This window comes from Symphalangus syndactylus, chromosome 21 (genome assembly GCF_028878055.3).
Source record: "Symphalangus syndactylus isolate Jambi chromosome 21, NHGRI_mSymSyn1-v2.1_pri, whole genome shotgun sequence".
Classification (NCBI taxonomy): Eukaryota; Metazoa; Chordata; class Mammalia; order Primates; family Hylobatidae; genus Symphalangus; species Symphalangus syndactylus.
Window position 1 is genome coordinate 55,032,045 of NC_072443.2, and position 128,456 is coordinate 55,160,500.

At 51.4% G+C, this 128,456-nt stretch overlaps 1 protein-coding gene across 1 annotated transcript; it reads left to right on the forward strand.

The window, feature by feature from the left end:
* The first annotated feature begins 13,578 nt into the window (after positions 1-13,578).
* Positions 13,579-121,294, forward strand: NUP210 (nucleoporin 210). The gene is made up of 40 exons (XM_055259255.2): positions 13,579-13,836; positions 34,286-34,422; positions 36,686-36,817; positions 43,220-43,316; positions 46,091-46,241; positions 48,127-48,259; positions 55,958-56,116; positions 56,698-56,766; positions 58,294-58,400; positions 59,418-59,558; positions 60,207-60,344; positions 61,968-62,123; positions 63,808-64,006; positions 69,730-69,875; positions 75,406-75,627; positions 77,499-77,672; positions 81,775-81,967; positions 82,252-82,358; positions 83,718-83,822; positions 83,922-84,023; positions 94,000-94,128; positions 95,296-95,423; positions 95,536-95,671; positions 97,124-97,186; positions 97,379-97,558; positions 99,496-99,576; positions 100,495-100,626; positions 101,803-101,961; positions 105,077-105,168; positions 106,828-107,002; positions 108,514-108,689; positions 110,009-110,229; positions 111,514-111,650; positions 114,010-114,133; positions 115,104-115,250; positions 115,621-115,871; positions 117,533-117,749; positions 118,191-118,286; positions 118,361-118,444; positions 119,738-121,294. Exons 1-40 carry the CDS (start codon positions 13,670-13,672, stop codon positions 119,836-119,838), a joined length of 5,664 nt encoding a protein of 1,887 aa, XP_055115230.2. The 5' UTR covers positions 13,579-13,669; the 3' UTR covers positions 119,839-121,294.
* Positions 121,295-128,456: the final 7,162 nt, after the last annotated feature.

Below are 128,456 nucleotides of genomic sequence, written 5' to 3' on the forward strand. Positions count from 1 at the left end.
TCTAATCTTGTGGCTAATGTTAGTCCTACAAAGGCAATCTAGTCCCCAAGCAAGGAGGTCTGCTTTGGGAAAGGGCTGTTACCATCTTTGTTTAAACTATAAACTAAGTTTCTCCCAAAGTTAGTTCAGCCTAGCCCAGGAATGAACAAGGACAGCTTGGAAGTTAGAAGCAAGATGGAGTCAATTAAGTTGGATCTCTTTCACTGTCTCAGTCATAATTTTGCAAAGGCAGTTTCAGTCCCTCCCTTTGGGTTTTATAGCACCTTAATCTTAAGGTGTAGGCTATGAAGATGGGAAAAGATCATCGATTGCTCTGGCTTCTTCCTGCTGACGGGACGTAGTGGGAATGGGAGTGAACCCCAAGGTGAGAAGAATGGAACCCCAAGGTGAGAAGAATGGAACCGCTTTGCAATTGCCTGAGTGTACTCATGCAGGCCTGGCTGGGCTTCCAAGGCTTGCGTGGCAAAAACATTAGTACTGTCAGCTATACTTTTACTACAGTGTTTAAGTGAAAGCCTACTATAAGGTAAAATAATGAGTCTTAGGATAAGGAGTACAATTCCCAATTTTAAAAGCGAAGATTTGAAAGCATTAGTTTGGGGACTTCTAACCCACAAGGAATTTAGAATTTAGTCTAAACTGCAGAAAAAAAAACTCAAGAACAGCTAACGACAGTATACTATAGTTTTTCTTTTTCTTTTTGTTTTTTGTTTGTTTGTTTTTTGTTTGTTTTGAGACAGAGTCTCACTCTGTTGCCCAGGCTGGAGTGCAGTGGCACGATCTCGGCTCACTGCAAACTCCACATCCAGATTCAAGCAATTTTCTTGCCTCAGCCTTCCAAGTAGCTGGGATTACAGATGCATGCCACTATGCCTGGCTAATTTTTGTATTTTTAGTAGACATGGCGTTTGGCCATGTTGGCCAGGCTGGTCTCAAACTCCTGACCTCAGATGATCTGCCTGCCTCACCCTCCCAAAGCGCTGGGATTACAGGCGTGAGCCACTGTGCCTGACCTAGTTTTCTTTCGAAGCATCATTTTTCTCTCTCCAGTCCCCATTTTTATTAAAAACAAATCATGATAGAACTGATTTGTTTACAAAATAAACTTTAGTCTTACTGTACTTGGCCTGATTATTTGCATAAAGTACAGCAAGAATAATTATTTTTCACTTAGGATTTTTTAATTGGCTTTGATAGAACTCTGTTCCATGAAGAATCTCAGATAAGACTTTTAAAAGCCTAGCCCAGCCATGGCTTTGTACCCTCAAATACCTATGAGTTGGGCAAACTCCTCTCCTCTTGAGGTCCCAAGATAAGTTGGGATTCCTGGGTCTGTTAGAAAGTGACATTTTTTATTTACCACTGGTCAGGAACTTTGTACAGGGACTCTGTGTGGACAAGGTATGAGACCAGATTCCCCAATGGGCTTTAACTGGCTCTATAAGTCAAGTTTGATTCTTTAAAGGAAGTATGTCATTCCATTCAAAGCCTTGGTAAAATAACCTATTTCTCCAATTGTGTCCTGTTACAAAAGAAAACAAATTCTTATTGCACTTGTGTAATTAACTGTACTGCCATAAATTGAGAATATTCACAAATAGTTCCCAAATTCTGAAGAAATCAGGTAGAGAGGAACAAATATGCTCCAAATTTTGTTCACAGGAGTATATATATATATATATATATTTTTTTTTTTTTTTTTTTTTTTTGAGACGGAGTCTTGCTCTGTCCCCCAGGCCAGAATGCAGTGGTGCAATCTTGGCTCACTGCAACCTCTGCCTCCCAGGTTCAAGCAAGTCTCCTGCTTCAGCCTCCTGAGTAGCTGGGATTACAGTGCCACCATGCCCTGCTACACTCCCACAAGCACCATGACAGTTTACAGATGCCATGGCACATCAGGAAGTTACCTTATATGGTCTAAAAAGGGGAGGAATCCTCAGGTCTGGGAATTGCCCATTCCTTTCCCAGAAAACTATAATCCCAGCACTTTGGGAGGCCAAGGTGGGCGGATCACGAGGTCAGGAGTTGGAGACCAGCCTGGCCAACATGGTAAAACCCCGTCTCTACTAAAAATACAAAAATTAGCCAGGTGCGGTGGCAGGTGCCTGTAATCCTAGTTACTCGGCAGCCTGAGGCAGAAGAATTGCTGGAACCTGGGAGGCGGAGGTTGAAGTGAGCCAAGATCGCACCACTGCACTCCAGCCTGGGTGATAGAGCAAGACTCCGTCTCAGAAAAAAAAAAAAAAAAAGGTCAACCACTGCCCTCTGGGCTGCTCTGCCTATGGAATAGCTGTTCTTTATTCCCTTACTTACTTACTTTCTTTCTTTTTTTTTTTTCTTTTTTTTGAGACAAAGTCTCACTCTGTTGCCCAGGCTGGAGTGTAGTGGTATGGTCTTGGCTCACTGCAACCTCCGCCTCCCAGGTTCAGGTGATTCTCCAGCCTCAGCCTCCTGAGTAACTGGGATTACAGGCATGCACCACCACACCTGGCTAATTTTTGTATTTTTAGTAGAGACAGAGTTTCACCATGTTGGTCAGGCTGGTCTTGAACTCCTGACCTCGTGATCCACCCACCTCGGCCTTCCAAAGTGCTGGGATTACAGGCGTGAGCCACCACGCCTGGCCTCCTTTACTTTCTTAATAAACTTGCTTTCACTTTATGGACTTGCCCCAAATTCTTTCTTGCATGAAATCCAAGAACCCTCTCTTGGAGTCTGGATCCAGGCTCCTTTCCATAACAGGTGTGTTTGTCAGAGGTGTGTGAACCAGAGCAACTCCATCTTGAATAGAACCTGGGTAAAATGAGGCTGAGACTTACTGGGTTGCATTCCCAGATAGTTAAGGCATTCTAAATCACAGGATGAGATAGGAGGTCGGCACAAGACACAAGTCATAAAGACCTTGCTGATGAAACAGTTTGCAGTAAAGAAACCGGCTAAAATCCACCCAAACCAAGATGGTAATGAGAGTGACCTCTGGTCATCCTCACTGCTACACTCCCATCAGCACCATGACAGTTTACGAATGCCATGGCAATGTCAGGAATTTACCCTATATGGTCTAAGAAGGGGAGACCTGAGTAATCCACCCATTGTTTAGCCTGTCATCAAGAAATAATCATAAAAATGGGCAACCAGCAGCCCTCAGGGCTGCTCTGTCCATAGAGTAGCCATTCTTTTATTTCTTTACTTTCCTAATAAATTTGCTTTCACTTTATGGACTTGCCCTGAATTCTTTCTTGCGTGAGATCCAGTAACCCTATCTTGGGGTCTGGATCGGGACCCCTTTCCTGTAACATGTTGACAGACTTTGGTTTTTCTTCCTGCAATATGGGTTCAGTTAATGAAAAAATAGGCAAGGGACTGGAGGTAATTGTTTTCTTCTTTGGCAGGTCCAGACTTTAGGCAGATAAGGGAACTTCAGAGAACAAATTCATCCTGTGCTTTGGGACAGAGGAGTGGGAGAAAGGTCAGAGAGACCTTGAGTCTGCTTCTTCAGTTCAGTACGTCAAAGCTCCATATTTTGGGGTATCGGTTGCTGAGTCCCAACAAACATCTGCTTTCAAAGATTTTCAATCAAGACTTGCAGACATATGTACCAAAAGGCTGTCCAGATTGGCTGGACTCAGCTGGGTGTGGTGGCTCATGCCTGTAATCCCCGCATTTTGGGAGGCTGAGATGGGTGGATCACCTGAGGTCAGGAGTTCAAGACCAGCCAGGCCAACATGGTAAAACACTGTCTCTACTAAAAATACAAAAATTAGCCAGCCGTGGTGGCAGGTGCCTGTAATCCCAGCTACTCCAGATGCTGAGACAGGAGAATCACTTGAACCCAGGAGGCGGAGGTTGCAGGGAGCCGAGATCCTGCCATTGCAGTCCAGCCTGGGTGACAAGAGTGAAACTGTTTGCAAAACAAAACAACAAAAACAAAACACACACACACACACAAACAAATTGGCTGGACTAATTTACGCTTCTACCAGGGACATGAGAGAGTTCATTTTCCTCCATCTTTGCCCAGACTTGATATTGTAAGACTTGAAAGAAAAGTTTTGCCAATCTGATCAGTGAGAAGAGACAGCTTGTTGCTGTTTTAATTTGCATTTCTCTGGTTACTGAGAAGGATGAGCAGATTTTCACATGTGTGTTGACCATCTGAATGTCCTCTTCTGGGAATTGTCTGTATGTATGTCTACCCATCTTTTCTTTTTTTTTTTTTGAGACGGAGTCTCGCTCTGTCGCCCAGGCTAGAGTGCAGTGGCGCGATCTCGGCTCACTGCAAGCTCTGCCTCCCGGGTTCACGCCATTCTCCTGCCTCAGCCTCTCCGAGTAGCTGGGACTACAGGCGCCCGCCACCGCGCCCGGCTAATTTTTTGTATTTTTAGTAGAGACGGGGTTTCACCGTGGTCTCGATCTCCTGACCTCGTGATCCGCCCGCCTCGGCCTCCCAAAGTGCTGGGATTACAAGCGTGAGCCACCGCGCCCGGCCTCCATCTTTTCATTCTTATTTCTCCCTTTCTCAATACACAGAGAAGTACTCAGGGCCCACAGTGTAAAAATGGCAAGAAAAGGTTTCTCTCCTTCTCTCCCCAACTAATTAAAATTTAAGCTCAAGGCTGGGTGCCGTGGCTCATGCCTGTAATCCCAGCACTTTGGGAGGCTGAGGTGGATGGATCCCCTGAGGTCAGGAGTTTGAGACCAGCCTGGCCAAAATGGTGAAACCCCGTCTCTGCTAAAATACAAAAATTAGCCGGACGTGGTGGTGCATGCCTGTAATCCCAGTTACTCAGGAGGCTGAGGCAGGAGAATTGCTTCAATCCGGGAGGTGGAGGTTGCAGTGAGCTGAGATTTCACCACTACACTCCAGCCTGGGTGACAGAGTGAGATCTTGTTGCAAAAAAAAAAAAAAAAAAAAAAAAAAAAGTTAAGCTCATACAATTTCTAAAGAATGCAAAACCCCCAAACCTAAATTATTCAGCCAAGCCAGGTTATGACTTAAAAGATATTACAGACCAGATGCAGTGGCTCACGGCTGTAATCTCAGGACTTTGGGTGGCCGAGGCAGGTGGATCAGAGTTCGAGACTAGCCTGACCAACATGGTGAAACCCTGTCTCTACTAAAATACAAAAAATTAGCCGGGCATGTGGCAGGTGCCTGTGGTCCCAGCTACTCGGGAGGCTGAGGCTGGAGAATCGCTTGAACCCGGGAGGCAGAGGTTGCAGTGAGCCGAAATGGCACCACTGCACTCCAGCCTGGGCAACACAGTGAGACTCTGTCTCAAAAACACACACACACACACACACACACACACACACACACTACAGTTTAACACAGTCTAACGTGTAAGCATTGAGGTATTGTCAACCATTTAGCTGAATTTCCCTGGCTAATCACTCAAATGATTAACTTAAGCCTACTTAAGTAAGCCTACTTAAAGTAAGCCTGCTCCTCGAGCTGAGAGGAAAACTGGGGCATCTTACAGGAAGTCACCGTCCCTCTGACAAGACAGGAAGACACCTGCCCACTAAGAAGAAGTCTCAGGTGCAGGGCAAACAATCTGAAAGCTGCAAGATCAACAAAAGAAAAATTGTTGCTTCCTCCTGGGTGGATATAATGGAAAATTATGGAGAACCTAAATTCCCATTTGATCATTGTGTTGGCGAGGCTGTGGGTGAAATGAAAGTTCCCTAACATGTCTTTTGTTGTCTGGGCATGAATTTTTATTTATGTGTCATATACACTGTTGTATACATACTCATTTGGGATGAAAGGACTACACTCAGAAGAATGAAATTAGTAGAATATTCTGGTCTCATCTTAATCAGAATAAGTGATTATTTTTATTAGAAAAATCCTTTACTGATAACAACTTTTTTTATATTAACTATATCATTTATTTATTTATCTATTTATTTATTGATTGATTTATTTATTTAAAGACGGAGTCTTGCTCTGTCGCACAGCCTGGAGTTCAGTGGTGCGAACTCGGCTCACTACAACCTCCACTTTCTGGGTTCAAGCGATCTCTTGCCTCAGCTTCCCGACTGGGACTACAGGTGCCTGCCACCACAGCTGGCTAATTTTTGTATTTTTAGTAGAGACAGGGTTTCACCACGTTGGTCAGGATGGTCTTGAACTTCTGACCTCAGGTAATCTGCCCACTTTAGCCTCCCAAAGTTCTGGGATTATAGGCGTGAGCCACCGCGCCCGGTCTTCCTTTTTAAGACTAAATATTATTCCATTGAATGGATAGGTCACGTTTTGTTTATTTATCCATCAGTGGATGAATTGCATGGCTTTCACTTTTTGGCTATTGTGAATAATGCTGCTATGAACATGGGTATACGATTATAGGTTTTCAGTTGTGTTGGGTATACCCAGAAGTGGGATTGCTGAATCATATGGTAATTCTACATTTAATTTTTTGAGGAAATATACTGTTTTTTATTGTAGCTGCATCTTTTTTTTTTTTTTTTTTTGAGACGGAGTTTCGCTCTTGTTGCCCAGGCTGAAGTGCAATGGCCCGATCTCAGCTCACTGCAACCTCCACCTCCCTCCTGAGCAGCTGAGTGATTCTCCTGCCTCAGTTTCCTGAGTAGCTGAGATTACAGGCATGCACCACTACACCTGGCTAATCAGCTAATTTTGTATTTTTAGTAGAGATGGGGGTTTCTCCATGTTGGTCAGGCTGGTCTCGAACTCCTGACCTCAGGTGAGCCACCCGCCTCGGCCTCCCAAAGTGCTGGGATTACAGGCATGAGCCACCACGCCCAGCCTGTTTTTAGTCTTTATGTAGTTCAATTTATTTATTTTTTACTTTTGTTGCATTGTTGAATTTTAATAACATAAAAACTTTAAAACAAAACTTTTCTTTCTTTTCTTTTCTTTTTTTTTTTTGAGACAGGGTCTCTGTTGCCCAGGCTGGAGTGCAATGGCGAGATCATAGCTCCCTGCAGCCTAGAACTCTTGAGGTCAAGTGATTCTCCCACCGCAGCCTCCTGAGCAGCTAGGACTACAGATGTGTGCCACCATGCCCAGCTAAATTTTGAAGTTTTTTTGGTAGAGATAGAGTCTCACTATGTTGTCCAGGCTATTCTCACCCTCCTGGCCTCAAGCAATCCTCCTGCCTTGGCCTCCAAAATCACTGGAATTACAGGCATGAGTCACTGCACCTGGCCTAAAATAAAACATTTTTTGAAATTGATCCTTTATTAGCAATGCATTCTACATGGATGTTAATTTACAGAACTCCTAGAACATCTGTCCCCCATATACATCAATTTGGCTCATGTGTTTTTTCCCAGAGTAAGCTTATAACTTTTTGGAATCCTTTGAGCTTGCTTCGGGGAGAGTTGTTTTCTCCAACCCTTATGGTACTATACATTGTTGTGTTTAAACTGTAGATTTCAGATAACCAGTGATGGCATAATGATTATAAAGACAAATTTGAGTTACTGCTATTCAGCTGTTCTATGCTGAATGTAACTAAAAATACATTAATATAATTTTAAAAATATTAAGCCGCTAGCTTTTCCTTTTTTGGTTGTAGTATTTTATTTTTATTTAAAAATGTTGCTGGCTTGCTTATATATAGAAAGTTTAATAAAATGTTATTTTTTCCTAGAAATTATTATATTTCATTTCATGTTAATTACTGAAAATAATTTTGTCTTATAAAGGAGGAGTGGTTCAAAAACTATCCTCCCTAGGGGGTCCAATTTGCTAGGTATGCTAAGGAGGTCTGAACTACCCAGGTGGGGCCAGGCCAGAGGAGTGAGTCTGGGAGGCAAAGGTCAGAGAGGATGCCTTGGAGGGCCTGGGGACCACAAGCAGGAGTTTGAATTCTCTGTCAAGGCCACCTGGGAGGCTGTGGAGGGCTGGCCCCCTGAGGGGTGTGCTGTGATCTGTGTTGACCACTCTGGCACCAAGGGGAGCTCAGAAGCACGAAGAATGTATTAGGCTCACCAGAGAAACAGAATAAGAGTGTGTGTGTGTGGGTATGGGTGTGTATGTGTATGTGTGTGGCGGGGAGCGGGGGTTGTAGAGAGGGAGAGATTATGGGAATTGACTCACATAATTATGAAGGCTGAGAAGTCCCAGAGCCTTCTGTCTACAAGTTGGAGGCCCAAGGAAGCTGGTGATATTATTTGGTCCAAGCCTGAAGGCTTTAGAGCCTCTCACCCAGGGTCGGAGTTTGGGGTGCTGATGTAAGTTCCATAGTCCAAAGCCCTGAGAATCAGGAGCTCCAATGTCTAATGGCAGGAGAAGACAGATGTCCCAGCCCAGTGGACAGTGAATTTGCCTTTCCTCCACCTTTGTGTTCTAGTCGGGCCCTTGAGGGATTGGATGTGTCCACTCACATAGGTGAGGGCAGATCTTTACTCAGTCTGATTCAAATGCTAATCTCATCCAGAAACACCCTCACAGACACACCCAGAAACCATGTGTTACCAGCTATCTGGGCATCCCTTAGCCCAGTCAAGTTCACACACAAATTAACCATCACGAAAAGGGATCATGCTGTTGGTAGTTCTAGAAAGCAAGGAGTAGAGAGCCTGTACTCTTCCAGAGTTGGTGGCCTGGTGATGTCTGAGGACTCCCTTGTGTATCCAGCTAGGTTTGCTGGAATCAGATTGAGGTGGCTGGGATAACACATGTGTGCCTGGACTTCCAAGGAAGGCTGAAGGTGTGACAAGCTGGCTGCTATCACTTATTCTGCAGCCATCATCCTCTAGTGATGCCTGTGGGGAAGGACCCAGGGCCCCACAGGAAGCAAACAATTGCCAATCCTGGCAGAGGCTGAAGGTGGCAAGCGTGAGGAACACATTCTGAGGAAGAGTAAACACATCCAGAAAATGGGCCCCATGAGCAGGAGGCATGTCTGGGCATTGACTTAAGCAGCAATTTCTGTAATTAAGTGTTGCCATTCTCTTAAGTATGATGGGGTTTTGGAAAGCACTTTGCAAAGGTGGAAGCCATTCCAGTGCTCCTGGTGTTTTACTTCTTTTTTGTTTTTCCCAAAGCCAAGGTTTCCAGCTCAGAGGCGGTGCTGAAGGTCCACAGTGGGTGTCCCTTTCCTCCATTTCCAGAGTCCATGACCAAAGCCTGGGAGCAGACTTGTGAGAGGCGGAAACCCCCATTGTTGCTGCAGTAGGGCCCAGGCGAGGGGGGACTCAGCTTGGGGGTGTCTGAAAACACAAATGTCTACTCCAGAGGTAAAAGGGCAACATTTAAATTCAGGGAGAAAAAGAGAGATGGGGAAGGAAGCCTATAGATTGAAAGAGACTTAAAAGACATTTCAATCAATTGCAATGTGTGAACTTTACTTATATCCTGATTCTCAAAGTATAAACTGTAAAAAGGTATTATGACATGTATGAGACAGTTGGAAATTTGAACTCTAATAATATTTTATGACCATAAGATTACTGTTAACTTTTTTATATGTGGTAATAGTATTGTGGTTATATTATATCTATAAAGGGGTCTTTATCTCTTAGCGATACACACTGAAATACAGATGAAATGACAGGGTATCTTGGATTTGTTTCAAAATGAGATCGGGTGGGGCCTGGGGTGACTGCAGAAGCAGCAGAATTGGCTGTGGATTGTGGCCACAGAACTGGACAGTCATGGGGCTTCATTATACCACTCTGTCTACTCTATGACTCTTTAAGTTTCCCCATTATAGAATGATTCTTTAAAATTACTGTTTGGGCTGGGCGCAGTGGCTCATGTCTGTAATCCCAGCACTTTGGGAGGCCAAGGGGCACAGATCCTTTGAGTCCAGGAGTTGGAGACCAGCCAGGGCAACATGGCGAAACCCTGTCTCTACAAACAAAACAAAACAAAACGCAAAAATTAGCCGGGTGTGGTGGCACACACCTATAATCCCAGTTACTCAGGATGCTGAGATGGGAGGATGGCTGGAGCCCAGGAGGTAGAGGCTGTAGTGAGCCAAGATTGTGCCACCGCACTCCAGCCTGGGCGACAGAGTGAGACCCTGTCTCAAAAATAAATAAATAAATAAAATACAAATAAAAATAACTCGTCACAAAAAGATGGTGAGTAGGCTCTAATAGGACAACGTCCCCCTAGGAAAAAGTTAATTGCCTTGAAAAATCTCTCCATACTTGTATGCTCAAGAAGAAAGGTCAAGATTAGTGTGGTTTGTCCTTCCCACTGTCTTGTGTTTGGTTATCTTCCCACTGAAGGCCCTGAGAGCAGGCCTTGGGCTCTCAGCCTTTAGCAGGAAGTAGTATCCTCCAGTAATTTGAAGGCCTTCTTTTGTTTCGCTGTATTTATTTTATGGCTACTTCTATTATATTTTGCAAACTGATAATGGCTTTTTATTTACAGAAGAGACAAAGTTTGCTTCTTAAGTAAATATATGTAAACACTTTGACATATAGGAAATAAGACAGATAGGAAATAAGAGTACAAGTGGTACTCAGATTTTTTTTTAAATGTTTTAGGTTGGTAGAAAGTAACAGAAGTTTGGGAGGCCCTGATGTGGGTCAGGAGACATTTTCCTATCTGGTTTTAGTTATCAGGTGGGTAACCAGCTCGCTCAAATCTGTGGTCTCTTCCAGCCCAGAGGGTCTCTGTGCCCAGGACAGAAGGCTCTGCTCAGGCCATCGTCCATGGCTGGCTCCCTGCATCTCAGATAAACACTGACACCCAAAGAAGGGGCCCAATGCCAGGGAGTGGAGATAGCCCACACAGAAGGTGGGGGTGGCCCCTACACATGGACCCCTGGCTTGGCCCCAGATACCATCCCATACCAGGTTTGTAGGCAAGTGAAATGGGGTCTGGGGGCAAGTTTAAGGACAACGTAAAGGGATAAAATCTCAGATGGAAAATGTTTTACCCATCATTTTGTTGCCTTTTTTTTTGAGATGGAGTTTCTCTCATCCCACATGCTGTAGTGCAGTGGCGCGATCTCAGCTCACTGCAAACTCCACCTCCCAGGTTCAAGTGATTCTCCTGCCTCAGCCTCCCCAGTAGCTGGGATTATGGGTGCCACCATGTCTGGCGAATTTTTGTATTTTTAGTAGAGATGGGGTTTTGCCACGTTGGCCAGGCTGGTCTCGAACTCCTGACCTCAGGTGATCTGCCCACCTTGGCCTCCCAAAGTGCTGGGATTACAGGCGAGAGCCACCGCACCCGTTCCATTTTGTTGTCTTCCATGGATTGTTTTCAGCTGGGAAAATTTCCTGATTGCCTTAAATCACCTGAAACGTAGTTGTTTAGCAAGCTGTGTCCACTCACATGTGTTTTGCTGGGCCTGTTTGTATGATTCTTTTTTTGTCTCTGTAATTAAACTTTTTTTTGAGATAATTGTAGATTACATGCAGTTGTAACAAATAATAAGAGAGATGCTATAATATGTGCCCTTTACCCCGTTTCCACTAGTAGACATCTTGCAAAACTATGGGATAATATCACAACCAGGAAACGGACATTGATACAGTCAAGCCACCAAGCACTTCCATCCCAGGGACTCCTCATGTTGACCTTTTATAGCCACATCACTTCCTACCCCGTGCCACCCCGACCCCAAAATCACTCATCTGCTCTATACTTCTATAATTTTGCCATCTCAAGAATCTTGTATAAAAGCAAGTATACAGTATGTAACTTTTTGTGCTTTTGTGGTGTTTGTTTTCCAGTCAGTATAATTCCCTGGAGCTTCATCCAAGATGGATGTATTAGCAGTTCATTTCTTTTTGTTGCTGAATAATATTCCATGGCATAGATGTGCCACAGTATTTAATCATCACCCTTGAAGGACCTCTGTGCTGTTTCCAGTTTGGGCCTATTTGATAAAGCTGCTATGAATATTTTATGTACAGGTGTTTGTGGGAACATCACTTTTCATTTCTCTAGGATAAATGTCCAAGAGTGAGATTTACCTGCCTGGCAAGACATATGTATATGTGTGTATATGTGCCAAATTTCATATATACATATGTGTGTGCATGTATGGGTATGTGTGTGCATGTGTGCCATATTTTATATATATATATATGCTTGTTTATGCATAAAATTTCTCTGGATGTATACTCAAGTGGGAAACACTCATTGCCTATAGGGAAGAGTATTAGGTGACGGCGAGCGAGAGGAGTCACTTTCACTTGGAACCCTTTTGAGCCTAAGTTTCAACCATCTGGATTACCTGTTGGAAAACAAATCAATCTTGTGCAACTCAGAAGACACCCACAGACTTCCTCACAAATACCCACTCCGAGGCTGCCTTTTCCGCACAAGTCTGTTTTTTGTTTCTTCAAAGGGAGCCCGTTGGAATTCCCCTCCCACAGCACCTGGTTCCACACAGGGCCGACCCTCACCCCCTTAGTTCTGGGATCTCCAGAGATTTCCCCCAGCACACACATTCCCTGCTCTAGGGCCCTCAGGCTTTGAGGGTGACCCCAAACACCCTGCATCACCATCCAAAAGCCCCATGATCCCTGAGGGGCAGGCTCAGCCTATGCGGGCCTCGCTAAAGCCCAGTGCGTTGTCTATGCCCAACCCAGGGGCCGCCGCCTCCAAAAAGCCTTCCGAGCCTTTCTGACATTTATCCTCTCCTTCCTCGTCACCCAGTGGCATCGTTGTGTGTCTTCTTGGTTACAGTAAGCATCCACTTCCTGCACTCCTTACACAGCCGGCCGGTGCACCCTCACCCCACCCTTTCATGGCCTCCCGCTAGGCTGGGCCTTCTCTGCAAGGCTAGATTCATATTTTAGCGACACCAAGCAGTCAGGTGCCTGCTGACGCATGCCTTCATGCAATTCACGACAAAGACAGCTAAAAGCCACAGAGCACAGCGCGGAATCTAAGGCCTTCCATTGGTGTGCGGGTGGATTCCGCGGTGCTGAACTTTCTTTTGTGGGTGTGGGGGCTGTGGAGGGGGTTGTGCTCTGGCAGCGTTGGCGCCCTAAATGACCTATGGGTAACCTCTAATGGCTTCCGCAGGGGGTGCAGTGCGGAGAACAAGAGCTTGGGGCTCTCTGGCTGAGTGATCTGAGGGCCATTCAACCGGTTTTTTCCTGGAGAAATGGGGATCTTAAGGCCTCTGTGGAAAGGGTGTGATGGGGTCGAGGGGGAGGGGGCCCCGGGCCTTCAGCGCTTCAGCAGGTGGCTTCCCTTTGCGAGCCCGGGGTCCCTTTTCTGGGAAGCATGGGCTGGGACAAGGCAGGCGCCGTTTTCTGCATCCGAAATGTCCTGGGGCATGTGTCCCTTCCTTGCTGACCGTGGGTTCGGGCTTGAGCGTAAGGTCCAGAGCCGGCGGCTTGGCTCCACCGCCAGGGGCACAGACCAGGGCGGGATGCGTGCTGCGGGGCGGCCGGGGGCTCCCCCTTGGGCCTTCTAGGGTCCAGGGGTCCCCGCGGGCGCGCCCCAAGCCCTCTCCCTCAGCTCCGGGGGCCCAGGCGCGCGCCCATCCCCCAGCTTCGCGTCCCTGCGCGAGGGCCGGGCTGGGGGTGGGTCGCCGCGAGCTCGGCCCCCAGAGTTCCCGCGCTCGGGCCCAGGAAGCTGCCGCCGCCGGCGGCCCTCGCCCCGCCCCCGCGCTCATCACCTGCTGGCCTGGCGCGCGCGGGCGGGAGCGGAGGGCAACTGCGCGGCGCGGGCGGCCGGGCGCAGGGTCGCGGGAGGTGACGCGCGGCGAGGATGGCGGCGCGGGGCCGGGGACTGCTGCTGCTGACGCTGTCGGTGCTGCTGGCGGTGGGCCCCTCCGCCGCTGCGGCCAAGCTCAACATCCCCAAAGTGCTGCTGCCCTTCACGCGGGCCACGCGCGTTAACTTCACGCTGGAGGCCTCGGAGGGCTGCTACCGCTGGTGAGGCGCGCGGCCAGGCCGCGCGGGCGCCGTGGGCCAGGCTGGGCTTTGGCGCTGAGAGGCTGGGCGGGCGCCGGGAGGCCGGCAGAGCCGGCAGGTGCGCGGCGCGCTCTCGCTGGGCGCTAGGCTGCGGCGGTCGGAGCGGCGGGTGCGCGCGGGTAGCCACCACTGCTTATGTCATGGCGCCGTCCGGGCCTCCGCGCCGCTGAGGCGCGAGCAGAGCGGGCGCAGCCTGGCGGCCGTGACCCGCGTGTTCTGGGTTGTGCGGGAGGAGGGGTGGCCTGGGGAGCGGCGTCAGGGACCGCAGGGCCCGAGCCGGCCTGACCCGGGAGGAGGCGCCGGGGCCGCTGGGCCGCACTTCCCTTGCGTATGGGACCCTGGCTCGGGTTTGTCTGTGACCGCCCTCGCCCTGGCGTGGGAAGTGAGTCTGTGAGACGAAGCGCAGCGCCTAGCGTCGCGGGGAGGAACGGAGACCCTGGAGGAAAGCAGTTTTGGAGGGAAGCCCAGGGGCCGCCTTACAGAGGCGAAGTGAGACGAGGCAGGCCGGCGCTTCCCCCTCAGGCTGCCTCGGCGCGGGTCCTGATGCTCAGGGCATTTCCATCACCCTCCCTCTCGGGTTGGGAGTTCTCCAAGGGGTCGGCTGCGGAGTGTGACCCTGTGGAACCACAGGGACCCATGAAACCAGAGACCGACACTGACAGGGCGGAGCGGTCCAGCCCTTCCATTTTGCAGACCAGGGGAAATGGAGCTCCTGCCCCTGGCAGGGCTGCATGGGCGCGACTGAGCGCCCTCAGCTTCCCAGCCCAGCCCTGCTAGGGGTGAAAAGATGGGCTTCCGCCCTTCCCACCCCCAGGATACTCATTAGTTGCTCCCTTTATTTCTGTTTCAAGACTGGGTCAAGGTTGAGGCAGAACGGGGTGTGACCACATGACAGACCCATGTGTGTAAGCCTGGACATGTGTGTGTTAAGCCTGAGTATTAGTCTGTGTGTGTATGTAAGTGTGACGCCCGAAGCTCAGACCAGCCAGCTTTCTCTGTTGCTTGCACTATTTGCCCTATTTCTTTTGTTTCTTTTTTTTTGAGACGGAGTTTTGCTTTGTTGTCCATGCTGAAGTGCAGTGGTGCGATTTCGGCTCACTGCAACCTCCGCCTCCCGGGTTCAAGCTATTCTCCCGCCTCAGCCTCCGAGTAGCTGGGATTACAGGTGCAGGCCACGTGGCTAATTTCTTTTTTTTTTTTTTTTTTTTTTTTTAGAATCGGAGTTTCGCCCTTATTGCCTAGGCTGGAGTGCAATGGCGCGATCTCGGCTCACTGCAACTTCCGCCTCCCCAGTTCAAGCGATTCTCCTGCCTCAGCCTCCCGAGTAGCTGGGATTACAGGCGCCCACCACAACACCCAGCTAGTTTTTTGTATTTTTAGTAGAGACAGGGTTTCACTATGTTGGCCAGGCTGGTCTCGAACTCTGGATTCACTATGTTGCCCAGACTGGTCTGGAACTCCTGACCTCAGGCGATCCACCCGCCTCAGCTTCCCAAAATGCTGAGATTACAGGCATGAGCCACCATGCCTGGCTTGCCTGGCCAATTTTTGTATTTTTATTAGAGACGGGGTTTCACCATGTTGGTCAGACTGGTCTCGAACTCCTGACCTCAAGTGATCCCCCCCCCCCCCCCCGCCTCCCAAAGTGCTGGGATTACAAGCGTGAGCCACCGCACCCAGCCTGCCCTATTTCTTCTTTGAAGGTCTCCTTCCTGAAATCAAGACGTACTAGGTCAGCCCATTGCATTTTGGTTTTAGTGCTTTATGCACCTGGAGGCTCCTATTTCTGGCCTGATGTCAGAGGCTGAACTTGGGCGTTAGGTTTTCTGTATCCCAGTGTAAGGCCTTGTCTTGTGTGGGAGAATCAGCTGTTAGTCAATACTGTGGCGGGGATACATGCTCATTCTCTTGTTGAAGCTGTCTGTCCTCTCAGTATGTGGGCAAGAAAGAGGAAACTGGTTATTAAAAACAGCTGGCTTCAAGTGACTCCCTTTGGATATATTTGTGTGTTACTTTCTCTGAGATTCTATAGCTGTACTTTTTTTCTTTTTCTAAACTAACAACACTTTTTCCCCCAACATCATTTTCTTTTCTGAGAGGAGCTGAAGGGTGTTGGTGGATTTTAATTTACTTGGTAGGAAAAAGGGAAAAAACATTCTTAATCTCTGATGCATCAGAGAAGTGCTAAGTACCTTATAACGTGTTTGGCGTTGATCTGTAGTTTGTATTGCAGATGTGTGACTGCAGATGTGTACTGCTTTCCAAAGTGTCTTCTCAGAGGTGCTTGGTGATTGTGATTCCCCCTTAACTTGACAGGAAGACATTTTGTCAATCAAGCATTGAGAATATTTTCTTTATTTTTAGTAGTGCTGTTCCTAGTGTAGTCATCTATTGCTGCAGTTTTGAAGAATCTCCCCTGGAGATTTTAAGAGCTGGCCTATAGACATATATCCACAGTCCTCTAAACCTGGGAGGAATTTTACCTCTTCATCCAGAAAGTTCATTGTTAAGTCTCAGACGAAAAAGAAAACGAGAATTCTGCCAGACCCTGTGGGAACATTTGCACATCCTTTGAATTTGCAGCTGAGCTCTAAGTTTACAGAAATCACTGTGTGTGCCTGAGCCAACAGCTTCATGTTTACTTTTCCTATTTTTTTATTTTATAGCATCAAAATTGGACAGTTTTAGGGCCAGGGGAACCTTAGAGGTCATCTAGTTTAAACAGCCTGTATTTCGTATAGGAAAACCTGAGCCCCAGAAGGGGAAGTGATCTCTGGGAAGTCTAGTAGTGATGGACACTGAGTTGGAGCAGGAGCTGCTGGGACCCCTCCCTGTCCCATGCCATTAGACCTGGGGACTTTCAGCCTCTGGCTAATTTGCCAGGCTCTAATTGAGTCTCTCCAACTGCACCCAACCAGCACTGGTTTTGTGATAAGTTCCTCCTGATTCCTTCTAGATATTTTGCATTTTTGAAAGTGTTCCATAAAGTATATTTCATTTGCTTCTTTTAAAGGTATCCTTTTATATACAAAACGACCTTATATCAAAAACTGGGAGAACAGACGAAAAAAGAAATCATGCCATAATCTTCCAGCTGTAATACAATCACAGGCAGCATTTTGGTTTCTTTTCGGTCACTTATGTTTCCCCTCTTAGCTCCTTTCTTACATTGCCTTGAACCTGGTTATTTGGGCACCTCGGGAACCTCCTCCCCTGCCAACACTGGCTAGCACTGAAGCCTAAGCACTGCTCTGTTGCTTCTTCCTGAGGGCTCCGCGTCTGAGCACCTTTCTGCTGGGTAGAAGTTGCCTCCTCATTGATTCTTTCCCTGCCATTGAGTCCCAGGGTATTCTGGGTGCTCCAGCGGGGAGCCCTGTCTTGCAGAAAGTGAGTGGCTCAGATTGGTTTCCCAGGGGTGAGCCTGAGGCAGGATTCTGCTGCCCTAGGTTTACAGAGAAAGTGCTCTGTTGGGCAGCTGGGTAGGGAAGGGAGGCTGCCTGCAGGTTGTCCTACCTTCAGGCAAAGAGACCAAGCTTTGAGCTTTTGTACCCACTGTCAGGCAGCCATTGGTTCCCCTGGGGAAGGGGATGTTGTGCGACCTCCCAGGCCTCTGGCAGAGACACTCTGTTTTGAATTACGACCTGCAGCTCCCCTGGCTGAGGTGGGGAGGGGATGTGGACCTGCCTGGTGAACAGCATCCAGACACAGCATGCACAGTGACCGCCATACCAAGCTGTGCACAGACTTCTCCTTTCCTGCCCCTGACAGTCTCTCCTGGGCACCTTGGAGCCATCTAACGTGTGTGCCAGGCCTGGTCCTGCACCAGGGTACACCCTCTCTTATGTGGTCTGGGGCACTTCTCAGTTACAGGTGTAAGGATTCTCAAACAGGCAGATGGGAGTCTTTTCAGGGCCAGGGAGGGCACTGGTCCCTATGCCGTGGAGCTTGGCCTTGGAGCGTGCTGTACCCCAGGCAGCTCAGATGACCCCTGGGGAGTCCCTGTTTGCTGAGGGGTGACTGTGGGAGGCCAGAGGCCAGCACTACCCTTGCGTATGGATGTCCTGGGTCCCTCTCCCTGCCCCGGCGGGGGAAGCTGCAGCAAGTCCTCTCACAGGCCTTCGTGGGTGAAGTTGGGCAGGAAAGTGATGGATGCACGCTGAGCCAGGTCAGAGTGTCATCTGGCTTAGCTGGCTTCTTCTGGGCTCAGGGACCCTGAGCCTCTGGGACAGGGGCAGGTCAGCAGGTCACATGCTGGAAACTGCACAGGTGAGGCAACAGGGCCTGTAAGAAGTTGCCCCATAGTCAAAATAAAAAATTCATAAAGTGGAAACAACCCAACAGAGGGAGTTGAATTTGACGGGAGGCCCCCAGTTTGCTCTTCTGTACCTCCTTCATTTGGCCTTCCCTGAGCCCACACCTGTACTTCTGCTCTCTTCGTTGAGAGCGTTTTCCCCTGTACCACTCGATTTGTGTGCATGCTGCATCCCCACACACCTAGGCCAAATCTCTGTCTCCTTTCTTATGCCCGGCCTTAAAGTCGCAGGCTTTGGTCGATTTTGTTATCATCTGGGCCTATTTGATGGCATTTCTGGCAGTTAGAAGGTGGGGTGGAGATACTAGAGCTCCCACAGGGCCTGGGAGAGGGCACACGGTGAAGACCCGTCTTGCCCGACCACCAGGGGACAAGCGCTGATGGACAACATGTGTTTCACCGAGGAGGGCTGGAGAGTCACTGAATGAGAGGTGACAAATGTCTGTGACTCTTTTTGTTTTTTTATGTTTTGAGATGGAGTCTCACTGTGTTGCCAGGCTGGAGTGCAGTGGCACGATCTCGGCACACTGCAACCTCCGCCTCCCAGGTTCAAGCTATTCTCCTGCCTCAGCCTCTCCAGTAGCTGGGACTACAGGCACATACCCAGCTAATTTTTGTATTTTTAGTAGAGACAGGGTTTCACCATGTTGGCCAGGATGGTCTAGATCTCTTGACCTTGTGATCTACCTGCCTCAGTCTCCCAAAGTGCTGGGATTACAGGCGTGAGCCACCACACCCACCTGTCTGTGACTCTTACTGTGAGCCAGGCACTACTTGAGGTCCTGGGATGTGACAGTGAAGCAGCAGGAGATGCCCTGCTCTCAGGGACTCACGGTTGATTGCCGGAATTAAACGGTTAATTAAGATGAGATCTGTGGATGCATGTGAGGCAGGAGTAAGTCCTGAAGGAAACAGAACTGCAAGGCATGGAATGCGTTCTGGGGAGGGCGCTCAGCATAAGCCTCCTGGGAGTCGAACTAGGAGTGGAGTGGGGTTGAGTTGGAGGGGACAGCAAGTGCAAAGGCCCAGAGGAGAGATGGAGCTTGTCAGAAGTGCGCAAAGGCAGCACGTTTGGCCAGGGCAGCGGGGCTGGGAGGGAGGGTGGAGAGGTTGGCAGGGCGGGGCCATGTGGGACCTTGTGGGCTGTGGTTACGAGACAGGAAGGAGAATGCCAGGTCAGATGTTGGGCAGGGTTAGACTGGGCCTGGTTTTTGGGACTTGTTCTCCCCGGCCCCTGAGGGCTGTCTGTAGCTGTGGCCCTTGCAGGGCTGGACCAGGCCTTGCTCAACTCCCTTCACCAGGCCCTCAGCAGGGAAGTGCCAGGAAGTGTCTGTGGACCTGGGTTGACCTGGGCCTTGGGTGATTTTCTTCCTGCTTCCTTTGTGGGTCCCCCACTCTGCCTGAGCTCTGTCAGCCCCACGAGGTGGCTTCCGCTCTGTAGACCCTGCCTTTGGGCACAGTTAGGGGCTGGACCCTGCGGGTGGATGGGAGGTGGCCTGTGTCATCCACCACCCTCACCCATCCTTGTTCTTTGTGCAACTCTCACTTCTCTTTTCTTTTCACTGTTGCTTTCTGGCCTGACCCAGGTCCCTGAGTTCCCCTATGGCCTGCCCGCCTCCTGTTCCTGTGTTGTGAAGAGTGGGGAGCACCCCCTCAAAAGCAGTGCCTGCCAGACGCCAGCACATTCTGTGTGCCAGTGGGGCCTCTTGCGACAGTGGGAATGAGAAAAATTCACTCTTTCAAAACTCACTGTCAGTCCTTTAATTTTCCTCAAAATAAAAGTTTTTTTCTGGTGTCCATATGTGGTTTACATTTTTTTTTTTTTTTTTTTTTCTTTTGAGACGGAGTCTCGCTCTGTCGCCCAGGCTGGAGTGCAGTGGCACAATCTCGGCTCACTGCAAGCTCCGCCTCCTGGGTTCACGCCATTCTCCTGCCTCAGCCTCTCCGAGTAGCTGGGACTGCAGGTGCCTGCCACCACGCCCGGCTAATTTTTTTGTATTTTTTTAGTAGAGACGGGGTTTCACCGTGGTCTCGATCTCCTGACCTCGTGATCCGCCCGCCTCGGCCTCCCAAAGTGCTGGGATTACAAGCGTGAGCCACCGTGCCCGGCCTATTTTTTTTGTTTTAAATTGTGGTAAAATATATATAACACATAATCGACCTCCTTAACCATTTTTAGGTGTAGAGTTCTGTGGCATGAAGTACATTCACAATTGTGCAGCCACCTCCACTGTCCACCTTCAGAACTCTTTCATTTTCCCAAATGGACACTCCATACCCATTAAATAGTAACTCCCTATTTTCTCCTGCTCTGGCCTTGGCCTACACCGTCTTTTCATTGTACTCTTTGATGTTTGCCTGTCTCCCAAGAGAACAGGCAGACGCCTAGAGTCTTTGTAGGTAGCAGCTTCCCCCCAGGACTTACGGACACTGCTTTGAGTCATCTGGATGGATGGCAAATGCTATGAGATTCTTATTTACACTAGTGTGTAAGGTTTCCTTTTTTTTTTTTTTTTTGAGACAGAATCTCGCTCTGTCGCCCAGGCGGGAGTGCAGTGGCGCGATCTTGGCTCACTGCAAGCTCCGCCTCCTGGGTTCATGCCATGCTCCTGCCTCAGCCTCCCGTGTAGCTGGGACTACAGGCACCCGCCACCACGCCCGGCTAACTTTTTTTTTGTATTTTTAGTAGAGACGGGGTTTCATCGTGTTAGCCAGGATGGTCTCGATCTCCTGACCTCGTGATCTGCCCGTCTCGGCCTCCCAAAGTGCTGGGATTACAAGCGTGAGCTACTGCGCCTGGCTTTTTTTCTTTTTTTGAGATGGAGTCTTACTCTGTCGCCCAGGTTGGAGTGCAGTGGCCCGATCTCGGCTCACTGCAAGCTCCGCCTCCCGGGTTCACGCCATTCTCCTGCCTCAGCCTCCCAAGTAGCTGGGACTACAGGTGCCCTCCACCATGCCCAGCTCATTTTTTGTATTTTTAGTAGAGACGGGGTTTCACCATTTTAGCCAGGATGGTCTCAATCTCCTGACCTCATGATCCACCTGCCTCAGCGTCCCTTTTTTTTTTTTTTTTTTTTATTGAGATGGAGTCTTGCTGTATTGCCTGGGCTGGAATACAGTGGCAAGATCTTGGCTCACAGCAACCTCTGCTGCCTGAGTTCAAGCGATTCTCCTGCCTCAGCCTCCTGAGTAGCTGAGATTACAGGCACCCGCCACCATACCTGGCTAATTTTTGTGTTTTTAGTAGAAACGGGATTTCGCCATGTTGGCCAGGCTGGTCTGGAACTCCCGACCTCAGGTGATCAGCCTTCCTCTGCCTCCCAAAGTGCTGGGATTACAGCTGTGAGCCACCACACCTGGCCAAGGTTTCCTTTTAAAGTAATTTTTTAGTAAAGAACAATCCATTTAAAACAATAATAAGAAAAGGGCCGAGCATGGTGGCTCATGCCTATAATCCCAGCACTTTGGGAGGTTGAGGCAGGAGGATCGCTTAAGCTCAGGAGTTTAAGACCAGCCTGGGCAACATAGCGAAACCCTGTCTCTACTTAAAAAAAAAAAAAAAAAAAAAAGTAAAAGAAAAAAGCTGGGTGTGGCACAGGCACCTGTGGTCCCAGCTACTCCTGAGGCTGAGGCAGGAGGATTGCTTGAACCCAGAAGGTCAAGGCTGCAGTGATCCATGATCGTACCACTCTACTCCAGCCTGGGCAACAGAGTGAGATCCTATTAAAAAATTAGGCCGGGTGCAGTGGCTGGCCAGATGCAGTGGCTCATGCCTGTAATCCCAGCACTTTGGGAGGCCGAGGAGGGCAGATCACCTGAGGTCAGGAGTTCGAGACCAGCCTGGCCAACATGGCGAAACCCCATCTCTACTAAAAATACAAAAAAAAAAATAGCTGGGCGTGGTGGTGGGCGCTTGTAATGCCAGCTACTTGGGAGGCTGAGGCAGGAGAATCACTTGAACCCGGGAGGCGGAGGTTGCAGTGAGCTGAGATTGCATCACTGCACTCCAGCCTGGGTGATAAGAGTGAAACTGTCTCAAATAAATAAATAAGTAAATAAACGAATACAAGTGGTACCTGTATGTGACTGGGCTAGGGCCGGTGTCCAACCAAGAGGAGCCTGATGGTGGGGAGGGGCCGTCGGCAGGTGCAGGTGTCTAGGCAACTGCCCCTCCTGGCCAGAGCCTGCAGGTCCAGAGGCAGGGGCTTCCAGTGTTGCAGAGGAGATGTGGGGGTGGTGACGGGGCATGGACAGAGGGAGCCAAAATGAAAGAACCAATTTTTCTGTTAATCCCTTTGCATACTATGCCCCCACTTAATCCTAAAAATGAACAATTAAAAAAACTCCTTTGGCAAGAATGACTGCACTGTACAAATGAGGAGCCTGGGTCCAAAAGCCTCACAGCTGGTTAGTGGCAGAGCTATGTTCAAAACCGGCCTCAGATCCAGAACCACCCTCACTCTCAGGTGCCTGGGGAAATGCACCACCCTTTTCAGATGATTGTTGGTTTACCCAGTTTCCTTCAGCTGGGTTTTAAAACTTCAGTAGTACTTTTATTTTTCTGAGATAGGTTATTGCTCTGTCACCCAGGCTGCAGTGCAGTGGCACAGTTATAGCTCACTATAACCTCAAACTCCTGGGCTCAAGTGATCCTCCCGCCTCAGCCTTTAGAGTAGTTGGGACTATAGATGTGAGCCACCACGCCCAGCTAATTTTAAAATTTTTTGTTTATAATTTTTTTTTTTAGAGACTCGCTATTGCACAGGCTAGTTTCAAACTCCTGGCCTCAAGCAATCCTCCTACCTTGGTCTCCAAAGTGCTGGGACTAAAGGTGCATGCCACTACACCTGGCTAATTTTTTTTTTTTTTTTTTGAGACGGAGTCTTGCTCTGTCACCCAGGCTGGAGTGCAGTGGCACCATCTTGGCTCACTGCCAGCTCCACCTCCTGGGTTCACGCCATTCTCCTGCCTCAGCCTCCTGAGTAGCTGGGACTACAGGCATCCGCCACCACACCCAGCTAATTTTTTGTATTTTTTAATAGAGACAGGGTTTCACCGTGTTAGCCAGGATGGTCTCAATCTCCTGACCTCGTGATCCGCCCACCTCGGCCTCCCAAAGTGCTGGGATTACAGGCGTGAGTCACCATGCCCGCCTTTTTTTTTTTTTTTTTTAGAAATGGGGTCTCACTATGTTGCCTAGTCTGGTCTCAAACTCCTGGTCTCAAGTGATCTTCCTACCTTGGCCTCCCGAAGTGTTAGGGTTACAGGCATAAGCCACCATGCCTGGTCCAATCGTGCTTTCAAAAATCAGTATTGGCCAGGCACGGTGGCTCACACCTGTAATCCCAGCACTTTGGGAGGCCAACGTGGGCGGATCACCTGAGGTCGGGAGTTTGAGACCAGCCTGACCAATATGGAGAAACTTCATTTCTACTAAAAATACAAAATTAGCTGGGCATGGTGGTGCATGCCTTTTCCTAGCTACTCAGGAGGCTGAGGCAGGAGAATCACTTGAACCTGGGAGGTGGAGGTTGCAGTGAGCTGAGATGTCTCATTGCACTCCAGCCTGGGCAACAAGAGTGAAACACTGTCTCAAAAAAAAAAAAAGAAAGAAAAAGAAAAAAGAAATCAGTAATAGCTGGGTGCGGTGGCTCACACCTGTAATCCTAGCACTTTGGGAGGCCAAGGCGGGCAGATTGCCTGAGTTTAGGAGTTCAAGACGAGCCTGGGCAACACGGTGAAACCGTTTCTACTAAAATACAAAAAAAAAAAAAAAAACAGCCAGCGTGGTGGCGTGCACCTGTAGTCCCAGCTACTCAGGAGGCTGAGGCAGGAGAATTGCTTGAATCCAAGTGGCAGAAGTTGCAGTGAGCCTAGATCGTACCACTGCACTCCAACCTGGGTGACAGAACGAGACTCCGTCTCCAAAAAAAAAAAAAAAAAAAATTAGTATTCAGGATACATTTGGAGGTGGGGGCTGATTCAGGTGGATGTTAAAGCCATCTTCTGCTTTGGTCTGGAGGCAGCACCAGGTAAAGGTGGGAGGACTGTGGCCTTGTTTTGAACTCCATGTACCCTAGCACAAGGGAGCAGGAGAGTGTCCAGACCAGGAGTTCTGAGCTAGACTACACTAAGGCCCATGTCTAGGGATGTGGCTTCATGAAGGTCACTTAACATCCATGCAAAGGATTCCTCATGTATCAAATGGGGGTTTTAATAGGATTGTTGGGAAGCAAATGAAATGTTTATGATATGTTTCATTTTGTGATTGACACATAAGAAAGCATAGAATAAATGAAAGTTTCAAGATGGTACCAGCATGGTCAGGTTCTGGTGAAGGCTGTCTTCCAGGTTTCAGACTCCCCACTCCTTGTGACATCCTTGCATGGTGGGAAGGGATGAGCAGCTCTGTGGGACCTCTTTTATAAAGGCACTTAGTCCATTCATGAGGACTCAGACTTCATGACATAATCACGCACCAAAAGCCCCACCTGTTAACATGTGTCATCACCTCGGAGGTGAGGATTTCAACATCTGGATTTTGGGGGGACACAGACATTCAGACCATAGCAGACACGCACCCACAGAAAAATTGAGTGCTGTTACCGGGAGGTATGTGGAGGCTAGGCAGCCCAAACCCAGCACATGTCCCCCACAGAAATGACATTCACAGGTCGGCTGCTTGCCTGTTGACAGCTGTTTGTGGGAAGGGCAGGGGAGCTGGTGTGATGAGGGAGCACATTGAGCAGAACAGAGTCAGGTGCCTTTGAGGAGGCAGCCTGGCCGTGTGACAGCACCAGAGCTCCGTCTCAACAGCCGTCAGGTGGGCACACGAGACCTGCTGCTGCACGGAGCTTTTGGGATGCTCTGAAAACACTTGCAAAGCATGCAGCCCTAGATGCCTCTGTTCCACTTGGTACATTTGATAAAAACTTTTTTTTTTGGAGACCGAGTCTTTCTCTGTCACCCAGGCTGGAGTGCAGTGGTGTGACCTCAGCTCACAGCAACCTCTGCCTCCTGGGGTCAAGCGATTCTCCTGCCTCAGCCTCCCTAGTAGCTGGAATTACAGGTGCACACCATGATGCCTGGCTAATTTTTGTATTTTTAGTGGACACAGGGCTTCACCATGTTGGTCAGGCTAGTCTTGAACTCCTGATCTCGTGATCCGCCTGTCTTGGCCTCCCAAAGTATTGGGATTACAGGCGTGAGCCACGGCGCCTGGCCTAAAAACCTTTTTATAAAGAAAACTCTAAGCCCAGATGGCCTTGTCTATAAATTCTGTGAAACATTTAAGGAAGAAATGATACAAGTTCTTTACAGACTCTCAGGAGAGAGAGAAGGAGCAATTGTTTCCTAATTCACTTTTATGAGGCCAACATTACACTCATTGCAAACCAGATAAAAGCATTATAAGAAAAAAAATCCCACAGACCAAAAGCACAATTTTTTTAAATACTAGCTAATCAAATCCAGAAAAATAAACAAGACTAATATATCATGACCAGGTAGGGCATATCCCAGGAATGCAATGTTGGTTCAACATTTTAAAAAAATCAGTGTAATTACCATGTTAACAGAATAAAGAAGAAAAGCCATCTATTTGTCTCCATGGATGAACATTCACCACCCACACCTGATAGAATCCGTGCCTGCCTGTCCTTAAAGTCTCTGCTCGCACAGTGCCCCCTCAGTGATGCCTCCTCTGAGTGTCCATGGAAGGTGGCAGCCCTTGTCCTCCCACCATTTTATCAGTCCTTAGTCATTAGTAAGATCCCATCTTCACTCATTCATTTTGTCTATTCTTGTTCTCCTTCCACTAAAGTGAAAGCTCCGTGAAGGTAGAGGTTAATGTGTAGTCTGTACTTAGTTGTGTCCTTGGCACCTAGAACACTACCTTAAATATCACTAATAGGCCCAGTATTTATGGTTTCAATAAGTGGATGAATGCTTAGAGACCCCAAGGAGGACCAGCGGTGCCATGGCAGCTGATAGGAGGGGCATGGGTGATGCAGATAGGGACAGTCCATGGAAGAGTTGCCGTGTTTGGTGAGCAGAGAAGGTTGGACAGCATACCTGTGGGTCAAGAGGTCATATGAGGTGGAGGGACCAGCATCAGCAGAGGAACAGAGGTGGGGAAGCTGGGAGGGAGGGAGGAGTGGGAGGCAGGGGCTTCGGAACAGAGGTTGGATTTGATGGCAGGTGGTTCAGGCTCTTTCCAGCAGTGCGACCTTGGGCCAATAACCCTGTTTTGGGCCTGAATCTTTGATTCAGGCTTTAAGGATGCCTTGGTAGTGTCATTGGGAGGCCTGTGAGGAGGGCCCTGACCCTAGGGCTTTAGGGTCAGCCTTCAGGGAAGAGGAAGGACAGGTTCAAGCAGTAATAATCACAATGCCTTGAACTTCTGGGCTCAAGCCATCCTCCTGCATAATTGGAACTATAGGCACAAGCCACTTCACCCAGCTTTTCTCCTTTCTTTAAAAAGCAAAGTTCTTGTGGTCAGAATCATGCCAAACATTGCAGGACCACAACTCCTTCATTTGGGAGCCCCCTCCTTTTTCCTAGATCTGAGAGCTGTGACAAGAGCTTTATATATATTATCCCAGCCCAGTGCTTTGCATAGGTGCTGTTTTCATTCCCATTGTGCAGATGAGGATGTGGCAGCCCAGGGAGGTTAGCTCATTTGGTCAAGGTCACGCAGCTGGTGAGTGGCAGCACCCATCTGTCTTATGACCTCTCATTCCACACATACCAACAGATGAGAGAATCGAGTGAGACATGTCCCCATCACTGAGGGCTACTTGCTGCACTGCACAAGGGGTCCCTGGGAAAGCCACATGCACCACTCCCAGCTATGAAGCCTGCCATGCGTTGCAGGGCGGGGGGCGGGGGTGGGGGGGTGTGAGGTGGAGGTGTTGGTGAGTGGGAGGGTGGGGCAGACATGCCACCCACCTGCTGAGGTGTAGGGAAGAACAACAGGTGTGCAGGCAAGAGGACCAAGTGTCCTTTTAGAAGAGTGGCTATTCGTTTAGACTGGATGGGCAGGGGAGGGCTTTTCCGCAGAAAAGTCACTGGTCTCTGTTTCTTTGGCCAAACCTGATGTGGAATCCAAGGGAATTGGGCTATGAGCGGGCTGACCCAGCTTTAGTGGGTGGCAGATGAAAGTGTTGGCGTCTCAGCCAGTGAGCCCTATGTGCAGACCCTGCCTTTTCTGCTTAGTGAGGCCCTGTGTGTCCTTGAGTGCTGTGTCTCCAGACCCGGTTTTGAGTATGGGCTGAGCGGCTGCATGGGCCACCTGTGGCCCAGAGCCTGTACCAGTCAGGGACTGTGTGAGCTGTTGTAGCCATGTGCCTCTTCCAGCAGTTCCTCTGTTCCTCACAGTGGGTCCCAGCCAACCAGGGAGAGGCCTGTCTGGTGTTTAGAGTTCCTGATATCAGTGTAGGATGTTGCCCTGCCCCTGTGCTCCCAGAAATTGGAGAATGGCAGCTTATATCAGACTCCGTACCAGAGGGAAGGCATGGCTGGTGTTGCAGGGCTTGGTTCCCCTCTTCCCTGGACCCACGCGTCCCCGAGGTGTGCCTCAGTAGTGGGTGGTGGGGACTGCAGTCACTTCATTGCCATGATTAAAATGTTGCTGCTTTTATATACTACCTATACTAGAATTTACTGAACATTTCCTTCAAAATGACTCACTTTTTAAAAAACATAGACATTATCTTTCGTATTAACATTTATGAGCTCATGAGTTTGGTATATTTGTTTTTCCTAAAACACTTAAATGAATATGTAATAGTTAAAATGCATAATGAGTCTGGTAAAAAATAGCTCATCTGTGCATCATCTAAACTGGTGGTGGGTGTGTCATATCCTGAGGAAAATGCTCCTGGAATGGGAGAGGTATCTGATCTGGAGTCACCCAGGCCTAGCTGTGATAGCTGGCCCTGCTGCTGACAGCTGTGTGGCTTTGAGCAAATTACTTAACCTCTCTGAGCCTCAGTTCGGTTTTCCCATATAGGGCTGGTGGAGGATTCAGTGATAAATAGAAATGTTTAGCTCTGGGCCTGATACATGGTACCCTTCTTTTTCCTCAGTTGCCCTTCTCATTTCTTATATCCTCCCTGATTAGTCAGGGTTTTCTGAAGAAACAGAACCAATAGGACATATATATCACATATATATAGCTCATATGCATATATTCAATAGGCTATACATATAGCCTATATATATATATCTTATACACACACCCTCCTCATATGTATATGAGAGGTTTAGTATAAGGGATTGGCTTACATGATTATGGAGGCTGACAAGTCCTAAGAGCTGCATTCAGCTGGAATCTCAGGAGAGCTGATGGTTTAGTTTTAGTCTGAAGGCCAGCAGGCTCGAGACCCAGAAGAGCCTGTGTTTCAGCTCGAGTCTGGAGGCAGGGACACTGACATCCCCACTCGATGACTGCGAGGCCCAGAGCGGGAATTCTCCTTGCTCAGGCTTTTGTTCTGTTCAGGCTGTTACCTGATTGGATGAGGCCCACCCACATTAGGGGGCATCTACTTTACCCAGGCCACAGATTCAAATGCTAATCTTATCCAAAAACACCCTCAGAGAAATGACCAGATTGATGTTTGACCAAATATCTGGTCACTCTGTGGCTCAGTCAAGTTAACATGTAAAGTTAATCCTCACACTCCACCAGCACACTTTTAATTAAAAACAGTCCTTGGATATCTCAGTGCTCTCCAGAAACGAGCTGTTCCTGCCTGCCCTCACCTCTCTTATCTCCTCCTGCACTCCCTGTCTCTCTTTGCCTGGGTTGGTTTGATCAACTAACATGTCTGTGAGGAATTACCCACCCTCCCTCCATGTAGATGTAATTCTTCTCTCCCCAGATCCTGGAAACAGAAACATTCCCCACTTGCACATTACTGGCCAGCTCTTTCATTCCCAGCCTGGGAAAGAGCCAACCTGAATAGGGTCACCTATAGGGTTTTTCTAAGGCCCATCCTGGAAAGCTGTGAGGTGCAGAGACAGCCCTTAGGAGGGAGGGCGCTTCTGCGTGGCCCCGATAGCAGAAAGCATCCTGCTTTTGGGCTTGGAACCCCTGTGTCCTAGCCTGGCCTCCGTGGCCTTAAACCAGTCCCGTTTTCCTAAGCCTCAGTTTACCGATCTGTAAGATGAGGACATAGCAGTAGTTCTCTAAGTTACAACTAACATTAGGGGGAAGATATTTTCGTTTAGAAGTTAGAATAACACAGAAAAGAAATAATAATATAATGAATACCAATATTCCTACCATCAGAATTAGCCAGTGTAACAACCTGTATTGGTTTCCAATCTTTCTTTAAAGAAATAAAACCTTCTGGATAAAAGTGAATTCCTCCTTACTGCCCCCAGCATTTCCACTTCCACCTTCTCTGAGTTTGGTGAAAACCTTTCCCTCTGTAATTCTCTGGCAGACACTTTCTGTTGTGCTTTTTCATCCAGCATTACACACCCCTGTGAGGAAGGCAGGGTGGGTGGGGGCCCTGCCTTACAGATGAGGACGGAATTGGTGGCTATTGTGGTTCTTTTGTGCCCCTTAAAGACATGCCCAAAGCAATGGGTGGGCTCAGAATGCCCGGGAAGGAAGTCAGATAACTGAAAGGAACACTCACACTGGTCACAGGAAAACCAGGCTGAGCTGCCTGCAGCCTCTGGGAGGTGTTGGGATGGGCTGCCCCTGCTTCTGATGTGGGTCCTGACCCAGAGAGAGCAGGCCCCAGGGGAGCGGGGATCTGCAGAGGCCAGACGTGGCCCGGTCTGCTTGTGAGGAAGCCCTGGGAGGACGGAATCTCACTCCTGCTGCACAGAGCTCAGCCAGCTGAAGAGGGGATGCAGGGATCAAGCCCCAGGCCCTGGGGCCTGAGGGGTGGGAGCCACCTTAGATGGCTGAGGCAAGCCTTCCCAGGCCAGGCCAGGCTGCTTTTTGTCCCCCAGGCTCTGAAGGTCACGAGCACTCAGCACCCGCTGCCTCCCAAGTAGAGCCTGGGCAGGGGTCGGAGGTGTCCACAGAGACCCCAAGACATGAGAGCCCTGGGCCTGCACGGCCCTCCACCAGGAGACCAGGCCTCAGAGCCAGGCCAGCATTGGAACCACTCACCACGTGAATGAATGTCTGTGTCCCCCCAGACTCGTTGATACCTCATCCCCAAGGCGATGGCATTTGAGGATCCCTAAGGCGATGGCATTTGAGGTGGCACCTTTGGGAGGTGATGGGGTCATGGGGGTGGGGCCCTCATGGTTGGGATTAGTGCCCATATACAGAAGGCCCCAGAGAGCTCCCTCGCCCCTTCTGCCATGTGACAACAGTGGGAAGACAGCAGGCATGACCCAGAAAGTGGGCCCTCACCAGACACCCAGTATGCCAGCTGATCTTGGACTGCCAGCCTCCAGAACTGTGAGCAATAAATTTCTGTTGTTGGAAAAACCCTGTTTGTGATGTTTGTCATGGCAGCCCCAACAGACTAAGACGTGTGACTGTGAGCTCTGAAAATGCAGCCAGTACTACATGTCAGAAGCATGATATTTAGGATGTGTTGGGGTAAATCACATATTTTCTTTAAAATATGACTTTTTAGTAGGGATTTAAAAACAAGGAGGAATAGGCAGAGTGTAGAGGACTTTTAGGGCAGTGGTGCTGTTCTGAAGGATACTGCCATGGCAGGTGTGGGTTGTTATCCATTTGTCCAAACTTACAGGACATGGGATGCCTACTGTGCACCCTCATGTCAGCTGCAGTTGTTCTGAGTGATTGTGAGGTCACCACAGGCTCCTCCATTGTAACCAATGCACCACTCTGGTGGGATGTTGAGGGAAGTGTTATGTATGCATGGGGCAGGGCGTGTATGGGAAATCTGTACTTTCCATTCAGTTTTGCTATGTACCTCAAACTACTTTAAAAAACAAGGTTTATTAAAAATTAATCTCACTTGTTACTTTTTTTTGATGGAAAATGAAAACATGGCCTGTGTTACATGTCTGTTGTGCAGGGCTATCTCAGGCTTGTATGGGTCCTTAATGTAGTCCTGCAACATGGACATGAAAGGTATGGTGACTGCAGCTGGGCTCTGCAGGCTGTCCGGGCATCTCAGTGGCAGCCCAGGGAAGAGCTTGGGGAGTTTTTCAAGGAGAATTTCAGGCTTCTTTTACTTGGATAGGAAGAGCTCTGTTTGCATTTATTGGGCCTGTGTCTAAGATTAATACACTGCTGTTATGAAGCAAGAAAAGAGTGGTTGTCTCTATTTTGTTGAGGAGACAGAGGCTAGGAGAGGGTGTGGGATTACAGGCCAGACCAGGACCCCAGATCCCAGTTCCCAGGGGCCATTGAATGATATATACCACAGTGTTTTTAAAGGCAGGAGTGGGAAATGATGAATTCTCTTCCCCTCCATAGACTTTATTTTCTTTATTCTTTATATTTATTCATTTATTCTACTTGTTTGTTTGCTTGAGATGGGTCCTCATTCTGTCACTCAGGCAGAGTGCAGTGACACAATCATAACTCACTGCAGCCTTGAACTTCTTGGCTCAAGAGATCCTCCCACCTCAGCCTCCCACGTAGCTGGGACCACAGGTGCACACCACAACTGGCTAATTTAAAAAAATGTTTTTTGTAGAGATGGAGTCTCACTTTGTTGCCCAGCCCGGTCTCGAACTTTTGGGCTCAAATGATCCTCCCACCTCAACCTCCCAAAGTGTTAGGATTAGAAGCATGAGCCACTGCACCTGGCAGAGTAGACTTTTTTTTTTAAAGCAGTTTTAGGTTTATGGCAAAATTCAGTAGAAAGTACAGGCTCCTTTTTCTGCCCCCAGATAGAATCTAGGACCCAGGATTTGTTGAGTTTCCTTAGCCTCTACTGCCCCGTGTGAATTTTCTAATTTGTCTTTGTTTCCACACTCTCTTTTGTGTGCTTGTGTGTGGGAAGTTTAAAGCCCTTCGAAAAACACCATAGGGCCCTAGGGCTGTCAGCAGTTGGATGGTTGGATGGAGTGTTTCCAGTGGGCATGGGCCGGGTTAACAGGCACCTGCTTCTTGTCTCCTGTGTGTGCTTGTGCCTGCTTTGCTGTGTTCCTCGACTCTGCCGTGCTATTTTCCTGGAAGAAATCCACGAGGGGCCATAGACACTTCCTCCGGGGTGTAGATTGCTTTCCTTCACTGATGGGTGCGGCTCATTTTCCGTGAACTTCCAAGGTCCATTTGCAGGCCTCCTGCTGCAGCCCACTGTGGCCAGGTGGTGTCGGAGTGGTCGGCATGCTCAGGTGTGTTAGAAGGGGCCTTGTGCCAGCTTGGCCCAGGGAAGACACTTGGCATCCAGCCAGAAGGTGGGACATCTGTCTGGGTGTGTTCCGCACCCTTGCCTTTTTTTTTTTTTTTTTTTGAGGCGGAGTCTCACTCTGTTGCCCAGGCTGGAATGCAATGACCAATCTTGGCTCGCTGCAGCCTCTGCCTCCCGGGTTCAAGCCATTCTCCTGCCTCAGCCTCCCGAGTAGCTGGGATTACAGGCACACACCACCAAGCCTGGTTAATTTTTTAGACGCAGTCTCGCTCTGTCGCCCAGGCTGGAGCGCAGTGGCGCAATCTCGGATCACTGCAAGCTCCACCTCCCGGGTTCACGCCATTCTCCTGCCTCAGCCTCCCGAGTAGCTGGGACTACAGGCGCCCGCCACCACGCCCGGCTAATTTTTTGTATTTTTAGTAGAGACGGGGTTTCACCGTGGTCTCGATCTCCTGACCTCGTGATCCGCCCACCTCGGCCTCCTAAAGTGCTGGGATTACAGGCGTGAGCCACCGCGCCCGTCCCAAGCCTGGTTAATTTTTTGTATTTTTAGTAGATACGGGGTTTTACCAAGTTGGCCAGGCTGGTCTCGAACTCCTGACCTCTGGTGATCTGCCCACCTCGGCCTCCCAAAGTGCTGAGATTACAGGCATGAGCCACTGCACCTGGCCACGCACCATTGCTTTTTGACACCAGGCAGTTTCTGACAAGTCTCCTTCAGAATACTCGCGGCTGTGGATGTTCCAGTGAGTTTAGGCAAAGTTAGGGAGGATGCAGAGACCCTGGAGTGTCTGCTCTATGTCTGGTGCTGTGCCGGGTGCGGCCCCGAGAGACAAGCACCAGGCACAGCTTAGTGGCCCCTCCTGGGGTCTTGGTCACACTATAAGCTCTCTGAGGGCAGCATGGCCGGCCGCTTCCCATGGCCCTGCTTCACCCCAGGTCCTGCGTGGCATTCTTTTGGAGGCCCTGTACACTAGGCCTGAGTGCCTGTCTGTAGACAGCACGTGCTAGCTGGTCATGCTCAATGTGGAGTCTGCTGTGCTCTGCCTCTCGTCCCCTTCTCACCTGGGCCTGGGGCAGTTATCCTGAGCCATGGATGAGAAACTGAGGCGCTGACAGCAGATAGCTTTCCCCACACATTCCTGTTATCCTTCCTCCTGTTATCCTCCCCGGGGAAATTGGCTCACAGACGTCTGGGCTCATTTGTGCATGTGTTTATCTGTCTGTCTCCCCACTGTGGCTATCATATCCACTCCGCAGGCACTGGGAGCTCATGGTCGTGGTTATCATTACAAGTAGTGATCCCCAGGGTTAGTGAAACCCGTTGGGGTTGGAAGCTGATGCCTGGAGCCTGCTGTGTGCCAGGCCTGGGCTAGAGGTCGGTCGAGATGCCTGCCTGTACCCCTCCCTATGCAACGTGTCCCTCATGGGATCCCTTGAGCAGCTTTCTTGCTGGTACTGAACGACTCCCACATCTGCAGGAGTCTTGGACGGTGGCCATCTGTTGAACCTCGAGGTCATTTCCAGGTTTGAGGTCTCCTGTTTGATTTGCTCCATGCAGACTATGTGCACAGGCCCGGAGCCCTCAGCTTGTGGAGGTCTTAACTGGAGAGGCCTTGGCAGGGCCCCACGTCTCCTCTGGGTTTGAAGCTGGTGTTAGGCGGCCCACCTCACTTCTGTCTTTGGGTCCAGGACTGTGCCCTAGACAGGAGCCACAGCCTGTTGTCTGGACCCCACTGTGCCTTGCAGTGCAGCTCCAGAGAGTAAATGCTGTCTTCTTCCACTGCAGGTTGTCCACCCGGCCGGAGGTGGCCAGCATCGAGCCTCTGGGCCTGGACGAGCAGCAGTGCTCCCAGAAGGCTGTGGTGCAGGCCCGCCTGACCCAGCCTGCCCGCCTCACCAGCATCATCTTCGCAGAGGACATCAGTAAGGGCTGAGTGCTGTGTGTGACATCAGTAAGGGCTGAGTGCTGTGTGTGATCCCCGGTGGGAGCCAGAGACAGGGAAACGCCCACTGAGACCCAGGGTCCCAGAGGCTACCTGAGCCCATGGCAAGGCTTTCTCTTGTTGGGTGGCCGGACACCCAGGCAGGAGACAGGCACCCAGCAGGCAACACCCATCCCAGGACTTGTGCCAGCACTTTGTACCATGTTCCTTTTTGTGGAGGCTGGCTTGCTAAATCTCTAAATTATTGTTACCTAAATAACTCTTAATGGGTATCAACTCATTACTATGACAGTTGTCCTAATCTATGAAATCACTCCTTTTCCTTCCTCGTATCTAATTTATTATATTAGTTGTAAAGTAGTTTGACAACAACAATATAATTTTCTATCATGCTTTTCCCTACTTAGATTATAGGACATGTTCCATTTTACCATACAATGATTTTTTTTTTTTTTTTTTTTTTTGAGTCAGAGTCTTGCTGTGTCACCCAGGCTGGAGTGCAGTGGCGTGATCTCGGCTTGCTGCAACCTCTGCCTCCCGGGTTCAAGTGATTCTCCTGCCTCAGCCTCCTGAGTAGTTGGGACTACAGGCATGCGCCACCATACCCGGCTAATTTTTATATTTTCAGCAGAGACGAGTTTCACCAAGTTGGCCAGGCTGGTCTCCAACTCCTGACCTCATGATCCGCCCACCTCAGCCTCCCAAAGTGTTGGGATTACAGGCGCGAGCCACCGCACCTGGCCCATACAATGATTTTTAATGCTGAATAATATTCTCTTTTTTTTGTTGCTGTTTTGAGACGGTGTCTTACTCTGTCACCCAGACTGAAGTGCAGTTGCTCCAACACTGCTCACTGCAGCCATAACCTCCTGGACTCAAGCAGTCCTCCTGCCTCAGCCTCTCAAGTATTTAATAGCTGGGACCACAGGTGCATGTCACCATGCCCAGCTAATTTGTAAAATTTTTTGTGGCGAGTTGGGGGTCTCCCTATGTTGTCCAGGCTGGTTTCAAACTCCTGGGCTCAAGCAGCCCTTCTGCCTTGGCCTCCCACAGTGGCGGGATTACATGTGTGAGCTACCACACCTGGCCCAAATAATATTCTTAACAGGAGGTTGTCCTATAAGCATTCCCTTGTATTGGGCATTTAGAGTGTTTTCAGATGTTTGTTTCAGTGTTACATATAAAAATAAATGTTTTTATATAGCAAACAAATTAGAGTTCTTTTACATTATTTCTTAAGATAAATTCCCAGTTTTTCTGGGCCACAGCCTTGAATATTTTTATTTTTATTTTTTGAGATGGAATCTCGCTCTGTTACCCAGGCTGGAGTGCAGTGGTGTGATCTTGACTCACTGCAACCTCTGCCTCCCGGGTTCAAGCAATTCTTCTGCCTCAGCCTCCCAAGTAGCTGGGATTATAGGCATGTGCCACCATGCCTGACTAATTTTTCTTGTATTTTTAATAAAGATGGGGTTTCATCATATTAGCCAGGCTGGTCTTGAACTCCTGACCTCAAGTGATCCACCTGCCTTGGCCTCCCAAAGTGCTGGGATTACAGACGTGAGCCACCACGCCTGGCCAACCTTGAATACTTTTAAGGCTTTTGATACATGGGACTGTATTGCTGTGCAAGAAAACCACACTAAAGTGCACAAGTATTTTTATATGATACCTCGAGAATGGTTAGAACAATTTTGTATCTCTTGCTGCTATCCTTACACTTGAGGGCTCCCCAGGTAATGCCATTTACATACCTTATTTATGGAGCAAGTAAAAAAATCTCTGGGTGTGCCCACCAGCCCCTTCTGTACTATAGTTGATAGTCTTTTATAAAAACACCAGCATATGTGAAAACCAAAAACCACCAGCGTAATCCCTAATCTCAGTGAAGGGACAGGGCTCTCGTCTTTGGGATGGGAACTCGTCATACTATACTATAACCCTTGTCACTTCACTGAATGGTTACACCCTGAACGAAACTAAGTTTTCCTTGCCCACAGCTTTAAATGCTGGTGCCCTGCTGGAAAAGCCAGAATGGGTGGTGACAAGGCCCCCACAGCCCTTCCTTTCTGGTAGTCCCTGTTAACTTTCAGTGGGGCTGTGTGCAAGGCAACTGCTTGGCTTCTGAGGGTGAAGCTGGTGGTCACTGTGGTCTTTGCCAGAGTGTAAGCCTGCAAGGCTTGGAAGTGGAGCCAGGGGCGGGGACTGTCTTTGGTGCTGACCCCTCTCTGGGGTTCCTCCAGCCACAGGCCAGGTCCTGCGCTGTGATGCCATTGTGGATCTCATCCATGACATCCAGATCGTCTCTACCACCCGCGAGCTCTACCTGGAAGACTCCCCCCTGGAGCTGAAGATCCAGGCCCTGGACTCCGAAGGTGAGGATGTCCCCTGCCTGTTTGTCCTCTGCAGCCCATGCTAGATCATCCCCCCACCATGACCCTGGCCTCTCTGCGTTCTCCACTCCTCTGGCATCCAACCCTGCAGGTCCCTAGAGGGCAGCTCTGGTCAGGCAGGTGAAGTTGGGGCTGGGGGAGATGCTGAAGAGGCAGAAACCACCTCTGAGGTGGGTCTCAGGCCCTCGGTGGTGTCGAATCATGGTCACTCCTGGCACTCAGGAACCCCTGCAGCGGGGCCTGTGTGCTCAGAGCTGTGGCTCTGTGACCCTGGAGCCAGACCCTGCCTGTCATAGTGCTGGTCCTTGGTGCAGCACATCTTGGGGAAGCTAGCATTCTTGGCAGCGATGGGAGGCAGGGAGAGGCTCCCTGCTGTGGCTCTTAGGTCGGGTGGTGGCTTCCTGTTCCAGACCTCAGGGCATGTGTGTGGGTCAGGTCACATTTATGCTGCTGGCCCAGGGCACTGACCTCACATCTTCACCTTGCTAGAGTCAAATATGGGCTTGTTTTCAGGCTGGAATTCTTCTAGGTGATCTCTTAAAGGAAGTAAGGGAAACTTTTTTTTTTGTTTTTTTTTTGAGACAGAGTCTTGCTCTTGTTGCTCGGGCTGGAGTGCAGTGACGCGATCTTGGCTTACTGCAACCTCTGCCTCCCGAGTTCAAGCGATTCTCCTGCCTCAGCCTCCCGAGTAGCTGGGATTATAGGTGCCTGCCACCACGCCCAGCTAATTTTATTTTATTTATTTTTTATTTTTTTAAATTTTTAGTGGAAATGGTTTTCACCAAGTTGGCCAGGCTGGTCTCGGACTCCTGACCTCAGGTGATCCACCTGCCTCAGCCTCCCAAAGTGCTGGGATTACACGCATGAGCCACCGCACCCAGCCAGTAAGGGAAACTTTGTAGGTTAAAATTCTTGTCAGAGAAGATAAAAATCAGGCAAAAGATGCCTTTCAGATGATCTGCCCCAAAACTAAGCCCAAACCAAGGCTCACCTTGTCTTTGAAACCTTTTCTGACAACTCTAGCTCCTGTTTTTGAAAAAAAATTTCTGGATCAGGATTTCTTAGCCTAGATAGTATTGATTGACATTTGGGATTGAATAATTCTTTGTGATGCGGGCTGTCAGTGCATTATAGGATGTTCAGCAGCATCCCAGGCCTCTACCTACTAGATGTTAGTAGTGTCTCCCAAGCCATGACAATCAAAAATGGCCCAGACATGGCCAAATGTCCCTGGGGGGGCAAACTACTGTTTAGAGCACTAGCAGACCCTTTCTTCCCCACTTACCCATTCATCAGATGAGGTCCTTAACCTCTGACACTGCCTTCTGACCTGTGAGATTGAGATAGTGTTGCTTGTCCTGGGGACCATAAGGATTTAGTGAGAAATATGTACAGTGTTCAGTCTTGTGTGAATACTCAGTAAGCCAGGGGGTGTTTCTCTGAGCACTTTGTACAAACTGGGCATTATCCAGGCACCAGGGTTGCTATAGGGAAAGAAGTACCTGGCAGCTCCCAAACAGTTAAACACAGAGTTATCCTATGCCCTGGCAATTCCACTCCTACCCAAGAGACCGGAAAATACATGTCCACATGTAAATGCTCATAACAGCATTATTCATAACTGCCAAATGTGAAAACAACCCAAGAGCCCATCAACAAATGAGTGGAAAAACAAAACGCAGTTGACCCCTGCAATGGAATATTATTTAGCCACAAAAAGAAGGAAATATAGGCTGGGTGCAGTGGCTCATGCCTGTAATTCCAGCACTTTGGGAGGCCGAGGCGAGCAGATCACTTGAGGTCAGGAATTCGAGACCAGCCTGGCCAACATGGTGAAACCCTGTCTCTACTAAAAATAGAAAAATAAGCCAGGCGTGGTGGCGCACACCTGTAGTCCCAGTTACTCAGGAGGCTAAGGCAGGAGAATCGCTTGAGCCCAGGAGGCGGAGGCTGCAGTGAGCCGAGATGGCACCATTGCACTCCAGCCTGTTTCAGATTCCTGGGGGCAGTGTGTGAAGGTGCCATGATCTCCACGTCCTGGCCAGCACTTGCTATTGCTTGTGGTTCTAGTTAAACCCCCTTTGTGTCACTTTTTCTTGAATGTGTATCCATTCTCCCCAGGCAGGTGGTGGGGATGTCGGGATTGGGGAGGTGCCTGCCTTGGCCTTCCCAGGCCACTGTTATGCCAGGATGGTGCCCAGCGGCCGTGGATGGTTTCCTCTTGCAGTCCCCCCCTCTCCTGGAGGGTTGATGGCCCCTGCAGCCAGTTCCAGAGTAGGACGTCATCTGGTCTCCACAGACTGGATCATTCATCAATAGCCCATGTCAAGGCCCCACCTTTGCAGTAAGGAAATGGATAACTTCCCTCCTCGCCCACATCATGCTTTCTACTTGGTCCTCCTCGCCCTACAATACTTTGATGAGTACCTTCATCATTTCTTTTGCCTTTTTTTCTGAGCTTGTGACCTCTTTTCTGATCAGAGTCTCCTCTGTGAAGATGAACTTGACCCTTAGAACCTTTGAGGGGCTGGCAGTCCCAGAAATGATGTGCCTTATCTGTATTGATGAATGTCAAGAAAGAGAATTGCTCAACGAACAGTGGCACCCTGGCTGCCCATGGGTGCCAGGCAGTATGTTGTCCCCTTAGTAAGTACAATGTCTTATTGTGCTTATAAATGGTCTGATGCCCACTATATAGATGAGGAAGCTGAGGCTCAGAGAGCTTCAGTAATTTGCCCACGGTCACACAGCTCATGGGTGGCTGAGTAGGGGCTGGGATCCAGGATGTCCGACTCTGTCGCCTGAGTTGTTTCCCGCTGGACGCACTGGCTGTCTCCTACTGCTGCATTTTCCTGGGCATTGGGGGCCCTCTCCACATGGCTGGGATCTGCCTTTTTGGCCAGAAGCCACCTGCAGAGTGCCCGCCTCCAGACAAGGCTCTGTCTGTTGCACATAGTAGGTACTAATAGCTTCTTTTTGAGTGGAAAAAGCAAAACTTTAAGCAGAGGTTTTCACAGCTATTTCCTGGCCCACCCGTGCCTCTTGCATCAGCAGAACTGGACTAGCTCAGGGTCTCCAAAGATGCCCCCTCCTCACCTTTCCTTATCCCGTCTCTTCTGCCTGGAGCACCTTCCCCTCCTGAACTCTGCTTTCAGAAGCTACGCTTCCTCTGGCATTGCCTCTCGGGTGTCCCCTCCTCCAGGGAGCCCTCCTTGGCTGCCCAAGGTGGGACTTGTTCTTCCCTTCGATGTCCCTCAGCTCTGCAGTGCCCCCCGCCCTGGGATACAAGGCATTTTCTACTGTGGCTTGTCAAGGTCAGCACTAGGAAGACATAACTGAAATCAGTTCATTCTTCTGGACTCTTCTGTGCCTGACACTGGACTTTGGGCCCGGCTGGCATTGGGTAAATGTTTGCTAGGTTGAATTGCCTAACATTTTCCTTCAGCCCTCCTGCAGAACAGGGGAGGTGGATCCTCTGGAGACTGGACCCCTGGCTTTCCTGGTTAATATCTAAACTTGGCTGTGAGCCTTCAAGGTCAAGGGCTCTGTTGCACATAGTAGGTACTGATAGCTTCTTTTATTTTATTTTATTTTTTATTTTATTATTTTGTTTTGAGACGGAGTCTTGCTCTGTCACCCAGGCTGGAGTGCAGTGGCGCAATCTCGGCTCACTGCAAGCTCCGCCTCCTGGGTTCACGCCATTCTCCTGCCTCAGCCTCTCCGAGTAGCTGGGACTACAGGCGCCCGCCACCACGCCCGGCTAATTTTTTTTTTGTATTTTTAGTAGAGACGGGGTTTCACCGTGGTCTCGATCTCCTGATCTCGTGATCCGCCCGCCTCGGCCTCCCAAAGTGCTGGGATTACAAGCGTGAGCCACCGCGCCCGGCCCTGATAGCTTCTTTTAGAGTGGAAAAAGCAAAACTTTGGGCACAGATTTATTGAGAGCTTTCCCTTCCCCCTTGCTACCCTTAGGGGTGCCCACCTGCAGCAGGCCCTGGAAAGGCAGATGCCTGCCTTGACATCCCCAGAGCCCACGCAGCTGGGTCTGGCCGTGTTGCCAGCAGCTGGCGGGAGAGAAAGCCAGTGGCCAGCAGCTGGCAGGCCCATGCATGAACGAGGGTCCCTGTGTTCTCATCTGCACAGAGCCCTGCAAATCCTGCACTCGGTCCTGTGTGTGCACCTGCTGGAGCAGGTAACTTACAGAAGCCTAAGGACACTTTTTGCCCTTGAAATTACCACACATTCAACTCTTCTTCCACATTTGAATGTGGTGTTCTTCCAGCAGAGACTAGGGGGAGCAAAGATGATGAAAAACAGAGCTCCACGTGCAGCCCTGAAGTGTCTGCAGGCATGATTCTCTCCCACCGTTTTCCTTGCTAAGAGCCCCTTAGCAGGGCCTCCCCCACCTCCATCCCCTTGTCCATAGGCGGACCGTTGTGAACACTGGACATGTCACGGGGGTGCTTTCTCAATTGGATCTTCCCACCAACCCCATGCATTGGTATTTTCATCCCCATTTTACAGAAGAGAAGAGCCGTGCTTGGAGCTGAGCTGGGTGGAAGCCCCAGGGTAGCTGTTCAGGACTCTTGGGGTGTTGGCATGTATTTGTGTTAAGGGAGTGGCCTGCCTAGTGGTCTGCAGTCTTGCATTTCTGGTTACTGGGTCACACTATTGTAGGGACTCCATGCTTCCCTCACTGAGCACACTGTAAGGCTAGCCTGCTGGGCTCTGACTCTGGAAGGCAGGAATTTGGGCCCAAGCTCCCCTCACCGAGCGTACTGCAAAGCCGGCCTGCTGGGCTCTTCCCCGAGAAGGTGGAATTGGAGCCCAGGCTCCCCTCACTGAGCACACTGCTAAGCCAACCTGCTGGGCTCTGCCCCCGGACAGCGGAATTGGGGCCAGCAGTACTCCATATGCACCCCGTTTCAGCTCAGTGTGCAGAAGAAGGTTCTCACAGTCAGAGCTGTTGAACAGAGGAATAGGCTGTGCTGGGTGATGAGCTCCTCATCCCTGGGGTATGCGGGAAGGGTCTCAAGCCCTCATCCGATGGAGACGAAGCATCCAGGGGTTGAACTAGAGGACTCATGTCTTACAGCCGATTTGCTTCGCTGGTGTGGATTTTCATATCCACCATCCTCACCTAATGCCCTGGATGTTAGGAAGACAGATTAATTTTCGGGAAACCATAGACTTTTCATTTGCTCAAAATCCTGCTGTGGACCTCTAAGAAAAAATCTTCCCGCATGTATGTACATCACAGATGGGGGTTGTCTTCCTGTGATCAGTTGCTCACATTGACGGAAAGACACCCAGGGAACTGTAAGAAGATGCCTCTTTTCATAAAAGATGCCCTGAGAAGTAAGGCGAAGGCAGCAGAGTTTTCTGGAGCTTCTGCTAAGCACTGTTTCATGCGATCTTTGAGACCTCGCGGGGCCAGGGATCGGGGTGAAGAGAAGCAGGACCCCAGGCCCATCCGACTCTAAATACCGTGCCCTTTGCATTGTAGAAACAGCTTTTCTTGGCCACCAGATCCCTTGTATTGGGAGCTGGTCAGGAAGGGAGTGTGGATGAGGGATGTGGAACAGGCATGGAGCATCAGGTGCTGGTGGGGAGTGTAGCATGGCCCCTTCTAGAGAGGGCGAGCAGCTTCTGGCCCTCAGAGGGAATGAGGCCCAGATGGGTGGATCTTCATCCTTTCAAGAGAAGGTGAGAACTAGACTTGCATGTGGCATCTGTTTCTTGATTGGAAAGGACAGATCAGAAGGCTCCCAGGCAGCAAGCCAGGACGTAAGAGCCAAGGCTGGCTGGGCCTGGCTCTTCTTGCCCCCTACCTACCCCAGGACCTCAGGGGTCTCACAGTCAAGGTGAAGAGACAAGAGTCATGTGACACTAGATAGTTTGGGTAATGTCCCTCCACCCTGGGTCCTCTCCCCTGCACAGGGAGGGAGAGGAGTTTACTCCCAGGAAGTGGTGAGCAGGAATGAATGGCCCAGGTTTCCGAGCAGTCTCCTAAATTGTAAACCGCTCACAGACGTGCGGGGCGGCAGTGTTATGCACTGCACTGAGCTGGTCCTGCAGTCAAGGGCAGGGAGTCACAGCAGGAAGAGCACAAACTTTCATCGGACAGCCCTAGGTTCAAATCCTGGCCTCGCCACCTGGTGGTCACATGACCATGAGTAAGTGTCTTCATTCCTTTCAGCCTCAGTTTCCTCTCCTGACATGTGCACCATGTCAGGAGTCTCCTGACTATGTGCACCACCCACCTGCCTGGTGGGTGGTGATGTGGAGCGTGGTTCCTGCATGGGGCAGAAGCTCCCATCACGCCTCCCTCCGCCCTGGGGAATTAACTCCATATCTGTCTGCCTCTCCCATCTGCTCTTACAGGGAACACCTTCAGCACTCTGGCTGGACTGGTCTTCGAGTGGACAATTGTGAAGGACTCCGAGGCGGACAGGTTCTCAGACTCCCACAATGCACTGCGGTAAGGGGCGCCTCTGCCGGGCCTGGCCCGGCCCCTTTGAAGGGAAGGGGAAAGGGGGACATCTGTGAGCTCCTCACCAGCGGGGGGCTTTCATCTGGGTCATTGAGGAGGCTGGGAGACTCCTAGGATGCCTGCAACATTCCGAGCATCCAGTTAAGGAATGGGGTCCACTCACACCATTGTGTGGGAGCCTGGCTGCTTCTGCAGCCCACAGAGAGTGTCCTGTGAGAAGCTGTCAGAGGCCTGGGATGTCCAGCTGGAGAAATGAGACGTGCACGGCTGTCTCGGGGCACAGGGAAAGTATGGGTGGCCCCAGGCTGCACTTCTGGGGGGCCAGTTAAAGGGCAGCCAGGTTTTGGCTGGGGCACAGGCCAGCTGTGCTGGCTGGTCTCAGGTGGAACAGGCTGAGTCGCCCATACGGTAGTATAGTAAGACCTGTTGTGAGGCAGACACCTTAAGCGTCTTGACCTGTGTCATCCTCCTGGCAGCCACGCGAGCTTGCCTACCACTGTGCTCTCCATCGAGTAGTCATAGAGGCTGAGACTTGGAGAGGCCGAGCCGCTTGTCTGAGCTTGGGGAGGGCAGAGCTGGAGTCTGAACTCAGATCCGTGGATCTGCACTCTCATGTGGGAGCCACGGGCCCCAGAGCTATTTACTTGTAGTTAGAAAATGAGCAGTTCAGTTCCTAAGATGCACAAGCCTCCTGTCAATGGCTCACTGCGCTGCCACGTGTGGGACAGGGCAGGAGCAGCGCCACGCGGGTCCTCTACCGGTGCTGGTGCAGTTCCCAGGTCTGAGCTTGTATTCCTGGTTGTGCCGCCTTCCTCATGATTTGCTATGTGATTTTTAAAAAGCATGGTCCCTTTTTTAAAGTTGTTTTTGAATCTTTTGAGTCCCCTTTTGCAGCAATTTTAGGCCTATAGAAAATCTGCCAGTGTAGTCCAAAAAGTGGTCTCCCTCATTCACCTGAGAGCCGGCTGCCAGCCTCATGTCCCATCACCCTGATGATTTTCATGTGCTTCACGACCATCAGGGACGTTGTCCTGCCCAGCCACCATGCAGTCATGGCACTAGGAAACGAACACTGATGCCGGCTGTCTTCAGACCTTACTCAAGTTTGGTCATTTGTCCCAGCTTTATCCTTTTCAGCAAAAATAAAGATCCCAGCCCCAAGTCACCTGCCACAAGTGTCCTGTTTCTCTTAGTCTCTGTCAGCCTGGGACTGTCTCCTGGGCTTTGACTTTGGACACCACAACGCTTATGAAGAGGACAGTCTAGTTATCTGTAGAGTAGCCCTTGTTTTGGGTTTGTCTGCTGTTCCCTCACGGCCAGGGTCTGAACGTTGTGTCTTTTGCAGGAATATCACAGAAGTGAGACTCTATTCTTCCACTTGCCTCTGTGCTTTCTTACCCCTTTATAATTATAAGTCCTTTGTCGGGGAGTTTACTGTCTGGTCTTTCATTACGCCATTAAAGTCCTGCTCTGGGCCATAGGGGATGTTGGGGATGTGGTGGTTCCTCTGTCACAACCTTCTCCAGGGCTCAGCTCACAGCACCTCCAGGCAGAGATCCTCATGTCCTGACGCCTTTGCGAGCTGAGTTGCCCTTGTGGAGACAGAGTCTTCTAGACCAGCTCTGCGGTTTCTGGTGTTTTGTAAAACCATGACCATGGGCCGGAGAATCAGAGACCTGGATTCCAGTCCTGGCTTTGTCGCTTCCTGCCCGTGGCCTTAGCCAGGGAATGTTACCCACCTGAGCGTCAGCCTCCTGCCCTGGGAAACAGAGCTGGAGGGGATCCCGTGCCTGCCTCTGAGGGCCACTGTACAGCTCAGCAGGTTGATCTGCTCAGGGCCCCTCTCTGGGCCTGGCACACGCTGGATGTTGAGGGGATGCTGTTCCCTGTCCCCTTCTGACAACACCCCATTCCCTGCCACATCAGGCCCCTTGAGCTTCCAGGCAGCTAGCTCTGCACCTGAGCCAAATGCTAACAGAAATCCCAGATGCCAAGGCGGGTTGGAGCTGGATTGTCCTGGATTTGCAATTTGACGTGTGACACCTAGAGTAACCGGGCGAGGAAATAAATCACAGTGCGGCCCAGCATCGGCAGATTGCTCTTGTGCAGGGGAACAGTGGGCTCGTTTGTAAATGCAGGCTGAAGTGGGAGGCTGCATGGAAAGGATCCCTGGAGTCAGCCTGCCCAGCAGCCCACACTTCAGGCTCCATCACGTCCCCGACATCTCCCCAAGCTGGGACGCAGGAAGAGTGAGACGTGGTGCCGTCCGGTCCCCAGGGCTAGGGAACCCATCATGGAGAATCGTTCCCCAGAGCTGGACACTAAGCCAGGGAGGTGGGACAGGAACAAGCAGCCTCAGGGAGGTGAGGGTGCTGCTGGCCCCGCTGTGACTGGGCTGTGCTTTTGGGCCTGCTGCCTCATCTCCCGAGCCGCACTGTTCCCATGTGGTCTCAGCAGCTGGTCTCGCATGTCAGTATTTACATCACGTGTGCATGTGGATAAAATGCAGATTCCCCGGCATCTTGGAGAAAAAGCCTGGGCCAGGGGCCAAGAATCTTCTTTTTTCACAAGGGCTTTGGCAGTTCTGATGTAGGAAGCTGCAGGGACATGTCTCTAGGCAATCCCAGCCCTGACTAGGGGGATACCCCTTATTTCAGCGTCAGCCCCAGTAGGAGGTGCTGATAGGGAATGCTGTGGTAGATTCTGACGAATCTTATGTTGGGGTTTGATCAACGAACTTTGACAATATGCTCCTTTTCCAGAATCCTCACTTTCTTGGAGTCTACGTACATCCCTCCTTCTTACATCTCAGAGATGGAGAAGGCTGCCAAGCAAGGGGACACCATCCTGGTGTCTGGGATGAAGACCGGGAGCTCCAAGCTCAAGGCTCGCATCCAGGAGGCTGTCTACAAGGTGGGCCTGGGGCGCTGGGGGGCAATGGGCTTCCTGGGGTGGAATCAGGCTGATGGTACCTGCTCACCCCCATAAACACGTTGAATAGTGGAAGTGAGATGCTGTCCCATGATTTCAGGATGTGGGTTCATATTTTTATGTGTTTGGTTTGGTTTGTTTGAGCCTCAGCTTACAAAGAAAGGTGGTTGAGGCCCCAGAAAGCATCTCTAGGGGTGCATAGCATTTGCCCATTCTCAGTTTCTGGGGAGGTCCAAGAGCAGGAGGTTCCCAGTAACTTGCCTGTTTTCAACTGGTGCCCCCACCGTGCTGGTATAGGGATGCTCCCAAGCACTTGGGGCTTTGACAAAACCCAGGGCTCCTGGGTGTCTTCTATGCTATCTCTCCTTGGGCCCTCATTGGAGCCCTGAGACTGGTGGCCCAGGGATCCCATGTGTAGATCTCCTCAACCCCCTGCCCCAGCCAATCCCATGTCTTCCTGGCCTCACCAGCATCCCATTCTCAGGGTAGTGGGGGTATGCCAGAGGAAAGGAGAGTGAGGAGTGGGTCTATCCAACATCCTGGTTCCTTCCCTGTTCATGTGGACTAATGTCCACCCAACCAGTGCCTCGTTTTGAGCTGCAACCCTGAGATATTTTTGTTTGCCTAGTGTCTGGAGCACAGGCAGGAACACGGTGGTACTTGGCCTGCCATTTAATTTTGTAAAGTGGCGGACAGAGAAATCCTCTTCTGATTCACTCTCTGTAGTGGGTTTGCTGCATCTGGGAGTCCTGGAAGGTTTTAGAAACATGGGGACATGCCCTGTTATAGGGGCTAATCCCGTAGGACTCTGCAGGTAGTACCTGGAGACAGTTTGCTTCTATATAGGGCCCAGGCTGGGATGGGGTACAGCCACACTGCTAAGCTGGAAAGGCAGATTGCTGTCTTGCCCACAGACATTCAGTGGCCCTCCCTGCCTGCCTGCTGGAAAGCATCCGCCACAGAGCCCTGCCCATGGTGGTGCCCAATACACTTGTCTGTTTCGAACTCACTGAAGATATTAACTAGTTGTTAAGTGAGGAAACCTGTTAGTTGTGACAGCAGGCTTAAAGGATAATCCAAAGACTTGCCACAGGACACCAGGCATGCTGAACTGAACTCAGAAAAATGCAGAATGCCCACACCCATAGGAGGGCAGTCAGCTGCGCCTCCACCAGAGGAAATGTTTTTGCGTTTCTGTGGACAAGAATCGTTTGCTTTGTTGTCACTTTTCTACGACGTACAGTGCCATCAAACAGGCCAAAGGCAATGAAAGGTGCAGGCCTCTGGAGGATCCAGTACACCTAAGGGTGCACTAGACAGGGCACCTAGTGATCTTTCTCCCATTGCAAAGTTGCCCACAGGTTTTCCTGAGGAGGCAGGAGGTCACAGGTCGGGGGGTGAAAGGTGGGCAGGGGAAGGGGCCAAGGAATAGCAGCCAAGGGCTCATCACAGCACATGCCTCTCCTGCTTTTTACGTTGTCCTGGGGCTTCTCAAGTTCCCTGGACCTTGGGCTTTTGTGCGGAGAGAACTTGAGCTCCCAGTGGCCATAGCATCCCTAGAGTTCACCCTGGCTTTCCTCTTTTACTCCAGTTTAATCATTGTTTCACATAGAGATAAACCACGCACAATGGGCAGTCAGTGTGAGGGCTCAGTCTGGGTAATGCCCTTTTTCTGGGTGCCTGCTATACTTATGGAGCTCCCCTGGGACCTCTGGAGTCTGAAAGTGAGGATTTGGGAATGATATTTTGTTTCTTTCCTCTTAACTTCCCTATTCCCATGTTTAAAACATCTCTTTCTCTTGCTCACACCGCCACTTCCCCATTCCCTGTCCACACCTCACTTTGTCTGCCTTTTCTTCATGCCAAGAATGTACGCCCTGCAGAAGTCAGGCTGCTGATTTTGGAGAACATCCTTCTGAACCCGGCCTATGACATCTACCTGATGGTGGGAACCTCCATTCACTACAAGGTGCAGAAGATCAGGCAAGGGAAAATTACAGGTGTGTCATTGGCTCTGCCATCATGACAGATGCTTCCTTCCTCCTTTTTTTATTGTGGTTACATACATGTAACAAAATTTACCATCTTAACCATTTTTAAGTGCTCCGTCAGGTAGCATCAAGTACATTCACACTCTTTTGCAGCCGTCACCACCATCCATCCACAGAACTCGTTCATCTTCCCAAACTGAAGCTCTGCATTGTTAAACACTAACTCCCCTTCACCCTCTCCTAGCCCTTGGCACCCACCACTCTATTTCCTGTCTCCGTGAATGTGACTACTCTGGGTACCTCATGTATGTGGAATTATGTAGTTTTTTTTGTGACTGGCTTATATCACTTTTTTCTTAGCCTGATGTCTTCAAGTTTCATCCATGTTGTAGCAAGGGTTGGAATTCCCTTCCCTTTTAAGGCTGAATAGTGCTCCATTGTGTGGATGGATAGACCACATTCTGTTTACCCATTCATCCATCAACAGACACTTGGGTTGCTTCCACTTTTTGGCCATTGTGAGTAATGCTACGTGAACATAGTGAGCAAATATCTGAGTCCCTGCTTTCAAATTCTTTGGGGTGTATGCCCCTTCAGTGGCAGCAAGTCCGGAGCTGTGGGCTTTGTGTTTAGCTAGGCTTTGCCCCCATCTGCAACTGACAACTGAACAAACTTGGGCAAGCCACTGCCCTTCTCCAGGGCTGTTTCTCATTGGAGCCTTTGAGGCCTTTCTGCCTTGGCTGTGAGGACAAAATGAATCAATAGGAGTGTAGTTGTACTGTGTACTTGTGTTTAGATAGTGAGGGTTCTTAATGGAGTGCCAGTCCTCCTAAGGATCATTATTATTTTGTTCAAAGCTGTGTATGTTTAACATCCAGAGCACAGGACCTGAAGAGTCATGGGCATAAGAGCTCTCAGGTTCAGTCCATCCGAGGGCCTCGGGCAGGTGACTTCACCAGGTTGGTAGGTCGGTTCCACCTGTGATACAGGGTGTCATTTAAGAGGCAGGCAGATACACACTTCAGCATAAGAGCAACTTGAGTGGTGTCTCCAGTTGACGGGAGGTGCTGCATTGTTTAAAGTCCTGCTCAACTGAGAGCAGTCATCTGGTTGGTCATTCCTGTGTGGCAGAACGCTTTCTCTCAGGAGGACAAAGAAACTGAAGACTGGTGCTCCTGCCTTTGGGCCCAGTTCTTTCTGGCAAGGGGGTCCTAGTTGAAGAGAAGCAAACTCATGTTTCTTGATTCTGGGCAAGCAGCATCTGCCCTTCAGCAGGATGTCAAGTCAACAGGAGGATGGCCTGCAGCAGGATTTGTAGGAAGCCAAGCGTGGGTGTCCTGGTCAGAGCCAGATGTTTACCTGACTTCAGGGAAGCAGATTCTAGGACAGGGACAGTCCAAGATGTGGCTTTCTGAGATTCTGAAAGGGGAGGAGGCTCCAAGGTAGCGTTCTGGGGACAGCAGCCTAAGGAAGAATGCAAAGGGGAAGCATGTTGAAAGGCCAGAGGGCACAAACAGGAGGTCTCAGAAATGTAAAATTATCCATGAACCCTGATCAAGAAATGGCACTGCGGCCTGAAGGAAGACGCTTGGAGAGCCCAGTCGCTGCTGGCAGCACCTAACCATGACTGAGCATTGCCTCGGTGTTGGGCAGTTGTAAGTGTTTTTCTTTTTAAAATTACTTTTAGTTTTATTTATTTATTTATTTATTTATTTTTTATTATACTTTAGGGTTTTAGGGTACATGTGCACAATGTGCAGGTTTGTTACATATGTATCCATGTGCCATGTTGATTTCCCGCACCCATTAACTCGTCATTTAGCATTAGGTGTATCTCCTAATGCTGTCCCTCCCCCCTCCGCCCACCCCACAACAGTCCCCAGAGCGTGATGTTCCCCTTCCTGTGTCCATGAGTTCTCATTGTTCAATTCCCACCTATGAGTGAGAACATGCGGTGTTTGGTTTTTTGTCCTTGCGATAGTTTACTGAGAATGATGTTTTCCAGTTTCATCCATGTCCCTACAAAGGACACGAACTCATCATTTTTTATGGCTGCATAGTATTCCATGGTGTATATGTGCCACATTTTCTTAAAATCCTACAAGAAAACCTAGGCAATACCATTCAGGACATAGGCGTGGGCAAGGACTTCATGTCTAAAACACCAAAAGCAATGGCAACAAAAGCCAAAATCGACAAATGGGATCTCATTAAACTAAAGAGCTTCTGCACAGCGAAAGAAACTATCATCAGAGTGAACAGGCAACCTACACAATGGGAGAAAATTTTTGCAACCTACTCATCTGACAAAGGGCTAATATCCAGAATCTACAATGAACTCAAACAAATTTACAAGAAAAAAACAAACAACCCCATCAAAAAGTGGGCAGAGGACATGAACAGACACTTCTCAAAAGAAGACATTTATGCAGCCAAAAAACACATGAAGAAATGCTCATCATCACTGGCCATCAGAGAAATGCAAATCAAAACCACAGTGAGATACCATCTCACACCAGTTAGAATGGCCATCATTAAAAAATCAGGAAACAACAGGTGCTGGAGAGGATGTGGAGAAATAGGAACACTTTTACACTGTTGGTGGGACTGTAAACTAGTTCAACCATTGTGGAAGTCAGTGTGGCGATTCCTCAGGGATCTAGAACTAGAAATACCATTTGACCCAGCCATCCCATTACTGGGTATATACCCAAAGGACTATAAATCATGCTGCTATAAAGACACATGCACACGTATGTTTATTGCGGCACTATTCACAATAGCAAAGAGTTGGAACCAACCCAAATGTCCAACAAAAATTACTTTTAGTTTTTAGAGACTTGGTCTTGCTGTGTTGCCCAGTCTAATCTCAAACTGCTGGCCTCAAGCCATCCTCCTGCCTCAGTTCTTCTGAGTAGCTGGGACTACAGGTGTGTACCTGGATGTAACCCAACAGCTCTGTGAGGTAGATTTCATTAATACCCGGTTTCATACATGAGGAAAACTGAGGCATAGAAGACCTGAAGCTCACAAAACTGTTGGGCTCCTTGGCCTTAATCATCCCTGTAGGATCGATTGGAATTTCCCTCTGCCCCTTCTCCCCAAAGGAAACCCAGAAAAAAGCTAATTATAACACAGGGCCGGCCAGGCGTGGTGGCTCACTCCTGTAATCCCAGCACTTTGGGAGGCTGAGGTGGGAGGATCACGAGGTCAGGAGTTTGAGACCAGCTTGACCAACATGGTGAAACCCTGCCTCTACTAAAAATACAAAAATTGGTCAGATGTGGTGGCGCATGCCTGTAATCCCAGCTACTCGGGAGGCTGAGGCAGGAGAATCACTTGAACCTGGGAGGTGGAGGTTGCAGTGAGCCAAGATCGCGCCATTGCACTCCAGCCTGGGTGACAGAGCGAGACTGTCTCAAAACAAACAAATAAACAAAAACAGGGCCTTACAGTCTCCCAGGGCAGCAGCGAGGTGGTCCTTTTGCATGGGACTCATGGGGCATGAAACTGACCCAGCTGGGCAAGCAGAGCCCGTGTAGTTAAGAGGGGATGGGCTGGCTTTAGAAAGAGCTCACTCGGCCAGGCACGGTGGCTCACACCTGTAATCCCAGCACTTTGGGAGGCCGAGGCGGATGGATCATGAGGTCAAGAGATCGACACCATCCTGGCTAACACGGTGAAACCCTGTCTCTACTAAAAATACAGAAAAAAATTCGCTGGGCGTGGTGGCACACACCTGTAGTCTCAGCTACTCAGGAGGCTGAGGCAGGAGAATTGCTTGAACCCGGGAGGCAGAGGAGGTTACAGTAGCTGAGATTGCACCACTGCACTCCTGCCTGGGCAACAGTGAGACTCTGTCTCAAAAAAAAAAAAAAAAAAAAAAAAAGAGCTCAGTCTAAATTAGCTCAGGTATCACAGCCCAGAGGAACTGCACCTCCCAAGGTACCAGAAAACTTAGGAGCTTAGTCACTGACTTTCCTGCCACAGACATCAAGGAATTGGAGCACCCGAAAGATGCCCTGGGACAGGAAAGGAAAGAGGCAGGGCCCACCTCCCTTTCGTCATGTCATGAGATGTGAAAGTCCTCCAAAAATACACACTCCTGTGCGATTGATGGCACTGGATGCTACTGCAGTAGATTCCAGATGGATGTTTTGGCAAAACCGAGAGGGGCCAAGCTAGCAAAACTTCACTGTGAACAAGACACACCAACGGAAACTCCTAAGTCTTTTAGATGAATTGATTTTGGGGTTTTTTTGAGAGATAGTCTTGCTTTGTTACCCATGTCGGAGTGCAGTATCATGATCATGGCTCACTGCAGCTTTGACCTCCCAGGCTCAAGTGATCCTCTCGCCTCAGACCCTTGAGTAGCTGGGACCACAGGCACACACCACCATGCCTGGCTAATTTTTTTTTTTTTTTTTTAAATAGAGATGGGGTCTCTCTATGTTGCCCAGGCTGGTCTCAGACTCCTGGGCTCAAATTATCCCTCCTACCTCAGCTTCCCAAAGTGCTGGGATAATAGGCGTGAATTGCCATGCTCAGCCTAGCTGGATTGTTTTTTCATTGAGGTATAATTCACATGACTATATTGGTTTTTGCAGGTTTGCTAGACAGAAAAGTCAGGGAATGGTGTCTTCATAGGGGACCTGAATTGCAGCAAATCCCTTGTCTTGCCCGGCATCCTGTGGAAGCCTCAGAGCATTCTGCGTTGGATGACAGTTAGATGGGCTTATTAACATGCGATAATTATAACTGCATATTAACTCTTTATATTTTCTTTTCTGTTGGGTTTCCTTCCTTACAGTAATTTTTTCTTCTTTGGTATTTTTATTTCCTTTAAGTCTGCCTCTCTTCTTTTATCTGGCTGCTCCCTTTCTTGCAAATACATTTCCAGAGCATCTGCTCTGTGCCAGCCCTTTGCTAAGTGCTGGGTGCACAGTGGTCAGCAGGGCTGCCTGGAGCTCACAGCCTAGTGGAGGCAGAGCACAGTCAGTCACATCATGTCTGCAAGTGAGGCCTGTGAGTGGAGGAGACAGGCTCCTAGGGCTTATATCAGGGCATCTGTATTGCTTATAAGGTGGGCTTCCAGTGGGAGCCGTGGTCTCCGTCTCCAGTCCTTAGTCCTAAGTCCTGTTGGTATTTGGATTGGTTGCAGACATGACTGCCACTGTGATCAAGTTGTTAGATGTAATAAAAATGTGGGAAGGACATGCTGGCTGATGGAATCAGTATCTGAAGAGAACTTGAGTGGATAGAATGCTGGAAATTACTGAAATAAAATGTATTAGGTTTGTAAAACCAATATCATGCACATGTGTTGGGCTGAGGTTCATGTGTCAGAGACTCAGTTGCAGGAGGAACTTTGAATCTGGCAGGCACTTAACTGTGGCTGCTCAGAACTAATGTATCTGGGGCTGCATGAGCAGAGGCTGAAGTCAGAGACAGGGAATGAGCTCTCCATCATCCCTGACTCAGACCTAGCTCCTCAGGAGTTCCGTGGTCATCCCGGGAGCTCATGTGGAGTGCAAGGTCCGGGAGTGGGGGCGCTGACAGAAACAAATCTGGGGGGATCATCCAGGGTCAGCAGGGGACAGAGATCATGTCTTTTAGAAGAATGTGGGCCTCCTGACCTATAGAAGGGCAGCTGTTCACCCTCTAAAGTTGATAGCAGGGATGATCTGGGGCCTCAGGAGCAGCCTTTCTGTTGTTGGCCCAATAATTCCAAGACAGGAACTGGGCAGTGCCCTTAATATCTGCAAAGACTTCCACATTCAGTGTCTCTTATAAGGAGTGAGTTCCAGGATACAGGGGGTATCTAAGGCCGAGTATGGTGGCGTGCGTTGGTAGTCCCAACTACTTAGGAGGCTGAGGCAGGAGGATCACTTGAGCCCAGGAGTTCCAGGCTGCAGTGAGCTGTGATTGCACCTATGAAAGCCACTGCACTCCAGCCAGGGCTGCATAGTAAGAACCTATCTTAAAAAAAAAAAAGAAAAAGAAAAGAAAAGAAAGAAAAAGAGGTATCTAAGGAGTCTGTCACAATATCCTCATTATTTTCAGTCTTAGGATTTGCAAGGAGGGTTACATCTATGCTATGTAAGTCCCCTTCAGTGTAAGCATTTTCATTTCCCAAAAGGGCCTTACTCATTTAGAAAACTTTAAAATAAACAAGAAAGGAAGCTAGTGCTTCATTAATCAGTATAAAGTAATGTTGCTTCATTGAGCAACTGTGTTATTTTATTCTGACATTTATCTTTGATGCACTGCTCCATATTCTGAACACTAGACACATAATCTGCAAGAATCACTTGATTAGAGATGAGGACGTGGGCTGTGCATTCCCTGTGGGATTCTCAATTCTAGCCTGCATCAGAATCACCTACAGGGCTTGTGAAAACAGAGCTTGCTGGAGCCCAGCCCTGGAGTTTGATTCAGCCCAGCCCTGGGATGGGGCCCATCATTTGCAGTTCCAGGTGATGTTAATGGTTCAGGGACCACACTTTGAGGACCCGATGTTCTAGTGAAAATTATTTGATACTTATTAGATCACATGAAAAATAACCCAGGACAAGGGCTAGGCAAGTTGCCTCTGTTTTAGAATTCTCGTCAGAATCCCTGGAGATTCTGAAACATGCTTTAGTTGAAATTCCTCTGGGAGTGCTGACCTGGCACCCTCTATGGGGTATTGAAACCCTGAGCTGGCCTGAGAGGAGGGCCAGGCAGGGTTGTTGTCTGCTGTTCCCTGTGTCGTCTTCTCTTGCTGGAGGGCTAGAATGTCCCACCTGTGGGGACAGTGAATGGGTGACTGGTTAGGAAGCTCCATGGACTTAGGAGAGTGAAGGTGAAAGTGGTCAGGCTCTCTGGATCAGAATGCCAGCTCTGTTTTCCACTAGCTGTGTGACAGTGAGCACGCTGCTCATCTTGGTGTCCTCAGTCCCCTATCCTCAAAATGTGGCTCTCAGTGGTGTGTGTTCCCAGGGCTATTGAGGGATATGAGGGAATGTGATCACGAGACAGCTCATTGTTCTGAGGCATCTTGATCCCTGCTCAGCAGTCACCATTGCTATCAAAAGTGCTTATGGTCTCTGCCCACAGGGCAAGGAAGATGGATGTTGATGTTGCTCACTTTATAGAACTGTTATTTCTCAGGGAAACTCTTCTCCATCCTAGCCCACGTTGGGCAAGTTCTTTTTCTGCCAAGTGGGTGTGAAGGGCAGGGGAACACTGAAGCTGGTGAGGATGGCAGCAGGGTTCATTGTTTGCAATTACAGACCCCATGGTAAACCAGTGACCAGAGCTTCTTGGGAAACCCCTAGAGGCTGGATGGAACCAGCAAGAACCCCAGTGCCCCCAAACAGGCCCCTCTACTTAGAAGCAGAGTTTACTTTGCAATGTTCAGAAATGGCATAATGTTAATATTCTCCAAGCAGTTGGCAAATAGATTTGGTTAATTTTTTTTTTTAAACAGCTTACAGCAGTCACAGAAAAACTGATTGCCTCTGAAAATTCATGGAGTGTCAGTTTTGTTCACCAGCATGCAGAACAATATTAAAATTTAAAGCACCGAAAACAGTTAAGAAAATGTGTCAGCTGTACTGACAGCAGGGTGCAGAGATTCGGGGTGGCAGTGGGAGTGTATTGGTTTCTAACATTTCCTGTCTTTGCTCTCTCTTTCCCTGTTATTTTTTGTTTCTTGGTGGCCAGAACTCTCCATGCCTTCCGATCAGTACGAGTTGCAGCTTCAGAACAGCATCCCAGGCCCTGAAGGAGACCCAGCCCGGCCGGTGGCTGTCTTGGCCCAGGACACATCGATGGTCACTGCACTGCAGCTGGGACAGAGCAGCCTCGTCCTTGGCCACCGGAATATCCTTTTCTTGGGCTTGTGTGTGTGCGTGGGCATGGCGGAGCTGCTGTTTGGAAGTCAAGTCATTTTTTTCCCTGAAAGCTCGGCAGGGCTAAAAATAGCCGTTTCCCCTCAACAGTCTGAAAATCAGAAAGAACTGAAATAGCACTGCTGAGTGGAATTGCTCACGGCTGTGGGTGACTCACCCCAGAGGCTCCCAGCAGTGGGAGGTGATGGCAGGAGCTGAGTGTCTTTCCTTGTCTCCGGAAACTTCTCCAGTACCTGCAGCCTTCTTAGAGGGGGCCTGGCGGGGGCTGTTTTCATACTAGCATAATGGAGTGTTGATGCCCCAGACTTGTTAATGTGTCCTGTGTGGTCTCCAGTGTCCCTCACAGAGATTCCCCTTTGCTAGTGTGGCAAGTGCAGTGTGGCCTTTGATTCTGAAAAGTGCTTTGCTCTACGTGGCCTAAGCCAGGGGAATTTTCATCCCCTCTTCTCTCCATGTGATGTCTTGATGATCAGGATTCTGAGCCAAGCTGAAACTGGCCAGCCAGCCGGTTTATTTGCTGTCATATGTCTTGCCCCTTAATTAAAAATTCAGGTATTCGCATGCAAGGTGCTTCTAGGTTACCCAACAGCACCATCTACGTGGTCGAACCTGGATACCTGGGTGAGTGTGGGCCTCCTGGGCCCTCATGGATGCTGCTCAGTTGTGACTATATGAGTTTAAAAAATAGAGGCCGGGCGCGGTGGCTCACGCTTGTAATCCCAGCACTTTGGGGGGCCGAGGCGGGCGGATCATGAGGTCAGGCGATCGAGACCACGGTGAAACCCCGTCTCTACTAAAAATACAAAAAATTAGCCGGGCGTGGTGGCGGGCGCCTGTAGTCCCAGCTACTCGGAGAGGCTGAGGCAGGAGAATGGCGTGAACCCAGGAGGCGGAGCTTGCAGTGAGCCGAGATCGCGCCACTGCACTCCAGCCTGGGTGACAGAGCAAGACTCCGTCTCAAAAAAAAAAAAAAAAAAAAAAAAATAGAAAAGAAGCAATAGCTCCACAGAAAATACTTCCCTCTGGCCAGCTCTGCCACTTGCTATGACCACCATTGCCCAGGGCACTCACCAGCCCTTGCCTGTTTGGTGTAGAAATAGGTAGAATGAGCCAAGCCAGGCAGGTGGCAGGCTCAGCAAGGAGAGAAACAAAACCGGGTAGAGTGGTGAGGGGCTTGCACCCTCCGGGTTTTCATACCACGGCTTTGCCCAGACCTGACCATTGCTATGGACATTTGGAAGTTGGGGCCCAGTGTCAGCTCAATTATAGAGAGACCCTAAGGTGACATGACAGTAGGCAGGTACCTTAGCAGGGAGGGGAGGAACTTGATGATGATATTGAAGGCAGGCATTTTCTCAGACAGAGCTTCTTTTGTGGGAAGGTGTCCTGGCAGAGGGAATTGCTTGGGCAATGGTGTGGAGGTGAGAAAGTACATTGGGCATCCCAGGGGCAGTAAGAGTGCTGTGGTATCCTGTGTTGGAGGAGACTGAGAACCTGGGAGGGCAGGGATGACTCATATGGCAAGAGTGCTCAATGACAGGCTTCAGAGTGTAGACCTGCTGAGATGAGTCCAGGGTTGGTCCTGGCGAGGTCAGCTCAGGACTGAGAGTTCAAAGCAGAGAACTGTTGTGGATTCAGAGCGTAGACCTGCCGAAGGTTCAGAGCATAGGCCTGCTGTGTGTTGAGGACAGAGCTGCTGGATTCTGAGTGTAGACCCACTGAGGATGGGAATGAATTTGAAAGAGGCTTGATCAGACAGAGTGGGATGAGTCCAGGGTTGGTCCTGGTGAGGTCAGCTCAGGACTTAGGGCTGAAGGTGCATCAGACTTCCGCTCCTCAGCAGCAGGTCCCTCTCTGTGGAGGGGGCCAGGGCCATAGTTGTGGGGCCTCCAGATGGGTGGTGTGGGGCCTCCAGGTGGGTGGTGTGGGGCCTCCAGGTGGGTGGTGTGGGGCCTCCAGGTAAGTGGTGTGGGTCCTCCAGGTGGGTGGTGTAGGGCCTGCAGGTGGGTGGTGTGGGGCCTCCAGGTGGGTGGAGTGGGGCTTCCAGTGTGGATGCTGAGGGCCCCTGTGCTGAGGGTGGTAGTCCCATCCTCTTCCACCCTGCTGCCCCTGAGGCCTGAGTGCTCAGGCTCCCCCTACCTGTTTTAGGGTTCACTGTTCACCCTGGTGACAGGTGGGTGCTGGAGACCGGCCGCCTGTATGAAATCACCATCGAAGTTTTTGACAAGTTCAGCAACAAGGTCTATGTATCTGACGTGAGTGCCTGTTCGGGTCCTGGCTGGGGGATGAGGTGGGGTCATTGTCTGACGCATCTGCTGAAGAGCAGCCCCCAAAGCAACAGGAGCCCCCATGCAGGCTGACCAAGGATGGGTCCTATTTCTAGTGGCGCTCCCGGGTCTGTGGGAAACACTACTGAGGCATCCCAGGGCATCTCCAGAGCCTGTGAGCCTGCACACCGGCCCCGCTGCAGAGCCCCTGTCGAGCTGGAGGGCAGAGGTTGCCACAGTGGCAGGGCTTCAGGATAGGGGGATAGGGAGGAGGTCTCTGCCTGCCACTCTCCTGCCCCCTTTTCCCCAAGCTGGGGACCACAGAGAATCCATTCTCCTCCTGCCCTGCAGAGAGTCAGGTAGCATGTCCTGGCTTTCTCTGTACTGGGTCCCAGAAATACCTGGAACCCTGCATGACAGAGGCCGAGCTCAGCACGCTTTCTGGTTCTGGAAAGGGGTGTTAGACAGATGGGGAAATGGGCAGGAGTCTTGGCTGCCTCTCTGTCCCCTGGGAGAAATTCCAGGCTCATCAGTGAGCACCTCCAGGCCCTTCAGGTGGTGTTGGAGGTTTTAGAAGAAGGAGGCGAGGTTCCTCTCGGTGTCCTTGAAGAAGCCATTGCTTTGCTTGTGTTATCAAACAAGGGCTGGGATGGTCACCATTTGCAGTTAGCTGTAGGGGACGTGATGTCCTTTTTTTGTATTTACTGGTTCCTTGTTGAGACCTCGGTAGGCTCCAAGCTGCCCCAGGTGCCACACGGGGAGATGAAATAGGAGCGCAGGTCATCGGGCCACGCAGGGAGGGTGGCCTTGGTGGGGACAAAGGCCATAGTGATCAGACCTCTGTTCCAGGGCCCAGCCCACCCGTCTGCTGCTAGTGGAGGCTGCTGAGCCCCAGGGGGCCCCTTGGCCTGGCTGCGGGTTTCAGTCCTGTAGCTTCGTGCCCAAACTCTGACTTTCTGGAGTCACCCCAGAAGCACCTCTCACCTGTCCTGCCTCGCCTTCCAGAACATCCGAATTGAAACTGTGCTTCCTGCTGAGTTCTTTGAGGTGCTCTCGTCCTCCCAGAATGGGTCGTACCATCGCGTCAGGGCACTAAAGAGGGGACAGACGGCCATCAATGCGGCCCTCACCTCTGTGGTGGACCAGGCAAGTTGGTGCCTCCCCTGTGTCATACCTTGGCCTATGAAGCCCCCCTCTGTAGGCAGAAATGTCAGCCCAGGAGGGCCATGAGTCCCAGGGAGTTGGGCCACCAGCATCCCTTTGCCTGTTTGGGCTAATTGCATCCCGGGTTCTTTTTTCCTTTGTCTTTAAGAAGCCCATCAGCCTTAGGGAATAGAGCTTTGCTGATCGGAAAATCGGCCTGGGTGTTCCCATTTTCCTACCCCGCACAGAAGGCCTCCTGGTCTGGAAGGGGCAGCAGGCTGCAACAGGAAGAAATGCCCATGCACCGACAGTGACTCCTGCCAGAGTCGGCCTCCTCAGCTCTGGGGGCTGGGCGGGCTGCTTTAGCTCTCAAGCCTCAGTTTCCCATCTGTAAAGTTGGGGTGGATACCACATCCATCCTGCTGGGGTGCCCTGAGGATTCAGTCAGGCAGCATTTCCAGAAAGCACTTCAGAAAGTCGTCCCCTTGGAGAATGAGAGGGTGGCAGGGTGTCTGGCACCTTCCTCTCCACTCTCCTCCCAAATCCACCTTTGTGGCCCGATCCCCAGGGAGGGGTGGGGCTCCAGTGACTGGGAAAGACTGATGATGACATGGTTGTCATGGTTACGTGTGGCACCCTCACCTCTTGTAGGATGGAGGGGTCCACATACTACAGGTGCCTGTGTGGAACCAGCAGGAGGTGGAAATTCACATTCCCATCACCCTGTATCCCAGCATCTTGACATTTCCGTGGCAACCAAAGACGGGCACCTATCAGTACACAATAAAGGTACGTGAGACCCCTCACCTCTGCGTGTATTCCTTTGGTGTTTTCATGGGATTGTGGCTTTTTGTCCATTCTATTACTTTTAGTATTACTCTCTAGTAGTCGTGGAGAATTTTAAATCACAGTCTTTATGATTTCTGCTGTTTCCTGAGGTTTCCATCATAGCAATGCATTCTGGTAATTAGGAAAAAAAAACAACAAAAACCAACAATGAAAAAATTGAGAATAAGGCAGGGTGCGGTGGCTAACACCTGCACTCCCAGCACTTTCAGAGGCTGAAGTGAGAGGATCGCTTAAACCCAGGAGTTTGATACCAGGCTGAGCAACATAGGGAGACCTCCATCTCTACCCAAAAAAAGAGAAAAAATACAATAAAGAAAACCTGAAATACCGTTTTGAATTTCATTAACGTTTATTTTTCTAAAAAATTTTTTGAAAGCAGTATATATATACACACCCTTAGAAAAAACATTAAAATTTAGGGGATAAGTATCTCCAACCTCATCACATGGGACGTATCACTGCTCTGACCTTTATGCTTCCACCTGGTGTTAGCTGGCAGGACTCGCCTTAGACAGGGCTCGAGTCCTCGTGGTCAGTGCAGGGCACATCAGTCCTGCTGTCCCATGGAGTGGTGACAGGTGTCCTGTCTGTGCACGGGCACTGGCTCTCTGCTCAGGTGCGTCACCGTTCTGGCCCCTTGGGTTTTGCGGTTGTTTCCTCTGGTCTAGGAGCAGAGGTGCAGTTGCTGTCCTCCCAGCAAACAATGAGGAGCGGGCAGGGGTGTGTGCTGGGAGCTTGTGTCTGGTCAGGGAGGCAGCATCCTGCAACTGGCTCGGTGACCAAGGGTTCGTCCCACTCCGGCCTGAGCTCTGGGAGGTGTCACCAGGTTCTGGGGCCTCTGTCATGGGCGTGTGTGTTTGTGTGCATCAGTCTTGAGGTCCCCAGAATATGAGGACAGAAACGAGACAGGACAGAGAGGGTGAGGGCAGGGGGAGCCTCCAGCCAGACCCTAGCTGATGCCACATTTTTCCCTGCTGTGGGCGTCGACCTTGTGTGTCAGTGAGGAAGTGGCCACAGGTGTTTTAGAGCCTGTGAGAGTGTGTATGTGTTTGAGTGTATTGGTGCGAGTGTATATGTGTGAATGTATGTATGTGTGAGAAAGTTTGTGTGCATGTGAGGATAAGCTGGTGGGAGTAGGTGAATGTATGTGAGTGTACTGTGGGTGTGAATGGTGAGTGGGTGAAAGTGTGAGTGTGAAGGTAAATGTAAGTGTGAGCAAGTGTACGAATGAGTAGGTGTATGTGTGTGCACTGTGGGCGTGAGTGGTGAGCATGAGAGTAAATGAGTGTGTGAGCAGGTGAGTAGGTGTATGTGGTGTGCACTGTGGGTGTGAGTGGTAAGTGAGCATGAGTGTGAGGGTGAATGTGTGAGTGAATGGGCAAGTAGCTGTACATGTGAGTGTGAATGTGAATGGTGAGTGTGTGTGTGGGTGAACCCATGAGTGTGAGGATAAATGTGTATGAGTGTGAGTACGTGCATGCACACGCACGTGTCTCTGACCCTCTGGCTTCCCCAGCAGGCTGAGGGTGGGTGGCCGGTCCTGTGATGGCTTTTCCTCCGCAGGCCCACGGTGGCAGTGGGAACTTCAGCTGGTCTTCCTCAAGCTACCTGGTTGCCACGGTTACTGTCAAGGGCGTGATGACCACAGGCAGTGACATCGGGCTCAGTGTGATCCAGGCACATGATGTGCAGAACCCACTCCATTTCGGTGAGATGAAGGTAAGAGCTCAGGGCCAAGACATCCCTGGGAGGCTTGGATGGTGGTCTCCAGCCGCCCGCTCTGAGCAAGCCTCGACTTCACTCAGAAACACCCCCAACCCTGGGTCCTGTACTTAGCAGCTCAAGCCCCAGCCCTTCCCTTAGGAGCTCATGGCCATGTCAGGAAGATGGACAGGATGTCTCACACCAGCCAGCAATGGGCCCAGAAAGGCCAGTGTCCACAGGGCTGGGTTTCTGGAGGGGGGATAATCTAAGAGCCATTCTAGAAAATTCCCCAGACCTGAAAGATCATAATTTCCAATTGGAAGGTCCACCAAGCACTGGGTTGTAAACTCACAGTGAAAGGGCACCACCAGGCTCCAAGAGACCAGGCCAGACTCCTCTCCCTTCACTCACCTTTGGGTACAAAGGCAGATGTTCCCTGCACAGGTCCCCACACCTGGCTTTTGGCCCTGAGTGACTTGGGGCCATCTCATTTCACAATGGCAGCAGGTGGTGGTGGTCACAGCTGAGCCTCTGCTAGCCCCACCTGTGGCCCCTGACCCCAGGCCATACTTACCTGGTGCTCTGACCTCAGCCCCTTTATTCCTTCATTTGGAGCAGGAAGGGATGCCCTGTGGAGTCCAGCTGCAGCCTGCTCTTACAGTATTGGGCACAGGGATGGATAGGCTGGCCAGTCTTCCGCTTGAGACCCAGAGCCACCTCTGTCTAAAGTGAGGCCTGATTCTCATGGAGAGGGGGCTTCACACAGGCCCTTGAGATGAAGCATGAGGTCCAGCGTTGGGATAAACTGGGACCCCTGTCCTCTCACCCCAGTTTCCTCTTGTGCCGCTGTTCGCCCAGCATCCCAGCCAGATCCTGAGGACAGTTCCTCAGGAGGCAGCGTGCGTCCTGGGTAGAACCTGGCTTCCGGGGCCAGCCGGTGGGGCTTGTACTCAGACCCAGCACGCTGTAAAGGAGCTGGCCCTTTCCCTTCAGGCCAGTGCTTCGCCAGGTGAGTGGGGTTGAGGAGAGCCCCTCCTTAACCAGGAGGTGGGATTCTAGTTTTATACAATCATGGCTGTGCTTACCTCTCTCCTGGCTCCAGCAGCTCTACCGGTCCATCTGATGAGCCAGACATTCAGAACACATCCTACATCTCACTGGTCGTAACATGCCTGCCCTGGCTCAAGCTGTCGCATCTCTCTCTGGGGCTTTCCAACAGCCTCCTCACCACACTGCTCACTTGGCTGCTGATCGGTACACAGAAGCCAGGGTGATGGAGACCTCTGAGGTCCCCCAGCTCAGCCACAGTAAATACTGATTCCTCACCATGGCTTCCAGCCCCATCTCTTTCCACTGCCCCTGCACAGTGCACTTCAGCACACTGGACTCCATGTTCCTCCAAGGTGCTGGCCTGGTAGGTGCTGCAGGGCCTTTGCACACACCATCCCTTCACCTGGAGTGTTCTTCCCCCAGGCTTTGCCTGGCTGCCTTTGCTGTGGCTCTCAGGTCTGAGCTCCTAGGCCACTCCTCGGAGAGGCCTCCCCTGCTGTCTGTCCCTGAATCACCCCACTGCCTGCGACAGGCTTCTCACAGATGTATCCTCAGTGCTCAGCACACAGCAGCTCTTAGGAAATCCGAGCAACAGGCCCTGCCTCTCCCGTGGAGGCAGCTGAGCCCAGGCCATGCCCCTGTTTTCCAGGTGTATGTGATCGAGCCCCACAGCATGGAGTTTGCCCCGTGCCAGGTGGAGGCACGTGTGGGCCAGGCCCTGGAGCTGCCCCTGAGGATCAGTGGCCTCATGCCCGGCGGGGCCAGCGAGGTGGTCACCTTGAGCGACTGCTCCCACTTTGACTTGGCTGTTGAGATGGAGAACCAGGGTGTGTTCCAGCCACTCCCAGGTAAACCAGCGCTACTGAGCAGGTGCCAGATACTGGGATTGGGGGCCAGATTGTGTTCTCAGCATGGACCGCCAGATTCCCAAAGAGAGAGCTTGAGGCAGCAGAGGGGCTGCAGCATAAGGAATGTCTCCTGATCCACCGTCAGTTCCTGTCTGGCCTGGATCTTGCCCACCGTATGACTTTGGCAGATCAGTGGCCTCACTCAGCCTCAGTTTTCACATCTCTAAGCTGTGTGTCATCTACATAGAATCACATCAAGGTGCCTATTTTAGTCTCTGGAATGCAGTTGGTATTCAGAATGCATTGTCAATAGGGGTTTAGTTAGTTCTAGGGTCCTCTCACCTGTGACAGGCAAGGCCCACCCATCTGTTCTCTGCCGCATCTGCTGTGGGATTTTGATGGTGACATGGGTGGAGTCTGACTGTGATAGTTTATCGAGTGTCAGCCCTGCCAGGATAGGACAGGCAGTTTGCATGCCTGACCTCATTAGGACTTTACAACCACCCTAGGAGAAGGATCTGTTGTTGGCCCATGTGACAGATGAAGAAACTGTGGCTGTGTAGCTGTAGCTGCTGTAGCTGCCTAAGGTCACACATGGCCTGGGACAGGGATGGGGTACAGATCTGGGTGTGGCTGACACTGACCCTGGGGCTTTACTCACCTGTGAAATGGGCCCTAAAGATAAGGAAAGGAAGGGCTTCCTCTCTGATTTGCAGAAGAAGAAGACCAAAGGATGGGCGAACTATTGAATAGGAGTAAGATTTGGGCAGAGCATTGGAAGTTAACAGGGATGCCATTTGGTGAGCAGGGGCACCTGTACCAGGGCCTGGAGGTGGGCAGTCCGTGGTGCCTGTGCACGTGGAGGACTGGGAACAGAGGACCCGTTGAATCACAGAGTGCTTTGGAGGGCCTGGACCTAGTGTCCAGGCAGTGGGGAGCCACTGAAGGTTTTTGAACAGAAGAGCGATGTGATCCTGGCAGTGTTTAGGAAGCTTTATTGGCAGAGGTGTTTGTAGGATCTCCTGTGGTGCCAAGTGGCTATGCGTGCAACTGTAGCTGTAATTACGTGCAGAGCTTTTGCAGTTTGAAGCTGCACAGGAGGCCAGCATCTCTGAAAAATCCCTGAGCAGACTGCATCCAGGAGAAACTAAGCTCATGAAGTCTACAGTGTCATTGCCAGGTAATCATTTAGGATGGAGGAAAAGCCTTGCACATGGGAGAGGCCCGCTGACAGCAGGACGTGAACCACTCCCCTGCATTGCCTGCCACAACCGTCCTGGAGGGAGTCTGCAGGGTGCTGCTCAGGCATGGGCTCAGGTGCCAGGGAGGAAAGTTCAGGGCTTGGAGTTCCACAGGCCTGGGTCTGAGCCACTCCATTTCCTTGCTGGCTGTGTGATGCTGGTGTGCTGCCCAGCCTCTCTGAGCCTTGGGTTCTTTAACTATAAAATGGGATGACAGCTCTTGCTTATTGTGATGGTTACAAGTGAATATCCCTCAGCACGATGCAGGGCGTTTCTCCAGGGGTTTGACTTCTGAAAACAGCAGTCAAGATGGGAATCCTGTGGTGTCAAATTTCTCTTAGGAAGTGCCTTCCACCGCCCCTGGTGTGGAGTGTGCATGGTAATGTATAGGGAGGTGCGTAGGGCCCAGGCTGTATGAAAATATGTATCTTAGAAACCTGGGCTCTGTCAGGACAGAGATGCTCATCCCACAGAAACCCATGGGGCTCAAGAGCAGGTCGGATCAGCAGGTTGACCTGTCCCTATAATACCCACCCTGGAGCTTACTTAGCTAAAGAAACAAATTTGGTCCCACGTTAGGTAAACTCCCTCTGCCACCTCCCAGGCTCAGAGCACAGGTAGCCGGGCTCTGATCATGGCTCTGAGGAAGAGCCCTGGTAGCTCTGGCCCAGGCTGGCCTCCCCTCTGTGGATCCCTCTGCTTACTGCAGTTGGACTTGGCGGTCCCATTTCTACCTTGCCCTCTTGGGTGGCATCTTCTTGAAAGCCCCTGGCCTGTGGGCACTACTGTGACTCTCTCAACATGGTGCTGGCATAGACAGACTTACAGAATAGAATACTGAGCCCAGATAAAAACCTGCTCATACATGGTGAAATGATTTTTGGCAAGGGTGCCAAGACTGTCCAATGAGGAAAGGACAGTCTATTTACCAAATGGTGCTGGGACAACCAGGTATCCACATGCATAAGAATGAAGTTAGACCCTTCCATAACTCCAAACACAAAATTTAAGTCACAGTGGATCAATATAAAATTGAAAACTATAAAACTTCTAAAAGAAAACTGGAGGAAAGCTTCAGGACATTGGAATTGGCATTGATTTTTTGGCTATAACACCAGATGCACAGGCTATAAATTAAAAATAGACAAACTGGACTACAACAAAATAAAAAAGTTCTGTATATCAAAGGATACCTACAGAATGGGAGAGAACATCTGCAAATTGTATAAGGGGTTAATATCTAGGGTATGTAAAGAACTCCTACATGTCAGCAGCAATAACACCAATAACCCAATCAAACAGTAGGCAGAGGACTTGAATAGATATTTGTCCAAAGCTGATACATGGACAATAAGCACACGGGAAGATGCTCAACATCACTCATCAGAGTGGTGCAAATCAAACCCACAATGAAAAGGACTACACTCCTTAGGATGGCTGCGATCACAACAACAGAAAACAGCAAATGTTGACAAGGATGTGAAGACACTGGAACTCTTATGCGCTGCTGGTGGGTATGTGAAAGGTGCTGCTGCTGTGGAAAGCAGTATGGTGGTTCCTCAAGAAAGTAAACATTGAGTTACTGTATGATCCAGCAGGCAATCCTGCATCTGGGTGCACATCCAAAGGTATTGAAAGTACGATCCGAAAGAGGTATTTGTGCACCCATGTTCATGGCAGTGTTATTCACAATAGCCAAAAGGTGGAAGCAACCCAGGTGTCCACCATTGGAAGAATGGATGAACACAATGAGGTCTATCCATACAGTGGAATATTATTCAGCCTTAAGAAGGAAGGAAATTCCAACCCATGCTGCAACATGGAAGAACCTTGAAGACATCATGCTCAGTGAAGTAAGCCAGTCACAAAAGGACAAATACTCTATGATCCCACTTATATGAGATACCTAGAGTAATCAAATTCATGAAGACAGGAAGTATAATGGTAGTGGCCAGGGACTGGAGTGAGGGAAATTGGGAAGTTACTGTATATTGGGTGCAGAGTTTCAGTTTTGTAAGTTGAAGAGTTGTGTGGATGGATGGTGGCGACATCCATTCACAGGCTACATAAATGTACTTAATGCAACTGAACTATACACACAAAAGGTGTTATGGTGGGAAATTTTATCTTACCTGTATTTTATCAGAATTTTTTTAAACAACTTTTTTAAAGATAAAATTTTAGGCTGGGCACAGTAGCCCATGCCCGTAATCCCAGCATTTTGGGAGTCCGAGATGGGAGGATTGCTTAAGCCCAGGAGTTTGAGACCAGCCTGGGCAACATAATGGGACCCTGCCTCTACCAAAAAATGAAAAAACTATCCTGGTGTGGTGGCTCACTTCTGTAGTCCCAGCTAATCAGGAGGCTGAGGTTGGAGACTCACTTGAGCCTGGGAGGTGGAGGTTGCAGTGAGCCAAGATTGTGCCACTGCACTCCAGCCTGGGCGACAGAGCAAGACCCTGTCTCAATAAAATAAAAATTTTAAAACTTAATTTAATAATGGCAGGGATGTAGGGCAGCCGTTGGCAGCAGTATAAATTGACACAACCACTTTGGGAAGAGATTTGACAACAGCAACCAACAATGACTACAGCTAAACACATGCATGCCCTGCAGCCTAGCACTTCCTCTCTTAGGGATGCACGCAACAGAAATGCCCAGGTGTGTCCCTCAAGAGGAAGGCACCCAGATGTTTACAGCAATACCGTGTAGCACAGCCCCAAACTGGAAGAAACCCACATGTTCACCATAGCATGGGTCAGTCTATTGCTCTGTATTCATACAACAGAATCATATGGAGAATGTGGACAAAGGATCTTCAAGGTGTGACCAATGAGAAATCCCATGAACACTGTGGAGGTGAGGAAGCCAGGCACAAAAGAGTTATGCCCATGATTCCCTTTATGGAAACAATACCAAGCAAGATTCAGTTGTGCTGGTAGGCGCCAGGGGGGGCGGTTTTCCTTTAGGGAGAGGCCAAATACCAGAAGGGTTTCCAGGAGATTCTAGGGGTACAGATAATATTCTGTTTGTTGATCTGGGTGCTGCATATAGGGTGGGTCCAGTATGTGGAAAAATCATTGTGAATTATATACTCATGTGAATTAAACTTTTTTTTTTTTTTTAACTGAGTTTTGCTCCCTCATTGCCCACGAGGGAGTGCAATGGTGTGATTTCGGCTCACCGCAACCTCCGCCTCCCGGGTTCCAGCAATTCTCCTGCCTCAGTCTCTCAAGTAGCTGGGATTACAGACATGCGCCACCACACACGGCTAATTCTGTATTTTTAATAGAGACAGGATTTCTCCATGTTGGTCAGGCTAGTCTCAAACTCCCGACCTCGGGTGATCCTCCCACCTCAGCCTCCCAAAGTGCTGGGATTGCAGGTGTGAGCCACCGCGCCTGGCCGTGAATTAAACATTTTTATTTTTCTTTTGAGACAGAGTTTCACTCTTATTGCCCAGGCTGGAATGCAATGGCTCGATTTTGTCTCACTGCAACCTCTGTCTCCTGGGTTCAAGTGATTCTCCTGTCTCAGCCTCCTGACTAGCTGGAATTACAGGCAGGCGCCACCACGCCTGGCTAATTTTTTGTATTTTTAGTAGAGACAGGGTTTCTCCATGTTGGTCAGGCTGGTCTCAAACTCCTGACCTCAGGTGATCCGCCCACCTCAGCCTCCCAAAATGCTGGGATTACAGGCGTGAGCTACTGTGCCCGGCTGAATTAAATATTTTTTTAAAAATCAGGGCCAGGCGCGGTGGTTCATGCCTGTAATCCCAGCACTTTGGAAGGCCGAGGGGGGTGGATAATGAGGTCAGGAGATCGAGATCATCCTGGCTAACACGGTAAAACCCCGTCTCTACTAAAAATACAAAAAATTAGCTGGGTGTGGTGGTGCATGTCTCTAATCCCAGCTACTCAGAAGGCTGAGGCAGGAGAATCGCTTGAACCCAGGAGGCGGAGCTTGCAGTGAGCCGGAGCTTGCAGTGAGCCGAGATAGCGCCACTGCACTCCAGCCTGGGAGACAGAGTGAGACTCCATCTCAAAAAAAAAAAAAAAAAAATCAGATGAAGGATCAAGCCTGGGATGAAAGAGGGGGCCCCCAGCCTGTTGTGCCTTCCCCACCAAAGGTGATTTCAGGGCTGGGCACAGTGGCTCACACCTGTGATCCCAGCACTTTGGGAGACCGAGGCGGATTGATCACTTGAGGTCAGGAGTTCAAGACCAGCCTGGCCAACATGGCAAGTCCCCATCTCTATTAAAAAAATACAAAAATTAGCCAGGTGTAGTGGTCCATGCCTATAGTCCCAGCTACCTGGGAGGCTGAGGCAGGAGAATCACTTGAACCCCAGAGGCGGAGGTCGCAGTGAGCCAAGATCATGCCACTGTACTCCAGCTTGGGCAACAGAGCGAGATTCCATCTCAAAAAAAAAAAAAAAAAAAGTGATTTCAGGGTGACCATCTAGTTCTCTCCGTTCTGTAGGGAGGCTGCCACCAGGCTCTGAGCACTGCAGCGGCGTCCGGGTAAAGGCTGAGGCCCAGGGCTCTACCACGCTTCTTGTGAGCTACAGACATGGCCACGTCCACCTGAGTGCCAAGATCACCATTGCTGCCTACCTGCCCCTCAAGGTGAGCCAGGGGCCCTGCCCTTTACCACCCCCCTGCCCACTCCTTCCCAGATGCAAATTACCCATTTGCTCTGACGAATTTCCGTGATAAACCCGATTCCTTCAAAATAGCTTTTGGCACAGCTTCCTCTCCCATGATTTCTGGCTAAAAGCAGGATCCATGTGGAAGGAGCAGAGCCTCCCTGATGGGGCAGTGGTTGTGGGCATCTCTGTGGTTATGTGAGACAGCACTTGGCAGGCTTGGCAGGACACCGACCTGCCAGCCTCTCCCAACGAAGGTAGGAATGTGGGCTGCAAGGGCTTCAGAAGTGTGTTCAGCAAGGGTCAGAACAGGGGAGTGCTTCCACTTCACTCCAGAGCTAACCTTCAGGGTCTCCACAGAGCCCTAGAATTGGGACAGCGGCCTTGTGGTATGGCAGATGCTGAGGCCTCCAAGACTGGGGTCAGAGCGGATCTGCCCTGGCCTAGTGTCCGTCCATCCTGCTTCCTATCTGAGGATAGTGGTGGCCACGGCCTGTGCGGAGCAGAGCACATAGCCTCAGTGTCCATACCACCCTCCTGAGCCGAGTCCAGCCTGACCCCCACCCACTCTTGGGCCTTACATTCCCTGCCTGTAAAATGGGACTGAGACAGCTCTTGCCTCATGGGGTTGTGATGAGGATTTGCTGAGCTCACAAATGGAATGAGCTCAGAACACAGTCTAGGGGGTAGTGCAGGCTCAGGAAGGGTTAGTTATTATACATGGATAAAAAAGAACTGGGCCTTCCTCCGGGGTGGGTATGAAGGCTTCGTGCGAAGGCTGCCATGCAGGAGGCTGCTGACTGTAATCATTCCTTTCTTTGAACCCTGCCTGGCTTGCAGGAGGTGCAGAGAGGGTTCGTTGGTGGGGAGTTCCTGCTGCTCCTTCCAGGGAGGGCTGGAGAGCAGTCCTGGGGGAGCCCCAGTCTCCCTGGCTCGGTCAGGCAGTCCTTGCGTTTTCTTGCATTTTTCTGCTCCCAGTGTCAGCCTTGAAGACAGCTCCGGTCCTCATGGTTTGTACCATTTTTTTCTTCCTCTCACCCATTCATTGGAAGCAAGTTTGGTGATGTTAGGATTTCTTTTTCTTTTTCTTTTTCTTTTCTTTTCTTTTTTTTTTTTTGAGATGGAGTTTCGCTCTTGTTGCCCAGGCTGGAGTGGAATGGTGCCATCTCTGCTCACCACAGCCACCGCCTCCCAGGGTTAAGCGATTCTCCTGCCTCGGCCTCCCGAGTAGCTGGGATTACAGGCGTGTACCACCATCCCCAGCTAATTTTGTATTTTTGGTAGAGACAGGGTTTCTCCATGTTGGCCAGGCTGGTCCCGAACTCCCGACCTCACATGATCCTCCCACCTTGGCCTCCCAAAGTGCTGGGATTATAGGCGTGAGCCACCGTGCCCGGCAATGTTAGGATCTTTTATCTCTGAACCCCTAGCCCTGGGTTCAGTGCCTGGTACAGAGCAGACATCAATCAAGGGTGGTTTTGTTTAGAATGAATGTGTAAGGAAATGTGTCCAAGGTCACCCAGCCAGGGCAGAAGCCAAGGCCTCCTGACCTCCAGAGCAAACATAGCAGACACTTCTCAGATGTCCGTTAGTGATCAGAGGCCTAGCCCTGCTCCTTATCCTCCACCCATTTGTTCCTTCAGCACACAGACATGAATACCTACTTGTGCAATCCCTGCTGCAGGCCCTAGAGATGCACCAGGGCAGAAAACACAGAACCTTTGTCCCCATGAAGTGACATTCTGACAAAGAGAGGTAGAGACGACCGTAAACAAAGCAAAGAATGTATTTTGCCTCTGCTTGCCATGAAAAAGGTAGAGCATGAAGGGGTGATGGGGGTAGAAGTTTAAAATGGGGAGATCAAGACCTGCCCCCACACCCCAACTCAAGCATAGCACTGCAGCAGGCGAGAGTGTCAGAGAGCAGAGTGGAGACAGTTGAAATCCCTGAGGACAGCAGGCATTCTGGGGTTGCCCTGCGCACCTTCTGGGAGCTAGAGCATTCACCAGGCACCTGGAGAGGGGTTTTTCAGGGCCCCTCCTGGCTCTGGATTATCAGGGTGTTTGGCTGGAGCAGCAGAAGCCAGAAGCTGAGCTCACAGTCCTGAGTTGAGATGTAAGGATGAAGATAAGGTAGACATGTCCCTCAGGGAGGTGGCTTCCTGATTAGACAGATTATAGAGAAAAGTGGATGTGGGTCTCTTCTCCTTTCATCTGTCTTCTTCCTAGTTAGCAGGTAAGATCAGGTTTATTTACAGGGAACAAAAGCCAAGTGACAGAAACTTAACCAATAGAGGAATTGATGTCTCTGTCACACATGAGGAATATTTGGAATATTTGGGCTTTGACACCCGCGGAGGAGCCTGCACAATTCATGAGCATCCTTCATCAGCTGCGTTGTTAACCTGTCTCCTTGGCACAGGGTTCCATGATACTTTCATGCCTGAGGGAGAGAATTAAACAGGAAGGTGATAATTCCTCATCCTCCGGTTGTTAATTGTAGAACACATAGCTCCTTCGCACAGTTCTTTCACTTTGGGCTGGTCATGAAAATGTCTTTAGCAAGATACACAGTGGCAGGGGGGGTTTTATTGGTTGTGGCCATGAGATGTGGCCACAAGATACACAGTGGCACATAGTGGGGTTTTATTGGTTGTGGCCATGAGATGTGGGTAAGAGCATGGGATCAAGAGTCAGAACAGACCCGGGCCCACCAGCTGGATTAGCTTGGTTTGGTGTCTTCATCTGCTGGGATTTATCCTTTCTGCCTATAAAGTGGGGATGACAGTTAATAATCATAACAGTTTCTAACAGCAGGGGCCATTGATTGAGCGTGTGCTAGTCATATATTCAGGTCTTTCATTCTAGCCCCTGAATCGCACCAGTAGCCCCTCGAGGTAGGCATTATCATTGTACCCATTTCACAGGATGGGGAAACAGCCTTGTAGACATTAACTTGTTTAAGGTCCCACACTAGCTTCGCTGCAGTGGGGTCAGAGAAGCAAATGATGGTATATCCAGTGATGTCTGAGGGGCAGAGATGAAGAGTTGAGCTGGAAAGAGGGTGACAGGGGAAGGGAGACCCTGTTTCAGACAGGCTCAGCAGAGGCCTGCCTGAGGAGGTGACACTCAGGCAGAGGCCTGAGTGACGTGCAGAACTGGGTTGTGCTGCTGTCTCCAGCAGAGAGTTCTGAGAGGATAAGAGATGAAGACCCTGAGCATACTTAGTGCTTCTCCTGCAGGAAACAGGGGCCACGCCTGGCTCTGTTGAAGGACGAGTCTGGGGATGGGTTACAGCAGGGGCACCAACAGCCTCCTTGGAATTGTTTGTGTGTGAGCACACATGTGCAGGGAGGGATGCCCAGAGACAGTCGATAACCTATATCAGATTCAAAAAATGTTCATATTCAAAAACAAAGTCAAAAGGACAGAATTCTCATTTGAAAAGTCATAGTCTGTTCAGGTCGCCTTAATAAAACACCTTGGACTGGGTAGCTTATAAACAACAGAAATTGCTTTCTTGCAGTTTAGGAGCTGGGAAGTCCAAGGTCAGGGCACCAGCAGATTTTGGTGACTGGTGAGGGCTTCCTTCCTCAGAGATAGCCATAATTTGGATGTTCGTGTCCCCGCAAAATACATATGTTGAAATGCTGACCCCCACAGCAATGGAGCTGAGGTCTTTGAGGGGTGATTAGATCATGAGGGCAGAAGCTTCACGGCTGGGATTAGTGCCCTTATAAAAGAACCCAGAGAGCTAGCATGAGCCTTCCACTGTGTGCAGAGGTGGAAGAGGTTTTTCTGTGGGTGGGGAGGGAATATTTTTCTTATAAGGTTTTTCCTTCCTCATGTGGTTAAGATCATGCCATAGACGCAGAAGGAAACAGACACACCCTACCCTCCACGAGCCTATAGCCTGATCAGGGAGACCCCCAAGCTGTGAAGCTCCTTCAGGGTGAGGAGCACCAGGTGAAGTGGGGGCCAGAGAAGAGTTGCCTGGGCCACAGGTTGGCGCTGGGTGGGGAAAGAAGCAGGGCTTTCTGGAGGCCAGTGTGCTGAGCCCTGCAGTGTGAGGAGGGGGTCACCTAAGTGAGACAGGGCAGGAGGGTAGCCTCTGCGAAGGCCTGGGGACAGCTGAGCATGGTTCTCTAGAAGGATGCCACTAGTCTGTAGCTGGGACTGGGGTCAGGTTGGGAGAGCCCAAGTCCCAGGACAGAAGCTGAGCCTGTATTCTGAGGGCCGTGGGTGCTGTGGAATAGTTTAATGCAGAAGGGACAGGGTCAGGTCTGTGTCTTAGTAAGAGACACATGGGCAGCTGTTTGAAGGGAGAGTAGATGGGTCTAGCGGGGAGCAGATTGACAAGTGAGGACTTGGCAGTCACTGCAGTGGGACCCCCTGCAGTGGGAGGTTAGCCCAGCTGGGCAGGGAGTCAAGGAGCAGGACTGTGGGACCCCTCAGAGTGAATCCCTCCTCTCCGCACCCCTGCTGTGTCACTGGAGGGAGGAGTCCTGTGGAGTCTCCACGTCTTCCTGGAGGTTGGCTGGGAATGACACCCTGTTACATAGAATCTAACACTGCCATTGCCCACACCAGGAGGCCATGGGGCCGTTGGCACCATTGGTTGCCCTAGGCCGTGGAGGAAATGAGAGCTTTGTGTGAAATATTACTTTAATTCTTCCTTTGTTTACTGGGTACTTTAAGGACTCCACAGTTTTACTTGCCAATTCACTTTCATTCAACAAAGAATTGTTGAGCATCCACTATGTTCCAGGCATGGTTCTAGGTGCCACAAGACTCACCTTCGAAGCTCGTGCATACATGGTGCAAAGTGTGGGAAGCCCAGCGGCTCAGAAGGAAGGGAACAGACCACCGGCAATGATGCCAGCAAGGACACCACAGGCTGCATCTCCATTGAGCACCTGGTGGATATCTCTTTAGGATTTTATGCTTTTTACAGCAACATGGTTGTGATCAAACTGCACCATCAGATTTGTATCCTGCGCTTGTAGATCTTTGTGAAGACTGCTTTGGGGGCCCGCATCAGCTTCCGTCACTGGGAAACACCATGTGTACTGAGCCCCTTGTGCTGGATTGTAGATTATTGTTGGTTATTTGCTGTGGGAAATAATAGGGTGATGAACATCTGTCTGTGCATTGACATGTTTCTCTCCATTGTGTTGTTAGGTTAGGTTCCAGATGGGGAATTCCTGGGTTCCAGGGCTGTGGGTATTTTCAAGGCTTTTACCAGATTGTTTGACAAAAGAGGCAAATCCATGTACACCCTCCAGCAGTCTGTCAGAGTGAGGGCTTAATTCTATCTACACCCCATTCCTCTGGATCTTTGCAACGATCCCCATGAGTGCTGCAGATGAGGAGAATGAGTTTCAAACAGGATATGGGGTTTGCCTGACCACTAGCCCCCACAAGCAGGGTGAGGATGCGGGGCTGGGATGCCCAGCTCCCGCCCGTGCTGCCTTAGAAGAATGCCAAGTCTTCTGCCTCTTCCTTCCCCAGGCTGTGGATCCCTCCTCTGTTGCCTTGGTAACCCTGGGCTCCTCAAAGGAGATGCTGTTTGAAGGAGGTCCCAGACCTTGGATCCTGGAACCGTCCAAATTCTTCCAGAACGTCACCGCTGAGGACACTGACAGCATCAGCCTGGCTCTCTTTGCCCCCCATTCCTCCCGGAATTATCAGCAACACTGGATCCTTGTGACTTGTCAGGCTTTGGGTGAGCAGGTGAGTGGGCAGCTGCTCCAGACCCTCCTTGCCCTAAGGCAGGGGTGGAAAATGACTCTCTCAGTATTGTTTTATTTACTCCTTGGAGTAACCCTGAGAGACAGCCACTCCTATTGTACCCATTTTACAGACAGGCAAACTGAGGCATGGTGAGGTGGAATGACTCAATGAACGCCAAGCAGGTGTGGCAATGGGGACCTCCTGCTATACCAGCTTTCATAGAGCAGGCCAGTTGGGTGGCTTGCCACCTCCATGGGCTTCAGCATCCCCCACTAACCAAACCAGAGCTGGAGGCTTTGAGTTCGGGGGTCACAAGTCCAATGTCTCCAGGGTCGTAAATGAATGAGGCTGTAGACCCAGGTTTGACACTTCTTGTTGGTTCTTGAGGATAACCTGGAAATCGCAATTTTTTTTTTTCATAGGTAATCTCTTAAGTTTTTTAATGCTGAAAACCAAAAGCTGAGGAGGCTGAGGGGACCAGACAAAACACATGTGTGGCCTGAATCCCCACATGCTGACTGGAGGGCATCTTGCTGTTCAGGCGCCTTGGGGCCTGGCAGTTCTTCCCTGGAGAGGGTGGGCTGAGAGCTTGTGGGGCTTCTGGTGGGCATCTACTGCTCCGTTTCCAAGGCGGGAAGCCCAAAGCAAAAGGGGTATTTGGCAGGAATCAGGAAGATGGGAGAGAGACCGTTTCTTTGGGAAGTGAAGGATACTTCCTGCATGTGTAGCAGGGCAAAGAATGTCAATTGGCAATAAAATGCACATGCATGCCTCCCACGGTGCCCTATGGCATCAGCCATGCCACAGCTGCCCTGGTATGGCCAGAAAAGATGCCTGGTGATAGGTTCCACTCACCAGTGGGGTGGTTTTAGAAAAACAATAAAACAACAAGAACAATAGCAGCATCATAATAAATAATATAATAAGAAGAATAAAATTCCTCTTGAATTAAGTTGTATATATTTCTTATACCTGGCATGACCCCACCATCCCTGTCCCCTCTCAGGGCTGTAGGAATTTGACCTCCAATTGGGGTTACCTCTAGGGCCTTCCCAATCCATTGCTCTGTGGCTCCCTCACATGGGGCACCGAGTACAGACAGAAAGCCTTCGTGGAGTCAGGGAGGACACTGCCCTTGGTCCTGCCTCATGGTCAGGAGGGGTGGGGGCTCGTGTCCTCCATCAAGTGCATGTCATCTGAGGAGGCTGAGGGCGCTACCTCAAGATGGGCCCTGAGCCATGGTGCTCCAAAAAAGAGGAGGTTGGATATGATTTCTGAGGTCCCAGCTCTCCAGGCAGACAGGTTTCCCTCTTTTCTTGCACCATGGATTTCCCTCTCTGCAGCAGCCCCTGGAGCTGCAGAGCATGAGCAGGCGGAGGGCAGGCCCTGCCTCCAGGCTGCAGCTCCTCCTGGGCATTGTCTTGCAGAGTTCCTATCTGATTCGCTTGCCCCGTCATCGTTCTGCAGCATGCACTTCCTACGTCTGTCCCTCATTCCATGGGTGTTTTCACCTCCATATGGACTCCTCATTGAAGCATCCTTGAACTTGTGAATTTGCTAATGCAACCGTGGGGTTTTCCTAGGGTCCTGGGAAACCATGAAGCCTCACCGGGTCTACCTCTTCCCTGGGATAGGAGCAGCCCATAGGGCACATGGGCTCCCATCTGAGAGTCTCTTAGGTGTTGAGAAAGTGCTTTCCCACCTGTGTGCCACTGGGCCTTTGTTAAGACCCTGTGGCATGGGTATCATCATCACTGCCATCCTATAGAGGAGAAAACTGAGTCAGACGGAGCTGGGGTGGGGTGTGGCACAGCTCAGAGAGGAGTGAGAACTCAAGCGTGGGGGTCTGACTGCTCACTGTGCCCTACCAGGTCATCGCCCTGTCGGTGGGGAACAAGCCCAGCCTCACCAACCCCTTCCCTGCAGTGGAGCCTGCCGTGGTGAAGTTCGTCTGCGCCCCACCATCCAGGCTCACCCTCGCGCCTGTCTACACCAGCCCCCAGCTGGACGTGTCCTGTCCGCTGCTGCAGCAGAACAAGCAGGTGGTGAGTGTGGGCTATGCTCGGGAGGAGGCGAGGGTGCCACCCGCTTGGGCAGGAGGACATTGGCGGCCTTGCCCATGGTCCCAAGCATTGTAACGGACATAGCTCCACACTGCACTTCCTTCGTCTCAACAGCTGGCCCTGTGAGGGCGCTGGTTTCATTTGTGTTTTATATGCAGGGGACACACAGCTTGGAGAGGTGAGGGACATACCAAAGTCACAGCTACTAGTGGCAGTGCCAGGTGAAGATAGAGTCCTTTTCCACATTCGCTGCCTGTCTTTGTTTGGCACTTGGTAGTTTAAAAATAACTTGTTGTCTTTTGTGCCTTGAGGGTGTTAAAATGGGGCTTGCTGTCTGTGGACAGAGTATGTAGGGTCAGAGCAGGCATGGGGGCTGCTGAGGAGAGGTGACCAGCTACAGCATCCCCATGATGTGGGCGATGTGGGGCTGTGTTTCAGAAGTGTTGGGAGGGGAAGAAAGTCCCTTGGGAGTCTGTCTAACAGCAGGGATGGTAGGGGAAGCCACAGGTCTGCTCCCCTTGGACTTGAGACACATCCATGCCTTAGTCCCTAGGGCATTCAGAGCCCAAGGTGCTGAGTGTGTCCAGGGTAAGGGACATGAGACATCCTCTGGCCAGCACCAGCCCCCAGCCCCTTTTCAGAGGAGGGGGGTGGGCGGCTCCTCACTCCTTGAGTATGTCCTTATGGAGCATGTCCTCTGTGCCAGGCACAGGTCTGAGTTTTGGATTGCACAGTAATCAGGACAGGCAAGGCACCTGCCTCCCAGAGATGACAGGGAGACCAGGAGATGCACAAATAAGATGGATCAGAGGTGGCAAGCGCTGCAAGGGAAGTGAAATAGGGCACGCAGCAGAGCGAGGAGGAGGCTGCTTAGGAGGAGTGGAGTGGGGCTCTGAGGAGGGCATGTGTGAGCTCATCGCGATCTAACGCTGTGGAACTCACTCCATTTATTCTTTGCGAGTCCTAGAGCAGACCCTGGCTCATAGGAGGAGCTCAGTAACTAGGAGCGATGGATGAGTGAACCAGCGAATGCACTGTGCATGTGCTACTCGTCTTCACCCTTGACTCTTGCAGACTCATGGGTGGAGAAGCCACACTGCTGGATAACTGGCCAGGGAGTAGCTGAACTGGAGAGCAGGTCCTGTCTGGACAGGCAGCCTGTTCAGCTCAGGGACAGTCAATTCAACCCCAGGCTGGCCCAGCTTTCTCACTTTCAAAGAAAAATCATACCTATGTGCATCTTCCCTGTCCTTAGCATTGGCTGTGAGCTGAGCAGGCCACGTTGGGGCTGGATTGTGCCTGGTCTGTCTTTTGGCCAGGACCTCTGCTTTAGCCCAGGGTTGTCTCTCTGGACTTAAATATGATGGCTGCAGGGCTTGACTCTGATTAGGCTTTGCACATGATAGATGTCGCCAGAAAATAATGGACCTCAAACACGGAGTGGCTGTGTGATCCATCAGTCCTCAGGTTCCTGAGCCACCAGCCAGCCATTGAGGCGTGACCCTGGCAATTTAGAGCCTCATTAGGGAACTGTCTTTTTTTTTCTTTTTGAGACAGTCTCGCTCTGTTGCCCAGGCTGGAGTGCAGTGGTGCAATCTCGGCTCACTGCAACCTCCACCTCCCGGGTTCAAGTGATTCTCCTGCCTCAGCCTCCCGAGTAGCTGGGATTACAGGCATGCGCCACCACGCCCAGCTAATTTTTCTATTTTTAGTAGAGACAGGGTTTCACCATATTGGTCAGGCTGGTCTCGAACTCCTGACCTCGTGATCCACCCACCTCAGCCTCCCAAAGTGCTGGGATTACAGGCGTGAGCCACCATGCCTGGCCAGTCATTAGGGAACTTTGAGAAAGATATATCCCTGCAATGCAGCCTGGGTGCAGGATCAAGGTAATTTTATACTCTCCAACTTCAGAGGCTACCCAAGATGTGTTTGCAGATTAAATTATTGGTGAGGAGAGACACCAGAATGGAATTGACTGATCAGAATGACAAGGTAGAGCCAGGCTCAGCCTGACACTGGCCCTCCGAGCAGGTCCTCTAGCGTGTGGCTCGCTCACTGTGGGTGGGCACCAGTTGCATGGGACTGATGAGGGGCTTGAATGGGGCTTCCCCCAGATGAGACACCAGAGATTGGCCACACTGAGTCAGGGGAGGTCCTTGGGCTCTACAATCAGGCCAGCTGAGTTCCACCCCTAAACCTGTGTGACCTTGGACAAGTCATTTAACGTTTAACGTCCCTGGACTTCAGCCTCCCTGTTTGTAATATGGGGCTTATGTTGTTGCCTCAAATGGGCCAGTTAGCTTGCACGTGTGCTTGGCCAGTGTCAATTTCCTTCCCTGGAGGAGCATTGGTTTTCCAGCCAGGATTGCATCTGGGGGAGCCATGGAGCACCTAGGATAGGTCCCTACAGCCCCTGCCCAAACTCCCGGCTTCTATATTATGAATAATGATGAGACCTTTGCATGCCTGCTGATGGTGCTGGTCTACTCTGAGCAGGGCGTGGATTAAGAATTTGTAGCCTGCTTGAATCAAGTGTTCTCTTGGGGCAAGAGAGCTAGAAGGAGTTGGGAGGAGCCCTCATGGTGCAGGTGGGGTGTTTTGTGACTGTATCAGTCAGGCAGGCGGGGTCTGGCCGGGCTGCCACAGCAAACAAGCCCACATCCCGTAGCTTCACATGGCACAAGCTCACCTCTTGCCCATGCTGCATGAGCCTCTCTAGTTGGCTGGGAGACCTGCTTTGCGTCATTGTGATCTTCATTCCAAGACATGGGCTGTGGAGCAGCCACCATGTTGATCATGGCAGGTGCCACTGTGGAGAGAAAGGGAATGTGGCAGGTCAGGATCTGGCAGTGAAGCTTCCCCCTAGTCCCATTTCACTGGCCAGAGCAAGTGCCTCAGTCACTTCTAACCAGAGTATGAGAGAAGGGTAGTTCTTCCTGCAGGACCCCCCTCTCCCCGAATAGAAAACTAGCCCTGTTTGTGAATGATGCTCATGGCTGCCCCCTTTCCTACCCGAATGTAGGAAGGCTCTCTAAAATGACCTTGCAGTCCCCATATTTAAATCCCTCGGTTGTGCTTTGTGTGTCACAGCTGGAGAAACTGAGGTTCAGGGAGTTCATAACTTGCCTGGGCACTGAGAGGTGGAGCTGGGGCTCAGTCCAAGTTGTGGGGTCAGAGACACTTGGCCTCTGCTTTGTGGCCCTGCCCACATTGCCCCCATGCTATGAGGCCAGAGAAGCAAGGGATAGCCCGCAGGAAAGAGGCTTGATTCAGCCGGTTTCTAAGGGGAGAGTCTGCTCGGGGAGCAAGAGATCAAGCCAGAGTGGTGGGAATCCAGGATTTGGACCTGCAGCCTGGAGCTCCCATCCTGAACCTCCTTGGATGAGCTCCTTTCCCTGCCTGGGCTTGTGCTTTCTTCACATGGGGATGACCCCTTCCACCTTCCTGGGACATTTAAGGATTAGGCGAGTATTCCACTTTGAAAGGAGCTGTACATAGCCAGTGGCTCTGGGACATCTTAGGCGTTGAAATCTGCATTCCTGTGAAACCACTAGTGGGGCCATCCTAGAGGTGCTGACATGTGCCTGGGTGGGGGATGGCAATCATTTGGAAAGGTGAGGGCACAGGGGAAGGAGAGCAGCCTGCCCACAGTAGTAGGTCAGGGTGGGGCTTCCCAGCTTCAGCACTGTTGACATTTGGGGCCAGATAGTTCCTGTGGGGGGCTGTCCTGTGTATTGTAGGGTGTTTAGCAGCATCATGGACCTCTCCCGACTAGATGCCAGTGGCAACCCCCTGACTCATCAGTAGGGACAGCCAGAAATGCCTCCAGTGTTGCTGAAGGCCCTCTAGTGGTTCTCATTCCATTGAGAGCTGTGGTCTGGAGCCAGAGGCCAGCTTGGACAGGGCCATGGGGGGACCTGGTGGGTGGCAATAGTGAGGATTGCTTTCTGGCTCATCCCATTCCCTCACCAGCACCTCCAAGAGCCCACAGGGCAGCTGCTGGCCTCAGAGTGCACTGCATGGTCAGTGTCCAGGTCCAGTCCTGGGGGTGACCACAGCATCTGACCTGTGTTCCCTGCAGGTCCCAGTGTCCAGCCACCGCAACCCCCTGCTGGACCTGGCTGCTTACGACCAGGAGGGCCGCCGGTTCGACAACTTCAGCTCTCTGAGCATCCAGTGGGAGTCCACCAGGCCACTGTTAGCCAGCATCGAGCCTGAGCTGCCCATGCAGCTGGTGTCCCAGGACGATGAGAGTGGCCAAAAGAAGCTGCACGGTGAGCTGGGTGCAAGCCCGATGGCCCAGGCAGGAGATCAGAGACCAGACAGGAAGCCTGCCAAGGTGGGCCAGTGCCTGTGGGAGCTTAGTTATCTGCGCTTAGGTCCTGTTAACCCTTACAGTCCACATAGTTTCAACACACACAGTTGTCTTTTCAGATTCTTCAACACATGCAGTTGTCTGTTTTCAGATTTGAAACTGCAAATCAGAAGAAGGGAGGGGCTGCTTCAGGGGTGGTGATGGGCAGACATCCAACGGTGGCTTCCCTCTTCCTGGTCTCAGGTTTGCAGGCCATTTTGGTTCACAAGGCATCAGGAACCACAGCCATCACTGCCACTGCCACTGGCTACCAGGAGTCCCACCTCAGCTCTGCCAGAATAAAGCAGCCGGTATCTCCCAGGGCCCAGTGGTGGGTGGGCTATGGGTAGTGGGGCAAGCCTCCTACTTCTGCTTAAATTCCACCGGGTATCACAGTGTCCTGAGTCACTGTCTGCTTGACCACCACTCCCCCACCCCAGCCTCTTGGAGGCCCCAGGAGAGGCACTGCTATTAATAGTAGAGGACCAGTAGGTACATTGGAGGTGAGAATGGGAAGGGCTTCTGAAGATAGCCCTTCCTGGATGACAGCCACCTCATGGGGGGTATAGCCACGAGGAAACTTAGGTCTTGAATAAGGTGGAGGCAGCAGGTACAGGCTGGAAGGAGAAGGTGGGACTGTATTCCCAGGGTCCCTAAATGCCAGAATGAGGCACTTCTATTGTCCTTCTGGGAGCAAACTTTGAAAGAGGCTGGGGGCCTATGGGGGCAGCAGTGGGGAGGCTGGCCTGGAGGGAGGTGGTCACTGAAGGGGCACACCTGTGCCTGTCCCTGATGGCTCAGTCCTCACTGGCACCAGGAGTCCCTTGATTGGGAGTGAGGGGGCATCATGGCCTCCTGCCTGATGCCTGAGCACCCTGACGTGTTCCCCCCAGGACTTTGCACTTTCTCCCTCTGCCCCGATGTCCCCCCACCCCCCATTGCTGAGTCACTCGGGCTTCCTCCCCTTGCAGTCTCTGTTCCCCTGAGAGCTGCTCTCCCTTGCAGACACCTTCCTTGTCCTTGTCACCCACACTGCACACCTTCCTGTCATTGACTCACTGTTGCTTTTCCATCCGTGCATTGGAGTCGCCTCTCCCTGCGGGCAGTTGCTGCACCCTGAGTGCCTAGCACATCTGTGGCCTCGAGGAGGTGCGCAAACACGTGACCTGGGGGCCTCAGATCTGGGTGGCTCCCTTGTGTGACACATGGCGGGAAGCAGAGCTCAGTGGGTCATGTGCCACCCTAGGGGATGAGGGCTGTCATTGTCCTCTCCTGAGCCAGCCTTGGCCACTCTTCCAGGGGACCCTCCCCCGATGCCTGGCCTGGCCGGCGGCCACACGCTCTGAAGCTGACCCTTTGCTGTGAGGTCCTGCAAGGCAGGGCGTGTGTGTGAGTTGCCCACCACTGGGGCCTGGTGGGTTGGGGTGGCATCTTCTAAGCTGGATTGCTGCCAACCCCCTCCTCAGTTGCAGGAGGAGCCTGCAACTCATTCCACCTCAGGAGGCTGAAGGGAGGCCTCAAAGGGCCTGTGGCCATTCTGCTGGGCTCAGGAGCACCAGGGGCTTGTGGCTGGGAGCAAGGCCAGGCCCTAGGGCCTTTGGGCCTGCTCTTCCCGAGGGGCGACCTAATCATGTCCTCCTGGATCTGATGGCCTTGCCGTTGCCCTTCAGCATGACCCTCTGGTGCCTCTATCGGCCTCCATAGAGTTCATCCTGGTGGAGGACGTGAGGGTGAGCCCAGAAGAGGTGACCATCTACAACCACCCTGGCATCCAGGTACAGTCCTTGCCCTGCCACCTTCCTGGGCAAAACCCACAGGGGGACTCCTCGCTCTCCCACATGCGGCCCAACCCTCCCTGCATCTGTCTCCTGCAGGCAGAGCTCCGCATCAGGGAAGGCTCAGGTTACTTCTTCCTCAACACCAGCACCTCAGATGTTGTCAAGGTGGCCTACCAGGAGGCCAGGGGTGTCGCCATGGTAAGCTTGGGCCATCGGTCCCCACTGTTGGTTTTCATTCCTTATCTGGGCTGTTGTGTGGTTAATTGATTGATTATTTTGAAAGCTAGCACTTGGCTCACACTCGGAATCCCAGAACTTTGGGAGGTCGAGGCAGGAAGATCACTTGAGCCGAGGAGTTCAAGACCAGCCTGGACAATATAGTGAGACCCCCATCTCTACAAAAAGAAAAAGAAAAAGAAAAAAATTAGCTGGGTATGGTAACACAGGCCTGTGGTCCCAGCTACACAAGAACCTGAGGCAGGAGGATTGCTTGAGCCCAGGAGGTTGAGGGGTGCATTGAGCAGTGGTCATGCTCCAGCCTGGGCAACAGACCTGGGTGAGAAACCCAGACCCTGTCTCCAAAAAAAAAAAAAAAAAAGCTGGCACTTAATCACATCAGCTATAATTAGCAAGGTCTTTAGATTCTCTGATTCATTCTACAACTTTAGTCATTCTCATGAAACCTTTGTGATTTGTATTCCCTGTCCACAAACTGTTAGTTACCTAATGGTTTCCTTTCAATCAATGCTTTAAGATTAAAATATTATTCCATAAGGAGCACTGTAACAGCCATAAAGAAAATTCTTTTAAAAGATGTCTCAACTTTCTGTATTTTTCCTGTGTTTCTCTCTTGACCCTCTCCCTGCTCTTGCAAGCATTGACTTTAGCTGTGCTCATGGCATGGAAGAATTTAATGTTCTGCTTTTATTATGTTATTTTAAGTTTTTATGTTTTTGCATGTTGCTAATGTAAGCTGGCAGTCCATCTTCAAGTTTGCTAATGCTTTCTTTTGCCAGTTTAAATCTACTCTTGTGCCCTTGTAGTGAATTTTTCATTTCAGCTATTATACTTTTCTTTTTTTTTTGTATTTTTATTTTTTATTTTATTTTATTTTTTAATTTTATTATTATACTTTAGGTTTTAGGATACATGTGCACAATATGCAGGTTTGTTACATATGTATCCATGTGCCATGTTGGTTTGCTGCACCCATTAACTCATCATTTAGCATTAGGTATATCTCCTAATGCTGTCCCTCCCCCCTCCCCCCACCCCGCAACTGTCCCTGGAGTGTGATGTTCCCCTTCCTGTGTCCATGAGTTCTCATTGTTCAATTCTCACCTATGAGTGAGAACATGCGGTGTTTGGTTTTTTGTCCTTGTGATAGTTTACTGAGGATGATGTTTTCCAGTTTCATCCATGTCCCTACAAAGGACATGAACTCATCATTTTTTATGGCTGCATAGTATTCCATGGTGTATATGTGCCACATTTTCTTAATCCAGTCTGTCATTGTTGGACATTTGGGTTGGTTCCAAGTCTTTGCTATTGTGAATAGTGCCGTAATAAACATACGTGTGCATGTGTTTTTATAGCAGCATGATTTATAGTCCTTTGGGTATATACCCAGTAATGGGATGGCTGGGTCAAATGGTATTTCTAGTTCTAGATCCCTGAGGAATCGCCACACTGACTTCCACAATGGTTGAACTAGTTTACAGTCCCACCAACAGTGTAAAAGTGTTCCTATTTCTCCACATCCTCTCCAGCACCTGGTGTTTCCTGACTTTTTAATGATGGCCATTCTAACTGGTGTGAGATGGTATCTCATTGTGGTTTTGATTTGCATTTCTCTGATGGCCAGTGATGATGAGCATTTTTTCATGTGTTTTTTGGCTGCATAAATGTCTTCTTTTGAGAAGTGTCTGTTCATGTCCTTCGCCCACTTTTTGATGGGGTTATTTGTTTTTTTCTTGTAAATTTGTTTGAGTTCATTGTAGATTTGGGAAAGGATTCCCTATTTAATAAATGGTGCTGGGAAAACTGGCTAGCCATATGTAGAAAGCTGAAACTGGATCCCTTCCTTACACCTTATACAAGAATTAATTCAAGATGGATTAAAGACTTACATGTTAGACCTAAAACCATAAAAACCCTAGAAGAAAACCTAGGCAATACCATTCAGGACATAGGCGTGGGCAAGGACTTCATGTCTAAAACACCAAAAGCAATGGCAACAAAAGCCAAAATTGACAAATGGGATCTAATTAAACTAAAGAACTTCTGCACAGCAAAAGAAACTACCATCAGAGTGAACAGGCAACCTACAGAATGGGAGAAAATTTTTGCAACCTACTCATCTGACAAAGGGCTAATATCCAGAATCTACAATGCACTCAAACAAATATAGTTTTCAACTTAAGAATTTCTGGCCGGGCACGGTGGCTCACGCCTGTAATCCCAGCACTTTGGGAGGCTGAGGCGGGTGGATCACGAGGTCAGGAGATCGAGACCATCCTGGCTAACATGGTGAAACCTCGTCTCTACTAAATATACAAAAAAAAATTAGCCAGGCGTAGTGGCGGGCGCCTGTGTTCCCAGCTACTCCGGAGGCTGAGGCAGGAGAATGGTGTGAACCCGGCGGGCGGAGCTTGCAGTGAGTCAAGATCGTGCCACTGCACTCCAGCATGGGCGACGGGGCTAGACTCTGTCTCAAAAAAAAAAAAGAATTTCTATTTTTCTTTCCTCTAACTTTTACCTCTTTATTGATATTCTCTGTTTGATATGAGATTATTATCAAATCTTCCTTTACTCCCTTCATCGTTGTTTGGTTGGAAGGCTTTGCCTGGTGAATCTGATCTCTGGTGGCCCTCACAGACAGTTTCTGTCATCTGCCTTTTTCTGGAGTACAGGTCATGTTTTCCAGTTTTGTTTTGTTTTGTTTTGTTTTGTTTTGTTTTGTTTTGTTTTGTTTTGTTTTGTTTTTTCATGTCCTATAATTGTTGGAAACTGGACATTTTAGGTAATGTATTGTAGAAACTCTGGGTACTGATTCCCCATCCCCACGCTGGAGCTTGTTATTATTATTTGCTTGTTTACTTCTTTAGTGACTGGCCTTGTTATTTTGCTGAAGACACAAAAACACACGTGTGCACACACACAAACACACAGGCTGTTATTTTGCTGAACACACACATACACACAGGCTGTGCTATTTTGCTGAACACACACACACACAGGCTGTGTTATTTTGCTGAACACACACACACCCACACACACACACACTTTTCCCCAGTAAGAAATCTCTGATACTGCTCTTAGGGGATAACACCTTGGTATGTCCTTTGTCACCCTGGGATGACTGTGGCCTTTGCAGGGCTTTTTTTGGCTGTCTTTCACTGACCACTCAACTGTTGAGCTCCACTAATTGAGGCCGATTGCTCTACTGTCTTCAGTAATTCCCTGGGGCACACATTCCTGCACAACTCAGTCCAATCCTATTCAGGATCCTTTGAAGGGACCCTTTCCCTAGAAGATGTTTAAGTTTGTTCTGACCCCAGGAGAGCTCTTCCTAGCTCTCTCTTTTTCCATTTCTCTCTGGCAAACTTGCCGGCCTCCAGTGTAGCCCATACCTCCCAGGCTGTCCGTCGCCTCCCAGTTGCCTTTCAGCACAACCTCCACTGTTTTGGAGAGTCCGCTTAGACTTGGACTTCTCCAAGCTCTGTTGCACGTGAAGTCAGTCCCTTCAGGAGCAACTCACACCTGTTTTCTGGGTGCATTTAGTCGCTGTGCACCAGCTGCTTTCCCAGGCAAACTCTGTGAGCCAGAGCTATGGTGCTGGGCACAGTGGTGCATCTCTCTCTGGTGACACCTGCACGTTAGGAGCTGGGCCCTTGGTGAGTGGGGCAGCAGCTCCAGTGTTCCTTGGCTGGCCTCTCTTAGCAGGGAACCCCACCCCATGAGCCAGGGAAGGGCGGCCGGGCCCCAGTATTCTCACGGGTGCTGCACTCAATGCAGAGCCTCCATCCCACGAATGGGGTCTGGGTGGAAGATGCGAGCCCCCACTTCTGAGCCCACTTTCCTGGGACTCAATCTCAGCAAGCTGTAGCTGGGGGCATGATAAGAAAAGAAAAGCTGACATCCTGCCCTTCCTAGGAAATGAATCCCCTGAGCGAGAGCTGGGGATGAGGGAGTCCTGTGATCTTGGAGGAACCAGTCTGGAGCAGAGCCCTGCTCACTGGGGTGGGAGGTCAGGGAGGACGGGCATCTTATTTCACACACCACAGGCCCTTGTTCTTCCCAGATGTTAGCAGGTTTTCTCCAATAAACGCTTCTTCATTTGCTGTGTGCCCTTGGAATCATCCCAGAGATATTAAATGGCTGTGTGTATGTTTCATGGGGAAGTCTGTGGCCTCCTTACACTGTCCTGCAGAACTGGCACCTCCAGCTGGTTTTTGATGTGTGGGGGTGTGGGCCTGTGAGGCAAGAGCTTCTGATTTTCAAGAGAAAATAGAGATCTCTATTTTTGTGTGAAACACCCCCTGTTTAATAAGTTTTTTAATTCAGTTTTTTTGTTTGGTGTTTGGGGTGTTTTCAAAAACCTTCCTTCAGTGTTTGATGTTGGTCTCCAGCTGTCTTGCAGAGAGGATGTTTTCTCAGCGCCGTGCCTCGGGGAGGGGGAGGGAGTCCCGCTGTTTCTGTTCTTCTCAGAGGCAGACCCTTGGATGGCAGGACGCCCTCAGCACCTGGGAACTCACTTGTGGTTGGAGGACACTGGAGGAGGCGAGGAGCCTGAGACCACAGGCAGTGTCCCCTAAGCATTCTTATCCCCTCATAGGAGAAAGAACAATTCCCCAGCTCTTCCTCCAGCCATGCGAGTGAGGAGAACCTCATATCTTAATTCTGACTGCTTGACATATGCCTTGTTTTGTTTACTTTTAGAAATTAATAAAAACTTCCCCATTACCAAGAAGAGGGGAGTTCCAAGTTAGGGAAAAATGTGTACAGTACCAGTGAAACCGGGGCACCCTCTCATTCACATTTACCTTGCACCTGTCATTTTGTGCAAGCTCTGAGGGTGGACTTGTGACCAGAGGGAGACCTTTTCTCCAAGAACAAGAGTTCCTAGAGGTCGGTGATGGACTAGGCTGCCGCTGTAGGTAGTGAGCTCCCTGTCTCTGGAGGCATTTGAGCAGAAGCTGGGACACTTGTCTGAAAGACTCAAGGTGGGATTCCAGCATGGGAGTCAAGTCTCCCCAGGAGACCTTTAAACCCCTCTTGAATCCTAAAATGCTGCGATTCTAGGAGTGCCTCTGCAGTTCTGTTTTACAGGTGGCTACAGGGGAGCTCTGGCACTCTCTTTTTGGATTGTGGAATGGCCGCTGGCCTGGTTGAGTGGCACAGAGTGCCCATTGCAGGCAGGACCTGGGACAAGTCTCCACTATGGCAAGCAGCAGCCTGTGCCACAGGCCCTGCGAACTGCTCTGGTCCAGAAGTTTCCTTCCATGGAGGCGCCCTGCCCACTGGGGTCTCCACTTCCCTTAATTTCGGGCTTATGCCAAAGACCCTCGCAACTCCAGTCAGGCCCTGGTTCCTCTGGTCTCTTCTGAAGCCTGCAGGAGGAATTTTCCAGGGAGTATTGACGTCAGCAGCAGGTCCTGGTTGCTTCAGAAACACTTGCAGGCGGCTGTTTCTGAGGGATGTCTTCACGTGGCTGTGGCTTTTTCCAGCTGCTGAGCAGCAGCACAGATAGGCCCCCAGCGCTCCCCAGTTAGCTCACAGAAAGGGTTTCTTTCCTTCCTGTTGATACATATTCAGCACGCAAGGATGGCTTGCGGGCATGTGTGGCTTTGGAGTGTCTCTGGGGGGCTCTCTGGGGCTCACGCAGCTGGGGTCCTGTGGAGGTTTTTATCCCCACACAATGGGCATGGACTGTGCAAGGCTGTGATGAATTTTGCTCACACAGCCCCAGAACGCTCTGTAAGGGCCTTTATTTTGTTTTCGGCTGGTTTGCACATAGGAGTGTTTATCCAATTTAAGCCTAGGGTTTCCTTCTTTTCAACGATTCTTTACATTTCAATCAAGTCCTCCAGGTGGAACCCATGAGATGACCAGAGCAGGGGAAGGAGCCTGCTGGGCACTTTACATTTCCCATTAACTCGTGCACTCAGAGACGCTGGAGTGCTTATCGTGTGCCAGGTGCTGTGCTGGGCACTGCGGATTCAGGAGGGAATGAAGCCAGGGGGCCTAGCTCCTGTGAGCTGCGGCTGCGTCTCTCCATCTCCTGGGTCCTATGAGCTGCGGCTGCATCTCTCCATCTCCTGGGTCCTGTGAGGCACAGCCAGTCACGGGGCCATTGTTCAGGTGAGGACTCATGTCCAGGATGAGTGGGGAGTGGGTGGCAATTGCAGGGCCTGAAGTCAGGTGCATCCACCTTTTCCCTGAGACTGATCTGTGGACAGTGGTGCACGTCCCCAGTCCTCACCCTTGGGAAGGTCACAGGGCTGGCCGGGTCCCTGTGTGAAGTTTCATCCAGCATCCAGGCCAGGGCCCCACTCAGTGCCTGTGATTTTTGTGTGAGCTTAGGTCCTTCCCTGCTTGCCTTGAGGGCGGGTAATCAGGGGCACACTTGCTTGGCACTTTCTGGCCCATTACGTGATGTTGACAAGCAGCCTGCAGGAAATGGAAGCCGATGGCTCCAGTGACATTCAAAAATAGCTGCAAGGTCCCTTATCCCCTGCAGTTGCCACCTGTCAGGGGACAAGTCTGAAATGTGATTAGGGCTCCAGGAGTGGGGACCGAGATGATGTGGGCAGAGCCTTGGGGCCTGGCAAGCTCCGAGGTATTTGACAGTTTCAGCCTCCACATGCACAGAGCTGCCTCTGGCTGCACTCAGCGTCTTAATGAGCAACGACACATTTGTCATCTCTGACTTGACAGAACTTTCCCCTTAGCTCAGTGTTTCCCAATGTTCTCAGGTGGCACCTTCAACACTCAGAAATTAAAATTCATTCTGGACATGGGTCACCACTACCTCCTTCCCCTCACAAACGTTCTCCCGTGTGTCAATCAGGAAGCAGGTGTGTCCAGAACACACGGAGAAGCTGTGTGGTGTGAGCCACATGCACAATGTAGTTAGGAGTGGGTGCAGGGTCTCACTCTGCCACCAGCTAGCGGCCAAGTGCCCTCCATTACCCAAGCCTCCAGAGTGGCCTGGTGGGCACCCTCTTACAGCATCACTGCGGGGTGCATTTAGCTGCCGTGCACCAGCCTGAGGGGCAGGCCAGGCTTCGAGGGCTCCAGAGATGGTGGCTGGATGCCCATCCCCTGGGAAATTGAGCAGAAGAGCAGTTGATTTTCCCACTGCCATTTTATGTCTTTGTTTAAAATGTGCAAGATGGTTCTTTTAAAGGAGAAAAAAAAAAGGAGAAAAGAAAAAGGAGAAAAAGCCCTTCCCTGCATTGCCCTGTGTCGCCCTGCGTGGGGCTCCGCAGTGGGCGCACTGTGGAATTTCTTCACATTGTGAAGGACCTGCCCACTCCTGACAGCAGTAACTATAGTAGGAGTTTCAGATTGGAGCCTTAAATTGAGTTCTCAAAGACAGCTCTCATTACTCTCTGTAATTTTTCAATGAGTTTTCTCTGAGAGAAATGTAATAACCTGGAGTGAATCAGCCTGAGCAAAACCAGAAACCTGGTGGCTCCTGGACCCTGCTCCTCAGCCCATACTTGACACCAGGCTCATGTGGCGATGGCTCCAGTCACAAAGCTATTGTTTTGTAGTACAAGCATGACGTCTACTCCGGGATCTTTATTCATCTACTGTAAGTCATTGTGTGGAATAACCCAGGCATGCTTTGTCTTTATTGATGTACCCATCATTACACAGGTGGTGTGTGCAGCTGGGGCCAGCTTGTTGATCCTCCATGCCCCCAGCCAGCCGTGGGCTTGGGCCCTTCTCAGCTAGGCCTTTGCTTTTGTCCACTCTCCCTCCTCCCCAGCCCTGCAGTTCCGTTCTGGCTGCAGGAGGCTTCTAGCCCCGTTCCCCTGGGAAGTGGAGAGTCGGGGGAGGAGCCTAAATTGGGAGTTAGGGTATTTGGTTCTATCCCCAGCTCTGCCTTTTCAAAGCCATGTCCCTGTCCCGTCATCTGGGCCTCAGTTAACTCATTTGTACATTGAAGTGGTTGGACCAGAATCAGCACTTTGCAAATAAGTGAAGGTCCATGAGGGTTGCAGGTGATTTTCAGAATTTCCAAGTCTTAACAAAGCTGGTTTTACTCTGTAAAGCTGAGCAGGCTGGAGCACCAGGTTCCATGACCTTATCCAGAATTACTCAGAGCAGCAACCCTGGATCTTCATCCATCAAGATGTGCTCATAGGAGGCTAGGCTGTACCACATGCTGGGCTGAGTCCCAAGGGCATGTGAGTGCTAGGGACAGCCTGGAGGGGAAGGCCAAGTGCACTGTGGGTCCTATCAACACTGATGGCGCCCGGCAGGCCCAGCCCCCGGAAGAGGACAGAAGAGGTGCTGGAGGAGCTGACGTGGATGAGGGAAGACTCTTCTGAGGAAGGACGCTGGACCTGGGCCTGAAGGATGACTTGGAGCCAGCAGGTGGAGGCTGGGGAAAGAGTCCAGGTCTTTAAGGTGGGCTGCGAGGCCTGGAGGCAGGCAGGCAGGCAGGCAGCAGCTAGCTGTCTGTATGAGTGGGAGAGAAGGCCTGCATGGCTGGAGCATAAGTGTAGTGGGGTAGTGTGATGTTCGTGGAATCTGGAGTGAAGACGGGCCAGGCCACACCAGGCTTTACAGGGCATGCTAAGGCTTTGAGCTCATTCTCAGAGCACTGGGCAGCTGTTGAAGGGTTAATGTTGGATGTGATGTGATCCTATTTGGTTGTCACCTTTGGGTCAGAAACCTTATTTTTATTTTATTTATTTATTATGTATTTATTTGTGGCTTCTTGATATTGAAACTCTAGCTTCGCAAACCCTGAAGTGCTTACTTTAAAACCCCTTGCTTCCCACCCCATGAATATGAGACCACAAAGAGCAAGCAACAAAGCCAGGCCCAGATAGAGGAGTGGGGCAGCTGGCTGGACTCGCCTCATGGCCTGTCCCTGCTTGCCCAGCTCCAAGACCACCTGGGTGAAATATGCACCTAAGCAGTCAGACAAGCTGTGTGAATTCCATTATAAACAGACATGTTACTTGTGTGAATGCCCATCTTCTGCAGCATGAGAGGGTGATTGTGATACACTTTCTTAGGGGAGAGAGTCTTAAAGGTAGAATCCCTAAAAGTGGGTAGAGAGAAAAGGATTAAAAGGTGGGCTCTTGCCTTGAGCCCAGGAGTTTGAGGTTGTAGTGAGCTGTGATTCCGTCACTGCACTCCAGCCTTGGGGACAGAGTGAGACCCTGTCTCTAAAAATAATAAATAAATAAATGTTAAAAGGGTCTTTGGCAGTGAAAAGCTTGGAAAAAACTAGCTCTGATTTGTTCATTCACTCACAACACCTTGGCAGTCACTGCTTCACACATAGCTGGGGATGTGATGAGACACAAAGATGAGCGAGATGCACATAGCTCACACTGGGGTGGCCTTGCGGGCCACTCCCAGGCTCTGTGGTTCCATCAGTCTGATTGGGACTTCCTGTGCAAGCTGCCATTGGAAAGCATCTGCCTCATTTTCTGCCAGCCCCTGACTTGCGGTTTCACAGAAGACCCCACGGGGTGCTTCTCTAGCACCAGGGCTGCAGCAGCAGGTGGCCAGCTCAGTATGTGGCATCCTGGGACTGCATCCTCATTCTGCCCTCAAGTTGGTGCATGTCCCAAGGCTGCTGACTGGCCCCCTTGGAGCAGCTTCCATTTTCTTCTCTTTGTAAAATGTGCAAGTGGAGATCAATGCTCTGTGAGATCCATCCTGGCACTAATGTGTTATATCCCAAGCCCATCTCCTGGCCAGCAGTGGGGCTCATGACGAAAGGTGGGCAGGGCACTACTTGGGGTAGGATTTCCCTTGTCCACTGCTTCCCAGTGCTGGCCTGGCGGGCTCTGCCACTGGCATCCCATGAGGTGATAGGCTGGTGCTGAGGGTGAGGCACTGCTCACGGACCTGAGCAGAGGGGGGCCCTGCAGCTGCATAACCCAGCACCCACCCCTCCACCTCTGCCCCAACCTTGCAGGTGCACCCTTTGCTCCCGGGCTCATCCACCATCATGATCCATGACTTGTGCCTCGTCTTCCCGGCCCCAGCCAAGGCTGTCGTTTACGTGTCGGACATTCAGGAGCTGTACATCCGTGTGGTTGACAAGGTTAGTGGAAGCTTCATGACGGGGCACCCTCAGCTGACCTGCAGGAACTGGGAGGGAGGGGACTGTGGGAGGAGTGTTCTGCATGGCCTTTGCTTTTGCTCCTGGGGTCTGCATCCCTTCCCCTGTGAACTTGCAGAGCTGTCTCCCATCTCCTTCGCTCCATGTGGAGGATCCAGAGTCCCTTCAGTAAGGGACTTCTTCATCCCAGGTGACATCCCCATGAGGCTTGGCAATTAATCCTGCTGTCTCTAAATTAGCCATGACCTAAATTAGCCATGACTTTCTGAGATAGCGTCACCAACCTCAACCCACAGACCTGAGAATCAGGAGAGTCACCCAGGTTGACTTCTGGACTATCAGAAGTCACCCAGGTTGACTTCTGGACTATTCATGTCTTCTGGCTGGTGTAGGTTATTAACCAACCAGGCACATGCCCTGCTGAGCATGGATTTTCTTCCCAGAATATAGGTTTTGGGTTCTCTGGGGTTTCAGTGGCAAATGAGTACAACTCATCCATGCCAAGTGCCATTGCAAAAAGAGACAAAGAATAGATCTCGGTTTATCTTTCACACTGATACGGAATTTTTATTACTCCAAATATCTGAGGTGACTGAAGCTGGGCTTCCAGAGAGTTGCAGTCAGGTTCCTCAGTGGATAGAAGGGCTGGTAATTAAAAGGGGAATATTCATGCAGCTTAGGCTCCTAAAGAAGCTAATATGCTCTACCCAGCCTCACATACTCCTCCTATATTCTCATTTCCACTGCTGTTTTCTAATCATCTGTTTCTTCACTGTGTATTTCTGATTCTCATTTCCTAAAGTTCTTACTGTATTATACACTGCCAGGTGTGAGCTGTTCAGTCAGTGAGCATTTATTGAGCTCCTACTGGCTGCTGCTGTTCTAAGTGGTGTCTCATCTCCCTAATTAGTGTATTAGTTACTTAAGAGTAGAATGTGGAATTTATGCCTCTAAGTATCCCCAAGCTCCCCCTCATCGATTTTCATTTTCTGACTGGCTGATAGTCCAGAAGTCAACCTGGGTGACTCTCCTGATTCTCAGGTCTGTGGGTTGAGGTTGGTGATGCTATCTCAGAAAGTCATAGGGCACCATAGATGGTAGGATTGGCCTTTTGGAGGCCGCCCCTGAACCTCTGTCCCCGTGATGCAGGTGGAGATTGGGAAGACAGTGAAGGCATACGTCCGCGTGCTGGACTTGCACAAGAAGCCCTTCCTGGCCAAATACTTCCCCTTCATGGACCTGAAGCTTCGAGCAGCCTCCCCGATCATTACATTGGTGTGAGTTCTCCTAGGGGTCAGAAGAGGGCACCTCAGAGACAGTGCTGACCCTGGCTGCAGCCTTTCCCACGGGGTGGTCTTGGAGAAGTCCCAGCCCTTCCATCTGTTTCAGGGCCCTTGATGAAGCCCTTGACAACTACACCATCACATTCCTCATCCGCGGCGTGGCCATCGGCCAGACCAGTCTAACTGCAAGTGTGACCAATAAAGCTGGACAGAGAATCAACTCAGCCCCACAACAGATTGAAGTAAGACGGGTTCTTCCCACACCATGTGGGATCAGCCCAGTGCTGGGGGTTGGGGGTGTCTTTATAGTACAGTCCAGGAAGCTACTGTAGAGAAGCCATATAAAAATCTGTGTCCCACAATGTCCTCTCATCAAAAGGCAGCTGTTACTAGCTCCAGGGATCTGGGAGGCAGCAAAGTTAGACTGGCAGAACCAGAAGGAGGGGGCCAAGTGACTTGACTTTTCCTCTGTGACATGGGGGATTGTGTGGCTCAGAGAAGGGGTGTGCCTGGTCACATGGCAAGGGGACACACCAGGACCATTTCCAGAAAGCACTGACTGGATGGAAGCTTAGATAGATGCTGACTCATGTGTAGAAGAACTCCTTAACCATTGGTCCTGAGCCTTAGAACAGGCACTTCGAGGGCAGTGGGCACCTGTCACAGGGGCTGCGTGAGCAGACGTGTCATAAAGGGAACTCCTGAAGTAGGTGATTCCTGGATGAGGGGAGCTTTGAGGTCCCCGCACGGCCTCAGTGTGTGGTATGGGGCTGTCTCGGGGCATCAGGTTATGAGAGGAGCCCCACTGCAGCCACAGGCCAAGGCAGTTGTGGCCCAGGCATCGTTTTAAGTCTATTCACAGCAGCAGCATTAAACCAGCCCTGCCAGCATCCACCCTGCGTCTGGGCCACGTAGGGGCTGGTGAGCGTCATTAGTCTGTGATCCGAAGCAGGTGGGTGCCATCTGTGTCTCTAGATGGAGGTGCACCTTTCTTCTTCTGGTGATGAGAAATTTGTTTCTGCCCATCAATAGCACAGCTGCAGAGACCCGTACTCCCACACAAGTAGCACCCTGGCCACCTCCTGCATTCACTCACCTACTTTTGCCAGGCAGGCACTTGTAGGGGTTGCGGGAGGAGCAGGTGGGGGCTTCACCTGCTCCACAGAGTGGCACCGACGTCCCTGGTCTCCTCCCAGGCTAATCCGGAGGGCGTGCTAGAAGAGCAACCTCTGGGGGTCTAGGTGCTCCCATATCGGCAGGGCTGTCCTGTGGGGCCGCCTCTGGCTCCACAGGCCAGGTGGCTGGAGCTGTACATTGCTAATGTGTCCCCAGGTGCTGCTGACATTGCTGCTTAGTGACCACACACTGAGAACCGCTACTCTAAGGGGATGGCTCAACTGCATAAAAGCCATTCCTCCAAGGGGACGGCCCAGCTTTTGGGTTTTAACATCTAGGCAAAGTGAAACACAATCACAAACAGACGAACATACCCCAGAGAACCAGGGAGCCTCGGCCAGTGGCTGGGAGACAGCCCCTAGCATTGGCCCAGGACCCTGGGCCCTCTGGTCACTGCTCAGAGAGGGGTGATATCCATGCCCCAAGTTTTCCTCTCATGAAACATGTAGTGTGTGAGTTATGCTCGGCGCCGTCGGCTTGGGGCACAGTAGTCCTTTCTGTCCTGTGTCTCCCAACAGGTCTTTCCCCCATTCAGGCTGATGCCCAGGAAGGTGACACTGCTTATCGGGGCCACGATGCAGGTGAGAGCCGAGAAGCCACGTTCTGCTCCAGCCCCAGTGCAGGCCACCACCCAGTTCCAGGCACGCTGCCTCTGGCCCTGCATGCAGTGACTGGGAGAAGAAGGCTGCACTGGGGCCCTGGCTCTCTGAATGGGAGGTGCGGGCTGCCTGGCATGACAGGCACTGATGCACCGCTGTTTCCTCCCCGCTCAGGTCACCTCCGAGGGCGGCCCCCAGCCTCAGTCCAACATCCTTTTCTCCATCAGCAACGAGAGCGTTGCTCTGGTGAGTGCTGCCGGGCTGGTACAAGGCCTCGCCGTTGGGAACAGCACTGTGTCTGGGCTCGTGCAGGCAGTGGATGCAGAGACCGGCAAGGTGGTCATCATCTCTCAGGTAACCGGCGTGCTATTGGAGACTGGGCAGCTGTGCCTGGGACAGAAGCCTCTTTACTGTGTTTGAGTTCTACCTCTGAGGACCACCCCTCAACAAGGGTGCTGCTTCTGCCCCCTGGGTCTGCAGTCCCTGCAGGGGCCCTGGTGCAGGACAGCCCTGCCAATATGGGAGCACCCAGACCCCCAGAGGTTGTTCTTCTCCAGGCTGAGTCTCCCAGTCCTTCCAGCTGCTCCTTACGGGACAGGGTGTTCAGCAACCCCCAGCCCCAAAGGGCCCTTCCAGTGGAGGATGATGGCAATCGTGGTGAGGGCAGGCGCTGCTCTGAGCACTTTGCCTTCATCTTCTTGAGTCCTCTCAAGGCTCAGGGCTAAAATCCGGGCCTTTGCATTCTTCCTGACCTCCTTCGCCAGCAGTGACTTGCAGAAGCATCTCGGAAGGCTGCTTTGGGGTTCCACTCACAGCTGCGCCAGAAACCTGGTCTGTAAGAAGAGCCTTCTGTGATGTGTAATGCAACTGTGGACAGAAACCTGTTTTAGAGTCAGTCATACCATTCCTCGTGAGAACTAGGTCCCCTGGAAGCAGTCCGTGCAGTCCTGAGTTCAGAGCCTGTAAACACAGCACCCCGGAAGCTGGCAAGTGCACGGTCCTAGAGGGGTGCAGGGAAGTGCTTGTTCTCAGAGGCTGACTTTGATCCGTCATTGAGTTCATTGATTTACTCCTTTTCCCAGTGTGTGTCAATTATGAAGACAAAGAGAAAGCCTTGGGGATGTAAAAACCTGTCCTGGGGGTGGGGCAGGGTTCAGATGGGCTTCCTGGTGCATGACATTCAGGACCACAGGAGACTCTATGTTTTTTTTTTCTCTAAAAAGGAGTGCAGCCTCAGGAGCTGGCTGATTTTTCTCCTTCTGAGGGCGTAGGTAAAGGGCAGCTGGCTAGAAATTCAGCAAGAGGGGCACAGGGCCCGGCGTATTCCTTGTCTTTGTGGTCTAACCTTGCTGGGCACCCTCCCTTCTAGGTCCCCCATCTGGCAGGTTGGGGAGGTGCTGGGGAAAGGCCCTGGGCAGGTGGAGGGCTGCACCACCAGCCCTATCTGAAAGGCATTTTCTGAACCTAGGCAGGCAGGGGCTTCACCTGCGGTCCCTTGTCCATGCCTGGAATGTGATTCTGGTCAGATGCTTCCAGTTCCAGCTGTCCAATCCAGATCACACAACCAGCACCCCAAGGCCGTGGGGTGGGCCAGGACTAGCAGAAGGAGACTGAGCAGAAGGATGAGTGAAAGGAGGGGAATGGGTGCTTATCAAGCACCTACTGTGTGCCAGGCATTAGCATTAGCCCAAGTCATGAGCCTCAGAAGATGGGCTCAGCATGAGCACGTCAAAGAGCCTAAGGGTTTTAATAGCCTTAGTTCAGCATGACTCAGCAGCGCTAGGAAGAAGCCAGGAGAGTTAGTCTTTGGCCAGATTAATAGGAGTGTGGAGTTCAGAATGAAGGAGGTTATAAGTTCTGATCAGACTCTACACGGCTCCTGCATTCATCCCTGTACCCTGCTCAGTCAGAGACAGACAGGCTGGATTTGGGGTTGGTAGGGCCTAGAGACCTGTTGCTTGAGGGCAGCCAGGCCTAAGGAAGAGCAGGCACCAGTCCCCCGCCCCAAGTCTGCAGTGCTGACATGGAGCAGCTGGATCAGACAGGGTGGCAGTCTCAGGGGACTGGGCTGGGACCTGCGGGGCCTTGGGAGAGGCAATGGCTGGCCCATGAGGGGCGAACCGCCCGCAAAGCCAGGCCTCCCTAGGCAGAGGAGCACGGTGCTGGTCATCCTGAGGGGACTTCTGGCAACAGACTCTAAGCCGCAGCCGCCTTCCCTTGAGGGGTCCCTTCCTGAAACATCCCTGGCCAGCACAGCATCCCCACACCTAAATGCCACCCTCTTTCCCCAGGACCTCGTGCAGGTGGAGGTGCTGCTGCTACGGGCAGTGAGGATCCGCGCCCCCATCATGCGGATGAGGACAGGCACCCAGGTGAGGAGACCTCCTGGGCTCTGAATCCTGGTTCCCGAAGAGCCACTGCTGGAACCCTGTCCTGGAGTTAGAGTGCTTCTCCACCTCCTCCATCTGCCTGGCCTGGGTATCTAGGGCCCGCTTCCCACCTGTCCCCGCCCAGGGAGACACCCTCCATTGCTCTCTGGTAGCCACTGACGAAGGCGTGCTTCCTGCCGGCCTGTCACCTTCCCACATCTGTAATAGCACCAGGTACCTAACAGGAGCACAGTGACCATGACACTTACTCTACTCTGTGCTCTCTTGGACATTAATACATTTGGTGTTCATAGCAGCCCTGGGAGGCTGGTGTCAGAACCACCTGCGCATCGCAGATGAGCAAATGAACACACAGAAAGCTTAAGACCCGTGCCCAGGGCCACACAGCTAGGAAGTGGCAGCACTGGGAGTGGACTGGGCAGCCTGGCATGACACCTGCTGTGGCCTTTTGCCGTCTTGCCTCCACCTGTGCCCTCAAGCCGACTCAGCAAATAGAGACTAAAGGAGCTGGGGACCCCACCCACGCATGCCCTGTGAGCAGGGACCCCAGCTAGATTAGGAGAGTGGGGCCTGGAGGAACCAGCACTGTGGGGCAGCACGAGCTGTGCTGCCGAGGGATCCATGGCCTCCTAGAGCTCCAGGGACTCCTTCCGGAAATGAGTCTCTTGGCCATGGAGAGGCGCAGCGCGCTGCAGGGGAGCGACAGTGTGGGGGAAAACAGTCCCACCTCTGGTTTGCTCGTTTGATATTTCATCAAAATTCCCAAACCTGTGCCGTGCTCTTCTCTAGTTGGGGAGGAATTGGGTTCATCTCCCACTGCTTGAAGGAGGCAGCAAAGCTTCTGGGGGCATTCCCAGTGCTGGGAGCTACTGCTCACTGGGCCTGACTTCTCCCCCACAGATGCCCATCTATGTCACCGGCATCACCAACCACCAGAACCCTTTCTCCTTTGGCAATGCCGTGCCAGGCCTGACCTTCCACTGGTCTGTCACCAAGCGGGACGTCCTGGACCTCCGAGGGCGGCACCATGAGGTAGGTAACCACCCCCTCCCAGAGCTCACTTCCCACCCCTGTCCCAGGCCAGCACCCTGAGTGGCGGGGAGGGTTCCCACCACATTGTCTCAGAGGAAGTCCCCACCCTCACACCTAGAGAGGCCCTCCCACTTTCTTCCCTCTCCCGAGGCTCATCGGGACTCCCTTCTCCCAAATGCTAAACACACAGGTGGGGTGAGTAGGTGCCTCTCCTAACAGAAGCGGCCATGTGAGGAAGTCACAAAAGTCCTGGGAGGTCAGAGTCTGCAGCTTCTGACCATTTTCTGAGATGATGCCTGGCAGCCCTCGGTTTCTCCTGGTTCATCCCAGAGGCCAAACTCCCCTTCCCTTAGCCCAGCTAGGGGCCCTGGGCTTCTCCTGAGATGTCAGAGCTGGAAGGTGCCAGGGAGATTACTAAGTCTCTCTGTGTTAACTGAGGCCAGAAACGGGAAGGGATTTGCCCAGGGTAGCCCAGCAAGCCAGTGGGGAAATGGTACTGGGCACCAGCCCCTGTGACTCTAGGCTAAAGCCCAGGTGGGCCTTGGACACACACGACCCAAGTGGAGGGTGGCTTGAAAGGTCGCTCCCTGCCTGATTCAAGGACGGTGGGGATGGAGGCCTGGAAAGAGACCCAGGCCCAGGGATGGGATTTCCTAAAGGCTGCCTGAAGCTTGTCTAGTGTAGGATGAATGCCCCCCCACCCCACCCAGTGGGAACAGGGTCCTGTCCCTGGTGCCTGGGGGCTCCCCTAGATTGCTCCCATGGAACACAGGCAGTGAGACTTACTAACAGATATCCCAAAACAGAACAGTCTGCAGGGACACACTGCAAAACCCAGCATCACTCTGGGTGACCTAGGAGCACTGAAGTCTGAGGGACATCCTGTCGTGAAGGCCCCTGGCTTATGTGGGTGGGCCCAGTGTTTTCCAAATGCATCTGTGCATGTTGTGCAATGCAGGCAGGGCAGGACCCGGGCACCCATGCTAGGGAAGCCGGGTCTGCACAGCTCCAGGGTTAGCAGGCCCAACCCGGGCAGGAAGGCAGGGCCCTTGAGAACAGGCCAACAGCTACCAGGATGGGAAGGCGGAGGGGTCTGGGGCTACTGTCCAGTTCTGCCTTTTTGAGGACACAGGGACCTGGGCCTTACCCCTGAAAACGTGTTTGATGTCTTCCCAGGCGTCGATCCGACTCCCGTCACAGTACAACTTTGCCATGAACGTGCTTGGCCGGGTGAGAGGCCGGACCGGGCTGAGGGTGGTGGTCAAGGCTGTGGACCCCACATCGGGGCAGCTGTATGGCCTGGCCAGAGAACTCTCGGATGAGATCCAAATCCAGGTAGGAGGCAGGTGGACAGGCCACAGGGAAGGGGGAGAGGAAGTGCCAGCTGCCCAGTCCTCCTTTGGGGCCACATGTTGTATGGGCAGGGGCTGAGAGGCCTGAGAAGCTCTCAGTCTGTGGGGATGACAGTGGTCCATCGCAGTGGGGTAAGCATCTGGGTATGATTGGTGCTATGGGAGCCCAGAGGTGGGGCCAAGCAAAGGCTTCACAGAGGAGTAATGTTTCAGGATTGGAGGGGCTGGCAGAGGCCTGGAGGTGGGAACTCACTTGATGTGTGGCCAAAAGAGCAAAGAATTCTGAGCTTGGGGCCCACTGTGTCTGAGTGGCTGATAATTTGATCGTTTGTGTTTATTTAACACACATAGAGCACCCAACAGAGGCTGGGGTGCCCTTGTACGTTTTTCAGTATTGCTGCCTCCAGTCCTCAGGTGAAGCCTGCAGGGCAGGGGCTGCAGGGGCTGTCACCTGCTGATGCCCCCGAGGCGGGGAGGGTCAAGGTCACAGGGTAAGTTGGGGGTGGCCTCAAGAGGCCTGGGGACTGTGCCCTGTCTGCATTTGGAAAACAGCCTCAGAGAGGGAGGGGCCTTGTTCAGAGCCAGGGGGTCAGGACTGCATCTAATGGTTCTCCTGCCTGGGGTGCAGCCCTGGGTCTGTACCCAGCCTGTCCCTGCTACTTATAGGATGGGCTCTGGGTGAGTTCCTGCCCCTCTGGGCCCCTCTGCAAGGTGGGGAGTTGGCAAGTTGGCTCTGAAGAGCATTTTTGTCTTCAAGGGCCTCGTTCTGCTCCTCTGGGCCTCAGTAACCCCTGGGTGCTCCTAAGCTGTAAAGAAAAAAAGTGTTCCCTATATGTCCCAAGAAAAGAAACAGTTTCTAGTCCCCGCCTCAAGAAGAAATAAACTATGTCTAACCCAAGCACCTCCCTAATCGGGGCAAAGAAGCAAACTTTTCAAGAAAGAAACACCCACAAAAAAAACCCCACCGATTTGCCAACCCCTCACCCCTGCCTGCACGTGCACACATACACGATACACATGCACACACAGACACACATACATAGAGACACATACATACAACATAGAGGTACACATGCACATCCCCACACTCACCAAATGCATGTTCTTTGTTAAAAGGAAGTAAGTCCTTGAGTCTATCATGGAATTAAAGGCAGGGTTTTGCAGCTTCCGAATTCTGTAACCTCAGTTGGGTCACTTGGCAGCTCTGTGCCTCTGTTTCCCTATCTGATAGCAGGTGGAGTTTGAGTAAATCAGAAACTAGAGAATCTGGATCCAGCCTACAAACGTGTTTTATTTGGCTCACTCAGGCCTTTGAGACAGCTTGTTGTCATGTAAAGATAGGAAGATTCTATGTAAAAATCTAAGATGCAGCATGTCCTAAAGATACGGTGTCTGCCACAGCAAAATCAGCAGGCAATGAGAAGCAACCTTGATTCCATTAGAGCTGCACTCTCCAGTTTGCCACAGGACCCGCCACTCCCTGTTGTCTCCCTGACAGTGAGATCAAGTATCAGTTGCCATTTACCGTGGTGCTCGTGCTGTTGCTTTTCTTATAGTTAACAGGAAAGTGGGAAATCTCTTACAACTCCCCCTCCATCTAAAGACAGAAAATAGAAATGCATGGTTTAAATAAAATAGGAGGAATGCTATTTATGAATGTATTTACTGGGCAGTAAGTGTGTCCGAGTCAGACTCAGTGAGGTGGCTTCCCTGTGGATGCTGGAAGGGGGCATCCAAGTCCAGCCTTGTCTCACCTGACACCAAAACCGCACCCAGCTCCCAAAGGCTGTTTCTCACCATTTGGGAAGTTTTGCTCCTCCTGTCACCTCATAGGGAGCCCACAACTCTCAAGACAGGCATGGAGAGGACGTTAGTTGTGGACCATGTTACACATAAGGAAATCTAGGCTTACGTGGACAGAGCACAGAGGAGCTGGGAGGGATAGAATCAGGCCATCTTCCTCTTGGAGAATCACTCGTCAGATGTGATGATATTGGCCATGGCCCAGGGCTCAGGCCCGAGGGGTGTCCACCTGGTCTGATCAGAGGCCTGTGGGGAGCTCAGGGCACAGCTTTACCTGCCAGTAAGTGACTGCCCCTGAGCCAGGCTGGGAGGCCGAGGAGGCAGCAGCCCTGAGGGGCCTGAGAGAGGGGACTTACACAGGTGGACACATCTGAAGTCTTGCAGAGAAGGGGCCTGGAGTTCCCAGGTAAGTGCTGTCACTACAGGCTTGGGGAGCCACCAGGGCCTTGGAGCACCTGGGCATCCCAGGATCAGATCTGAGCCGACCTCATGAGGCTGATCATTTGCCAGACTGAGCTCCTCACCAGGCCCCTGTGTGTGTCTATGTGGATCCTGCAAGAACATGGCCAGAGCCAGCCAGAGGGGCCTGGGAGGTAGAAAGGAGGTTGTTCTGAGATGGTGGCAGTGAGGAGCAGGATGTCTCTGTGAGAGAAAGGAGCAGTTCGGTGGCGACTTGCCTAGGCTTAGTCCAGGCACAGTTATCCTGAGCAGACCCTGGTGCTGGAGTTGTGTGTGCTGCCCTCTGCGCTCACATCCTGGCAGGTAAAGTTCTCCCTCACTGGGCACGGAGGGAGAGGCCTGTGTTTCCAGGCTCCTTGAAGGAGCTCCCGTTAGTCTACACAAACATGAGCCTGCCTGCCTTTTCTCATCATATCTTTGGCCGTGTGTGTGTGTGTGTGTGTCTGTGTGTGTGTGTGTGTGTGTGTGTGTGTGTGTGTGTGAGAGAGAGAGAGAGAGATAGGGTTTTGCTCTGTTGCTCAGACTGGAGTGCAAGCCTCAGCCTCCCAAGTAGCTGGGACTACAGTTGCACACTCCATGCCTGGCTAATTTTTAAAATTATTTTGTAGAGACTGGGGGTTGCTGTGTTGCCTTGGCTGAGCTACTGCACCTGGCCACACCTTTGGTCTCTTAAAGATCAGCCCTTCACATCATGTCACCAGTGACCTGACAGGCGAGAAAGCCGCTTTTCTTCTCTCTGGCCCCTCCTCAGCTCTTGCTGCTAGGAGAGAAGCAGACATCTGGCCTGGATGTGACTCCAGTGCCCCATCGGAAGTGAAACTTGCCCTCTCTTGCAGGTGTTTGAGAAGCTGCAGCTGCTCAACCCTGAAATAGAAGCAGAACAAATATTAATGTCGCCCAACTCATATATAAAGCTGCAGACAAACAGGTACGTGACTCAGCTCTTGTTTCTAGCAAAGTTTTGTGGCTGTGCTTGCATCCGACAGCTCATGTGTCAACACTGTCAGGAGCCATGGGTGCTTTCAGGGAGGTTTTCTCCTGCTGTGCTTGGAATGGGTGAGGCCTCTGCCTGCTCCTTCTCTTCTCTGTGGTGCTCCTCTGCTTCTTGAAATCACTTCTCACTGTAGGTCTCTTTTTCCTCCTTGTAGCCTAGAAACATTTTTATGCGAGGTACTAAAATTCAGTCTTTAAAAGGGAAAAAAACACCAGCTTAGAAGTGTTGTGTTTCAAGACTTGCCACTCAGTGTGTAGCCCACCAGCCAGAAGCATCAGCATCACTGGGAAGAGGAGATGCAGCTCTCAAGCCCCACCCCAGACCTGCCCAGGGAGAAGCTGCACCCTAGGGAGATCTCCAGGCGAGGGGGCTGCACAGTAACGCTTGGGAAAAGCTGTTTAAAGCTCTTCTGCAAACATGATTCCTACCTTTGATTCCAAGGGGATGCTTTTCATAACAGTGGCTTGCATTTGAATGGCAGTTGCCAAGCAGGAGACTCCACAGGCCACAGGACACTTACATGTTGCATGAAACACATACATGTTTTCATTCAGCCAAAAGTAACAAAGTGCCAGGCTCCATGCTGGGCTCCAGGAACACAAATATGGGTGACATAGGGTGCCCCGGAGGAGGGTAGCAGGAGAAGCCTATTAAAAAGCAAGGTGTAATATTCAAATCAGAGCCCAAAGAAGGGTGCGGTCCATGGAGATTTAGGGGAGCCATGTCCCAGATGGAGATTCTTGAAGGATGGAGTTGTTGAAGGATGAATAAGAGCTCCCCAGGTTAAGAGGAAGGGGTTGGTGGGGGAAGAATGTTTAGGCAGAGGCAATAACATTTGCTCCTAGTCATCTATAGGTCTGTGGAAGAGACAGAGATGATGGAAACTAGCCCTGGGAGCTGGAGGCCTTTGCTTCCTGGGTTTCTTTATTATATTAATAAATATGTAAAAGGGTAAAAGATACGGCGTAATTTGCTTCCTACCCAGTGCATAGTATCAGTAGTTCGCTAACAGTTTTCCTAGTGGGTAGCCTGTTTTTATCCTGTTGACAGTCCTTAGAAATAGGACAAGGCAGGATCATTACGCACCTTTTACCATGTAAGAAGTCAACGCCGAGAGAAGAGGGGACATAATGTGCACACAGCTGGTGGCAGGACATGTTGGGACCGGCTTTGGATTCTCTCCGACTCAAAGCCTCATCCTCCACTATGCCAGGCTGCCTTGCTTCAGTAAATTGAGAACAATTTGCTGCAGAAATGGTATTTTACAGTAAATGTCCCATGGAGCTGATGAAAGAAACTGCCCTCACAGTCTCTCCCTCCCTGCTGACCGACCCACGGCAGGCACTGCTCTGGGAAGAGTGAGAAGCCACACTTTGCTCGGAACCATTGGATTTCTGAATTACTTTTCTGTGGGTGACTGATGAAGCCTCAGACAACTGACAGCACGTGGTCATGAGGCCCATGGGGCCAAGATTGGGCCTTTTTTTTCCTCCCAGGAGCGTGGGGAGCCGCAGACTCTTAGATCTGGCATTGTATCCAGGCCCACTCCTACTGCTGCCGTCTACAAAAACAGCTCTGTTTTGTTTTCCAAAGGGATGGTGCAGCCTCTCTGAGCTACCGCGTCCTGGATGGACCTGAAAAGCTTCCAGTTGTGCATGTTGATGAGAAAGGCTTTCTAGCATCAGGGTCTATGATCGGGACATCCACCATCGAAGTGATTGCACAAGAGCCCTTTGGGGCCAACCAAACCATCATTGTTGCTGTAAAGGTAGGGTTGCATTCTCCTCCTTTTTGGAGTAATGAAAGCAATAGCACTGAGGTAATATGCCTCTCAGGCGTAAAAGTGAATATATTCACCTTCCAGCTGAGAAACTGTAGATAGGCATTTAAGAGTAACTCAGGGGCAAAGGTCCTAGGTAGATAAAAAGCTACAGCATCTTCTGGTCATCAGAGCCGAAGATCCTTGGGAGATCATTGATTCCAAGAACTTCATTTCATAGATGAGACCCAGTGAGGTCCATGACTGGCGTAAGGTTACAGAGCTGGGACTGGCACCACAGCTTCCTGACTGGAGTGCCAGTGCTCCACCCACCGTGCCTGGCCACTGACGTTATCACCACCCATGGTGGAGCTTCCTTTCTGGGCCAGCCCAGTGTCTGGAACATGGTCTGTTCTTAAGAGCATTGAATGTGTGCTCGGTACCTGCCATACAAGTCATGACATCCAGTACATGACATCCACTGTGGTTTTGAGAATGAGGTGGCCCATTTTCCAGACAAGGAGACTGAGGCTCAGAGTGAGAGTGACTTGCTCAAACCTGCATGGGAATTGAGAGATGGGGTCTGTCTGGTTTGGGCCGTGTCCTTCTGCCATATCATGGCACTGCCCTCTGCTGTTCTGTGTTCCTTAGGGATGGTACCTCCATCAGCATCCCTGGGTGTCAGGTCCTGGGGTTTTGCTGAATGGAATTTTCTTTCCGTGTCTCATCATCACCACTTGCTGAACCCTGGATGACAGAAGACACACACTCACTTAAATCTTTAGACTCTGCCTGGGTCACAGACCTCTTTCATTAATTCACATCTTTTTGTTTCAAAGTGGGTGCCTGGCAGAAAATCCCCCGCTCTAGTTTTTGGTGAGTGAAAGTGACTGACTGATCATCCTATTTCAACAAATATGTATTGAGCACTAGCTGTATACCAGACACTGCACCACTGAACTTTGTCAAAGAAATTCAGACCTTTGGAGCACTAGCTTTTGAGACAGGATAGATTTTCACCTGGACTCAGAGAAATAAGGGCTGCTGTTTATGGAGCTTGGGTTCTTGGGCTCCGGAAATCCCCATTTGCCTCCTTCCCTTGGTGGCCTGCAGGCATGCTGTGGCCTGCTTAGTGCTGCCCCTGCAATCAAGGAGGACGTTGTTTCTTTAAATGCCCCGAGAGCCAGGTTCTCTGAAGAAACTGGACATTTGCAGCCCAGGGAGCCCTCTTGTAATGTAAATAGTGATCTCATTTTTCCAGGTCATGGATTGGGACACTCCTGGGTGGGTTTTCTCATAGAGAGGCCAGTCTGCTGTGTTGGGGGGTAAGAACCTTGTCACTAGGTTGGGACACTCTGGGGAGTGTGGCCTTTACTCCTCTCAGGACCCCTAAGTCCAGCCCCGCATTGTTCCTGAGGTGGATCCTGCTGGGGGCAGGCGTCCCCTCCTTGGGAGGTGGGTTTTCCTGGAGGCCAGTCCCTGGCACTGAATCCTCATCATACCTGTATGTTGTCCCTTAGGTATCCCCTGTTTCCTACCTGAGGGTTTCCATGAGCCCTGTCCTGCACACCCAGAACAAGGAGGCCCTGGTAGCCGTGCCTTTGGGAATGACCGTGACCTTCACTGTCCACTTCCACGACAACTCTGGAGATGTCTTCCATGCTCACAATTCGGTCCTCAACTTTGCCACTAACAGGTAGGATGTGGGCGAGGGTCATTTCTTCTATGAAGTCTTGTCTAGTACCTGGTAGAGACAACTGGGGATAACACAGAAAGGCTGCTGCTATTGAAGGAAGATGTGTGTTACTTCAGTTTCTAAGAGATGTGAGCATGCTGCACCATGCAGGGCCACGAGGAAGCACCACTGCCCTCGGGGGATGCAGACCAGCTCAGAGGAAGACAGACAGGCATCAGCCCCCAGAGGAGGAAGTAGGGCGTGGGGCAGCTCCAGGGAGTGCTCCCCGAGGCACAGGAAATTGGCCCTTCAGCCTCGGCTGCCCACAGGTCCTACCACAGTTGTGTTTCCCTGTTGCTGAATGCATTCAAAGACAGGTGTCAGGGGTGTTGTCTTATGGAAAGAACTGGGGTTTAGAGTCAGGCCTGGTTCTAGCCCCAGCTCTGCCCTCTGTGGGCCCTGTGAGCAGGTCACCAACCAAAAATCTGTTTCCACACCTCTTATGTTGGGCAATATGGCCTAGGTTCCAGGGCTTTCCTTCAGCTGAGGGAGTGGTCATGAGGACCTCTGGCAAACCATGGCATTCTGTGTGTGTGCACAGAATTGCCGTCCATCAGTTTAGGGCATGTCCTGGAGGAAATGGAGCCCAGTTCTCCTAGCCCTTTGGCTGCACTGCAGGTCATTCTGGCCTTCCTGTGGCAGGAGCACCTGATAGAGACCCAGTCAGCACTCAGGGTCAGAAGGTGTGGAGGCAAGGATGCAGCCACGATCCCTAACCCAAACTGTCACCCCACGCAGTCCACACTTCTGCACCAAAGCTGCCATTGCCAACATTGACTGAGCACCTGCCCTGTGGCAGGTGCCTCTCCACTGCTGACCTCATGTAATGCTCATGCCAGGCCTGTGTCACGGGCATGTGATGATCCCTATTTTTCAGAGGAGGAAAGGGGCAGAGGCTGCTTCTGCAGTCAGGTTGCATAGTAAGGGCAGTCTTCCCTTTCTGGCATGTCCAGTTCCCTGGTGGGAAGAGCATGAGGAAGCACTCTGGATCTCTTTCCCCTTGGGGCCTCAGCTTCCTTTCTGGAATGCAGGAATGATGCTGCCACTGCCTGGCTGCGGGCTGTGTGTGCTTTCTGGGATGACAAGTGAGGAGGTCGAGCCTGTGCCACTTGCCTGCAGTGGTCCCTCATCTGGGGCCACTGCTTGGTAACCTCAAGTTGGGGCCACATCTGGGACCTCAGTCAGTTGAATGCTTTGCTCAGCAGAGGACCTGGACTACCTCTGGGAGTTGGAGGCTTCTTTCCTGAAACTGAGAGCCCTCCTTTCTCTGCTGTGCCTAGAGACGACTTTGTGCAAGTCGGGAAGGGCCCCACCAACAACACCTGCGTTGTCCGCACAGTCAGCGTGGGCCTGACACTGCTCCGTGTGTGGGACGCAGAGCACCCGGGCCTCTCGGACTTCGTGCCCCTGCCTGTCCTACAGGCCATCTCCCCAGAGCTGTCCGGGGCCGTGGTGGTGGGGGACGTGCTCTGTCTGGCCACTGTTCTGACCAGCCTGGAAGGTATGATAGATCCTGAGCAAGGGAACCTGTGGAGTCACAGACGCTTGCAAAGCTGGGTGGGGGCTACCTGGGCAGGGGCTCGGCGCCAGTCATGGGGGCCTACAGGCAACCTGCAGGATACTCAGGAGCAGTGCTCCAAAACTGCTGCCCGGAGACCAGATCCAGCCTGTGCCTGTTTTCTGCACGTAAATTTTTGTTGGCACTCAGCTGCGCCGTGCATTATGTATGGTCAGTGGCTGTTGTCACCCTACCACTGCCAGATTGTGTGGTCATAGCAGAGATTGTATGGGCTGCATAGCCCAAATGCTTATGTCCGACCTCCACAGAAAGCATTTGCCGGCCCTCTTCTGGAACAGCTCTGCCAAGTGGAGGCGGGGTCCCCTGCTCCTGCGGGGCATCCTGCCTCTGCACAGTCTCACGCAGTTCCTCTAGCCAGGAGACACACGGATTTCTGCTGCTGCTGAGGAACTGAATTCACCATTTTAGTGAATTCTGTCGGAAGTGGCTGCCATAGTGGACAGCACAGGCTGGGAGACTTAAGCAAAGAAGGACACTGGGCTAAATCAGGGGCTTCCAAATTTCAGCCATGCCCAGGTGACCTGTAGTACATCTGTGGAACATATGTACAATTGTTTACATAGTTTTTATTTTCAAATTGTCTCCACCTTTTTTTTTAACCTTACTAAATTCATTTTAAAAGGAGATGAAATACTACCTTTAAGGAAAAACAAATATAATTTGCCCTAAATAGATTATGGTTGAGTCCTTTAATTGTATTTATTATATAATGTGATTGGCTTTTAACTCAGATGTGTATGTGGTGAAAGCTCTGAGCCTCACACCTGCTGTCTGTTTGCTAAAAAGGAATTGATAAGGCAACGAAGGGATGGAGAGGGGCTGTGCTTTGGGGAAGGAGCTACAGAGGGCAGGGCCTGGCAGCAGCACCAGACCATTCCTGGGAAGGGGTCAGCTAAAGCTTCATGCCAGGATGGTCAGGAGATTCCAGGCAGGGAGTTGTGGGTCAGGGAGAGCAGGTGCTAGGGGCCACAGCCCTGTAGAGGGTAGGTGCAGCAGGGTAGGAGAGCTGATGGCTCCAGGTGGCTGGAGCCAGGAGCATGACCGGCACTGGGGCAGGCAGCGTGGCTGTCTCCTGAGGCTGCTGAGTGAGCCCCCATGGGGGTAGCAGCAGCCAGCGAGGAAGCTGGCCTGTCACCCGGGTGAGCTGGGCTTTGACTGGAGTGTCCAGCTATGGGAAGGGGGCTGACACCCGTGCTTCCTCTCCAGGCCTCTCGGGAACTTGGAGCTCCTCAGCCAACAGCATCCTCCACATCGACCCCAAGACGGGTGTGGCTGTAGCCCGGGCCGTGGGATCTGTGACGGTTTACTACGAGGTCGCTGGGCACCTGAGGACCTACAAGGAGGTGGGCTCTAAGCAGCCGGAGGCACACGTGGCTCAGTGGCCTGTGAGGCGAGCCTGACCTTCTGGGAGGATTATGAAGACTTCCTTTTAGGGAAAAGCCATCTGAGGGGTTGGGGTCTGGGAGTCATGAGTCTGGGACTGGCCACTTGCTGACTCTGACATGCAGACAAGCTCCCTTTTTTTTCCAGGCCTCAGTCTCCCCATGTTCAAGAGGGTGTGATGAGGACAGGCAGCCTTGTAGAGTGGATTCCAGCTCCCGTGGGCTTGGGTCTGGCAACCCCAGAGTGGGCACTTCCTGGGAGCCGGTGCTTCCCTGTCACCTGCAAGGTTAAGACTCCCTGTGCAAGTCACCTTTTGAGTCTGGAGGCGACAAAACCTGCTCTTTCTTCCATTCGTCTCCAGTTGAGAATGAATCAGTGGGCCAAGTCTGGCTGAGATCCAAATGCATCTCATTTTTAGAGGCAACATGTGCTTTATGGAACCTAGCAGTTTAACCTAATAGTTTGCATGTTTAGTGCTGCGGCTCTGCAGTTTGGGCGAGCCAGTTGCAGACAGAGGTATCCTGTGACAATACAGCTGTGCTCTCCTGGAAAGAGCCTCTGGTCAGGGGGATGGGGTGGCATGGACAAAGGTGTGTAGGGTTCAAGGGCAGAGCCTGGGGGGCTGGAACAGAGGGTGTGGGAGAAGCATGGTATGGCTTTGTGATCAGATCAGAAAATGCACCGGATTCCGGGCAGTTTGGTGCAGGTTGAGGGTGGGGCATCTAGAGCCAGATGGTCTAGGTCAAATCCCAGCTTGGCCACTGCAAGGCTATGACTGAGCAATCATTGAGTCTCGCTATGCGCTGGTTTTCTTGCCTGTATAATGGGAATGATAGCATTGTGAGGATTCAGTGAGTTAGCACTTCGGAAGCCCCTAGGGTGGTGCTCAGCTCATAGCCAATGCTCAGCAGAAATTAGCTGCTGCTGCTGCTGTTCCAGGGTGAAGGGATAGAAGCTTATGCCACACTCATTGGAGTTTTTTAAACAGTGCTATAGACCAAGGCTGTGTTTGGAGAGGTTACCTGGCGCCTGGAAGAGCTCGAGAGAGCAGTAGCTACAGGGTAACTGGCCAGAGACTCAGACCAGGCCCTCAGCTGGGATTACTGGGTAGGGCGGAATCTAAAGGCAGGTTTGGGAGAGATGGGAGGGAGGGAGCCACATCAGAGCTCCATGAGCATCCAGAAGTGGGGCTGGAGGGGAGGAAGGGCTTGGGGTGACCAGGTTGCTATTGGTCCTTTGCTGAGAGGGGCACACAGAGGTAGGTAGGCCTGCAGGGAGGTGAGGAGCCTGGGCCAGGGAGCTAGAGATGTCACAGCTCTCCCAGGTGAAGCAGGGGGCACAGCTCGGCAGGTACGGCAGGAGCGCTGTGAGGAAGGCTGGACAGGGTCGGGGCTTCAGCCCAGAGGTGGCCTCTGAAGCGCTGGGAGTGGGTGGGAGTGCACGGGCACTCTGGGAGTGCAGGCAGGAGAGGGGCCAGGAGGCCTTGGGCACTCTCTGAGGGTGGACAGGTAGGAAGGGGAGAGGAGAGCCAGGGTTGGGGGGTCCCAGGCTAGGGAGTGGGACACAGCCTCTGTCAGTCCCTGGAGGTGGATGGTGGTGAGCCCTGAGAGGAGGCCCCATGAGTTTGACAGTGATGCAGGCCTGGTCACCTGCAGCTCTGCATGGGCCACATCCCTGGGAGCTGCAGGGGCTTCGATCACATCCCTGCTCTGAATTCACCTACTGGTAGAAATCAGGCCCCCCAGAGGCAGGGAGCGCTGGTGCCTGCTGAGAGAGGGAGGGGGGCCTTCAGCTGCAGGAAGTGGCCTTGGGCCTGAAGGGTGGATGAGGCTGGGCTCTGCAGAGAAGACGGGAGGGTGTCCTAGCCAAGGGAGTGCAGGGAGGTCTCCAGGGGCTGTTTGGATGTGGCCAGGTACAGGATGGGCCCAGGGGGAACAGGTGGGAAAATCTGGGCAGACTGGATTCTGGGTGGGGGGTGGTGCTGTACTACAGAGAAGTGATCATGGCTGTCCCAAGAGCCAAAATCCTCAGCCCACCCAGATTGATTAATGAATTCAGGCCCGCTGCTCAGCGTCCAGTCAGCTGATGGGAGAAGCAGCTTGTTCAATGGGAGAACTGGGCTGTGAAGTCTGACCAGACTGGGCTCAAACCCCCTCTCTACCACATTCATAGCAAGGCGTTTAGGCTTTGAGCCTCAGTGTTTCCACCTGTGAAACAGGTGACACTATGTCACAGACTGCAGGGTGAGGTTGTGGAAATGCCCAGCATGGACTGGGACACAGGCAGCGCTCCATGAAGCTTCCTTGGCTCCCTCTCTAGGTCATGGTCGGCGTCCCTCAGAGGATCATGGCCCGTCACCTCCACCCTATCCAGACCAGCTTCCAGGAGGCTACAGCCTCCAAAGTGATTGTTGCCGTGGGAGACAGAAGCTCTAACCTGAGAGGTACTTAATGAGGGACTTGGGCTGTCTTCAGAGTACCTGGGAGCAGGGAGGTGGCTTCCTGTGTCCTCTGGATGGAGTTTGTCTGCTTTTCCTATTCACACTCACACCAACTCCAGAGAGGGCATTTAGCCCCCACTCGTCCACTCCTTCCAGCATTTCTGAAATTGGACTCCTCCAAAAGCTGAGCCAGTGAAAGGAATCTTCATAATGGAGCCCAACTCCCAGAAGGTGCCTGTTCTGCGCTGGAAATGTGACTTCAGCCCAAGGGCACCCTAGCAAAGAAAGCCACAATTTCCCACCGTGAATCCCAGAAACTAGTGAATTAGCAGGACTGGTCTCTGGTTTTAATTTTTGTAGCGACCTCTCCCAGGTCATGCATAGAATGTTGAACCCCATCCCCTGCCCATGACAGCCCTGAACAGCAGCTGCCAGAAATAAGTAAGTCAACAGGGCTGTTTTCTTAAACCACCTCACTGGCAGAGTGAAGCACCGCCCTTCTCGTCCTGATTAACAAGGCAGCTCTGTTCCATCATGGCAGCCTCTGCTCCTTCCTTAGTGCAAGTGGACAGCACTGTGCCATTGCCGAAATGCTGCTCAGGTGTTAGTGGAGAACTAGTGCCCTCTGAATGTGCAGAAGTAAATTGCCATTTCCCCTGCTGACAGGGACAGAAGACAGGCATTAGTGGGCCCGGCCCATCTGCTGTGCCCCTGGATACAAGGTCTGGAACAAATGCTGAAATTCTGACTTGAAGCTCCCTATGATGCCGAATGGCACCCTCTTCCATATGATATGTCCTTGGCTTTACCAATCCTGGCTGCATCTCAAAGCTTTGAGCCGCCCTGGGGCCGTGCTGGAAGACATGCAGGGGCAGGTGGCATTTGCAGCCCAGCCAGCCTGTGCAGGCCTGGTGGAATTCGGTGTGGTGGCCATCGGGCCTAGCCCACACCCTCTCGTCTCTCCCCTCTCTAGGCAAGTGCACCTCCACCCAGAGGGAAGTCATCCAGGCCTTGCACCCAGAGACCCTCATCAGCTGCCAGTCCCAGTTCAAGCCAGCCATCTTTGATTTCCCATCTCAAGATGTGTTCACTGTGGAGCCACAGTTTGACGCTGCTCTGGGTAACTGCGAGGATTTGAAAGTGAAGACAGTGACTGTCTCAGACTTGGAGACAGTCTCTGTCTTTTGGGCATCTTGGGGTTTCCACGTGCCCAGCTCACCATGGCCATCTGTCTGGAGGGCAGAGATTGTCAGGAGCCCAGCCTGGGGATTGACACCAGGGGGACTTGGGAGGACTGCTGGTCACAGAGGGTATCCTAGCTTGGCCAAGGGCTTTACAGGGGATTCCCAGGAGGACTCCTAGAGGAGGTAACTTCTCACCTGGGCTCTGGAGGATGCATAGGAGTTCCCTGGTTAGAGAAGCAGGGAGAAGAAATGACATCAGTGCACAGGCAGGAGAGGGGAAAAGACAATACACCCTTGTCTCCGCAGGCCAGTATTTCTGCTCAATCACAATGCACAGGCTGACGGACAAGCAGCGGAAGCACCTGAGCATGAAGAAGACAGCTCTGGTGGTCACTGCCTCCCTCTCCAGCAGCCACTTCTCCACAGAGCAGGTGGGGGCTGAGGTGCCCTTCAGCCCAGGTCTCTTCGCCGACCAGGCTGAAATCCTTTTGAGCAACCACTACACCAGCTCCGAGGTCAGGGTCTTTGGTGCCCCAGAGGTTCTGGAGAACTTGGAGGTGAGTGGCATCTGCATGCCTCAGGCCAGGCCGGAGTCAGGGGCGTCAGGAAGGAAGGCCCTGGAAGAAGAGGGAATGTGGCGTGGATGTCCTGGGCCAGCTCTCTTTAAAATTTATTTTTACAATTAGAATTTTTAAATTGAAGTACTCTTTTCTTCTTCCCTAACACTATTGCTGTCTCTCAGGCTGCGTGATTGTATTAATTGTTCCGACCTCTGCTGGTCTTCCCCAGCTACAAGTTAAGCTTGTGGGGGCAGCACTGAGAACCCAGAAAAGGTGCCAGTGAGCGTGTGGTGCGTGGCATGGCAGAATTCAGTGCAGAAGCATCCATCACAGAGCAGGGAGGAAAGCCCTAATCCCTGCTGGGACGAGTCCCCTCTCTCCAGGCCTCACTTACTCCATGACTAAGCCGTGGGGTGGGATTGGGGGGTGAATGATCCCTCAGGCCCGGAGCCTGGCAGGCTGGGAAGAGTTCTGGGGTGAGAGAACCAAGGAGTTCCTCGGCATTTCCTCCTGCTCCTCCTCCTGCCTTACTGCAGCCAGCGTGACCGTGCGTTCTCCCGCACAGGCAGGGAATGCCCAGCATCACTGATGAGGGAGGAGGGCCGGCCCGCTGGCGGCTGCTGGAGACCAGCCGTGAGCAGAGCTTGGGCTGCTGCCTTGGAGAGCTGGTGCTTGGTGATACTTCATGTGTTGGTTTAGCTTTTTTTTTTTTTTCTTTTTTTTTGAGATAGAGTCTTGCTCTGTCGCCCAGGCTGGAGTGCAGTGATGCAATCTCGGCTCACTGCAAGCTCCACCTCCCAGGTTCACGCCATTCTCGTGCCTCAGCCTCCTAAGTAGCTGGGACTATAGGCACCCGCCACCATGCCCAGCTAAATTTTTTTTTTTTTTTTTTGTATTTTTAGTAGAGACAGGGTTTCACCATGTTAGCCAGGATGGTCTCGACCTCCTGACCTTGTGATCCGCCCGCCTCGGCCTCCCAAAGTTTTTTTTTTTTTTTTGAGACGGAGTCTTGCTCTGGTGCCCAGGCTGGAGTGCAGTGGTGCTATCTTATCCTGGCTCACTGCAATCTCCACCTCCTGGGTTCACGCCGTTCTCCCACCTCAGCCTCCTAAGTAGCTGGGACTACAGGCGCCTGCCACCACATCCGGCTAATTTTTTGTATTTTTAATAGAGATGAGGTCTCACCGTGTTAGCCAGGATGGTCTCAGTCTCCTGACCTCATGATCCGCCCGCCTCAGCCTCCCAAAGTGTTGAGATTACAGGCGTGAGCCACCGTGCCCGGCCTGGTTTAGCCTTTTTGTAAGCAGCAGTTGATTAGAATTAAATGAGCTTGAATTTGATTCTGACATTCATATTGATTTCTCCTTCCCTCAAAAAATACCCTGAGTATGGACAGGGCTTCCCGACTCTGTAGACTACATGCCATCCATGAGCAGTGCCCAGGTGTCATTACCTGCCCATGAAGTGTGACCTGGGCAGAGGTCCCCACCTGTACCCCTTAGGCCCCAGGAGGGAAGCCCAGCATGTCAGGCTGAAGCGGGGGTGCTTCCAGAGATGGGCCATGCAGAGCAGTCCCCCCACCTCGGGGTCCTGAGGCCCCACTTAGTGGTCTCTCCACTCTGCAGAATGTGCACCCCCAGCTCTGATGTCTCTTCCAGGTGAAATCCGGGTCCCCAGCCGTGCTGGCATTCGCAAAGGAGAAGTCTCTTGGGTGGCCCAGCTTCATCACATACACAGTTGGCATCTCGGACCCCGCGGCTGGCAGCCAGGGGCCTTTGTCCACTACCCTGACCTTCTCCAGCTCCGTGACCAACCAAGCCATTGCCATCCCAGTGACAGTGGCTTTTGTGATGGATCGCCGTGGGCCCGGTCCTTGTGAGTTGTGGAACGACATCATCTGGGACAGACCAGGGTGGGGAGGGATAGGCAGGAGTGGTCCTGGCTATCAGTAGAAACCTGAGGTGTAAGAAATGGAGGAGTCAGAAATGCAGAATGTCCCCTCAAAGTGATCACTGCTCATTGGGACCATGATGCAGGCTTTAGTTCCCCAGCTTTCCCATCTGTTCTCAACATGGCAGCCACAGGGGCTCTGCCCCTCCTTTGCTTAGCAGCCTGCGCCAGGAGAAGAAGTGCCAGGGTACCAAGAACAGCTGTGGGCCCAGGCCTCCAGCAGGTGGCCTGGCCCTCTGAGACCACCATCCTTACGTCTAAGAGGGGCCTGTGGACTGCCCTATAGATGTACAGTAGTGCAGGAACATGATGGGACACCACAGTGGGCCTGGTGGTTTTGGTAACTCATCTTCCCATTGATGGCAGATGGAGCCAGCCTCTTTCAGCACTTCCTGGATTCCTACCAGGTCATGTTCTTCACGCTCTTTGCCCTGTTGGCTGGGACAGCGGTCATGATTATAGGTGAGGAGGCTGCGTGTATCTCTGGGTCTGTTCCCCTGCCCCGACCTGCTCTAACCAACCATGTGCTCTTGCAGCCTACCATGCTGTCTGCACGCCCCGGGATCTTGCTGTGCCTGCAGCCCTCATGCCTCGAGCCAGCCCTGGGCACAGCCCCCACTGTGAGTAGCCCCCCTGCAGGCACAACCAGGCAGAGCTGCTGAGAAAGAGAAGAGCCCTGGGGGAGGGGTCAAGGCTCCTGAACCCTAAGTCTCAACAGGCCCTTGCCTGGGCCAAAGGAGCCTGAGGCCCAGAGGACAGATGTGGGAGCCAGGAGGGTCGGGGCAGAGGGGCTGCCAGTCCTGGTTCAACAAGAGCTTTCCCCAGGTAGAGCCATGCTGGGTGGAGGTATGGGCAGCAAGGAGCTCTGTCTAGGCAGGAGTGCATGCTAGGACCAGATGCCCACTTGCTGAGGCTGCCTCAGAAGGCTCTAAGCTGGGGTTGGACGAGCTGACTCACAGATGGGGATTCTGGGTAGTTCTGATGAGAAATTTCCCAAAAGAAGGGGCAAATTCATTTATTTCAATGGTCCAACTATCTTTTTGGTGACCCCGAAGCCCTGGTGACTCTGCACAGCTCCAGGGAGCACCTCACTGTGTGAATGCAGTTTCTCTCTCAAACAATGCAGTGCCCAGCCTGTACTGCTATACGCGAAGGCCCTTTAATGCCTCCTGATTCCCATTTGAGGGTTCTCTCCCCTATACAAAGAGTCCTTGAGCTCGTGACTGCTGACATGGGGGCCCGTGGACCAGCTTCAGGGGGGTCCCCGAATTTTTTTGAAAGAAGACCCAGTTGTGTGGGTAGAAGCACTTTCCTGGGTAAGGAGAGCCCACACACCGTTGCCTTCTGCTGGACAACTTCTCCACCTGTGAAGTGGTACCCAGGGGAGGCCATGGGTGCTTGGCCTCCTCGCGGCTCTGCTGCCTTCTGCAGCTGCTCTGGCAGCAGGTGCCTGCCCTTTCTAGGCTGCCTCTCTCAACATGCTCCTCCCTGGGTTTTGGGAGCCACACCTGGATCTCTGCAAGGTCTCCGGAGCACTGCAGAATCGCTGCTCCCCTCGGGGTCTTTGTTCCTGTGGCTCTCTTGCCCGAGGCTGCGTTGCATTCAGATGCACGGGGCCTCCTTGCCTCATGCCCCCTGGACAGATGCTGCTGTGGTCCTGAAACTTGAGGCATGTTCTCCCCGGAAGGCTCTGTGCTCCTGGGTGTTAGGGTGGCGTCCCAGGCCTCTCTGTGTGAATGAGGCCAGCTCAGCAGGTGCCCGTGGACTTTCCCCTGCTGGCCAGGGAGGCGTCGGGGCATCACTATGAGTGTGTCCTGGGTGAGGCAGGCGCCTGCTGAATGCTGGCTGTGTAACTGAGGAGTGTGCCGCTCTCCCTGGCTCTGCTGCTCACGTTGTCTCTCTTCCTACCCTAGATTTCGCTGCCTCATCACCCACATCTCCCAATGCACTGCCTCCTGCTCGCAAAGCCAGCCCTCCCTCAGGGCTGTGGAGCCCAGCCTATGCCTCCCACTAGGCCACGTTAAGGTTCCTGGACGATGGGTCTCAGCTGAGCCTCGTGCGCCCCCAAGATGGGACATCCCTGCTGCATTCACACTGGAACAAGCCCTTCCAGACAAGTGCCCCAGCCCCAGGCCAGCTTCACTGCTGTCTCTGTTCACACAGAGCTGTAGTTTCAGCTCTGCCCATTAGCTCATTCTTTTATGTAGGAGTTTTAAATGTGTGGTTTTTTTCCTTTCCAGTCTTACCAAGCTAAGACTTTTTGGCTCATTCCTTTTTGCATGGTTGTCTAGGGTTTCTGGACAATGTGCTGTTGCATTTTTATTTTCCTAGCCTTGCTAAAATCTCTCCCTTCTCAAGACTTTGAGCAGTTAGAAGTGCTCTTTAGAAGTTGTCTGTAGGTGATGCTACTGTAGTGGTCTCAGGGAAAGGATTGTCCAGTTACTTTAGGGGGTTTTTTGGTGGGGTTTTTCCCCCTGTGAAAACTTACTTTTCCCCTAGTCTGGCTGCTGCTAGGACTTTTGGGGAGCAATGGGACGTGAGTGTCCCTGTATCTGCCCCATTGCCGCAAGGGAAGCCTCAGGAACCAGCACCTGGAGGCCAGGATAGCCAAGCCCTGGGTGAGCGAGAGGCTGGAGAACAAGGGAGCTCACCCAGGGCTGCTGCCCGACCACGGGCCACTGTGAACAGACTTCAGTCCTCTGTTTTTGTTTCATAAGCTGTTGAGACGTCTGGTGGACTTGGCTTAGGCCCTGCTGGGACATCCCAAGTGTGATCCCTTTCACTCCATCAGGACACCAGGACTGTCCTTAGGAAAATGTCCTTGAGATGGCAGCAGGAGTCGTATTTTCTGTGTGTGTGTGTTTCGGAAAGCCGCTGTGTCCTGCCTCAGCACAAAGACCCAGTGTCATTTGCTCCTCCTGTTCCTGTGCCACTCTAGAACCTCAGCAGATCTGAGCCACCGCCTACCAGTGTGAGAGGCGGCCACTTTCATGGCAGCTCATCAGGCGCAGGGGCCCCAGGCAGCTTCCCAGCAGGCCCTAGAGCCCAGCCTGGGCCAAAGATGGAGGGCGGCCACCAGCCCAGGGCCTGCCCATCCAGAAGGGACTCCCCAGGGGCTGGGGGAGGAGACCCTTGGAAAAGTCTTCTCTTCCCAGCTCCTAATTCTGGATCTGAGATTCTCAGATCACAGGCCCCTGTGCTCCAGGCTGAGGCTGGGCCACCCTCAGGGAGATCCAGAGACTCATGCCCATGGCCATCCACGCATGGACGCTGTGTGGAGAGTCCAGGATGATAAGATCCCGCACAAGCTCCCTTCAGTCCTTCAGGGCTGGGCCATGTGGTTGATTTTCTAAAGCTGGAGAAAGGAAGAATTGTGCCTTGCATATTACTTGAGCTCAAACTGACAACCTGGATGTAAATAGGAGCCTTTCTACTTGGTTTATTTAATAAAGCTCTATGTGGTTTTTTAAGAGGGTGTGATCATTGCTGAGATTTCTGTCTGATGGTGATGGTTTCTCCCATCTGTGATACTCTGGGGCCTGGAAGAGCTGGAGGTCTGAGCTTTATTCACCCTAAAGGGTGAGCATCATTTTCAAGCACATTCAGGTTGGCAAATGCAAGTGCATCTGGACGCAGCCAGATCTTGCTAGCAAGTGAGTGCCCAAGAAGGCACGTTGACAAAACCAGGTGATGCCACACAGTTCAGCTTTCTGCTCCCAAGCTAACCAAGTGACTCTGTATCTCTAATGGTTGCCAGAAAAGGCGTTTAGCACCATTTAGCACTAAAAATATAGTATATCATATAGATTGTTTTTTCTCTAGAATTCTTAAGTCTGGCCAAAAGTGAACTCTTATTCTCTGTTTCTCTGTGTGTCTTTGTGCCTGCTCACATGTGCATTCCTGCATCCTGGAAATGTTTTTGTTTTGTTTTGTTTTGTTTTTGTTTTTCATTTGTTTGTTTGTTTTTGAGACGGAGTCTCCTCTGTCGCCCAGGCTGGAGTGCAGTGATGTGATCTCGGCTCACTGCAAGCTCCGCCTCCCAGGTTCACACCATTCTCCTGCCTCAGCCTCCCGAGTAGCTGGGACTACAGACGCCCACCACCACGCCCGGCTAATTTTTTGTATTTTTAGTAGAAATGGGGTTTCACCGTGTTAGCCAGGATGGTCTCGATCTCCTGAGCTCGTGATCCGCCCACCTCGGCCTCCCAAAGTGCTGGGATTACAGGCGTGAGCCATGGCGCCCGGCCGCATCCTGGAAATGTTACGTCACAAAGTCTGCGAACACTCACTAGCAGGGAGCACTGAACCTGGGGCATCAGGGGTGGGTAGCACAGGTCTAGGCTGGTGAGAACTTAGCAATCAGGTGACCAGGAGCCTAGGCCCACCTTGTTCTGGGGCTGGAGAGAAATTATTTATCTCTCTGGGCCACAGTAGTTTCCTCACCTGCAAAGGGGCCCTCCTGACATGTGTCCTACCCACCACCCACCCAGAGTGGCTCCCAGCAGGAAGCAGGTGCTTCCTGAGGGTCTGTCCCCAAACCCTCAGCCTCCCTCTGCGCATGCCCTCTCCCACATGCCTTTGCAGTTCCTTCTGCCCATTGAGGCTAAGTGTGGTCATGTGACTTGCTTTGGTTGGCATGGGTGAGAAGGACCATGGGTCAGTGCTAGGCATCCCTTACCCTCCTCGTGCCCCTGCCATTGATGTAGTAATCAGGAAGCCCAGGTAGCTGCAGATCCAAGCAGGAGGAAGGACACCTGCAAGGGACCTGCCCATCTCGGATCACCTGGCCTGCAGCCCATGGCTATGAAAAGAGTGATGGTTCTTAGGGACAGCGTGGTAGGCAGCAGTGTTGCAGCAACCCGTGACAGATAAGAAACATGCTATGGTTCCCTTCTGGCTGAATCCAGTGAAGGCAGATGTTTTCCGTCTCTCACGTTCCCTCCTTTTGCGGATTCCCTCTGGGCCCTCTCAGCCCATCCTGCTGGGACAGGGTGTCCTGGGCATCCCTGGCCTCAGGCCTAGGCAGGCACCCAGTCAGGAGCCTCTGAGGACGGGGCACAGCAAGGCTGTGCGATGCCGGGCCTGCCCCTCCTGCGCTCCTATCTCCTTCTCTGGGCAAGGGTGTGGTCAGCCACACACTAGAGGCTGCTGTGGGAGTGGATGGGAATGTGGCTCCACAGGACACATCGTTCCATCATTGTGAGTCCTGTGCCCACATGAAACCATCCTGCCCAGCCTCATCCTCTGTTGCAGCCCTATGGCAGGGCCACAGTGGGAGGGATGTTCTCAGGATGGTTTGTGGAATGAATGCATGAGTGAACCCCCATGAAGGAATGTGATTCTGGGTTTCCCCAACTCTGGGTTCTACTTTCTGGAACATCCTGAGCCTCAGGTCAGTGTGGAGAGGAGCAGGGTCCAGGGGGGCAGGTGGAGGCTGAACTCAGAAAAGGCTGAGAGTGCCCACCAGACACAGCCCAGGGGACAATTGGCTGAAGGGAGGGACCACAGGACAGAAAACAGAGAGGGCTGACTCAGTCTCTTCCAAACCACTCCTCTCAGCCAACTCCAAGCCATCTGGGCCAGCGCCAAACGAAGCCAACTTGACAGAACCACCTCTGGCCACCAGCATGGCTCCCAGCAGTCTGTGTAGATCTGTGTAGATGGTTGGAAGAAGCCGAGAGGCGGGCGAATGCTCAAAGCCGCCGCTGTTTCCTGCACGCCACCTGCTAGCACATGCTGAGCATGTCCAGTCACCAGCTCACTTCATCCCCACCACAGCCCTAGGAGGCAGGCCCATCCACCTATAGATGGTGAAACCGAGGCCAAGGTGAAGCCACTCGCCTGGTCACACGCTGGCAAGTGGCAGAACCAGGATTCAAATCCTGGTTGACTGGCACCAGAGTTTGCTCCCCTGATGTGTACCTTCTGCCCTCCTGGGTGGGGGCATCCACTGTGGGAGCCTTGCACCCACTTCCCTCAGACCAGCTCAGCTGTGGACTGTCTCATGAATTATTTTATAATCATAAGGAAAAAGTTTTGCTGGGCATGGTGGCTCACGCCTATAATCCCACCACTTTAGGAGGATGAGGCAGGCAGATTACTTGAGGTCAAGAGTTCGAGACCAGCCTGGCCAATATGGTGAAACCCGGTCTCTACTACAAATAATCAGCCCGGCATGTGCCTATAATCCCAGCTACTCAGGAGGCTGAGGCAGGAGAATCACTTGAACCTGGGAGGTGGAGGTTGCAGTGAGCGAAGATCACACCAGAGCAAGACTCCATCCCCCCCCCCCAAAAAAAGAACTTTTAACATAAAAAACTTTAACATAGAAAAATATTTTTTACAAGGAAAAATGTTTTTCATAAAAATTAAAAGGCCTGGCATGGTGGCTCACGTCTCTAATCCCAGCACTTTGGGAGGCTGAGGTGGTGGATCACAGGGTCAGGAGATTGAGACCATCCTGGCTAACACAGTGAAACCCCGTCCCTACTAAAAATACAAAAAAATTAGCCAGGCATGGTGGCGGGCGCCTGTAGTCCCAGCTACTCAGGAGGCTGAGGCAGGAGAATGGTGTGAACCCGGGAGGCGGAGCTTGCAGTAAGCCGAGATTGCGCCAAGATTGCACCACTGCACTCCAGCCTGGGCGACAGAGCGAGACTCTGTCTCAAAAAAAAAAAAGAAGCAAAACCTGAGGCCACAGGCTGGGTGATCGTCTATCACTTTGTTAAGTTTTATGTTGTATGTAATTAGCAAATGAAACTCTGTGGAAGATTTCATAGCTCATCAGGCAACCACTTTCATTTGGAGAGGCTTCACTGAAAGCCCATAAACGCCACTGACAAAAACCAGGAAAGTAGAATCTGAAAGACCCCTTGCTTCCTTGCTTTCAAGCATAGTAGCTTCCTTGTCGGGGTCCTTCTCAGTGGACGGGGGAGAGTCAGGGGGCAAGAGCAGTGGCCAGTGAGCCTGGTGGACGGGGCCCAGGTGCAAAGCAAATCCTGCCTCTGCCACTCACCTGCTGGATGACCTTGGAATCTTCGTGTTTGAGCCTCAGTTTCCCTGTTTGCCAAATGGTAATTATGTGACCTCCTTCACAGCATTGCCTCGTGAGCATAATGAATTCCTGTGTTGAACCACCCCTCCCCCCACCACAACCCACAACAGTGGTGAGCAAACATTTGATGCTCAATAAATGTGAACTTTTCTTCCTTTGTCTCCCTAGGTGGTCCAGGGCAGCCATCCCCAGTCTCTTGGGGACCGTGACACACCTTCTCCAGGAGTTGTTTCTTAGCAGCAGTCCCCTCTGCCACTCACTGGACCAACAGAAACAAATCAATAATCAAGTCTAGGGGTCACAAACATGGATGCTGCCAGGCCAGGTAGACACACCCCAGCCAGCATGTCAGAGGTAGATGCTGGTGACCTGGACTGCATGGCCTTGCCCGCTTGGCTCCAGCTGCTGTGGCCAGATGGGAACAAAGCCCCACTGGGGCCAATTCCTCTGGTTTTCCAGACTCCCCTCATCCAGCTTTCTTGGGATAAAACCTAATAGATAAATAATGGAAATAAAATTCAAGTTTTAAAAACTATAAAAAACAACCCACAGTGAGGCAAAACAACTGTCCTTGGGCCACCAGTTTTTTGTATGTGTTTTGCTATTGTTGTGTTGTATGTGTTGTTGTTGTTGAGACAGTCTCAGTCTGTCATCCAGTGCAGTAGCACAATCTCAGCCCACTACAGCCTCGATCTCACAGGCTCAAGTGATCCTCCCGCCTCAGCCTCCCAAACTGCTGGGATTACAGGCATGAGCCACGAAGCCCCACCTGGCCACCAGTTTTCAATGTCTGAATTTCTTCCTGCTTGGTAAAAGCCGGGCATGTGTGTCTCCACACTGCCTCCTCTGGCCCTAGCAGATATTGCTCGTCGCTCCCATTAGATATTGCTCGTTCGCATCCCTGCAGAAGCAGGACTCCCTCAGCGCTCCTTACAACCCAGCATCCAAGTGGTCACCACCAGTCAGCGTGTGCAGGCAGAGCAGAGGAGGCCACCGTTGTCCCAGTCTACTCCAAACCGTCATTGCAGAGATGGGGAAGGACTGGCTTTAGCTCACCCATGTTCAAAGATGGTCTCAGCTTTTCCCTGGCAACTTGCCCAGGACGAACACAGAGGAAGAGAAAAGGGAGTGGCTAGAAGAGGCTGTGCATGTTTCTTTTCTTTCTTTTTTTTTTTTTTTTTTGACAGAGTCTCACTCTGTCACCCAGGCTAGAGTACCATGGTGCAATCTCGGCTCACTGCAACCTCCGCCTCCTGGATTCAAGCAATTCTCCTGCCTCAGCCTCCTGAGTAGCTGGGATTACAGGCGCGTGCCACCACGCCCAGCTAATTTTTGTATTTTTAGTAGAAACGGGATTTCACCATGTTGGTCAGGCTGGTCTCAAACTCCTGACCTCGTGATCCACTGGCCTTGCCCTCCCAAAGTGCTGGGATTACAGGCGTGAGCCACTGCACCCGGCCTGTGCATGTTAGGTTTCTGTTTTTCCCCTCAATATCATGGGTTTGGAGCTGAAGTATCTTAAAATGGCAAAGGAGCAGGTGACAGTTGCAGTTCTGACCACCTGCATCCACTTCCTGGGTGCAGTGGGCAAGTGGATTGTGTGTGAGTGTTGAGGGGAGGGCAGTTAAATGCTACAATGTAATCCCTTTGTTAAGTTTTTGTTTGTTTGTTTTGAGATGGAGTCTTGCTCTGTCGCCCAGGCTGGAGTGCAGTGGTGCGATCTCACTACAAGCTCCGCCTCCCGGGTTCACGCCATTCTCCTGCCTTAGCCTCCTGAGTAGCTGAGACTACAGGCGCCCGCCACCACGCCTGGCTAATTTTTTGTATTTTTAGTAGAGACGGGGTTTCACGGTGTTAGCCAGGATTGTCTTGATCTCCTGAGCTCGTGATCCGCCCACCTCAGCCTCCCAATGTGATGGGATTACAGGCATGAGCCACCGCGCCCGGCCAACCCTTGTTAAGTTTTAAGGAACAACTGAAATGGCAGTTCTAGCCAGAATGTGGGAGGGGAATTAGGCTCAAGTTCTAAATTAAAGGAAAATTATTAAGAGCTGTTTCTTAGGCACCTGAGCTGGAGGCCGATTCCTGTTGGCTGCCAGGTGGATAATTTTGTCTCCAAGCCCAGATAGTTGAGTTGCCATTATCGCCTCCTAGGGACGTTGGCATCTGCTTCTGATGCCTGCCTGCCCATGTATTTATTCCACTGCCATTCTTTAGCTCACGTTATGTGCTAGCAGCATCCTGGGGGCAGGCTGGGAAGGGGCAGAGCTCTGAGTCAGGTGGGGCTCCTCCATGCGGGGCAGCGAGAGAGACAGTCCAGGCTCAAAGGACCTTCACAGAATGGAAGGTGCTGGAGCCTTGAAGAAGAGACTGCACCCAGTTGATGGGGTGGAGGAGGCTCTGGGAGGGGGTGAAGTTGGAATGGGGCTGGAACAAGGGGCATCTCATGGGGTGGGGGAGGGGCAATTGGAGGCAAGGTCAGAAACTTCTAGGCTCCTGCAGGGACAGTCTTAAGCAGTGAGGATTTCCAGGCAGCAGCCTAGGTTCACCTTCTCACCTGTTTACAATGGAGTTATGGCATATTGCCCTGTTGCCCTGGGCATTCAAAGCTCCTGGGCCCCCAGAGAGGCCAGAGGTCCTGCTGTGGGATACCTGGGTCATTCCTCATCTTGGAGCATCACCTGGGGGCAGCTCAGCTGGGCTGAGATGCTCTGAATTCACCACAGCTGGGGAGCAGAAGCCAGCGATATTGATTCAGTGTGATTGGCCTCTGTTAGGGTTCCCACATTTGGAAATGCAAAAATGGATACAATTCACTCAATAAAGATTCACATAACTTCAGATTCTGAGTGAGTTAATTTGATAATTGAGAGCTATTTCATCAAGTTGTATCGTAACGTTTTCCAATTACATTTAGCCCTCATTGTATATATATATCTTTTTTTTTTTTTTTTGAGACGGAGTCTTGCTGTTTTCGCCCTGGCTAGCGTGCAATGGCAAGATCTCGGCTCACTGCAACTTCCGCCTCCCAGGTTCAAGCAATTCTCTGCCTCAGCCTCCTGAGTAGCTGGGATTACAGGTGCCCGCCACCACGCCGGCTAATTTTTGTATTTTTAGTAGAGACAGGATTTCACCATGTTAGCCAGGCTGGTCTTGAACTCCTGACCTCAGGCGATCTGCCCACCTCAGCCTCCCAAAGTGCTGGGATTACAGGCGTGAGCCACCATGCCCAGCCACAATGTTTAATATTTTCTAGTTCCTATTAATGAAAGTATAACATTAAACAGGATGAAGTTATAGATGTCGACTTAAAATGTTGGGGGGTATAGTTTTGCTCAAATTCTTTAAGAGAACGAAAAAGAAGTCAGCCCTCTCCTGTAGGCAGTGGGGAGGCATGGATGGTGCCTGAGCAGGTGGCGTGTTTGGAGCTGGGCTAGGAAGTTTATTCGAGGGGTAAGTGTGTGGCGGGGGATGCATTCCCCTCCGTGGCAGCTGAGGGGATGACTGTAGCCCGGGGCCATGGATGGGCCTGTATTTGGGGAAAATGTGCAATTTGCCTTGCCGCTGCCTGTTTGTCT

Bases quoted from the DNA above. Each gene is read 5' to 3' on its own strand.
- NUP210 (XM_055259255.2), top strand. From the start codon at position 13,670: ATGGCGGCGCGGGGCCGGGGACTGCTGCTGCTGACGCTGTCGGTGCTG. The intron at 34,423-36,685 runs GTAAGGGCTGAG...GGGTTCCTCCAG, and splicing joins CATCTTCGCAGAGGACATCA to CCACAGGCCAGGTCCTGCGC. The intron at 43,317-46,090 runs GTAAGGGGCGCC...CTCCTTTTCCAG, and splicing joins GACTCCCACAATGCACTGCG to AATCCTCACTTTCTTGGAGT.